The sequence below is a fragment of the Elaeis guineensis genome, chromosome 1 (assembly GCF_000442705.2).
Source record: "Elaeis guineensis isolate ETL-2024a chromosome 1, EG11, whole genome shotgun sequence".
Classification (NCBI taxonomy): Eukaryota; Viridiplantae; Streptophyta; class Magnoliopsida; order Arecales; family Arecaceae; genus Elaeis; species Elaeis guineensis.
The window spans coordinates 70,981,308-71,125,486 of record NC_025993.2 but is presented as its reverse complement, the minus strand read 5'-3'; the positions used below and the strand labels follow the sequence as shown (position 1 = coordinate 71,125,486).

The window sequence follows — 144,179 nt, the reverse complement described above, 5'->3', positions numbered from 1 at the left end:
GTGTCACAAGCAGATATCAGTCAAATCCAGGCGAAGAACACTGGACTTCTGTGAAATGTATCCTTAAGTACTTGAGAAGGATTAAGGATATGTTTCTAGTCTTTGAGAATGGAGAACTCCAGGTTCGGGGATTTACAGACTCAAACTCTATGTCTGATATAGATGATCGAAAGTCGACATCTGAAAGTCTGTTCATTTGCAATGGTGGTGCAGTTAGCTAGAAGAGTTTCAAGCAGATGGTGATTGCTGATTCTATCATAGAGGTAGAGTATATTGCTGTATCGGAAGCTGCGAAGGAGGCATTCTGGTACAAGAAGTTTGCCGTAGAGCTTGGAGTGATGTCATCGGATGCCATCTCTCTTTACTGCGACAATAATGGCGTCATAGCTCTAGCTAAGGAGCCAAGGTCTCACCAGAAGTCCAAGCATATTGAGTGGCGATTCCATCTGATCCATGATTATCTCAAAAAAAGTTATGTTGAGGTTAAAAGAGTCGACTCCATAGATAATGTGGCAGACCCACTGACAAAGCCATTAGGCTAGCAGAAGATCGACGCCCACCTTGAGAAGATGGGACTTAGATATGTAACCAATTGGCATTAGGTCAAGTGGGAGTTTGTTAGATGTGTGCCATAGATGTCAAATTGGCTGACACATTCCTGTACAAATGTAAGGGTAAATTTATAATTTTGACTATAAATGAATAAAAGGGTTATTCTACTATCACATTATGTACATTTTGTCTGTGATACATTCTTTGAGTTAGTAGCAATGTTAATTCATATTTTCAAGAGTTAGAAATTTAAGGCATGAATTTACATAACTAACTCATAAACAGCTCCTGACTATAGGATCATCACGAGGATGGTGATCGATTTGGAAGGTTGGTGTACGATTGCTTCCTTAGGATAGATGAGTCTTGAGTCTATGGTATGGAGACACCAGAGCAAGAGTACAGGTATTCATTGAGAATGAGAGTACTGAGTGTGACCATCTCGAGCAATCGTAAGGAAGTCTACCTTCTCGTCGATGACTAGCTCGATGCTGCAGCTGTGTGTCTAGTTCTTTGATCTGAGGTACATCGATAGTTCACCTTGAGTGTGTTATAGTTTGACTATACCATAACTTAGTCTCCTAGCCATTCGAAATCCTGAGGTGTATGTTGGCTGTAGCATATTTATTGTAGGAACCAAATCGCACTAAGATCGGATCTATCAACCTCGGTAGATGAGAGGAGTAGTCCTATGATGATCGAAAGATTGAGTTCTTAAGCCCATGGCCATGGCAGAGTGAAATAATGAAAAAGAATTTTTCATTGGGATTTCACATCGGACTTGGATCGATCGATTGATTCATATGACTGATGTTGGGTTTGACGAGTTCACCTTAACCCTAATTCAGTCAGGACTCATGATAGAAGAACTCAATCACACAGGTAGCTGCATCGAGAGGTTCATCTTCATTTTTGATGGGTTGCCACCATATACTGCAAGGTATTACTGGTGGATTTTGGGATCAATTAAAATGATCTTGATGATCGATCATTCTAATTGTCTGAATCAGAAGAGTTCTGATCCATCGAATGGAGTTTCGATGATGTCGATGATGAGATCACGACATGTCTCATTACCATACGAAAATGAACCTAACTGGATCACACAAACAAGAGTTAGAATTTGAATGTCATCAATTGAGCTAGCCCAGTTCGATTGATTTGGATTAGATCCAATTAGGTTCAAGGAAATCGTGCTAGCACACGATTGAGCCTAACTTTCTCCTCGTGCAATCTTTTTCATCTCGACTGAGCCAAATATGATTTAACTCACCCAGAGAACCTTGAGAAGGTTTCTCTTAGTCTGACTGGAGCCAGTCCAGCTCAGAAAAGTCTTATCTTAATTCATGAGATGAATTTAAGATAACACCTGCCAATTTCGATCACCTGCCATTTTCGTTTTAGGACATCGATCAAATATTGACTTATGGATCTTGAACTGAAGGTCACTTGGCAAGAGATCATTGGAGAGTTTTTATGGAGTGTCCACTTGCTAAATTAGGCCTCAAGGTGGGTGCCAAGATCAGATTGGGTGTGCACCCCAAGTGGATAAGGATAGAGTCCCATGAGATGAGGACTCTATGCCTTGATCGACTCAAACTGTTGGGTGCCAATCTCACTGTGTTTATCCAGTTTTGGCACCAATAGTAGGAGGATTTGGTGGGGTTCTTATCTGATATGATCAGATTACATCACTTCATCAATCAAAATTTTTTCAAAATTAATTAAAATTTTTTGATTGGTCGAATGATGTGGTACTGCATGGCGCAGCAGGGTTTATTTAAACCCTATCTGCACCTAGGGTTTAGAATCTCTACTCAATACCCAGAAAAAGCCTGATATCCCTCCACTTCTCTATACCCCCTCTGGTCCTCTCTCTCCCCTCTTCATGTCCAAGAAGTTGGGCATCCATCTGGTGCTTGTCCAAGGCGTGGTTGGCTCCCTGATCAGAAGGCTGCAGGGATTTATCGAGAAGCTGCTGCTCCAGCTTCAGAAGATCTTTTGAAGATCTTTCAGATCAGATCCAGATCTGATTTTTGGAGTAGAGATTTACAAGAAGAAGATGATCCAAATCCTGCTTGAGTGGATACTGGTAGAGGCCAGGCGATTGTGTGTCTATTTTTGGACCTCGGGCATTGCTGCGATCATCTACAGGATAATCTAGTTACCCTAGAGATATTTCTCTAATCCTCAAGTTTTAGATTTAATTTTAGATTAAATATTAGATAATAAGAATTAGATCTAATAGATCTTAGATCTAAAATATCATAGAATAATTTTTTAAAAAAATATTCTACCTCAGATCTCATTAGATCTGGAAGATCCTACAAGGAAAAAGGCAGTTTTCCTTTATGACAAAGTACTTTTGGGTGTGAAAAATATTCACGTGAGAACAATTCTTGCATGAGAAAAAAAATGGTGCAGAGAAGAGGTGGCATAGGGTTGGTTCAATTCGAATTCGAATTCTTATCCAATTAGGTTCTTAATCCAACTAAATTAGGTTAGACCCATTAGTCTACTGAACCTAATCTACTTAGGTAGCAAATAGCCTCGATTAAAATCTAATCAAATTAAAAATTAATCAAGCTTAAGTTTTAATCAAATCAAGAATCGAATATCTTTAGAGATTAGGTCATCTCATAACCTAATCGGCTCAAACCAAATTGAATCCAATTCAATTAGATTTGATCCAAATCTTAATACTCAATTAGGTTGAGTTAATTAGCAATCTAATTGCTAATCAATCTTTTAATAATTTATTAATAATTAGTAAATTAATTTATTGCAACTCTTGCATAGGGTTAATCATCAATCGAATTGACTATGATTCTGAATCATCGATCAGCCACATGATCAGTCAGAGACTTCTTTTGAGTGTGATCTCATAGATTCAAATCTAAGCTAATAGTATAGGAACAATCTTTCTATATTAATTAAAGTGACCATCGAGCAATGGTACTCGATGTCCGAATTGATCAAAATATTGCAAAGCAACATTTAAGAACCTATTGGCATATGGTTACCGTATAATTCATCCCTTTGATCCTAATGCTCAAGGTGACCAAGAGTTTAACTATCAACCCTAAAAGGATCATCCACATTGTATTTCAATTTTTTAAATCCATCACATTGATTACCTCGATTGAGATTTTACTGAATTGAAACACACTGATGTATTAACTCTTACTTATTCAGAGGGGTCTATTCCATCTTGACTCACACACAGACTTTGCAAGTACTTAACTATATCCAAAAATCTTTCATCACTGAATTAGAAATTCAAGTAGTTCGGTATTAAAATACAATGAGTTGCTTGCAAGTCATCGTGATGATCTCAGGTCGGAGGGATACTTATAACCATATCCTTCGTGAGCTACTCTTGACAGTAGAGTACTCAGTAATTGATCACGTTCTGTGAGATGTACTCCTATGTCTTACTTGCATGCCATGTCAGTATCTCCACACTCCTTGATTAAGAGGACAACCAACCCACATAGCACACAACGATCTATACTTGATGTCGCTATCATTCTAATAATAGCATATCATTTGATCGGGAACAAGATTTATAGATTAAACGATATATCCTCCTATATCGATTCAAATAGTCCTAAGGACTTCGTCACAAAATAGAAGTTCAAATAAAATATACACAGAGTGATAAAAAAATCAAATAGTATTTATTAATTTAATAATTCATATGCAATTACATAATTAGCTCATCCGTCAACAGGCTGACAATTGGTTTTGGGATATAATTTCCAACAACTCTATTAGGACTAAACCCAATCGATGCAGTATTATATACCCATCTTCGATTTATAATATTCAAACTCCTTGATACTGAGGGCTTTAGTAAATAGATCAGTCAGATTCTCCTTTCCATTGATCTTCTGAAGTTGGACATCACCTCGATCCACGATCTCTCAGACCAGATGGTAGCGATGCAGAATGTGCTTGGTGCGCTGATCTGACTTCAGTTCTTTCACTTGAGCAATGACGCTAGTGCAGTCACAGTACAACAAGACAGGGCCATCTAGAAAGGGTACCACTCTGAGCTCGCTGATGAACTTTCATAACCACACAGCTTCCTTCACAGCATCAGATGTCGTGATATATTCTGCCTCCAAGTAGAGTCTAAAAGAATAGTGCCCTACAAGCCAATCGTATGGGGATGCGAAGGAACTTTTCTTTATTTTCTTTCTATTCATTTACATAACATTAGTTATTTTTATTTATGAGGTATTGTGTTTTATCATTTGCTGCATCATATTTTTATGATTATGATAAACCATATAGATTAAGACAATGATTTTAGGGTCATGATGAGATCATGCCAGTGAGACCTAAAATCTTGATAGCCACAATCTAAAATATTTTCAGTCGTTAGATCATCGAGTCGGAGATCGATGATATCGATAAGACTGGTACATCCTATGTATTTAATGAAGAGGGTTGTTGATCTCACAATCATTTATGTGGTGATACTAATACAAGGATGTAGGTGCTCATTAGAGAATGAGTTCATTGAACTGATCCATAGAAAAAATATCTGATGGAGCCTTACAGCATGTCAACAGATGGTTCCTTAGTGAGAGTGGTGCATGTGATCCTTTGATCTGAGATCACCATGGTACCTTATATACATGGATCTTTTCTTCGGTTTATTCCCTAGCACACCACTTTGAGATGTGTGTGAGATATTCTGGATATGGTGAAGTGTGCATGAAGGTTGTGAGTGTTCAATAAAGAATCGATCACTCCTTGTAGAAGGAGAGAACATCCTATATGATCTCATAGGATGATGATTCTAAGAGTCTCTGGCCAGAGCAGGGATGAATAGTAAAAAAAATTTTTACTGGTTCATCAATCGAGTCATCATTATTCGATCTAGATATATATGGACACTTTTCGATAGGCGGTCAGCTAGTCTGACAATCAGATTCAACCAGTGGCACCAAAAATTCCTCCATTGATTCAACCAATGGCACCAAAAATTCCTCCATCAATTCAACCAGCCCCATCGACGCCAATCACGACTGACTAATTTGGTCAGCTCTCCCTGTAAATTCAACATCTGACGATCACAATTCAAGCTATCAAGACCCTTCTTATGTCCTTCCAAGTAGCACCACAGCCTCCTCAGGCTGTTCTTGCCCCCCCAATAGTAGTGCGTCACACAGTTCCCTCTGTGGTGCTACCTGTGCCTTCTGCAGCGGTGCCTTTACAGAACCTTGCTTCGACTATGGCCCCACAATTACCACCTCAACAGAGCTGCAGGTGCCTCCTCGAAGTCCAAAGAGGAGGTTGACTCATCAAAGTCACCCTAGGGCCAAGCAGTCGGCCAGGCGACGATCTCCAAACCCATAATCGAGCCATGACTCAACCCCCAGAGGCTGAAGCAGCTTGATGGGACTACAATTTGAACTCGACGAGCCTCCACATATATTGTCGATGATGTAATAATACTTTTCATGAAATAAAATTTACAGGTTCATCAATTTATGATGGGCACTCGAATCTTTGAAGAGTTGCCTCCTTCTCCTACTTGAGATCTTGAATTATAACGACGGCCAACTAGCACGAGGGATAACTTATCAGATCTTCGAGAAGATCTCGACGACTCCCAGATGGGGCTAACTCACAAGACCCCTACAGAGCTCGAGCCATTCAAGAAGTGGGGGAGAACCTTAGGAAACCTCCAGAGGGATAACTAATCAGATCCTCAAAAGGTTATCGAGAGTGTAAAATGCTGCAAGCACAAGCTCGTCGCTGGCACACATTGCCTCTCGTGCAAAGATAAAAAGTGTTAGATGCCGCAGGCACAAGATCGTCATTGGCACACAATGCCACTCGTAAGAGATAACTTATCAGATCCTTGAGAAGACCTCGATGATATTGAGGTGGGACTAACTTACAAGACCCCTGCAGAGTCTAAGTCATTCGAGAAGCAGGGAGAGACCCTTAGAAAATCTTCGGAGGGATAACTGACCAGACCCTCAAAAGTCCATTGAGAATGTAAGATGCCACAGGCACAAACTCATTACTGGCATACATTGCCTCTCACGTGAAGATGAGAAGTGCTAGATATCGCAAGTATAAGATTATCATAGGTACACAACGCCATTCATGAGGGATAACCTATCAGACCCTCAAGAAGATCTCGATGACTCCAAGGTGGGGCTAACTTATAAGATCCCTGTAGAGCTCAAGTCATTCGAGAAGTGGAGGTAGATCCATAAAAAACTTTCGAAGAGATAACTAATCAGACCCTCAAAAGATCGTTGAGAGTGTAAGATATCATGGCACAAGCTCGTTGTTGGCACACATTGCCTCTCATGCGAAGATGAGAAGTGTTAGATTCTGCAAGCACAAGTTTGCCATAGGCACATAATGCCACTTGTGAAGGATAACTTATTAGACCCCCGAGAAGATCTCGATGACTCCGAAGTGGGGCTAACTTACAAGACCCCTGCAGAACCTAAGTCATTTGAGAAGCAGGGGGAGACCCTTAGGAAACCTCTAGAGGGATTACTTATCAGACCCTCGAGAAGATCTTGATGTCTCCAAGGTGGGGCTATCTTACTAGATCCCTGCAGAGTCTGAATCATTCGAGAAGCGGAGGGAGATCCTTAGGAAACCTCTGGAGAGATAATTAATTAGACCTTCAGAACACCGCTGAAGAACCCTAGATGCCATAGGCATAAGATTGCCGCCAGCACACACTGCCTCTTCAGAAGAGGAGTCAGAGACATTTCAACAAGCATTCCTTCAGCCTGAAGCATTATTTCAAACTCAAGAATAGGGGGATAGTGTTGAATTGTTGAGATGATTATTATGATGCCTCAGCTAAGCTACCTAAAACTCTACTCGTACTGAGCTAAGCAGTAAGCCTCTCCTCATGCCGACCTAAGCATTTGCCTGTGCTATTCTCTACGAGCCGAGCTATTCGCTATGAGCCGAGTTATTCTCTACAAGTCAAGCAAAATTCACACAAAACTAACAGATACAAATTTGAAGTCAAAAACCAAGATTTCTTTTTACAAAAGTCTTTACAAAAAAAAATCTGATATATGCTTTACAAAGAAAGGACGATTACTCCAGGCAGTGTCTTGCGAACAAGAGAAGAAAACAAAGAAGATAAGAGGAAGAAGAGGAAGACGGGAGGAGATGGAGAGGAAAATAATAAAAGAAGATGAGGAGGGATGTCCTGCTGCAATCGATAGAACATCAGATCGGCCAAGTGAGCTGGTTCGATCTTCATCCATTGAGGACTTCGCCTCCTCACCATCTGAATGAGCTGATTCAATCTTCATCCAGCAAGGTCTCCACCTCTTCATCAGTACTGTCGGTTTGCATGCCATGAAGTTCTAGATACGTCATTATCTTCTGCAAACAGGCCTTACAATCATCGAAGCCCTAGATGAACGCGATGGCTGCAACATCGAGCATTTCCCTCTTAAATGCTGTAGAATTTTGAAACTCCACAATACTGCACTCCTGAACTGTAGGCAGGAAGTGCTCAAGTGCGGGAGATGGTGACGACGATGCCAGCATCATCCTTGGAACGGCAGCTCTAGAAGAAGGGGGATCCCATGAGAAGAGGATCCACCGATCCACCTAACTCTCTCCCTTTCAAGAGCTAAATGCCTCTGATGGGCATCCCTTGCAAAAGCATTCCGCTCTCTCACCCATTGCTTGATCTGCTCCAAGGGTAGCAGATTCGAAGGCAATGACATGGCAGCAGGTGAAAAAGAAGACTTCTTGCCATAGAAGGAGAAGTAGGGATCCCTTTGCTCTTTGGCTCCCTATTTATAAGCACTGGCAGCCACATCAATCGCCAATCGATGCTTCCTAGAGTTAATGGCCAAACAGTTAATGATGTGCTTTCTCCAAAGTGGGAATAAATCCTTGCGATGCTTCGCAAAGTGGGATGGGCCCATATGGATCATTTTCTTAGGCCCTATGCCGTCTCCCAGGCGTGACCTTATTAGATGAGCCATTAACCATCATTTTCCATAATTGTCCGCATTGAAGGGAGCAAAATGAGGTTATCATTCCAATTAAATTGCCTCAGATCGACGTAAGTAAGTCTACTAGCTGAAGTATGACAAAAAGATTCTACTCATTTTATTCTTTTTAAAATTTTCTTATAAATGACCCCAAGAGGATCCAAATATGAAAAAGAAAAATACAAAAATTACAGGATGGTGTCTGGAGCTGAGGCGCCCGCCGCTGAAACATCCACCAAAGTAGGATTTCAAATTTTATCTACAAAATTCAAGTTCAGATCTGGATATTTGGCAGCAACTCGAGTTCGGATAGACTATCTTCCAGCATTATAGGCATCAGTGGAATATTCAGTCCTTTTTTCCTCATATTTTTCAAAAGTCTGAAAGTTCTCCACAACTTTAGAAGCGGCCTCAGCTGTTCACTTCTCCTCAACCCCCGGTCAGACCTTCAGTTCTTTTATTTCCCCTAACAGTCAAGAATTTTTCTCAACAGTCTTCCTCAATGCTGCTTCAGCATCTTCGACTCTCTTCTCGATGGCATCGACTTTCATGGAGACTTCACCAACCTCCTTCTCGACCCTCTCTTTTGCTCTTTTGAGCATCTCAGCTTCGAGCCTATACCTCTTTGGCCAGCTCACGGGAACTTTTAATGTACCTATTTAGGTAATGGATGAGTTGGTAAGTGGAGAAAAATTTATAAGTGATAAATAAGCATAAAGTAAATACTAAATGAGAAAGTCCCAACATACCTAGATGAGATAATCCATGACTTCTCTCCTTATCTCCCTTCGAGGAACGTTTAGCAGTTCGTTCGCATCGGCATGGAGGAGTAGTCTGGAGAGTAGCTTGCTTGCCAGCATGGGATCCCCCAGCATTGAGGCCTCAAGCTTCAGCCCAGATGGTGCACTTCCAAACGGGCCGATAACCTCGGTTGGAGCCTCATCCGAGGAAGATTCAATAGCAGGTGAAGCTGGTCGAGATGGTAATCACCTCCTCCAGGTCTTGGTCTGCCTAGCTCACCTAGTAGCCTACGGTGGTTGAGATGGTAGGCAAGTCCTCTCTCACTCATGCAATCTCATGATCATCCAGAGGAGAAAGTTTAGACTCTCTGGCCTCCAAGGTCGGTTGTGTGGGAACTCTGACTCTAGCCTAGAGGCTCTGTCCAGTAGCAAGCTTAGCACTTCTTTTCTGCAAGATTTTTCTCTCCCTCTTCGGTGGGCTCAAGCTCATCCCAGCATCTAGTTCTATAATCATGGTGATCAAATTGTAAGACAAACAGAGCTAGAAGAAATAAGACTAAAATAGCTGACTTGCATAACTTGAGAAGCGATTTGGCTGATACCGGCATTGAATAACATCTGAGCCAACAGCAGCTCTTTTAACTCCAGAATCCTAAAGCCCTGTAGAATCGCCATCTCCTGCTCCAGGCTCTTATCCATCGAAGGCTCCTTTAACGAAGCCTCTTGGGGTTCACCTCAGGTAGTAAAGTTTTAGTCCTTGTCCGACATCTACGAGATGAAGAGAAACCTCAACTTCCAACTGTACACAGTGGAAGGCATACCCAGAAATATCAAGCGAAAGCCATCCTTCTTCCTCCATGGAGTTACATACCACCACCCGCATGAGTCTGGGTGCCATTTGAGATTGAAGAGAAAGCAAAAGAATGTGATGTTTGGCACAACCCCGACCAACACACATATCGCGGTGAAGCCACAGATATGCCGCTATGCATTTGGGACCACTATGTACGGTGATATTTTAAAGTATTGGAGGAGTGCCACAAAAAAGGGGTGGAGTGGAAGCCTCAGCCTAGTCCGAAAATACTCCTCGTAGAAGCTCATACATCTTGGAGGCGAATAGTAGACTCGATCATCTGATCCCGGGACTTCAAGCTAAAATGTAGAAGATATTTGATATTGCTCATGTAGCATGATTATATCTTGCTCGGTTACCTCTGATCTGAAGCCCAGCGACGTAAAGTTAGGCTCTATGGTGGCCATCTCTCTCTTGTGCAGGAAAGCCGCAAAAAGATGAAGAAGAGAGGAACTAGCGATGGAAGGAGAAGATGACCAAAACTTTGCAAAGTCCGTATCTTGTCCTATCTGAAGTTCTTTGACCTGAGGTGCATCGACAGTTCACCTTGAGTATGTTATAGTTTGACTACATCATAACTCGGTCTCCTAGCTATTCGAAATCCTGAGGTGTATGTTGGCTGTGGCATATTCATTGTAGAAACTAGGTCGCACCAAGATGGGATCTATCAATCTCGATAGATGAGAGGAGTAGTCTTATGATGATCGAAAGATCGAGTCCTTAAGTCCATGGCTATGGCAAAGTAAAATAATGGAAAAAGAGTTTTTCATTGAGGTTTCACATCAGACTCGAATCGATCGATTGATTCATATGACTGATGTTGGGTTTGATGAGTTCACCTTAACCCTAATTCAGTCGGGACTCATGATAGAGGAACTCAATCACACAGGTAGCTGCACCGAGAGGTTCATCTTCAGTTCTGATGGGTTGCCACCACATACTATTAGATATCATTGATGGATTTTGGGAGCAATTAGAATGATATTAATGATCGATCATTCTAATTGTCTGAATCAGAAGAGTTCTGATCCATCGAAAGAAGTTTCGATGATGTCGATGATGAGATCATGATATATCTCATTACCATACAGAATTGAACCTAACTAGATCACACAAACAAGAGTTAGGGTCTAGATGTCATCAATTGGGCTAACTCAATTGATTTGGATAAGATCCAATTAGGTTCAAGAAAATCGTGCTAGCACACAATTAAGCATAACTTTCTCCTCGTGAAATCTTTTCTATCTCGATTGATCCAAATATGTTTTGACTCATCCAGAGAATCTTAGAAAGATTTCTCTCAGTCTAAATGAAGCTTGTTCAGCTCAGAAAAGGCTTGTCTTAATTCATGAGATGAATTTAAGACAAGCACCTGCTAATTCCTGTCACCTGCCAATTTTATTTTAGGACATCTGTCAAATATTGACATATGGATCTTAAACTGAAGAGAGCTCATTGGAGGATTTTTATGGAGTGTTCACATACCAAATCTATATTGAATTGAGTGCCATAATCAGATTTTGGCATGAGTCCAATTGGATTAAAGTGGGCGCCCCAAATGGATAAGAATGGAAGGTGTCTAGATCAACATGGACTCTTGGATGCCATCTCCCTTGTGCTTATCCATTGTTGGTGCCAACATTGGAGAGAGGGTGGGGTTCTTATCTTATGTGATCAGATGATATCACTCCATCAATCAAAATTTTTTCAGAATTTATTAAAATTTTTTGATTGGTCGAATGATGTGGCACTGCGCAGCGTACAGGGTCTATAAAATCCCTGTCGCGCCTAGAGTTTGTAAGTTTCTGCTCAATACCCAGCCAAAATGAGAATCCTCTCCTCTTCTCTATATCCTCCCAACTCTTCTCGCTCCCCTCTTCATGTCCAAGGAGTTGGACGTCCATCTGGCAAAGGTCCAAGGCGTGGTGACGCCTAGAACAGGAAGGCTGCAGGATATCTTTGACAGGCTGCAGCTCCAACTTCAGAAGGAGTTCTGAAGCACTTTCAAATCAGATAGAGATCTGATTTTTGAAGCATAGATTTGCAAGGAGAAGATGTTTTAGGTCCTGTCTGAGTGGATACCGATAGAGGCCAGGCGCTTGCGTGGCTACATCAGAATCTCAGGCTGTGCTGCGATCATCTACAGGGTAATCAGATTACTCTTAAGGTATGTCTATACTTCTCATACTTTTAGATTTAATTTTAGATTTTAAATATCAGATAATAAAATTAGATCTAACAAATATTAGATCTGAAATAGTGTAGGATAAAATTTTTAAATTATTTCGCCCTAGATTTGATGAAATCTGAAAGATCCTACAAAGAAAAAAGGTGATTTTTCCTTCAGTCAAATCTAATATCACCATCATATTTCTCTTAATCTTTAATGATGATTTGATTAATAAAATATTAAATTTTTTTTTTAATTTTCATCTTGCTTTGATCAAAGACTTCCTGAAATATCAATCGATCAAAGCAAGTAGGATGCGATCTCCTCTTACTAGGAGCGATCGATTCCATATTGACCAACTCACAACCTCCATACACATTCTACCATATCCATACACCCCGTACATAACTAAGTCATGAATGAGTATGAACCAAAATATGAATTCATATATACAAAGTTCTATGATAGTCCAGATCAAAGGATTACATACACAACTCCCACTATAAGAAAACATCTTTTGATGGGTAAGTAGATTTCATGAGACATTTCTTAAGTTGAATTAATTCAGTGAACTTATTCTCTAATGAGCACTCACATCCTTGTATTAGTATCTCATATAAGTGGCTTATGAGATCAGCCACCCTCTCCATCAAGCATATATAGGAAGTGCTAGTCTATCCGGAACATTGATCTCCTACTCAATGCTCCTATGATTAGGAATATTCTAAATTAGAATTTTTAGGATTTTAGGTCTCATAGGTATGATCTCATCATAATCTTAAAGCCATTATCCTGATTTATAGAGTTCATCATAATCATTACACAAGTAAGATGCAGCATATGATGAAAATTTTTTTTTATTTATAAAGTGTCAATTACATGAGTCTGAAAGATTATAAGGAAAATCCATCAAAATATAAATTTTGATTAGCTTGTAGGGCATATTTCTTTCAATCTCTCACTTGCACTAAAGCCAATCGCCCTTATATTTTATCCCCATACAATCGAGGTAGCGATCGAATTGCAGTTGTGGTAGAGCTTTAGCGAATGGATTTGCTATGTTGTTCTTTGTTTCTATTCATTCAATAACTACATCTTATCTTTTGACTATTTCATGAATGAGATGGAAGCACCTTAGAATGTGCTTGGATTTATGGTAAGACCTTAGTTCCTTTGCATGAGCAACTACTCCAGTATTATCACAGTAAAATAGTACTGGATTCTCAATCTCAGGAACAACATCCAATTCAATGATAAATTTCTTTATCTAGACAGCTTCCTTGATAGCTTTACTTGCGGCTATGTACTCGGCCTCAGTGGTTGAGTCAGCTACAGTCTGCTATTTGAAATTTTTTCAATTTATAGCTCCACCATTTAGAGTAAAGACATACCCTAAAGTGGACTTGCTATCATCAGGGTCTGATTGAAAACTAGAGTCAGAATATTCTTCTAGTTTTAGATCAGATCGTCCATATATCAGAAAAATATCTTTAGTCCTTCTCAAGTACTTAAGAATATTTTTCACTGCTTTTCAATGATCTTCCCCTGGATCAATCTGAAATCTACTAACTATATCTAAAGCATAGATAACATTAGGCCTGGTACATAGCATAGCATACATGATCAACCCTACTATCGAAGCATAGGGAATAGAACTCATTCTATTTCTCTCTTTCGGTATTTTAGGAGATATCTTTTTAGAGAGATATATGCCTTGACTCATGGATGAATAACCTTTTTTACTCCCATTTATGCTAAATCTTTTTAGCACTAAATCTATGTACCTGGATTGGGACAAGCCTAGCATCCTCTTATATCTATCCTAATAGATCTTTATACCTAGTATATAGGATGCTTCACCCAAATTCTTCATGGAAAACTTACTTGATAGCTATATCTTGATCGATTGTAACATTGGCATATTATTCTCAATGAGCAGTATGTCATCCATATATAAAACTAAGAAGACAATGGCAATCCCACTAGTCTTCTTGTATACACAAGGTTCATCCATATTTTTGATAAAGCCAAACTCTTTGACTGTAACATCAAAGTGGATGTTCCAACTCCTCGAGGCTTGCTTTAATCTATAAATAGATTTTTTAAGCTTGTATACCTGATTTGTTCTCTCTTTTGAAACAAATTCTTCTAGCTGAGACATGTAAACCTCTTCCTCAAGATAACTATTAAGGAAGACAGTATTCACATCCATTTGCCAAATCTCATAATCATGGTATGCTGCTATTACAAGCATAATCCATATAGATTTGAGCAAGGCAACAGGTAAAAATATTTCATCATAATCAATACCCTATTTTTGTCTAAAATCTTTAACAACCAATCTGACTTTATAGGTTTCAACTTGATCATCTGCTTCAATCTTTTTCTTATAGACCTATTTGCATCCAATAGGGGTCACACCCTCTGGTGCATCAACCAAAATCTATACTTGGTTGGAGTACATAGAGTCATTTTGGATTTCATAGCCTCTAGCCATTTGTCTGAGTTCCTACTCATGACAACTTTCGTATAGGTCAAAGGTTCATCATTCTCAATGATGTGGGTTTCATTATTCTCAATAATGAACCCATACCTTAGAGGTGCATTCTGCACTCTATCCAACCTTCGGAGAGGAGGTGTATCTTGTGGTTATACCTCATTAATGGATATTTCTGATTGAGGATTATCTTGTGCTTCTATTTGTAGGTCTTGAACTTCTCCAAGTTCAATTTTCTTACCACTATCTCTTTCTAGGATAAACTCTTTTTTCATAAAAGTGACATACTTACTGACAAATATCTTTTATTCAGTAGGATGATAAAAGAGGTATCCTATACTCTCTTTAGGATAACATGCAAATAAATATTTATCTGCCCTAGTACTTAGCTTATATCCAAAGTTTCTTTTAATATAAGCTGGATAGCCCCATATCTTAAGATACTTAAGATTAGGCTTCTTTCTTCTCCATATCTCATATGGAGTGCTCGACATAGATTTTGAAGGTACTCTGTTCAAGATATAGACAACAGTTTTGAGGATATATCTCTAGAAGAAAATAGGCAAGTCTGTAAGGCACATCATGGACCGCACCATATCTAATAAAGTACGATTCCTCCTTTTTGCTACACCATTTAGCGGTGGTATATAAGGAGGGATCCATTCTAAGAGAATTCTATTTTCTTTAAGATGATCTAAAAATTTATTGGATAAGTATTCTCCTCCTCAATTAGATTGAAAGATTTTAATATTTTTTTCAGTTTGTTTCTCGATCATACTTGATATTCTTTAAATTTATCAAAGATTTTGGATTTGTGTTTCATAAGATATACATATCTAAACCTAAATAATTATCAGTGAACGTTATAAAATAAGAGTATCCTCCTCTGGCTTTTGTTGTCTAGGACCACATCATCAGTATATACAAGTCCTAATAACTCAGTTGTCTTTTCTCCATGTCCACTAAATAGAGTCTTAGTCATTTATTCTATAAGACAAGAATCACAAGTTTCTAATGATTCATAATCATAAAGATCAAAGAACTCTTCTTTGCATAACTTGTTAATTCTCGTTTCACTTATATGACCAAGTCGACAATACCAAAGTAAAGTATTATTAATTTCTTCTCTCTTTTGCTTTTTACTTTTATCAATATGAAAAATATTATCATTAGACAGAATCAGAAGATCATTATTAACAACACCATGACAAAAAATTTTATTAAAAAAAAAATTGAGCAACTATTGCTCTTTTCATTAATTTTAAAATCTCGTTGTAATAGCAATGATACAGAAATAATATTTCTAATGATCTTAGATATATAATAACAGTTTTCTAGCTCTAAGATCTTCCCATAAGGTAACTTCAACATATATATCCTTATAGCCTCTACTTGGATGGACTCTCTTCCAGTGTAGTAGAGTTCGAAGTCACCCTTCTTCAGTACTTTAATATTCTGCAGCCCCTATAATGACTTACATATATGAGAACTGCAGGTGGTATCTAATACCCAAATTTGAATTAGAAGAACTTAATGATAAAATTGTATGTATCTTATACATACCTTTTGGTGCGTCGCTTGCACCAGCCTTTACAGTTGCAAGATATAACTTGCAATTCCTTTTTCAGTGTCTTGCCTTATTACAGTGAAAGTAGGTACCATGTCCAAAATTTTTTTGCCCTTTTTCTTTATCTTGCCACCCTTAGGGTTCAGTGCTTTCTTTGAACCCTTAAAGTCTGACCTTTTTTTAGAGGTTTTATCCACAAGAAGAAGTGGAGCCTTTTCCTTCTTCATGCGGCTCTCAGCTGTCTTGAGCATATTTAACAGCTCAGACAAGGAGGTATTTAGTTTATTCATATGATAGTTCATGACAAACTGAGCAAATGATTCAGAGAGAGATTACAGGATCAAATTCTAACTTAATTCTCCATTCATCATAAAATCTAATTGATCTAATCTGGTGATCAGATCAATGACCTTCAGGACATGATCTTGTATGGATGATCCCTCAATCATTCTAGCATGGAATAACTGCTTAAATATCCCATATTTAGTGATCCTACTCTGTTCTCCATACAACTCTTTAAGATTGAAGAGTGTGGATTGAGTATCCATGTTCTCATGTTGCCTCTACAATTCATTGCTCATAGAATCCAATATGATGCACTTAACAGTTAGACCGTCATTCTTCCACATCCTATATGTGGATATCTCCTCCTCAGTGGTATCATCTCCAATTTTTTATAGTTCAGGAACATCAAGAATATAAGAGAGCTTGTCTTGAGTGAGTGTAATCTTTAAATTTCTCAATCAGTCCATATAATTGGGATCGATCAATTTGTTAGAATCTAAGATTCCTCGCAATGATAATGAAGATGCCATTTGTAAAATTTAATCTATAATAAAGAACATTACATAAGCAAACAACTCATGTTGACTTACACAATTAAATAAGATCTTTAGATTTAATTATGCCTCCCATTATTTTATCGAACATTATAATCTTCTACTATGATGAACGAGATATATTGCATATTTATCTTAATGGAATTGAGATCCTAATTCCTCATAATGATCTTGTGTTAACACAATAAATCCTTATGAGTTCATAGGTAGGAAACTCTTTCCAATTGCATCTCATGTAATTTTCAATATTATATCTTGATCTCTAAAATATTATTAGTCTTGTGGTAATACAACAAGCTATAATATTTTAGTTAAGTAAAATCCTTCATTTCAATACAGTCAAATTTGAATATAACTGTCTTTGTGGTACCACAACAAAGCAGTACATCCAAAATTATCGTAAGCATTTTTTATGCATCAAGATTATATTATATCAATTCTTATGACAAGTTTTGTGATAATACAACAAGCTTACTATAGTTTATGATGTAACATTAACCTAGTATGAAGGAAAGCCCTTAGTAGTATTTTTAACATTAGGATTTTTCAATATCAAGATCACTTAATCAAATTGGCCAGATAAGTAGGTGGGGATCCCCCTGTTGTTTTTTTTAGATACTAATAAATTGATCAGATCAGACAATGAAACCAATTAAAGAACCACCTGTAGTACTTTTCTAGATATCAATTGATCAAGAATTGATTGACCCATAGTTGCATATAATTTGTAATAAAGGCTTTTTTGGTCTCATGTGCATTCTAACTATATAATGCTAATTCATACTAATATATATCAGTATTAAACATTCTATATGTGTCAGTATAACATATGGACTTTCATCATCCTAGGATAATCTTATAGCATAACCCCATTATGCCAGGACAACTTTATGTCAGGAAGATGAAGTGGTGGATCATATATACATCAATTTATATCATCATATGAAAGCATAATTCATAGCATAATTAATTTTATAGCATGAAACATAATATGCATCACATAAACATTATGTATATATGATTGAACCAAACAAGATCGGCTCTGATACCACTGTAGGATTTCAGGGTGGACATACACAGCGAAAGTATAATGGATTTCAAAAATTTAAATTAAAAAATCATAAATATTAAACACATAAACCAATTTTTTCTTGATGATTAACAATCATATAATATATATTCATAATAAAATTCAAGCTATAGAAGAATATCTATAATGCTTAATCCAAATTTTGGCAGAACCTCCACTAGGTATCCAAGTGTTCGCCCTCCAACGGTGATCCACACAGGACTATGATCAGGATACCAACTTCTTAGGATGATTTCTTCTATAACTTTCTCACTCTAAAATTTTTTTTGGGTAGCAGGACCTTAAGACATTCTTCCTCTCCTCCTAGCCTTCCTATCCCTACTTTTCTTCTCTCCTTGTCTTCCTTAAATCTCTTCCTAGGCTCTTGTCCTAAAATCGGACTTGTCCATACTATTTTTGGATTTGTTCTAATAAGAGAAGGAAGAGGCTAATTGGATAATAGAGAGAGAGTATAAGAAAGAAGAGATAGGAGCAAATTTCTGAATGAAACAAATCCCCCGACGCACCTCCTTTAAATAGTTAGCGATAGGTTGCCTTCGAACTTGTCTCGCGCCCTCTCCACGTGCCATCTCGCATCCATCAAAATTTATCATGCCCCCTGATGAAATTCCATGCCTATCTAAAATCTTTTGACACATGGCAATCATTGAGAAAAAATCTGAGAGACGCTTCGCACAGAAAGACTCTTCAGAATATTTTTCTCAATGATTCTCGATGCGTCACGAGGCTTTCTTACGTATATTTTTTCTCCACCACTCATCAATGCATTTTTGTCCATCCAATAGCCCAAAATTAAGGTGCTAACCTAGTGTTGGCATGAAAAAAATTTGAGATTAAGATGAGGCATGACAATTAGCTAAGAGTCCTTCACAACATGGATTCTAGGTTAGGTGCATGGATAGATTAGGCTAGTTTTCAAACTTCAACCAATTTTCATGATTAAACTAAAAGGTGATTTAACTACAGAAGGACTCTTCTACACTTAGAAAGAAATCATAATTCTTCAAAAAATTATTTCACCATGGAAACATATGGATAAGTTCAAGGAAGGGGCATCCCATCTCATAAGATGCCAAATCTATTTTTGCATACAAAAATACATCACATGCACAAAAAAAATTCTTGATGCATGGGGACCTGATTACATGATGCCAAATCTCTAGTACATGCAGCCAAGGGCTGACCCAACTCAAATCCTAAATTGGTTTGAATCAATTTAGATTTAATTAGCCCAATCTGGAATCAATTTCAAATCTGATTCGAAATAAAGAGCTAGGATTTGCAACATGTGCTAGCATGTCTATTTTGCAAACATGATCTAATCTAATTAGATCCCTAATTAATTCTCTTAGTATATGACCTATTGGATTCCACATCTAGCCAGCAGTGGATTTGGGTGCAAGTCGATCTGATTTGATTAAAATTTAATCTAACCCATCTAGATCCAATCGAGCTAATCCGATTTCAGCAATTAGAATTCTTTCTAATTGACAATCGAATTAAACTCTTTAATTCGATCAAATCTATGAGACAAGATTGACATCTAGTAATATATCATGTCTACTTAAAAGATATAAAATTTTGATAAAAATATTAAAAATATCTTTTAGTGGAAAGATACCATGCAATTCAATCCTGCGATCTCCCTGCATCCCGAATATGACTCTGGATATGGAATGATGTCAAATTTAATATCATATTTATATTTTTCTTAATCTTTAATGATAATTCATTAATGAAATATTAAAAATTCTTTCTAATTTTTGTCTCGCTTTGATCAAAAGCTTCCTAAATCATTAATTGATCAGAGCAAGTAGGATGCGATCTCCTCTCACCAGGAGTGATCGATTCCATATTGACCTACTTACAACCTCCATACATATTTCATCATATCTAGATCATCCTGTATATGATTAAGTCATGAATGAGTATGAACCAAAATATGGATTCATGCATATAAGGTTTTATGATAGTCTCAGGTCAAAGGATTACATGCACAACTCTTACTATAAAAAAATATCTTTTGACGGATAAGTAGATTCCATAAAATATTTTTTAAGTTGGATCAATTCAATGAACTCATTCTCTAATGAGCATCGACATCCTTATATTAGTGTCTCACATAAATGGCTTATGAGATCAGCCACCCTCTCCATCGAGCATACATAGAAAGTGCTAGTCTATCCGAAATATTGATCTCCTACTCAATCTCCTATGACTAAGAATATTTTAAATTAAAATTTTTAAGATTTTAGGTCTGATAGGTATGATCTCATCATAATCCTAAAATCATTGTCCTGATTTATGGAGTTTATCATAATCATTACAAAAGTAAGATGCAGCATATGATGAAAAATATCTTTTATTTATAAAGTGTCAATTACATGAGTCTGAAAGATTATAAGAAAAATTAATCAAAATACAAATTTTGATTGGCTTATAGGATATATTCCTTTCATGCGACATGTAGAGATTGCGAATGGACATGATTGCTGCCACCAATATAGTAGTTAATGCCAATGACGGGCAAATTGCACTTTATGTCACTTTCAAAGGAATGTGTACAGATGTACGTCAATTGCTCCGATACGGATGCAATTCAAATTCTGACTTTTTTCAAAAATCTGTATGATAGGTATGGAAATTTACCTCAGATCATAATGAGAATTATCATCTCTTGCAATTCTAAACCACAACTAGATCCAGCTCAAATTGCCTTACCTTCAGCTCGGCCTGTGCCTCGCTTGAAGCATAACACAAGCTAAGTATTTGCCTAGATTATTAATTTTGTAGTTAAGGCCAGAAGCCGAGTATATGTTAAAAATTTTAATTCACACATTTAAAAATATGATTTATATTTATCAAAAGAAGATTACATTTGTTCCTATGAAGATTTTATTATACGACCAGGGACCTCGGATTACAAAGAATAAAAAAAGAAGAGGGCATAAATCATTCCTCAGTAGGATTACTGGAGCAGTCATCTGTAGGATGGTATTTTTCGGTGCTGACAATGCCTTCGATCTGGATGGCTGCTCGATCTTGTCTACCTCCTCAGGAAGGTGGGACATTATCATAAACCTCGACAGGTTATCCGACAATACCGCCTGTAAATCCTCATCTAGACAATCAATTTGAAGATGCTGAATGAAGTCAGGAGAAAGGTGCACTTGGGCAATAGACTTGCACTTCTCAAAGCTCGCGAAGAATGTCGCCCTACAAGCTTGGGCTATGACTTTAGCCCCTTCCTTCTCCAATCGTTTTCTCTTGCTTTCAGCATGTTTGAGTAAAATCTTCTGATCTATAAATTTGCTCCAGAGAAACTTATGATTTATCTTTCTCTCTTCCAACCTTTTCTTCAGGTGCTCCACCTTCGATCCGATCTCCTGGACTCCTGATAGCAGCTCTGGGGAGACCTGAACTCCCTTGGAAGTGGAGCATCCGGCTCCTCGAGGAGCTCTTTCTCTGCGGCTCATCTCCTCGGATGTTTTGACCCTCTTGGAAGGACCACCACTAGGGCTCCTTCATGAGTGAATCCTAAGATGAGTAGAACCTCTTCCCACTTCGAGCATTCTCCTCAAATGCTCCAGGTCATCACGGTCCCGACGATCATCTCTCTCAGCCTCGGACCTCTGTCTCTTGAGAGTGCTAACCCACTCTTCAAGATCTTTGACCTTTTTGTCGTCCTTGGATTTCTGTCGTTTGAAGGTCTCAAGTTGTCTTTTGACCTGCTGCAGTTCTTCGTCTCGATGGAGAATTGACTCCTGGGCCTTCTAAAGAGCCTCCTCAATAAAAGTGAGTTCCCTGACAAGTTCGGTCTTATTCCTTTTTAGCTGTTCTAATTGGTACTTCAACAAGTCGATCTCCTCCTTCTTTATTGCTAGAACATTGAGATCGAAACTGGCAAGGCTCGCCAAACATTGGCCTACAAGCACCAATGATCTTAAAGCGTCGGTAGATCGCTTCTCCTCCCTTTGTTTGTTAAGGAACAACCTCTCAATTGGTGATAGAAGATTCCTCAGGTACTCCATTGCAGATCGAAGGTTCTCTCTTGCAGATGGAGCACGAAGCATCAGATCTAAGGGTCCTACAGGAGAAGTGGATGCAAGCAAGCGCCAAGCAGGAGTCACCATCTCCAGAGATCTCCTAGTTTTCATTGTCATCACCAGATCCTTCTCCAGGTTGTCAACCATCTTCTCCATCCGTGCTACCTCAGCTAGATCCTTTATTGAGTATTCCTCGGTGCTCATTTTTGGTGTTGTTTCCGACGACGTCCCATCGATTGAAACTTCTTCTGGAGAATCTTGCACCACGATTTTTAACGGTCGGGACGTGGGCTCAATGGTAGGAGCGGCATGTTTTTCTTCTTCCCTAACCACGGATTTTGTTTCAATGATCAAAACCATGACCTGTCTCCTACGAGCCAGAATCTGCTCAAGTCTCTTCACGCGTTGTGAATCCATCTTACCCAAAAAATTGTAATAGGAGAAGATCTGTGGCTACCTGTGCCCTCAAAATGCAAATTTAAAGGAGGAAACAAATGAAAAGCCGTTGCAAAGTAATTAAAACCTAGAACAGACCATCATTTAAGTGGTCCCATCAGTTATGCTTGTCCATGTCAATCAAATTTAGCTGACTGTTAGGATTTGATGCTTCAAGATTCAGCCCACATTGAGCCCACAGTGAGGTTTGCGGTGAAAAATGGAGTCCAACGAGATTAAGATCACCCAAAACGGAGCTCGGATGGAGGAGATACGAGCTTTTAAAGTCGGCACGAGATTCGAGACGGTGGAGGATCGTCGGCGGCCGGCGGCGGGCGCGCGGCCCAGCCTGGCACGCGGTCCAGGCGGGCGCACGGCCCAGGCGCACGCAAGCCCACGAGCGGGAGCAGGCCGGCCTAGGCCCAGCAGCCTGCTGGCCCTGTTCACCGGTCCACCGTGGACCGGGCAGTCCACGGCTGGGCCTGTGGACCGCGTGGGCATTTTTCATACATTTCTCGTGGTCCACGATACTATTTCGTGAACCGGAGCGCGATCTGAGGGTGTGGATGGCTCCCGGTCTTGATCCGACGGTCCAAGAGTTATCTGGCTTTGTTTAGAACTCCTAATCATTCTTTAATCAAGTTTTAAGCCCTTTAAATAGGGCTGATCGGTAACAGAGAGGGTGTGTGGTTAGTTTTTTGCGCCGTACGAGAACCCAGAGAAGAGAGAGGCGGAAGTGCTGAGAGAAGGAGCAGGAGGCTCCTGGACAGCGGTCGCCAGGCACTTTAGGGGTTCAGGGGGTCTTCCAAGAGAGAGAGAGCTTTTGTGAGGGAAACTTCTAGTGAGAGAGAATTGGATGTACAAGGGTTGAGGGTGACGTCTCCTCTTGTAAATTTTTTTTTCATAGTAAAGTTTGCATGCCCCGTAGAGGCAAGCCCTTTTGTGGCTGATCCACGTATTTTAATTGTTTTTCTTTTGTTTTTTTTCTTCTTTCTTCCTGCTGCATCGCATGGTACTGAAAAGATCTTGAGAGGTGGTGTCCTGGCCAGACATCCACCCAACACTGACATCCCGAGCCTTAAAAGCAGGCATAAGGGCAGGAACATACGATACCGGATCCGAGGTACTTTTGAAGTACTCCCTTCACTTGATTCTCAGATGCAGGAGTAGGGGGTAGTGTTATAGTGGTTACCATGAGCACCTTGGATCGACACTGTATCACAAAGCATTTCAAGCTCTCAGATCATTAACACGACTACTGACTGCCGTATGAGCTGAGGAGTCCGTCTATCTGCTGAGCTGACGTGTCTGCGAGGTCTAACTTATGTATGAGCTATCTCAGCCAACTTATCCCTTCCTCATGCATGACAGCTGTCCATCCCGAATAGATAAGATCGGAGTAACCATCTCCTCTGATCTTGTGGGAGCGATAAAGGGCTGAATTATCTCGTCCAATTTGGCATATCCAATGATCCCGTAATCTCGGAATCATACGATCTCACAGCTAACAACCCAGCTGTCCGACATCCTTCTATATAAACAACCAGAGCTCCAAGGACCCAGATAAGTCAAATCAAATCCCTCTCAGAGAATCCGTTGCTGTTTTTTTGTTCTTTGCTTTTCTGACTTGAGTGTCGGAGGATCTTCGCCGGAGCTACAACCTCCGATTTTAGATTTGTTTTGCAGGTCACTCCAGCGCCAGCATCCCTGCACGAAGATTAGGTGTCCATCATCCGACCTCGACTGATTTAAGCAGCAACAACCATAATGACATCAGAACTAATTTCTTCTATATTTTCTTTGAAAGTGTTAAATCATATGACATTAAAAGATAAATGGTTTTAGAAAATAGGGAGGAGGTTCTTTGATGACTTGCTATGCCTGAAGGACTTCTTGCTTTTCACGGCAATCTAAAGTTTGCTATATTAAAAACTATAACTGTTTTTTGGTTCTTGATTGCATTTGAGATTTTTTCAAATAGCAATGCTCTTTGTAATTCTTTGTATCTTCCTATTTGGGAGGTGAGGTAGAGGATGTGATGGGGATTCTACTTAAGCAGCATCTTGACATGCCTTAGCAGCATGGTATAGTCTCTGATTTCTTGGAAAGCAATGGCACAAATCAAGATGATAATGTAAAAAATGACAACAGTGATGGATTAACTCTCCAGTCTGACACAAATACATCTGCTGATGATCCTCTAGCGAATGCAAGTGCTAAGGAGATCTTGATATTGCCGGAAGAGAGAACTGATGAAAAGTTGGAAACCTTGGTGGCTCTCGAGCAGAATTTTGATGGAAATACCGACCATGAAGAAAGTTGCATGGATCATGGCAAAGACAATGATCATAGATCATTGGCAAATAAAGGCTTAAACAATGATGCCAATGTAATTGCACGGCACGATGCGAAGAGACAACTTGTGAAAATCCAGTGCGCATTGAAATGATTCAAAATAACTGCATCTCTAAATCAAAAAAAAGGGTAAACTGAGGCTTCTATGCGTTAGAGTAAACTCTGTATAATCAAGTGCTTGATGCTTGGTTTCTTGGTATTGTAAAGTTTATAGAGGTTCTCAACTTTTTATGCTATATCCTTGTATTAGACAAACTTTCTGACCATGACATCAAACTGTATCGTCCGTGCCATGCATCATAAATGAGGGTACTGATATTGATTCATTGATGATTATCCTATGGCACTTTTAATTATCCAAATCCTACGATAGCGGAGGAGGGGTAGGTGGTGACCGCATCCACAGCAATCTTAAGGAGGAGAAGGGGTTTCGACGTTACGAAGCCTCGCTCGCGATTCGCTCATCCTCCGTTCGAGAGTACGGAGGGGGAGGAGGGGGCTTTGCCTGGGATAGATGGGGAGGAGGGGTACCGAAGACCGGCTGGCGATCAGACGACGTGACAAACAGAGACATACCATTGCTCCGTTTTAATATATGTACAATAGATAATAGATATAATAGATTAAATCGGTTGAGTGCTTGTTGAAGATCGAATGAGGATGCACGTTACCGCTTACCCAAGAGCCTCGATATTTCGACCGGTCCACTGAAGCTGGTTCATGCAATAATTTCTCCCTGGACTGCGCAAAATTTCTCCGCAGCCCCATTCACCTGTCCATCCATCCTCTTGGGCGCTCTTCTGAGAGGATGGTGAGGAGAAAGAGGCGCCGAGTACCGGAGGCCCTCCGGCGGGCTTACGGCGACCGCGCCAGGCCGCTGGAGGAGATCATCCTCTCCCTGCTTCCGCATCCGCCGCTGTTGTCCCCGTCCCAATGCCGGTGCGGCGGGCGGCGCTGCCTCGGCTGCGGTGGCTCCGGATACCTTCTCCGGCGAGACGACCCGCCGGACTACCGGAACCTCCTCGTCCGCGCCGTCTGCGTTGTGCCCAGCGGCGCGCCGGCGCCGCCCGTTGTCTACTCCTCCGACCCTCCCTTGCCACAGCGCCGGGTGAGCCAGTGATTTCTAGACCATAAACCCTCGCGTGATCTGAGCCGTTGATCTGCCCCATTCACTTGATCGGACGACTCGGATGGGTGTTGAAATGTTAAAAAAAAAAAAGATTAAAGTTGTAATTTTGGATGGAGTTTGCGTGCAGTTTTTTTGCTTCCTTGATGTCAGAAAAAGAAAGACAGCATATGCCTTGGTTTTTATTTTCTGAAGTTTTCTGATGGTGTTGAAAAAAAAAATATTTTCAACTCATTGTGTACCATATATATCTGCCGACTGAGATAAACAAATGACTGAGATGTACAGGCATTTGAATGGATAAAAGTTATCTGACAGTTCTGCACTCAATCTTTGGTCACCCTGATTAAGAAAGTTGAAGTCAAGTTTGGTTTTCTTGTTTTGCCTTCGTTGTTTTCAATAGGGTGCTTATTGAACTTCCACTGATTTATAGTTCTCCTATTTTACAATTTTGCCATTTTAGGTGCTCAAGTTCAATTTGTCCTAATGCACCTGATAGTGGTACGACATGCTTTTCCTACGCAATAATATTATGTGCTAGACTAGAGGAGATCTGTTATGCCTTTGCTAAAAGATGTATTTGCATATGCATTGTAACAATTCATGCTTAGAATGTTTGTATGATTCCTAACATGAGTGAATTTTGTTTACATATACCCAATAAATATGCTGTCTACACACATATACATACACATGTACATGTGTATGCATGTGCACAACTGCACATGCATGTATATATACATGTATGCATGTACATATATAAAGGTATGCATGTGTATATATGCATAGCTTATAAGCATATAAGTTAAAAGGTTCTACACTTGTAACTTTGATGTCCTGTTCTACAAAGAGGGCATGAAGTCCTTTGGGCATGAAAGTTAGCTATAAATTCTAAGGGGATTGAATATCACTATAGTTTCTACTACTAGATCAGCACCAAAATAATTAGTTTGTATGAGTAACTATTGAAATCATGGTTTTGCTATTCCTTCCTTTAAAAAAATTGCCCTTTGGTAATCTACAATGATCCTCCACTAAGTTTACTCAACCATCAACATCCACCTGCCCAATTCCATGATCTACACACTGCCAGCACTGCCTTTCATAAGACTCAAATAGTTGGTTCCAACCAAGCAAGATGGTCTTGATTGCAATGATTCAGCTAATTATGCTTTAAAATTAAATGACATCTTGAAAATAAAAGATTGTGATATGTTGGTTTTGGTCAAATATCAGCAAGATGGTCTTTTTTTTTTTTAAATATGTCCAATCACATCAGTGGTGGGGTTATGATATGTGAAGACTTCAATTTTTAAATCAAGCTTTGGATTACCTCTTTGCCCCTATTTGATCCTTGTTGCTTCATTGTTCATGTGATGGAGCTTTTGTAGATATTTGCATGACTGCATCAAATTGTTTATACAAAGTTGTAGTGAAGCAAGATCTTGGTGATTGAAATCAAGGTTTTAAAAGCCAAGGTTTTAAATCCCATAGGATAGAGGTGTCCCGGTATCTCCATAGAACGGGATGCCCTGCTGTCCCGTCCTATCCTGATAACTGTCCCATTAGATATTTGGTGTCTCACTCCTCTTATTCTTTTCTTTCTTTCTTTTCTTTCCTTCCTTCTTTTCTTTCTTTTTCTTCTACCTTCTTTTCTTTCATTTCATTTTTCTTTTTTTTTCTTATCACTTCCGTTTTTCTTTTTTCCCTTTTTTTCGTCTTTCTCTTTCCTTACTTTCTTTTTTCCTTCCTTTCTTTTCTTCTTCATTTTTCTTCTTCTTCTTTCCTTTTACCTTTTCCCTTTCTTCATCTTCTTTTCTTTCTTTCCTCTTTCTCTTCTCTCCCTACATGGATTGGTTTTGGAGTCTCGACTTCGTCTTTGTCCTGTTTTCTCATGGATCGAGGTGAGATGGCTGGAACGCCCCTGTCCTGTTGGGACGTAAAACCTTATTAAAAGCAATGATGTTATGTTGGTACTTTGAGTAGTGCTTGCATGGAAGATGAGGAAGGGGAGGGAAAGTAGATAAAGATGTGGCAAAGGCGAAAAAGAAGGATGGATTGGTGGAGGTGGAGGACAATGAGTGGGAAGGAGAGGGAGGAAGATGAGGGTTGAGTGGAAGGAGAATGAGGAGGGTAAGTTTAGAAGGAGGAGAGGAGGATGCATTGGATTAGGAGGTGAGACACACCCTTGAACTTGCATTTTCGGCTCATATCTCAAATATCTGCTTGATATGCATATATAGGTTGTTCTAGCTATATAGACACCTAGAAGATTGGCATGTGGTCTGGTTGCATATTGGGGCCACTTGATCATATGTGGAGTGGCTGGGGCCATGACATAGTTCCTTTTCTGACAATGGCCTGAATCTTCTATTTAAGATTTGCACTTGATATTTATTTATTTATTGGTTTGCTTATTCATGAACCTACTTCCTATGTGCTATTTTCTTGTTTCTTTTTATATTTTTAAGAACTTTTTGAAACCTCTGCTTCTTAGCTCCTGCACTTGAAGCTGCTCCTAATTTAGCTTATTAAAAGTAGAATTTGTTTTGTCCTCTCTTTTTTTTTTTAAAGTCAGACTTATTAATCATGATCCATGAATGTCTTCTTACATTTAATAAGTGCAGAAAGCAGAGAACTCAATAGTTGATTCCCACTTATCACTTAGGCTAAGAGAAATCTTGCAGGATTGGGCCAGATTTCCTGCCAGATTCATGGATTAGGTAGCCTAATTGAGTATGGTCCATATCAATCCAATACCCTTGCAGTCTAAATCTTGTGGGAGGGAAAAAGGACTTCCATGTGTTCTTTTTTCCTTCTTGCAGGCTAACAGGCCTACAGGCTAGGACAGAGGCTCTTAGAAGATTGTGAGCTAGATGGGCCAAATGCCTGATTCTTAAAGGATATTCCTGCAGGAATATCTACACATGCCCTTAATATTTAACAATATCTTTATTTTATTGACCTCTTATCTTCCTTTTATTGCATCTATATATTGTGGCTACTCCTTTATGTAAAACCATCCTTTTTCAGTCGAACTCTACAGCCACCTGCCTAGTAATTAAATGTTGGCATGCCTTGCTGTCCTCTACTACCTATTATCCTCTATTCAGGATTTATCTTACTTTCTTTCTAATATATATATGCATGTCAAATAACATATTAGTGGGGCCATGATATGCCAAGAATTATATTGCCTCTTTGCCCCTATCTGACCCTTGTTGTCTTCATTATTCATGTGATGGAACTTTGAGAGAAACTTTCATGTTTGCATTAAATTGTTGATACAAAGTTATAGTGAAGCAAGAGCTTGGGGGTAGAACTCTATGATTTAGAAGTGATGATGGCAACACCTACCATGGTGCTTGTGCAGAAGATGAGGGAGGGGAAGTGAAGTAGACAAAGATGTGGCAAAGGCAGAGTAGAAGGATGGATTGGTGGAGTGGGTACAATAAGGAGTTGGGAAGGATGGGGAGGAAAAGGAGGGTTGAGTGGAAGGAGAATGAGGAGAATAAGTTTGGTAGGAGGAGAAAAGGATGCATAGGAGGTGAGATACAACCCAGAACTTGCATTTTCTGCACTTGTTACAAATCTGTGCTCAGTCTGCATATATAGGCTGTTGTGGCTATACAGGCACCTAGATGACTGACATAAGGTCTGATTATGTATTGGTGCTGCTTGACCATATGTAGATTGGCTAGGAGGCCTTGGCGTAGTTTCTTTTTTGGGGCAGTGACTTTGAACCTTCTATGCAAGTTTTGCATTTGATTTTTATTTTGATTTATTTTGTTTGCTTGTTCATGAACCTACTTCCTATGCGCTAATTTGTTTTTTATTTATCATTTTTTATCTTTTTAAGAACTCCTTTAAAATCTCTGCTTCTTTGCTCCTAAACTCGACCTTGGTTCCAATTTATCTAACAGAAAGTAGAATTAGTTGTTCCTCTCTGTGTCAACGTTTAGCACAAATTTCCATCAAAGATTGACATCTTTCATCGTGATCCATGAATGACTTCATTACTTTTTGTAAGTGCAGTAAGTGACAACTCAATAGGCCATCATCACAGATCACTCAATGTTCAATCAAATCTTTGTCATATTTATCTTTTTTCTTTCTTTATGGCGTCTATATGTTGTAGCCACCAAGGTTTGCCATACCATGCCGAATCGATCGGTACACCTCATATTGTATCGGACCGACGGAGAACCGGCACGATTCGATCGGTAAATTCGGTACACTGGCGGTACGGAAGGAAAAAAGAAGAAAAGTGAGAAAGAGAGAGAGAGGAGGAGAGGGAGGGAGGTGGGAGCCGTCGGAGGTCGGCTGAGACCGTCGGAGGGCTTCCGAGCTCCATATCGTCTGATAGGACTTTCAAGAGAGTGAGAAAGAGAGAGAGAGCGCTCGGGAGGAGGGACCTGCCGGACGGACGGCGCCTCCGTCGCAAGGCCCCCGGTGGCCGGCGAGCCGACGCCAACGGCCTGAGGGTGGTCGAGCGGGCGGAGCCCCTCCACGACTCCGCCCCCTTCTTCTTTTTCAAAACAGACAGTCGTCTGTTTTGTTTTTTTTTTTTTGTTTTTTGATTTTAAACTCATGAAGTCGGCAACTGAATTTTTTTTAAAAAAAAGCAAAAATCGTGAAGCCGACAAACTATTTGCCGGCTTCACTTAAAATTATATTTTTTAAAAAAACTTGCGAAATAGGGACGACGCCCTTGTTTCACGCCTGCGGCGCTACGCGGGTGGACTGCGCCCTCCGACGGTTGGCCGGAGACTGTCCGGTGGCCCCGCCGGCTCCTTTCCCTCCTTTTTCTTTCTTCCTCCTCTCTCTATTTCTCTCTTTCTTTCTTTTTCTTCTTCCGGTTCGGGTCCGCTTGCCTTCATCGGTTCAGTACAATACGAAATCGTACCGTCGATCGGTCGATACGGCTGGCGGTACCAGTTCAGCATACCTTGGTAGCCACTTTTTTTTTGTGTTGACATTTTAATGGGTGAGTTATATATTTATGTACATTTTTTTTAGAAGTAATAGAGATTCATAATCCATAAAATGAAAAAGGCAAGAGTAATTGTTTTGTGCAAGTTTTGCAATACCATTTTCGGTATATGTACTGTACCAGTACCATTTGGTACGGCGTCGGTATGGGACGCTTTATGATATTGACACTTGGTATGCCTCTTGTATCAACTATCAGTTTGCTATCAGTGCAGTATGGCACACCCTATACGGGATGGTATGGTAAACCATGGTTTCACATCCCTTTATCATGGTGATTAGGATAATAGAGGCCTAACAGTGGAAACAAAGATATGTTAATTTACAATTGCTAGTGATTAGTTCTTGCAGTCTTAACAAAAGGAGAAAAAACCTTGGCCTCCTCATCCCAACATAAAGTATTAGTTTAGATGCTCCTTTAAAGGCCAAATCAAAGAACTCTTCTAAATTGTTCTTTCCAGACTTCCCACTTAACTGTGTGCCTTGTGGGAGATAACCTTCCATCCCTTTGAGCAAGGGGTCATAATGCTTAACTTCTTTAGCTTGTTTAACTTGATTCAACTCGTTGTAGGTCGGTTTAAGTTACTTATTTAATAAAATGGTCAGTTTGGGTTTGGACATTTGACCTGTTTCATAAACAGGTCGGGTTTGGGCTGACAGATTTTTGACCTATCCTATATCGGACCTGACCTGTACCTGATTCAATGCGACCTGATTGCCAACCCTACTCTACTGTTTAAGGAGAATCATGCATGTATCGGCGGTATCCTAGTTTTTGTACATAATGAGAGGATTGACAATTAATTTTTGCATCAGATCTTTATTGATGACTTGAAGCATAAAATCATATTCTTTTCATAGAATTGCATATATGCCTTCTGTTAACTTTGAATTGGAGCAAAGTCTTTCTTTCATCATTTTTGAGATCTTTTATTTTCTTTTGATATATATTCTGCATCATTTAATAAATGAATAAGATGAACTCATTTGATTTTGTTTTGTTCATGTTTTAAGGCAGTCTAAGTCCTGTTTGGTTGGTTTCTATTTTTTACTGCAGTGAGCTTCACCATTCATATGTTAATATTTGATGCAACTCACTGGGCCTAGTTGTGGGTGTCATACTTTATAAATAACGAGTCTAACTGTACTTTTTAGTATCTATATGTTTGCATGTACATGTACATGTATATGCATATTGCGATAGGCATAGATATACATATATGTGAATACACACATTTGTCTAGCACATTTGACAATGTCCACACATATTGATTATGTTCTTGAAGCATTACTTTATATTCAGATTGTTGCGAATACAATGGAGTTGATAATTGAGAAGCCACAAGAGTTCACCAATGTGCTATGCAGTAATTATGATAAGGTATGTTGATGACTTGGTAGTTATGAATGGGAATGCGGTGTTCTTTTGCATTTGGTTTTATATTGGAGATAAGAATCTATGTTATCTGCTTATAGTTCAGAAAGATGAACTGTGGTTGTTCATAAATACTTTCGGTGACATGTGCAAATAAAACATGTATGACTAGAAATAAGGGCTGGTATAATGATTGACTGACTGCTGCCATCAATGCTGCAATAAGAAAGGGAACCTGAGCATTTAGTTGTTTACTATGTTGTGACATGAGCTCATGACAGGGACATCAGCTTTTTGTTTACAAGATTTTAAAAGTCATTCTCAATTGATGTACTTAGAGAAAGTAGCTGCACTTTTTGTAGCTAAGAGCATGATATATGTATGTCATTGTTGATATTCCATCTGCTTGCATAGTGGCTGCTGATTCCCTTAGTTGCTTTTATCTTTGTTTAAGTAACTTTGCGTGATTGTATTATTCATTTGTGTTTGCTAGCAAAGTTGTTTCAGCCCCAGTGGTGAATTTCTCTGTACTTGTGCTTGGGATCTTCTTTTGACTAGAGTAAGTTCTTAGATCTTCAGCTCCTTAATTCTTCTGTTTAATTAAGCTTGTTGTTTATTGTTAAAAGGAAACCTTGTGAAATTTGCAGATTGGCAGTCCATTGATGGTTTTTCTTCTACAATTTTCATCTATTTTTGTACCGGTTGCAAACAAAAATCACTATCAGGTTACAGGAACCCCATTGAATAGAATTCTTCAAAGTCCAGAATCTTTGCATACTGCATCAATGTTAAAAAAGCAGCAGTCATTATGCTTGAAGAACAAGTCCAATCTGGTAATCATGACTTTTCATCTGAATTCAATTTTTTACATGACTAATTATGCTTTCTGTTCTAAATTATTCTCTGAAATTATAGCTATATGCAAAAACTTTGGATGTCACTTACCTTTTTAGTATGTTTATCAGATTGGATTTTTCTTGTATTGAAATTCTTCCTGAAACATAGTATCATATATTTGTTAGAAGTGTACTGAAAGCACATGACTGTGAATGTTAGGATACCCAAATGACTCAGTCACTTGAATATGAAAAGTGAATCATAATACCTGGAATTGAGAACCAGGCAGAGCAAAGGAGGGATACATGTTCATACAGTTTATTCATCAAACCACATAAGGAGCAATACTGCATGGTTTCATACATGAAATGATTTCTTAGCACACAATGAATTAGTATCGGGGAGATCTAGATAATGCAAAACTCACATCCAAGATAGAGATGGATTATACAAATTCTTAGAGCTTTTTTATTGTACTTCTGTGACATCTCCCACATGCGGGAATTGGCTAAGAAGGTCATGAAATTAGAAGTAGGGGGTTGCATTTAAAAATCCTATAATTTCGAGGTTGATTCCGAACCAGGGTTCGCCGTACCGGGCCGAACCGCCCGGTACGGGGCGTACCGAGCCGGACCGGTGCTCAAACGGTCCGGTTCGGACCTTTTTTTTAAGAAACAGTCCGAACCGGTACCGAACCGAGCGGTTCGGTCTGGTTCGCTTCCATACCGTCCAAAATCGGACGGTATGGTCCGGTTCGGTATGAACCGAACCGTACCGACACCCCATGTGCCAAAAGTGACGAGGGGGGAGGGGGGGTCGGAGATCACATGCATAAAAGGCCTTACCTGCTTTGGAGTTCTCTGAGATGTCTCAGAGAACTCCCTAGGGTCCGAAGGTCTCAACGAAACCGTTGAGACCTCCGAAAAATTAGAAAAAAAAAAAAATTTCGTCAAATTGCAGGAGTGGTTCGAGGAGAGGCTGATCTTTGGCCGGAGATAAGATAATGTGTTATTTTCTTAGTAAATATTTTTTTTTAAATTTTTGTTGTTAAAAATAAGATAAGAATGAGAAAGAATGAAAATAAGGAAAAATCATGCCAAAATCTTGTGATTTTGGGATGATTTAATTATATGTGATAGATCTTTGGAAGATCTACACGATGACACCAAAATTGTTAATTTTCGTTAATTATATATTTTTTAAATATTTTTAAATATTTATTTATTTAAAAATTAAAAAAAAATTTAAATTTTATGAAAAAAAATCAGAGTTTGGGAATCATATTTAAATGATTCAAACTACTTAAATCTAATTTCTATTTTTTTTCAAATATTTGAAATTAAAAAAATATTTTTTAATTATTTAAATTTAAAAATTTAATTATAAAATAAAAAATATATAAAAATAGTGTTATATTTTAGTTAATTTAAAAATATTATTTGAAGTATATAATATATTTATTTTGAATTTATAAGTTTTAAAATAATTATTAAAATTATTTTAAAATTATATATAATTATTTTAATTATCGTTAAACTATCGTTGTTTGTTATACTTGCATATATTTATAAGAAAAAAATTTAGAGCATGACGTTCATTCACTTTAATTAATCAGCTATTTTATAGTATATATTTATTTATATAAAAATTATTAAAAAAATAAAAAAATAAAAAATCAGTGTTAGTTTTGAAATTGAGAATAATGTTTAGAATGATTCAAAACAATTGAAATATTTGAATCTAACTTGAGATTTTTTTGAAATTTTTTTTGTAAATATTTAAATAGTAAAAAATATTATCAAATAAAAAATATATGTAATTAGTATTATATTACAGATAATTCGAAATAATTAGTATTTTGTTATATCTGCAGAAATGAGTAAGAAGAAAGATCAAGAGCGTGACATCGGTTGGGATCATGGCGGGATGCTCTCGGCTCAGCATCATTGGAGATGCAAATGGTGCAACACAGAGTTCAAGGGAGGAGGAGTGACTAGGCTGAAGCAGCATCTAGCTGGTGGTTATCCTGATATGTTGATGTGTCGAAAATGTCTGCAAGAGATCCGACAATTGATGAAAAAGCACTTTGCTGATTCGAAAGCAGCGAAGGAAAGGGCAAAGCAGAAAAAGATCGAAGTAGACCGTCGAGCTGCAGAGTCACCTTCTTATCACTCTAGAGAGTCAGAGGAGGCTTCTGCTCCAGATGATGAGGCACAGATTGAGGCTGCCATTCATACGAACTTGGCGGATCAGTACCAGCAGGAGGAGATGGCCCGGTACAGAGACCGATTCGGACCATCATGCTACGAATCAGGATCTGGATCAGCGACTGGTAGGGGAGAATTCGAGTTCAGGAGGACTACCTCAGTCAGAGAGCCTAGTGGTAGAGGGAGCAGACGCAGCATGTCTTCTTTGTTGGGAGCTTTTGGCAGTAGGAGGAGGTCCTCCAGAGATATTCCAGCAGGAGCCAGCATTCAGGATTTGGATCCACATGCTTTGTCCAGCAAGGATTCAAAGCAGCAGAGAATTGACAGTATGCTGAAAAAAGATAAGAAAAAGGATATGTGGCGAGCTATTGGATCATGGTTTCATTTCAGTCATATTTCAGTAAATGCAGCAGCCAATCCTTACTACCGATCTGCTATTTCAGCCATAGAGACTGCCGGCCAGGGTGTAGATCCTCCAGGACCTAAGGACATCTATGGTCAGCTTCTTGACAGCAATAAGGAGGATCTGCAAAGATGGATTGCTTCTTACAAAAATAAATGGCCTACATATGGTTTGACAGTGATGTGTGATGGTTGAACAGGTCCTACTAGGCGGAGCATCATTAATTTTTTGACATACTATGATAGAAAAATATTTTTTTACAAATCAATCGATGCTTCAGATAAGATGCACGATGTCACATATATCCTTGGTCTGATGGAGGTGATTGATTCAGTGGGTGAGCAGCATGTCGTGCAAGTCATCACAGATAACGGACCACAATATAAGACTGCCGGAGAGTTGCTGATGGAGCAGCGACCGCAGATATACTGGACCCCATGTGCTGCACATTGCATTGATCTTATATTGATGGATATCGGAAAGATTCGCAGGGTGCAGCAGGTAGTGGAGATTGCCTAAACCATTACTAGATTCATCTACAACCACACATGGGTTCTTTCATTGATGCGGACGTATACTGGGGGGGAGATCTTACGATCGGGTATCACACAGTTTGCTACGTACTACATAGCACTTGATAGTCTTCTTCAGAAGAAAACAGCCCTACGTCAGATGTTTGTCAGTGCCGAGTGGCAGGAGAGCAGATATGCGAGGGCCGGCACTGATGGAAGTCATGTGGAGAACTTGGTGACGAGTCAGTCATTTTGGCAGCGGGCTGAGAAGATAGTGAAGGCTATTAAGCCTTTATATGAGGTGCTTCACGCTGTGGACAACGAGAGATACCTCCAGATGGGCTTCCTATATTACATGATGGAGAGGACAAAGAAACAGATCAGTGAGAATGATCCTAAGCATGCTCAAGAATTCATTAACATTATTGAGCGCCGTTGGGACTATCAGATGGGCAGAGATTTGCATCTAACTGGTAAGTTTGGATTCAAGAATGTTTTAAAATATTTTTTTGAAGCATGAAAATAAAATTGTGCTTAATCAATCTTGAAATTTATCTGCAGCTTATTACTTGAATCCGAGATTTCAGTATACTATTCCGGGGATAGATATGGATAGCGAGCTTCTTGCTGCTCTTTGCAATGTCATATATAAGATGGTGCCCGATGCAGAAATCGCTTCGTTGTGTCTGCAAGAGGTATGCTAGTTTAAAATAGATGTAATTATTCAACTGAATTCGATCTGATATATTTATAAATAATAAATATATTTTATTTCAGACGAAACAGTTTAGAGAGGGATCAGACAGTTTTGGAGTCTCATCAGCTGTCGTAAGCAAAAAGCAGATGAATCCAGATAAATTACATATCAATAATGAGCAATGTAGATTAATATGTAATTTTGCTTAATAATATCATCAAATTTGATATATAATTTTACTTTTGTAGCTGAATGGTGGATTCATTTTGGAACGTCAGCAGAAAATTTGAGACATATGGCGTCCGTATTCTTTCTCAGACGGTCTCTGCTAGTGGCTGTGAGCGTAATTGGTCCACTTTCGTCCTTATCCACAGCAAATAGAGAAATCGTCTGATACAAAAATACCTCGATGATCTTGTATATGTTCACTACAATCTGAGGTTGAGGCTAAAATATATTCAGGAGGAAGTTCAGTTGAAGTACACTTATCCGACGCTGGATGATTATGCCGATGAGGATGACGATCCGATCATCGGATGGCTTGCAGGTCAGCAGCAGGAGCCAGAGCTTGATGAGCCAGGATCTCCTCCACGACCAGCCAATGTGGTGGCAAGGGAGATCAGGGTGGATCCAGGGCAATGGACAGAAAAAAATATTCCACATAGGATTTCAGCTGATCAACCACAGTCTGAGGAGATACAAGGGACTCATTCATCACATGACTCGCTATCCGATACATCTTTCCAGATATTCGAGCGAGAGATGTATAGATGTTCCTCCCGGCAGCCAGCAAGAAGGCATCCATCCTCTCAATCACAGGAAACTCAGTCACAGAGGGGCACAAGGGGGGAAGGAAAAGACAGTTGCACGTGTACCACTCTCGAGAGTACAAGAGTGATCTGGTTCAGATACGGACACCAGGGAGAGTGATGATGATACTGGTAGTAGTAGCCATGGATTTGATGATCAGGGAGGAACTGGAGGACAGGAGACCACCGTTTGTGAGACACAGCTATAGGGTGATATTCGATTCACCGGTGAGTCTCAGTTTACGTATGTCACACAGGATAGGGATCATGGTGGATGAGTCGGTAGAGATCGTGGGGAGCCGATTTCATATAGACGACGGGCTCCTAGAGGTCGTCCAGCACATGATGCAGCTGCGGATGATCTTGCACGTGGAGTAGGGTCTATGGATGTATCTGGATCATCCTCGCATCATGGATCCTATTATCCACAGTCACCTTATGATCCATATGCATATGGTGCATCCGAGGCATCATCTTCTAGTGGTTACTACCCTATGCAGCTTGGAGCAGCTCCAGGATCAGATTTTGCTACTGACATATTTGGATGGGCTCCTCCACAACCGTACCATCATCTCGAGGATACTTCTCAGAGTCAGAATTTTAGCGAGAGGTCTGAGATGTCTTACAATCCAGAGAGGATGCCTTATGGGATGATGAATATTCGAGAGTACGATGTAGCTTGGCTAAAGGGTTGGACTGATGTCCCTTCAGACTATGTTGATGATCCAGATATCTACGAGCATCACAGACACTCGATAAGAAATTAAATGCAGAGTACATCTTAAGGTTCGTATATCAGTTATTTGGCTTTGTACTTAAATATTTAGATATATTTTAATGCGTATTTTATATATTTTTTCTTTAGTTTTAAGATGACATAGTTGAAATATAATGTAAATAAATATATGTTTGAAATTTTGGATCAAGAATCTTTGTACCGCAACCTAACTCCAAATTGAACCAAAATATGTCAATAATATGTAATATAATGCCATATTGAGGTTGTATTTATCAATTATTAACTTTAAAAGTCAAAAAAAAAAAATTGAAAATCGAAAAAATTATGTACCGATATCGGACCGGTACGCCGGGGCGTACCATGTGTCGGTATGATACGGTACCGGTACCGGTACCGTACCGTACCGGTCCGGCACCGGCACGCCAACCGGTACCGATACAGCGAACATTGTTCCGAACCATGTAAACTTTTCCATCCTTGCCACTTCCTCCCCCCAGTCCTTTCATCCATGCTGGAAGCTATCCCATGCCTATGATAGAAACACTACCAAACAGATACCTATTGAAGTTTGGGCTCATCTTATATTGCTGTAATTATGCAATAGACTGTCATTCTTGCAATGCAAAGTTTGATTTAATTCTTATGCCCAGAGTTGATGATCTTCTGACCGTGGTTGATCCGCATGGGTCCTTTTGATCATGAACTATAGGAACTAAATCCAATCAATTGTCAGATTATAAACACATTAAGGGTCTATTTGGATATTTGGGCTCAAAATTTTATGGGATTCATTACCCAACCACCAAAATTACAGAATTATAGGCTGGGTTGGCTTATGTTACAACTATCCATGACCATTTTTTGAGTGGGCTGTCCTGAATCCCATGTTTTTCCTATAGAATTTTGGGCCCAACTATCCAAATAGGCCCTAATAGTTTGAAGAAACACACACAAAAAGTCAAAAATAAAAAAAAAAAACTAAAAATGACTTTAAGAAATATGTGCCCCCTTTAGTCTCATAACAAATTCATGATCGAGAACCACACACTAAAAAAAACCAAAAACACCAAACTGAAGAATATGCATCATAACCCAATATTAAGTTATTCCTTGTATGTCTGTGCAAGTCAAATGACTATAGGGTAGAGAGAGAGTGATTGGATTTATCTGCACATGTCATCATCATAGTATGGGCATAACAATGTGTAGATGTACAAAAGAATTGATGTTTTACACAAAATTCCATGGCTATTTCAAAATCTCCATACGGTTTTACTTTTGGAGCTAGCTTAAGGTTATGTACTTTCGTACCCTAATCCTTTTTGAAAGCTTGCTCCCTAGCTTCGACACCTAAATCCCCTCTGTCGTAGGTAAGGTATAACAAGAAAAACAAATTGGTGTAAATGGGCAATCAGATCTGGTGGGTGTACCTATCATAATATAGGTAAAACTGCATGTTGTTGTATTGGTTAAAATCAAGGTTTTAAATCCTATGGGATGGCAACATCCTGGTTTCCCATGGGGTGGCATCCCACTGTTAGAATGCCGGCATTTTTCATGCATGCAGATTTTAAAACAAGAACAGTGGAAATAATATAAATTAAAACACTTTTAATCAGAGAGGCATGCATGAGATCTCATCTACAAAAACACCTAACAAGATCTTCATATGAGAGATGAGATTCAGATATGAAATTATAAAATAGAGGAAGATTTGATCTTCACCTTGCGCGGGTAGATCTTCACTGTGATCTGATAATCCGTGGATGTCTTGAAGGTTCCTCTGAAGCTGCACACACGTTTGGCCTCTACTGGTACCTACACGAGGCTGATCTGATCAGGAGATTCCATCTCACTGGGGTGTTAGCTCCTTTATAGAGATCGCTCCTTGGATGCTAAATATTTTCTCTTGTTTCTCTTCTCAAGAGACATTAGAGAACTTAGAGGAGGAGGAAGAACGAAGAGGAGATGGGCATGGAAACTTTTCTTTTGGGATGTCCAACACTTGGACATGGCACGAAGGGAAGAAGAGAGAGGCATCCTAAAAGTAGTGCACGCCCTCCAATCTTTTCCTTCTTTCCATGCGTGAACTCTTTCACGCATTCCCCACTCTTTAGATCTTAGGAGGCACACCACTTATCTCTCATTCCATCCTAATTCAAATCCAATTCAAATTAGGATTTTAGGATAAGAGGCTTGAAAGAGAAAGACTCTCTCTAGGGGGTGCCACTTATTTCCTTTTATTTCTTGCACCAACCTCTTCTCACGCCGCACCCCTTCATTTGTTTCACGTAATTCTCCCTCTTTATTTTTTTCTTATGTGAGATGGATGAGAGGAGGCACCATCTGATTTCATCCACATCCCTATCCAAATCCAAATCAAATTCAAATTAGGGTTAGGGATAGAGTCTTGAGAGAGGACTCTCTCCAAGGGGGTGCCTCACTTATCCCATCGCAAGAAAAAACACGTTAAAACTTTTAGCGTGAAGATATGGGGTGTGAGCCCTTTTGTGTGTGGATCCTCTCTTGGACCAAGTCAAACACTGGGTCCAAGTCCAATTGGGTTTGGATTTCCATATGATATCTAATCTCAAATCAAAAGGAGTTCTAGTTTCATAAGGCTGTAACCAAATCAAACCTTTTGACTTAGTCCAACCCAATTTGACTCAAACTCAGACTAAGTCCAATCAAATTAAATCCTAATTTAATTTGACTAGGACTCAACCCCAATTATTTGATCCAATCAAATAATATAGCAACAATTGCAAATTAATCCTCCTCTAACTAACTCTTAGCAAGTCCTCTCTTGTAATTTTTACAAATCAGTCAAGCATCAATTATATTGATTATCGAATCGTTTAGCCATTCAAAATCGCATTTCAACTGTCCGATCAGTCAGGATCTTTTATATGTGTGATCTCCTAGGTTCTATTCTGTTTGGTAGTGAGATATATTGTGATCTCCATCATGAATATTATTGAAATTTTTTTTAATAGATTAGAACAATTTCAACTTACCAAATGAGAATTATTGATCATCAAAATAATTTTCGTTGGTCCCATAATCCACCAATGATGCCTAGCAGCATGTAGTGGCAATCAAGCAGAATGAAAGGTATTGAATCTCTAGGTGTAGTTATCGTATGATACAGTCCTTCTATTGTGAGTCTCGATAAGATAGAGGTTATGGAAAACTCGTCAAATTCCATCATTCATCTTATGTAAGATTTATTCGACTCGAGCTCATACTGTGAAATCTTATAAAAATATTTTTTCATTATACACACTACCATGGCTATGGTCTTCAAAACTCAATCTCATAAATCACAGAGGACTATTCCTTATCTACCAAGATCGATAGATCCCATCTAGGTGGACATCCTACTCCAACAAACCTACTGTAGCCAATCTGCATCTAAGAATCCGAATAGCTAGGGAGCAAGTGTATGTACAATCAAGCTATAGCAATTCTGTTGTGAATAGCCGAGGCACCACAGGTCAAAGAACCAGTCACACACTATAGCATCGAGAAAATTATTGACGAATGAGTAGACATCCAAGTGACTTTTCGTATTGGTCACATTCGATATCTTTGTTCTCTAACAATCACCTACACGCTCGCTTTAGTGTCCCCACATTGTAGACTCGAGACTCATCCATCCAAAGGAAGCGATCAGTGCACCAATCTTACCATATCAATCATCATCTCTGTGATGATCCATCGATCGAAAGTATTTTAGGAATTAATCACCAATGACACATGCTTCAAATTCTCAACTCTTGAGAATATGTGTCATCATCTTATTAATTTTTTGGATGATTCATGGACACATACACAACACGAATGGTATTAAACTACCCAATCGTATTATTAAATAATAAGGTCAAGTGTAAAACTATGTCTTGAAAAGAATAAATGTGTTAACTAGACTGGTTTCTAAGGCATACATCTAACACCCACCGCATCCTGGTCAAGCATCCTGATACTTGCCTATGTACTTGTATGTTTTTTTTTCCTGGATAGGAGGTATTTCATGGTGGAAACACGCGACAAAATAATCCTCTTGCTTCAGATTTCAGTGACGTCAACTCTCAGAAAAAAAGGTGGCAAGCATGCTAATTGAAGAGAAAGAGAGAGGGAAGGGGAGGTTATAAAAAATGAAAGGGGAAAGGAAGTGAATAAACAAAACTAAAAGGTGACCTACTTCTGATGGTTGATGATTGAACGGATGAATGGATAGATGAATGATAGAATTTAGAATGCTTTGAGATTTGTGTGGTTGGTGATCAAACGATAGATTATGTGAAGGATGGAGAATCTTTCTTTTATACAAAATTGCAACGAGAATCTTCGCGAATCCTCATCTACTCCATGTGAACATCGAGAAGGCAAAAAGAAAGAAAAAGCATGTTAGGCTCTAAGACCCATGACTGGCTGAGCGCCGCATGACTCCCTCCTCCCCCCTCCCTCCTCCCTCTCGAGCAGTTCGACTGTCTAAGGCCATGTTCTAAGCCCGTGACTCCAAACCCGTGCTTTGCTCATTATGGACAAACACGGAATAGGGGTTTTTGAGCGGTCTGAGCTTATGCTTTGCTTATTGTGGAAAAAAATGAAAGAAAAAGCCCACCAACTGAGCTTCCTCCCTCCCTCACTACGACAATGCCAACACATTAGTGGAAGAAAAGAAGGTAAAGTCCTTCCTTCTTCCTCTTGGTGATGCTTCGAAGCTCGAAGCATTGTTGAAAATAAATGAGGGCATATCCTGACCGGGATGGTTATATCGGCATGTGACCTGGATAGGATTAAGGTGGGATGGTTGGGATGGGAAATGAAAGTGAGTTTGGGGCTCCACACTCATCCCACATACTGTGATCTCACTGGAATAGGATGGGATGGCCAAGACGGTCCCGATCCTATCGGGATTCAATCCAAGGTTTGGCGAACTGCCTTGTATGGGGCGGACTGTACCATACTGGTATGCCGTACTATACCGACACTATCATACTGTACTGAACTACATACCGACATTGTAATAAGATAGTATTGTTATGGGGTCCGATACTAAGACGGTGAACTGCTTCAATCCTTGGTTAAAATTTGTCGATTATGTCAAGAGTATCTCTAGGTTAATACATGTAGTGGCAAGACAGTTTTTTCAATGAGATTGTGAACAAAAGTACAATGTTATATTGATCTTCTAAAAGCAAACTTCCATGGCATGAGGATTACACATTTAGAATTAAAAATTCTTGATTGATGAAGATATTGCAAAAAAAATTTGGAGTGGTTAAATAGGGCATACAAACGGTGGTTATTGGAATCAAAAATTATGTGAGGCTAGAAGCTTACTATATCCCAATTCAATATGTGCATTCTGTAGAAATGCATTTATCTAAAATGCTTGTTCATTTCCATCCATGTCTCTATGTTCTATAGGCACTATTGCATTTAATCATGTTAAGGTGTTCTTTTCGCATTACATGCTGACACACATATTCCATTAGCTGTGCCTCTCTCACACATTTTCCCTCTGTTATTCCTCAGAACATTTATCACAATGTTATGCTCCACGAAAATGATTTGAATGCTAGATGTAAATATGACGAACAAAAGCAAAGATTTTACAGATTTCTTATCATCATCTGTTCTATATTTGTTTCTGTTTTTGATCATATTCCATCTCAGTATCCATTGCTCTTAAGATCACTAAGATATTATTGAAGACATTAAACCAGAACACTGTTCTCCTCATTATTTGTTTGATTTGCTTCAGCATTCCTTAGGACCTAAATTGAAGAGAAGGCGAGATGACCTGGAGAAGGGACCAACTATGAATTTTTTCCCATTTGTTCTACAGCCAAGAAATTCACTGGGTGTTGATTACTTAGGTTCTGATTGTCATGGCATCATAGTTGCCAAGCAGAAAAGACATGCAAATCGTAGTCAAAGAACGAGCAGGCAGACCAATGTACAATGTATTTTGGGGGACCAAACTGCTGGCATCACCACTGATATCAATATCTTCTCTACAAAAACTCAACATAGATCAAACACTGATCTACATTTGCACTCTGAGGAATTCATAAGACAGCATTCTTGTAATGTAATGGGTCAAACATCTGCACTGGAACAGAAGAAATCTACATGTAGCCTTAAAAATTGTACAAAATCTGGCAAAGCAATCAAAGCTGAAAACTTTTTCTCTTCACATGCAAAAGTGATGCATCATAAACAAGAGGTGGTCTCATGCTCACAGAAGAAATGCAGTGCTGTTGATTCTAATATTGTGGATGCTTTCAAAAACTCTTCCTTGCATGGCTTCAGTAACGCGCCGATAAAGCACAGAAGATTGTTTAGCTGGCAGCGCCACAGAAAACACAAGGTCAGTTGTTCTGGAGAAAATCTTCTCATGGGAAATAATGGAGGGCCTTCTGGGATGAATCTCAAGCAAAACAGCAATGCAGATTGTAGTCATCAGCCTGTAGAATCAGCAGTGCCATTCATCTATGACATAGCCAGTGAATTATGTGATGTGAAGGATCAGGAACTTGCTAGTTTTCCTGCATCTGTAGTAATGGAAGATGCTGAAGCAATTAATAATCTAAACTCTCATTGTGTGTGTTATGAAGAGGTGTACCAAGGAGATTCACCGTCTGCAGAAAACAACCATCATTTGCCTAGAGCTATGTCAGAGGATAAATGTAAAAAAGAATCTCATGCTGGTATGCTTAGCTTGAAAGTTCAATCTATGTACTTACAAGAGACTGCCAATGTGTTCTTACACAATTTCAAAATATTTACAGAATCACCTCCAATTGAGCTTCTTTCCAATTATATTGGGTCCTTCAAGAACCAGCATGTACTTAATTACCATTCAGATAAGGTTAGCCTGATAAATTTGGCTGAATATTTCAAAGCAAGTGGTTGCTTTTGATGCTGTCTTAATACATTGTTATAGGATCCAAGTTCTGCTCCAGCACTTGCATCCTTCTTATACTTCCTCCTAACTTGGTTAGCGAGTTATGCTTTACACTGATGTTACCGTAGTGATCTTCTGGATTGCATTCATTCTTATTAAGTCCATCATTTGTTTATGATATACCTTGACGTTTATAAATTATAATTCAAATGCTGAAATTTATCATATTTTAATGATGTTACAAAAAAAAAATCTGCAGATATAAAAGATGCATTATCTACTATTCTTTAGCGCAAAATACATTATGGCACTTTTAGGTGGTTCAATCTGAAATATTGGACTTTCTTTGATTGGTTTTGTAATCCTATGTTTATGTGGCTGTAGAATTATTTAATTTTATTTCTGATTTATTTTCAAACTTTCAATTGTGCAATTCAATCTATCAGATGCTTGCATAAGTAAGTGGCTCTAATTGGGCCATCCATTTTGTTTTTTCCTTTTTTCCTGGGGGCAGAAAGGTGAGAGCATAAATAACTTTGTTAGCAGCAGAATAAAAAAAAATGCGGCAGTATGACGTCAGATCCAGTAATTCTGGTGGAGAACTGGACTCCCATTCAGTGGATTAGGTTGCAGACATCCTGCTTGGAAAACCAATCTACAATTTGGTTGGCCTTGCATTAGACATGAGAGACATGAAATGTAGCTACATTTTGCAACATCAAGTGAGTATCCGAAGGATAGGGTGCTGAATGTTTCTATCATTTGTGAGCCATGTGTACTTTCATGGAGTCAGCTAATCATGATTTTAAATGGAATGGAATGGATGACAGCATGGATGGCATTCTATGTCTATCATTTTATTTTTTAGGCTTTTTATCAAGGTTCTAAGTTTTGGCTTAAACTGATCGGTTTTGGCCTAGACTGAACCAAAATTGACCCAGTTTTGTGTTCTTTCAGTCAGTCTTGGTGGAAACTGCCTGAAACTAACAAGGCTGCTTTATATCTTGTTTTGCTAATGACAACATTGTATCTTTACTATGAATGGAGCTATATAATTTCCATCTTCAGTTATTTTTTTTCTTTTTCTTGAAGCAAAAGAAGAGATAACATATATGATCCTTGACAAGCCGAGGACTTCGCAAAAGGCTCATAGTCTCTTACTGTAGCCCTTCGTAAAGGCTATTGTGAAAAACTAATTTCAAGACATGTCATATCAATAATATCTCTTTTTATATAAAATAAAAATGACATTCTAAAATGGCATGCATTTCATCAAATAGCCACTTGATCTTAAAAATATATGAAGAATTGCCAATTTGATATGATTGTAAGTTACAACAAAAAAATAGAAGATATATGAATGTAGTTGGCATTGTAAAGCTTCATTTCATGGTTCATATAATGAATTTTTGAATAATTAAATTTCAAGATTTGATTTATATATATGTATGTATATATGATGCTTAAATTTCACTTATATGTGATATTAGTTTCATTTTGTAATTGGCTAAACTGCAAAAATAGAGAGCCTTTATAATGCAAGGCTCAAAAGGTTTCATAACTACTTTTATTGGTTTCTTTTATTTTTCTTCAATTTTTTCTTATTTCTCCATTGTTTTTGACCAAAACTTGAAACAAAACTTCCAAAACCACTGAAGTTGCCAAAACTGAAACTCCATGTAGCCGGTCAAAACTGAAACTGAAACTAAGTTTTCAAATCTTTCTTTTTATGATGTTCCATGATAGGATGAAAATATATGATACCATTGTTAGATATATGCCTTAAAAGCCGATCGGACCGATATATTAATTCTTTCTAGGATATAATTTTGTGCTTGACCTAATTAATTAGGGTAGTTAATTCTATTCATGTAGTATGTGTCCATGAATCATTCAGAGAATTAACGAGATGATAATACATTATCAAGAGTTGAGAATTTGAGGCATATGTTATTGATGGTTAATTTCTAAATTGCTCCTGATCGTAGGATCATCACAGGGACAGTGATTGATCCGGTAAGATTGGTACACGGATTGCTTTCTTTAGGATAGGCGAGTCTTAAGTTTACAGTGTGGGGACACTAGAGCGAGAGTACGGATAGTTGTTAGAGAATAATGGTACTGAGCGTGACTAATACGAGAAGTCACTTGGATGTCTACTTACTCTTCAGTAACATTCTCGATGCTGTAGTTGTGTGAGTGGTTCTTTGACCTGCGGTACCTCGGCTACTTACAGTGATGTTGCTGTAGTTTGATTGCATATAAACTTGGTCCTTAACCATATGGATCCTCACGGTGTATGTTGGTTACAGTAGGTTCGCTATAAGAGTAGGGTGCGCACTTAGATGGGATCTATCATCTATCAACTTTAGTAGTTAAGGAGTAGTCCTATGTGATTTATGAGACCGAGTTCAGAAGACTATGGTCATGGTAGAGTGAATCATGGAAAGGAGTTTCTATGAGGTTTCACATATGAACTCAAGTCGAATAAATCTTACATATGATAGACGATGGAGTTTGACGAGTTTTCTATAATCTCTATCTTGTCGGAACTCATGATAGAAGAACTGAATCACACGATAACTACATCTAGAGGTTCATCCTTTTGTTCTGCTGGATTGCCACTATATGCTGTTAGGTATTACTGGTGGATTGTGGAATCAACGAGAATTATTTTGATGATCAATAATTCTCGATTGGAGAGTTAGAATTGTTCCAATCCATTGAAAGGAGTTGGAATCTATCTTAAGAAAACGACATAGTCTTATGATGGACTCTTCTTGGTGCATCTCAACTCGACGGGGTGTCGGTGAGGAGGAATTGGATTCTATTCGATATAAATCCAATCCATGATGAGCATCACTGATCCTCCCTTATTTTTTTTAGGAATAAATTTTATTTATTGAATAAAGTTTCCTCTAAGTCTTTCTTTTCACGCCGTATAAGATGTTGCATGATTAAGGATGTCCGGTCCATGTTAAGTGTTGATATATGGATTAAGTTAGAGGTTAGGTCTATGAGACTCGTTTCAGAGTATTCTAAAGGTTTTGGGAATACTTTCTTCCCAGAGGATCATAATGTGATTGTGACCCGACATGCTATGTTTTTAGAGAAATAGTCTGTCTAAGATGGGATAGTGGGAGGAAAACTGAGCTCAAAAGAGAAAGTCTCTTAAGAGCAATGAGTCATAGGATCTATATAACCTATTCATATTGAGCCAGTACATATAGTCCCTCTTTCATTTTATAATCTCCTATCTTACTGAAAGATAGTTAGGTATTTTGACAGAGGACATAGAGGAAGTGTTCCTCATGGGAATAAGGAACATAAGTTTGGTGAGATCAAATCGTTTGATGTGATCAAATATTCTTTGAGAAAAATATGTGTTTATAAGAAGGTCAGTGAGAGTATTATCATGTTCTTCGTATCGTACGTGGATGACGTCCTCCTGGTTAAGAAAGTGTTCTTATCCGATAGTGGTTTAAAAATTGGTTATCTAAACTAATTCTCTATAATGGATCTTAGAGAAGCATCTAATAAAGATTTATGAGATAGATTTAGGTCTATGAGATAGACCTAAGGGGATGCTAATTCTTTTATAGAAAAGATGCATAGAGGAGGTGCTGAAGAGATTAAGCATGAAAAACTCAAAAAAGGATTTTTACCCTTTAGGCATGAGACTGATTTCTTCAAGGAGATGTGTTCTGACATATTTGAGAACATTCAGCAAATGAGCTAGATTCCTTATGCTTTGACTAAAGGGAGCCTCATGTATGCCATACTATGTACATGATCTATTATAGACCTTGCTGCGAGTGTCACAAGCAGATATTGGTAGAATCCAGACTGAGAGTATTGGATAGCTGTGAAAATTACTTCTAAGTACTTGAGAAGCACTTAGAATATGTTAATGGTCTTTGGGAGGAGAAGAAATGTTGAGAATACAAAGATTCACAATTTAGACTTAATGTCTGATGTTGATGGCAGAGAGTCTACATCAGAATGTGTTTTCTTAAGCAATGAGATTTGGTATATTGGAAGAGTTTCAAATAACTATCATTATAGATTTTAGAAATCGAGTATGTCTTGCTTATGAGGTAGTTAAGGAGGTATTCTGGTCTGTTGCAGAATTAGATGTAATGTCATGAGATGACACAACATTGTTCTTTGACAACATAGTCATCATAGTTCTAGCTAAGGAGCCTAGGTCTCATCAGAATTTTGAGCAAAATAAGAACGATATGATTCACGACTATTCCGAGAAGTAAGACTTCGAGGATCAGAGTAGACCCCATAAAAATGTGGTGGGCCAACTAACTAAATGACTTAGCTAGCCAAGACCAAAGCACATCTTGGAGAAGATAGGGCTTAGATTTGTGCAGATTGGCTTTAGTGCAAGTGGGAGATTGTTAGATGTATGTCCTAGAAGCCAATCGGACCGGTACATTAATTCTTGTTAGGACATAATTTTATGCTTGACCTAATTAATTAGGGCAGTTAATTCTATTCATGTAGTGTATGTGTCCATGAATCGTCTAGAAAATTAACGAGATGATGACACATCAAAAGCTGAGAATTTGAGACATGTGTTATTGATGGTTAATTCCTAAATTACTTTCGATCAAGGATCATCATGGGGACGGTGATTGATTCGGTAAGATTAGTGCATGGATCGCTTTTTTTAGGATAAACGAGTCTCAAGTTTGCAGTGTAGAAACACTAGAGCGAGAGTGCAGGTGGTTGTTAGAGAATAATGGTACTGAGCATGATCAATAGAGAAGTCACTTGGATATCTACTCACTTGTTAGTGACATTCTCGATGCTGTAGTTGTGTGAGTGGTTCTTTGACCTATAGTATCTTGGTTACTCACAGTGAGGTTGTTGTAGTTTGACTGCATATAAATTTGGTCCCTAATCATATGAGTCCTCGCAGTGTGTTGGCTACAGTAGGTTTGCTGTAGGAGCAGGGTGCGTACTTAGATGGGATCTATCGACCTTAGTAGTTAAGGAGTAGTCCTATGAGATTTATGAGACTGAGTTCAGAAGATCATGGCCATGGCAGAGTGAATCACGGAAAGGAGTTTCCATGAGGTTTCACATATGAATTCAAGTCAAATAAATCTTACATATAACAAACGATGGGGTTTGATGAGTTTTTCATAACCTCCGTGTCACGCCCCCGATCCGAGATTGTGAATCGAGGGTCATGGCAACCGCCGCATACTTATGAAAAACTCTCTCCATAAGCATGCAAGGCATCTCATCACGATATCAATGCATCACAGTGGAATAAATTCAAATATTTATTATTCAACTCTAATTCAAGTAATTAAAATAAATATCTTACATCCAATAAAATTTTTACTAAAAATAAAACAATAGGTCTAAGTTCAATGAAGTTGACAATGCTAAATCTTGCCTCTAAAAGCTCTGTCCCAATATTTCTTCCCACGCTCGAAATTAATTGTCTGAATCTGAAAAATAGAAAGAAAGGTAATGAGCTAGACAGTCCAGTAAGTAACAAATATCTCAACTAGATAATTCAGATACTATCAAATTTTCAAGAACAATATTGCAATTAAACATAAAAATATATTTCATGCTGATTTAATGCAAATCTAATATTTTCAAATATTCACATATAATATAATCATAAATCCGATTCGATTCAAAACACTCGTAACTCAACAACCTTGACTATGACCAACGTTTAACCCCCATTGGCGGAGTCCACAGAATACCAGCGTACAACCCCCACTGGCAGGGTCCACAAACACCAGCGCATAACCCCCACTGGCAGGGTCCACTGAGTACCAATGTATAATCCCCATTGGCGGGGCCCACTGAAACATAGTTAGGCTGAGAGCATAAATCCGATCTGTATCAAAACATTTTGTATCATAATATATCATAATTTTTCACTGAACATGTGCATAAATCGATATACCATAACATTTCAAAAGCATTTTTCTTTCAAAACATAATTTCATAAATCATGCATAATTTCAGAGAATAATTATTTATTTTCAGAATAAATATAGAATATCTCGAGAAGATGATTCATTACTTACCTTTCACGGAGCACTGATTGAACAGATCGACTAACTTCTAGGAGATTCTTCCGTGCCTAATTATCCAAAATTATATTTTTACATTAATTTTAATTCAAAATTCAATCTAAACAAATCCCAAATCAAAACCTCACTTAAAATCAGACTCTTCCCTAAACTCGATCAAAATCATCAGATGAAGCCTTCCACTACGCTAATCTTAGAGGAATAACTTTAGAGAGAGAGAAATCCATCAAGAGAGAGAAACAATCTAGAGAGAGAAAATTCTAGAGAGAGAAAGTTCAATTTCAGAGAGAGAAAGTCAGGGTTCAGACTGAAAGAAGAGAGAAAAGAGAGAGAAACTATCTCTCATCATTTTTTTATTATTATTTTTATTTATTTATTTATTCATTTATTTATATATATATATATAAGTATATATATATATATATTGTTATTATTATTATTTTTTTCTTTTCTTTTCTTTTTCTCTTTTTTCTTCTTTTTCTTTTTTTTTTCTTTTTCTTTTCTTTTCTTTTCTTTTTCTCTTTTTCTTCTTTTTCTTTTCTCTTTTCTTTTTCTTTCACGGAAGAGGGAACTCTGTTCCTCTTCTTTCTTCACGGAACAGGGAGGTCTTCCTCCCTCTTATTCTCGAACTAAGAGGCCTCCCCCCCCCGCCGACCACCCCTCCGACCGGTGGGGTAGTCCTCGGTGACGTCGAACGGTCAGGTCCGGTGACCGACAGCGGCCCACGGTGACGGCAAATCAAGAATAAAGACAAAAACAGGGGATTCGAAAAACAAGGATTTTTTGAAGGGATTTTTCAGTAGAAAACTCAGTAAAATCCAAGATAAAAACCTCTAAAAGATTGACAGAATAAAATAGAAGAGATTTTACCTAATTTGGATTTGGTTTGACTCAATTTTCGACAGCCACAAGAAGATTAATCCGTTGGCAATATAAGACGAAAGAAGGGAAGAACTCAGTGATTAATCGGTGATTTTTGTGAGAAATAACTGTTGAGATTGAGGTCTTTAAATAGACCTTAACTAGGGAGAGTTTCAATTCGATTTCAATCAGATTTCCTAGATGGTTTTTGGATTTGATTGGGAGAAGAATTCCATGAATTCCTTCAGTTCCAAACTCTCTGCCCGCAGCCTAGCACGTGCTGGCTCCAAAATTTCTCTTTTTTTTTTTTTTTTTTTTTGAATGGGCTTGGGTCTGCTGGATTGGGCTTGGTTTTGGGCTATGACATTCCGTCTTGTCGGGACTCACGATAGAAGAACTGAATCACACGGTAACTACATCTAGAGGTTCATCTTTCTGTTTTGTTGGGTTGCGATTACATGCTGTTAGGCACCACTGATGGATTGTGGGACCAAATGATAATCGATAATTCTCGATTAGGAAGTTAGAATTGTTCCAATCCATTGAAAGGAGTTTCAATGATATTTTGATAGAGATCAAAATATTTCTCACTACTAGACAGAATAGAACTTATGGGGTCACATAAAAGAGGTCTTGACTGATCAGACTGTCGAATCGCGATTTCGAATCATCAATCGCAAGTGGTCTTAATTATCAATTTGATTGATGATTGGACTTAAATGTAAAAGTTATATTGAGGACTTACTAAGAGTAAGTTGTAGGAGGACTAAATTGCAATTGTTGCATATTATTTGATTTGATCAAATATTAGGATTGGATCTTAATCAAATTAAATCAGATTTAATTTGATTAGTTTTGTTTTGAGTTTGACTCAAATTAGATTTTATTAATCTAATGGGATTAGATCTAATGAACACTTGACCCAAACCTATCTAGATTAGGTTTGACCTAATCTATAGCCATGTTTGATTTGGATAGGGTCTTAGTCAATTTAAATCAGATTTAATTTGATTAGATCTGATTTTAATTTGATTTGGATTGGGTTTTATAAGTCTAATGGGATTGGATTTAACCTAATCTAGATTGGATTCCAAATACCATTTGGACTTGGACTTAGTCCTCGACCAAATCAAACAAGGAGAACCCCACATTAAATCCCCACGCCCCTAAGGGCTTCCATGCCCCTAAGGCCTTCTATGCCCCAAAAAATTATTTTCCACGGTGAATTCTTCTTGTTAGGCGTGGAGAAATATTTGGGAGAAAGAGAAAGGGTCAGCGGCACAACATTGGGAAGAGTCTTTTTCAAAACCAACTCTATTTCTTATCCAAAACCCTAACTACCTTAGGTTTGAAAAGGGGATATGATGGGGCGCCTCCTTGTGTGATGAGAACACATCTTGGATGCCCCTTGGAGATCAGACTGGAGTGGAGAATTTTGTGGACGCCCCAAGGTGTTGTGGCATGAGGAATAAAGGGAGAATTCAAAGGTACAACACCCCTCTTCCTTCTTATCTTTTCTTTATTACAACCAAAAGTTGATTGTTAGAAATTCTCCCTCTACCTCCCTTGTCTAAGAGTTGGACATGTCTTCTTCTTCCTCTCTCCCTAAGATGTCCAAGAGTTGGACATGTTAAAATCAGATTTCATCTGATTTTTATTCTTGGTCCATGAGATAGATGGTTCTCTTTTTCCTCTCCTCAGATCTAGTTCAAGGGTTGGACAAGAAGGAAGATCAAGAGATCCGATCTCTTGTCCTCTTCCATAGATCTTGGATTTTCTCTTGAAAAGAGAAAAGTGGAAAAAGAAATCAGATCAAATCTGATTTCGAGTTCCTCCTACAGTTTGTTTGATTCTCTTGAGAAGATAATCAAAAGATCGAACCGATTCGACAATCCAGGGAATGATCTCTGCAAGGGAGCTAGCACCCCGGTGAGATCGAGACTCCTGATCAGATCAGTCTTGGTGGATATTCGTAGATGCCGGACATTTGTATGGCTACAGTGGAACCTCCAAGACATTCTTAGATAATCGGATTGCGGGAAGATCTACCCGTGCAAAGGTAAAATTCAGATCCTTCTTTTTAGATTTTATCTTGCATATATGAAGATGCCTGGGTTATAAGATTTCATCTCTATGCATGCTAGATTAGATTAGATCTAGTTAAAAATTATTTTAATATTGTTCTGACATAAGGTTGTCCTGACATAATGGTAAAACGTTATGTTGAATGGTTGTTCTAGAACAATGTTGAAATAATATAGAAATTTCTGTTTCCGCTACATACTTTGTTTATGTTTACAATTTTTGAAATTTCTGCATGCATACCTGTCGCCATGTGATGGCGAAATCCAACAACCATATCCTGGTGCAAGGCCTTGCACTAGTTGATCTGCCTTAGTCATGGTTCAAAGGATTGGGTTTAATTGACTTGGCAAAAGAGATACAGAGTACATCCATGAGCTCTTATCTGCTTCTTGTCTCCTCTAGCTGTTCTCTTCGCTTGTTCTCTTTGTTCTCTCCCATTTGCTTGTATGTAAACCTAGGTTTGGTCGACTAATTAATTCAAGAAAGGAAACAAGTTTCTTTAAAATGTCTGCCAAATCTGATCTCAAGGGCTGCAGGAAATCCAGGTGTGAACCGATTTTCTGTACTTAGCAACTGTTATAACACTAGAACATGGCTTTGTAAGAAGAAATTCTTGGATATTCAAAGGATCTGATCATCTGATGCTAGCCATATTTGCACTTGACCCATGAACCTAAGTCCATGTAACATCAGTATGAACTTCTTTTGTTTAGATTCACATTGAGTTTATTATTTCACTGGATAGCAGAACCAAGAGTTTGTATATTGATTGGTTTAATTCCTGAAACCCAAGATGCTATACTTGAAATTTTTGATTCAAGAATATTAAACAATAAAATGTTGGGAATACATAAAAACATATTATCAATTCAATTCAAATCTACTTATTTGTTCATTTCAGAAAAAGAATGATGGTGGAGTGCACACAAAAATCAAGATTTCCTCAAATTTGTATAGCTGGTGGGATTTGGGAATTTTGTTATTATACATAATTGATGGCAAGTGCAACACTTTTAAAAGGAAGCAAAATAACTCCTGCATCCCTTCAAACTTTTCTTTTAGTTATGCTTTGTCTCCTAAAGCTATTTTTTTGTTGTAGAATAGGTTTAGAGAGTAGCCATTTTCTAGTTATCATTTTTCTCTAGAAATGAACTTATCCTGTAGTGGAGGGATAAGACTGTTTCGTTGCAATTGGGTCATTTTGTGAGGAATAGGCTCCATTGCTATTTGGTTGGAGGCTAAATTCAAGAATTTTAGCAACTCTTTACAACTATTGGACAAGAATATGCTTATGTATAAATAAAATGTCTAAGTAGTAAGCTTAACTTAAACCCAGTCCAAATCATAATGATAATCTATACATATATAATCAAGGTTGGTGGGAGCATCAGGATGTCTTAATGGACTCATGGAGAACTGATTATCAACAGAAGAACATGATAATGGGTTGGTCTGATGCCCCCCCTTTTGAAAAATGTGCAATGCAAGTAGTGTGTTGGTTTAGTGGTTCCCTGGAACGTGTAATTTATGCAGTTAATAATCGAACACATGGTTATAAAAGATAAAACATCGAGCAATAGAACACTACCTTTTGAATAGGATCAATCTCATGATGTAGCATGCCTTTGAAATTGTCTATTGATTCAATATGAGAGGCGCCTAGGACAGTTGCCATTTTCATTGTGTCGTATTAGCTGCTTGAAATAGCGTGCTGTTCATAAGGTCAATCATTGTGAGCTGGTTTGTCATCATTGCCTCACCCTTGAGTTGCAACAATTACCAACTGGACATCCTACTTACAAAGTATGTATTTGGTAAAGCCAATCTTCATGAAATTTAAACCTCCACGTTGGGCAAATCAGTAACTAGTATGAGTAGTTGCTACCATATGAACTGCTAAGGCAGTAGACAAAATCAGGGCATGGTCGAGAATTAATGCTGAAATTTGAGCATTCATCTTGGCTAACAACAAGAGCACAAGTTTGTAGGCAACACCCTGCAACGTGACTTGGATGATAGAACCATCACCAGTCATTGATGAAAAATCATTAGGAAAAATGCAAGGCAGCATCACAACTTCTTCACATAAAAGAAACTGCAGATTTGGAGAAGAATACTTCCAGCTAACACCATAATTGTCCACTCACATAGAGCCAAAATAAAAAATATAATAAGGACTAGGCCCTTCTCAACTAACACCATAACAACTGGTTACATAAGAGAATGCTATTTCTTTTTAAAAGCTTTTATTAGCAACCACCATAGCAAGCTGCTCGCCTATGAGACTTCCAAATTAGCGAACAAAGCCCTTGTGAGATACGACCACAATTCACTTAACAGGAGAATGCCAATGTAAGGTGAGGTAGGTGCACAACATGGGTTGGCCTCAACATAGAATTGTCCACTCTACCTGGAATTGCTATCCAACCACTCATCAGATGGGGTTGGGTTGAGGTTTTTATAAATGTGGGTTGGGCTTGGGCTCAAAAATTCCAACTCAAATCCCAAATTGTATTTGATTGGAGTTGGCCCTAAAATTTTCCTTATATCATATGATATGTTTCATACTAAATGTTGCATGTTATAATATAATAATATTTCATTCATAATTATAATATATATTTATTTTTTTGTCATAACATGCATGGCAATTTTACCTAAATAATGCTAATTTAAAAAAAATTACGAAAATAATACTATTTCGAAAATATTTACCAAAATACCGTTTAAAACAAAGTCGTCTTATGATAGGGCGATTTTATGAGCTGACTCATCATAATTCATGCCATGTGAAAAGTGAAGTCAACAACTGGTAAGTCGCCCTAAAATAGAGCGACTTTGTGCTTTTTCCAACCACAAGCCCCTGCGATCCAACCATCCTTGTCTTCTTCCCCACTCCTCTGCTCCCCCTCCTCTCGTCCTTCTCCTCTCGCCCTCCCTGTCTCAATCAAGGAGGCCTCGACGGCTTCCCTCAATGGTCTGAAGGCGTGGGGACTCTATGGGATAAGAAGAATAGCGTTGATTGTTAACACCAGCAGTGATGAGAAATGGGGAAGGGAGGAAAAGATTTTTTTCTTTGCCGCTGCCTTTGCAATGCAATGAGAAAAAAATTGTGTTTGGATCGACCTTCTTAGCAAAATGAAGAGATATAGATGATTGAGAGGATTGTAGTTTCATGAAGACTATTTTCTTGGCACTTTGGATAAAAAAAGAAATTAATTATTTTAAAAAATTGGATATGAGATATGAGAAAATATTTGATCTAAATAGTAAATATAGAAAGCAATGTTAAGACATAAAATTCTGAAGACGTGGTTAGGATATGATTGCATGCAAGGAAGAAAAGCCTGTGCTGGTTGGATCGCGGGGTTTGTGGTTGGGAAGAGCACAAAGTCGCTCTATCATAAGGCGACTCTATAAGTCATTCTATTTTAAGACGATTTACTAGTTGCTGACTCCACTTTCCACGTGACGTGAATTGTGGTGAGTCAGTACATAAAGTCGTCCTATCATAGAGTGATTTTGTTTTGAGCAGTATTTTGGTAAATATTTTGGAAAGAACATTATTTTTGTAATTTTTTTTAAATTAGCATTATTTAGGTAAAATTGCCTAACATGCATTATAATATGTTTATATGATTAATAATGGCATTATATTATTATAATGGTATTAAAATATATTTATGCAAATTAAAATATTCTGTGAGGTTTGTTTATTCACTTGACATTATTTACATTTATTTAGAGTTAAACATAGGAATCAGAATTAGTTGCTCCTGATGATTCCCTAGAATGCATACCTTGGGAATGAGAAAACCTTTATGTTTTCTGTTCCTGGCAATCAAACATTGCCATAGAGGAATGAGCTTATATAACATCTAGTGATTTTGCTTTTCTTTCATAAATTCAGTATATGTACAGAGTGGATATGTTTGCTCACCATGTAAAGGAATCCCTAGAATTTTCTCAACCCAACTTATAGTGATAATGAAAGATTAAAAAGATGCCATGATAGGTATTTCAGGTCTATCTAAATTCCTTATTTCTGTTCATTTATTTTTCTTGATTTAGTCTTACTGCCCACCAGAAAACTACAATTTACACTTTATGTAACCATAGATACATAAACCCTACATTATAGTCTTCATGGTTCCATTTTATTTTATGCTCTGTTGGCCTTTTCTATGCCCATGCAGATTGCTTCACAATGCTTTTCTTGCTTGATGTTGCAAGCTTCACCAAAAGTTGCAGTGGGCACTCAAATCAAGAGAAAATATGTTTTTTATAATACATTCTCATCTTATTCTGTTTTCCCAAGAAATTGTATCCTTTTATGCTAGATTGTATAACCTTTCCAGAATGCAATATTGCTTTTGTCACCAACTTAATTTATACCAGATACATACTATAGGAATAGTCCAAGTGCCAACATTAGAATTGCACCTGTCTTGGATTTGAGATATTTGTGTATGTGTTTGTATGTATAGTTGGGACAAGGATTGATAGTTATATTTAAGGTTTAAGCATATGCTTACATGTTATATTGTGTGTATATAGATAAGGATAAATTTAGGGATTTCTGCATAGATATGCTTATTTGCTTATTTACTTGAAAATTCATATCCATCCAAAAGACCAAAACTTGCAATTGTGCTGTCCTAAAGGTCTAAAACTTCAATGGCACATATACCTATCCAAAATATGGAAATTGTGCACTTACAAAATCTAATCATTTTCAAACGAGAAGTAGCAATGTCATATTATTACACATCAACAAAGTGAAATGCAGACAAACTATTGATACAAAGTTTTGGAGATTTTCCTCGAAACTCTTGAAGCTTATATGTCACCGAGGAAAAAATAGTCCATGAACAAGCTGTGCAAACTTTTAAGTTTTAACCTTGCCAAACTAATGGTAAAATGACAGAATAGAAAGAAAAAATGATGGGAAGGATGCGTGTGCAAGTTTTAGAGCTTTTCAAGACCATGTACTTTTTAAAGTGCGAGCATATATATGGGAGTTGCTAGGGATAGATATGCAGAAGTCCCGTAAATTTATATGAATTTATAAGATTGGTTAACTGGTCAAGAATTACCATGTAAAGAGGTCAGCATAGCAATAGACTATTAATTTTGAATCTTGTTTAATAGTTGCTGCCCTACAGCTGGGTACATGATGCTTCCCTTTCAAATTGTTGGTACATATAGTTCATTGGTATTTTACTACAGCTTTTGTCCAAATACAGTTCACCTTTTTTTTTGTTCTTTTAATTCACATCATTATGATGGACAAAAACTCATGGCAACATTATTTATGAACTAGGGCTGCAACTTGGGAAGGTTGGGTTAGGTTGAGGTCTAAACCTAACCCAACCCAACTCTATATCTCCCAACCCTAACACATCTCGGGTTGGGATTTCTCCAATCCAGCTCAACTGTGCCTTAAGCTAAACTAGGGTTTGGTTGGAGTAGGATTTGATTGGTTGGACTGGATTAGGTTGGATTGCATTTGCAATTTAAGATTGGGGAAAGGCTTGCACATTTTTTTAAGTTAGTTTTGGGCTAGCTGGGATCTTATTTGTGCGCATTTACATGATTCTACAATGCAATGAGGCTCAAAAATATATAGTCAAATGAAGCATACAAGTATTTTATGGAACATAAATATAAATTCTATATATTTACTGGGTTGGATTGAGTTCTTCAGATTTCAATGGTGGTAGGGTTGTGTTTTAGTAACATTTAAGCTTGACATTAACCAAACACAACTTGTGGTTTGCTTCAGATTTCTGAGCAAAGGCCCAAGTGTCCTACCCAAGTTCACCAAACCTACAGATTGTGATGGTCGGGTCCAAGTTGCATCACCCTCTCAATTATTTCATGTGTATTTGGTGAAATCTCGATGGCTATTAGAAAAAGATGATAGGAACTTGGGAAGACTTGTCACATGCCTATGAAATGTAGGGAAAGCCTTATGTCATCTGTTGGGGGAAACTTCGCACGGGCCGATGATATGAAGAAGCCCAAGGCCCAGGATATCCAAACCTAGTAAACCTACCTACCAAGACCCTCGCCAACCCCTAGTCGGCCGTAACCATTGTTGCTCTGTCGTCGATTGGTCTTCGATATTCGCATTTTGCATCCTGAGCAGACGAAAATCCACTGACTGTCGTTCAGTAACTCTCACACATGGTTGCTGATATCTCTTCGTCGGCTGACTCCTGTAGGCCAGGCTGATGAGTCGACAGCAAGTCCAAATGGCTAGGTCAACCCGATCAGAAGACGGTCGTCAGCCGATCACACCCAGCCGACCAAATTTATGCTATTGAACAGATCCCAACTTTGGATTTCTCCATCTGATGATGGAGAAATCCAATGCCAGCCAGACATCAACTATCGCAAGGTTGATAAGGCAACCACAATCGCCATATCTCAAGAATCTTGAGCGATAGTTTTGCCATTACACGCAAATTGTGCCCTAGCCGGATGGGATCGTGCCAACCAACTTACCAACCAAAGCAACCGCCTCCGTCCCCAAAAGGAGGCCCAAAAGGGACCCTAGAAAAAAAGTACATCGTTTGCCTCTCACGCTCCATCTGTTGAACGAGAGTTCTGACTTGAGCGTCGGAGGGTCCCTACAGGAGCAACCTCCGGTCAGGATTTTTTTGCAGGTCACATTCCAGGAGACCCCACCTCGCCATCCACTCTAGCGTCTTAGCATCTTGTGGAATCTCGCACCAATGGATTAGTGCTAAAGGGTCGAATCCATTCGGAGGAGTGCGGATCGAGGACAACAGAACCATGCCATCTTAAGAGAGTTTCATCCCGTCATACCAACGCCACCACCTCTCGATCGGTGGGGAGCCAGCCTAACAACCAAGCTGACAATCGGGTATAGCCGCCAGTGGCAGAAACTCCCCTATCTTCTCAGCAGGCGTTGGTTACGGCGGACCAGTTCAACCTGCTCTTTCAGTAGGTCCAGAATCTGACAGTCGCTGTCTAGGTGATCCAGGCTGCTCCTATGCCTTCGCAGGTAGCATCGCAACCTGTTCAGACAGTCCTTGCACCTCTTTCAGCAGCACCACCATCGAATCCGACTTCGCAGCCACCACTGATCTGAACGAGGCCTGCCTGAAGGACTACCCTCTACCAAGGATTGATCAACTAGTTGACGCCACCTCAGGCCATGAACTCCTAACCTTCATGGATGTCTTCTTCGGTTATAACTAAATCTGGATGGCACTTGAAGATAAGGAGAAAACATCTTTTATCACTGATTGTGGTTTCCTTTGTTACAGGATCATGTCCTTTGATTTGAAAAATATAGGTATAATTTATCAGCATCTCATAAACAAAGTCTTCAGGGATCAGATTGGACGAAACATGGAGGTGTATGTGGACAACATGCTCGTCAAAAGCAAATCTGCAAGAACCCATATCGACGATCTCGGAGAAGTCTTTGCTATCCTGCGAAAGTACAGGATGAAGTTGAACCCAGCCAAGAGTGCTTTCAGAGTGACTTCTGAAAAATTTTTAGATTTTATGGTATCCAACCGAGAAATAGAGGCCAATCCGGAGAAGATTAGAGCTATGCAGGAGATGGCTCCCCCACGGATGCCTTACAGGAAGGATTGTCGCTTTGAACCGGTTGTTTTAAGATTAGCTGAACGGTGCCTGCCTTTCTTCAAAATCCTGAAGCAACCAAAAAACTTTCAGTGGACTGAGGAGTGCTAGAAAGCCTTTGCAGATCTCAGACTATCTTGATTCCACTCCACTATTTGGTAAGTCTGATCTTGATGAAGAGCTATTTTTATATCTTATGGTTTCACCTGTTGCAATGAGTGCAGTGTTGGTACAAGAGCAGAGCAAAATCCAAAAGTCGATCTGCTATATCAGTCGAATCTTGAGAGATGCGGAGACCCGATACTCGAAGTTGGAGAAATTGGCTTATGCTCTCCTTATTGTGGCTCGAAAGCTCCGACCTTACTTCCAAGCTTACATCATCGTTCTCCTGACGGACCAATCTATAAAGAGCATCCTCCATCGGCTGGACACGTTCGGACAGATTGCAAAATGAATGATTGAGCTTTTTGAGTTTGACATTCAGTACCGACCGATGAGGGCTCTTCAGAAAACTAGTATCGATTCTTGGGTGATGTATGTGAATGGCTCATCCAACTCTGCGGGATCTAGAGCGGGACTGATCCTCTCGGATCTGGAAGGGACAGTAGCCGACTATGCTTTACGCTTCGAATTTTTAGCAATAAATAATGAGGCCCAATACGAAGCCTTGGCTGCAGGACTCTGAATAGCCAGAGAACTAGGGATACGGAACTTGAAGGCTTGCAGTGACTCCCAGCTGGTTGTCAGACATATTCAGGGCAATATGAGGTCCGAGGGGAGAACATGGTAAAATACATCTAGAAGATTAGGGACCTAGCATCCACATTTAACAGATTTGAAATCCAACAGATATCCAGATCGGAGAACTCTAGGACTGACTTGTTGTCTAAGTTGGCGATGTCGGCGCCATTCGAGTTGTCCAAGAAAGTCTTTTTTGAAGTGATGGGCCGATCAAGCATTGAAGAACTGACGATCATAATGCAGACAGACGAGGAACCTTCATGGATTGACCCACTGATCAATTATCTTAAAGATGGGGCGCTACCAATAGACTGGAAGGAGGCTCGAAAGGTAAAATACCAATTGTCTAGATATCTTCATGAAAGAAAGCTGTATAAAAGGTCCTATTCACCGTCTCTCTTCAAGTGCCTATAACCATCCAAAGCCGATTACGCACTTAAAGAGGTGCATGAAGGCATTTGTGAGAATCATATCGAAAGAGAGCACTGGCTTACAAGCTCCTTCGATAGGGATACTATTGGCCGACTATGCAAAAGAATTTCGAGAACTATGTTATGCAGTGTGACAAGTGCCAGAGGAACTCTAACATACGAGTACTTGTAGTGCCGATGTCCCTTATTTGCATTCGTTGGCCTTTTGCATAATGGGGGATGGACATCCTTGGCCCCTTCCCATTGGCCTCGGATCAACATAAGTTCTTGCTCGTCACTGTAGACTACTTCACTAAGTGGGTAGAAGCCGAACCACTGGCCCGCATCATGGAAGCAAAGATGATAGATTTTGTCTAGAAATCAATCATATGTCGGTTCGATCTACCTCGAGTATTGATCACTGACAACGGACATTAGTTCACTGGAGCTAAGTTCAAAGAATTCTATGAAGAGCATGGGATCTCACATCGCCTTACCTCTATAGCTCATCCTCAAGCCAACAGAGAAGTCGAGGTAACAAATCGGACTATTTTATGGGGCTTGAAGATAGGATTAGACAAAATCAAAGGATCTTGAGTCGATGAACTCCATGTGCTTTAGGCGTATCGGACAATGCCAGGAGTTCCAATTAGGAGAAATCTCTTTCAATTTGGCCTTCGGGATGGAAGCAGTAATCCTTGTTAAGATTGGGGCCTCGTCGGCACGAGTTGAGAACTATGACGAGCTGACCAATTCGAAGAAGCTGCGCACTTAAACTTACTTGAAGAAGCTGGAGAAGAGCATGCGTTCGAATGGTATCTTACCAATACAAGGTTGCTCGATACTACAACTCCAAAGTTCGGAACAAGGTCTTCAGGGCCGACGATCTAGTCTTGCACAGAGTAGAAGTTTCTTAATCTGGAGAATGCGGTAAGCTAGCCCCAAACTAGGAAGGTCCATACCAGGTAGATAAAGTCATCAAGCCGAAAACCTACCGCCTGAAACAACTCGATGGAACCCCGCTCTCTCGATCAAGGAATTCAAAAAATCTTCGTGTATTATCAATAATGTATCACACAACATTAATAAGACCCTTGCTCTCCAAGAGAATGGTTTTTTGTCCACTCGTCAGCCCACGATCTCCGATAACTGAAGGAGCCTTTGATCGGCTTTACATTAAAAACGATCTTTGATCGGTCCGACTGAAGGAGCCTTTGATCGGCTTTAAAAATGACCATTGATTGGCCCGACTGAAGGAGCCTTTGATCGGCTTTCAATTAAAAATGGTCTTTGATCGGCCCGACTGAAGGAGCCTTTGATCGGCTTTCAATTAAAAACGGCCTTTGATCGGTCCGATTGAAGGAGCCTTTGATCGGCTTTAAATTAAAAATGATCTTTGTTTGGTCCGATTAAAGGAGCTTTTGATCGGCTTTAAATTAAAAATGGCCTTTGTTCGGTGTGACTGAAGGAGCCTCCGATCGATTTAAAACAAGATAGCCTTTGATCGACTTGATGGAAAAATAAGCATCGATCGATAATGACATATGCGAACGACACAAGGAAAAATAACCTAGTCTTTCATTAAAAATATTTACAAGAAAAATGGTGCTTCGAGCACCGTCCAAAAAAAAAAGGAAAAAAGAAAGGAGGAGAAGAAGTGGATGAGTTTACTCATCCGAGAAGAAGGCCCCCACCTTGTTGTTGTTGCCTCGGAGGAGGTAGCTAAGGCCCAACTACGGCATCATCTGCCACAAGCGGGCCTTACAGTCTTCAAATCCAAAGACAGGCGATGGCGGCAACACCAGTGACCTCTTCCTCGAATGTCGTCGAGGTCTTGAACTAATGCAGCGCTCGCGGACCATATAAGAGATCCATTGGGTGGAGAAAGAGGCGCTCTCACCCCTGACAAGTGGTGTTGGTTTTTTCTTAGACCTCTCGAAGGGAGCAGAAGCCCAACTCGACTGGGAGGCAGATTGCCCCAGCTCCCCTTTCTTCACCTTCTTGGACGAGAAGGCCTTCTTGGAGGTGGCCCTCCTCTCCTTGACCAACTCTTTGATAGATTTCTTAGAGGGCATCATGGTAACGAAGGAGAGGGGGAGTTTTCGCAGGTACTACGGGAAGAAGAGTGGAAGGTGAAGTTCTTGCGAGCCATTAGGCCCACTTTATAGGTGCGAGCACCTCCATTGTTCACCAATCGCCAGCTTTGACGGCATAGTTGTTCCCCAGGCCATAAATGGCATGTCTTCCCAACCTCGAAAACCAACTCAGGCGATGTTTCGCAGATTGGTACATTGCCAGGTGGCATGTCCTTACAGGCTCGAAGTGGTCACCAAAAATTTACTCCGTTAGAGGAAATAGCAACCGTTATTCCTTAGAACTATTGCCCAGTTATGCCACGCCCTCTTAAAGGCGTCAGGATTTACGAAGCACTACCTATAGTTAATACGAAGAGTGGTTGACATGATAATTGTTGAGGAGTTCTCGTCAGGAATTTGATAAGCAATCCAACGACGACGCCAGGTAACATGACTAAACAACAAAGAATGCAATGCAGAAAATTTTTGCAAAATTTTTATGACTACAAGAATGTCATCACCCGAAATGAACGATGAAAGAAACTGTTACACTGGACCATAACCAATCCTAGCCTCTAAAGCTTTGTCGGGAACCACCTTGTGGATCTCTGCACTATTAGGACCAAGCTCGTGGATCTCCACCCTCGAGACCTGCATCGAGGGGCAGAAAACTCAGTGTTGCCTTCGGACGAGAAGTTGAAAAGATCTAGCCTTGGGAACGCTATCCTAATCTGATTCCTACACGTCCAAAAGCCAGCTATGTAACTTGCATCAAACATATGTCGGATCGTATCATCTAGAGATGCGGGGTCGATTAGTCTTTGTTCGATCAGGCTTTGGGATTTTATGACCGTTGGCCGACTTTCCTTCGATTTGTATTCGGCAACTGCGTTCCTCGAACGCTCAAGCCTTGAAATTTTCTCCCGGGCGACACAAAGATCTTTTTGGAGCCACACCATATGATCAACGAAATTCCCTCTAGCTTCTTTAGCAGCAGTCTCCGATGACTCTAGTTTTGAAATCCTTCCCTGAGCCCGGTGGAGTTGACTATGGAGGTGGTGCTATTTAGCGGCGGCACCCCAGGCGGCTTTCTTGACAAGTCTCGACAGCTTTGCGGATTCAGTTGCCAGTCGAGCCTTCTCTGTGGAATGCATCTTGTTATTCTGACGAATGATCGATCTCAACTGACCAACTTCCATCGAAGCCTCGTCGAATGCCTTCTTGGTCTTCGACTGCTCCTTCCGGGTAGCAACTTTCTTGTTCAATTTCTTGACCCTTTTTTCTAGGTCATTTATGCGTGACCTAATCCTTACAGCAGAAGCTGTCGGTAAGGGCTCGGCGACAGAAATTGAAGGAACTTAACCATCGAGGATATGCTGACATGACTGAACAAACTAAAGAAGGATAGTGTAAATTTAAAAAGGGACAAAACCTTGTTTCACTAACAATGACTTTTCTACAAAAGGGAAAGAAAAGAAAAAGTACAAGGCATCTCATCGTCCAACCTCACCTTGAAGATCGGGGGAGCTTGGTACGGCCCCTGATGGGCCTGAGGGCACATCAGTTGGAGGAGTCGTCTCCAGAGCTAACATATCGGTGGTAGGTGTCCCTCCAGCTTGCTCTTCCCCCTCATCCTCATCCAAGGAGAGGTCGGCCTCAGGGATTCGAGTGGCAACTCGATGGTGGCAATCCTCGAATCTGGTCTTGTGTCCCGCATTGCAGGACTCCTGACTGAGCGTGACCATGGCGTCATGAAATTTCTCCGATGCCTTGAAGCTATCAACCACCTGAGCCTTCTCCCACTCAAAGTCTGCTGAAATTCTGAAAGCCTCCACTGTCGTTGACAGGCCTCAGCAATCTTTCCTTCGGCCTCCTATTTGGCCTCGACGATCCGGTCCTTGGCTTTCTTCTCGGCTTTTGCAATATTGGTAGTGGCCTCCTGTAGCTCCTCCCCTTGTCGGGCAAGATCAGTAATGACTTTATTCAGAGACTCCAAACTATTAACCTCCCCCCTCAGCTTGCGCGCTGCCTCCATGGCATCAGATTCAGCCTTCAAGCATAGATTCCTTATCATCTCTGCTTTGCATGCGTGGTTCAAATGAATGACCAAGAAGTGAAGTATTTGCACAGAAGCCATGTTAGGAAAAAAGATGAAGAGGAGAAAAAGGGCAAGGGAAGTATCTGGTGCATGGTAGTCGTAGAGTGTCGTTGTAGGTCATCAAAGTCCATTCCATTGATTCCTCTTAGCTCCACTAGGAGCATTGTCCTCTCAATCAGCTCCTTGACAACCTTCTAGTCGTCAAAAATCGCATCCTCGGGGATGGAAAGAAGGCGGGCATCCGGATCGACTTGGTCATCCAGGGGAGGCAATCTGCTCAGATCTACGGCCACAAATGGCCGAACCCTAACTCTGTAAGGGGTGCAGGAGAAGTCGCAGGAGCCACAGGTGGCAGAGACACTTGCGCTTGAGTAGTGAAGATGGGGGCCGCAGCCGATGGAGATGGACTCAGGGGCAGCAGTCGCCAGCACGACAGTGGCCTCGATAGCTGAGGCCCGCTCGTCCGCAGCCTCTTGTTGGCGGACCACTGATTTCTTGGGAGTGCTTTCTGGTGTCGGAGTCTTCTTCTTCCGAAGGTTTCGCTTCATTTTGGCGTGATCCTCAAACCTCATCTCTGCAATCGACAAAACTCGATCAAAAACGAAAAAGAAAAAATAAGAAAGATAGATGACTCCATTACTCACCTCTGGGATCGGCCTGACTGAGTCCCGCATTATAAAAGGCTTCATCAGATAGTAACTCATCGACGGAGGGAGCTTTGAAATCCCTAAGGATCTTAAAATGACCCTTTTCCTCGGCCCCTAATTTTGGGATTTGGAATGCTGAAGCCTCTGGCCGACCTTAGCTCGGCAAATTCTAATTATCAGCAGAGGAGCTAGAAACAAACAAAAACAGCTCCTTCCACCCATGAACGGAGGAAGGAGCACCCTTTATCAGAGGAGAAATTCTCCTTTGGAAAGAGACGTACCACCAATCCTTGGCATAAGGATGCTTTTTGACGGTAAAGAAAAAATGAAAGAGAGATAGATGGTCGAATATTGGCCATAACACAGATGACCAAAAAACCTACAAATCTAAAGAAGCTCGGAACAATCGCACAAAGGAAAAGGCCATAGAAGCGGAAGATGTTAAAGATAGAGGAGGAACATAAAACCTTAAGCCTGCTCGAAGTGCTTCCTCATGCATGTCGAGCCATCCAGGAGGTGGATTATTTACTCGGTCGCTAGCCCTAGGGAGTTCTAGATTGAAGTCCAGAGGAATTCCATACCAAATTCGTATCCGACTCAAGTCGTCCGGATTTAGTATGGAACCATGGGTGCTGGGCCCGATCTCGCTTTGTTCAGCCATTTTCAATCGAAAAGGCTAAAAGATTGTCTACAAAAAGAAAAAGAGAAAAGGAAGATAAATACACGAGGAAGGGATACCAAGGAAAACCTATCTGAGAACGAAGAAATAGGGATAGAGAAAAAAAGCAGCGAGAGAATACCTTCAAAAGCAACTCCAAACGACCGCAACACAGACAAAAAGAAGAGCTCCTTGTTCCAAGAAGACCGCAACGAAGACAAAGCTGAAGGAGGATGAGTTTGGCGCAGTAGCAACCCCAACAAAGAGAGCAGAGAAAAGAGAAGGAGAATGGAGGGACCTAGAAACAATCGAAGGGGCTAGAATAGATTCTTCTCCTATTTATAGCTGAGGGAAGATACTCGCTAGATATCGAATCATCTCCTGTCAACAACCTACGGCACGTGGCACCTTCCCATTTGATTAGCCGCTACCGTCAGTTGGATAAATTGACACCACGCTTCAAAAGGAGATTTCGAAAAGATGCCCATTATATTTTGTAATAATGGTTTGGCCGCGCCGCCTCATTTTCGCCCCAAAAGTCGTGCGCATCCCATCGACTGAAGGATCTTTTCATTATCCTTGGCTTAAGAAAGCAGGTATACTTCACCCGACCGAAGTTCAGACTCAGAGTAGGGGGGCATGTGTTGGGGGAAACTTCGCATGGGCCGATGATATGAAGAAGAAGCCCAAGGCCCAGGATATCCAAACCAAGTAATCCTGCCTGCCAAGGCCCTTGCCGACCCCTAGTCGGTCGTAACCATTGTCACTTTGTCGCCGACTGGTCTTCGACATTTGCATTTCGCATCCTGAGCAGATGAAGACCCACCAACTGTCGCTCAGTAACTCTCACATATGGCCATCGATATCTCCTCGTCAGCCGACTCCCATAGGCCAGGCTGACGAGTCGACAGCACGTCCAAATGGCTAGCTCAGCCTAATCAGAAGATGGTCGTCAGCCGATCACACCCAGCCGACCAACTTTATGCTACTGAACAGATCCCAGCTCTAGACTTCTCTATTCGACGACGGCACCAGTCCTTGGCTCGCTGACGCCAGTGAACACCAATTCAAAATTCAATGCCAGCTAGGCGATAACTGTCGTAAGATTGATAAGGTAACCACAACTGCCATATCCCAAGAATCTTGAGCAATAGTTCCGCCACTACACGTAAATTATGCCCTAGCTAGACGGGATCGTGCCAACCAACTTACCAACCAAAGCAACCATCTGCATCCGCAAAAGGTGGCCCAAAGGGGATCCTAAAAAAAGGGATGCCGTTACTCTGCCTCTTATGTTCCATCTGTTGAATGAGAGTTCTGACTTGAGCGTTGGAGGGTCCCGGCCAGAGCAACCTCCGGTCAGGACTTTGTAGGTCATATCCTAGGAGACCCCACCTCGCCATCCACTCCAACGTCCCGGTGCCTTGCGGAATCTCGCACCAACATTATCAATTGGAAATGGCTATAAATCTTAGTTAGCCTCTTACTGTCTAATGGAAGGCCTCTACTTTTAAGTGTCTTCAAGTTTCCTTTCATACAAAATTCTTTCCTTGCATCAACTATACTGAAACTATGTCTACGCAAGGCCATATTTTGTCTCCACTGCACATCTTCAAGTGGTTGTCACACTTTTTTTTCCAGTTTTGTCTACCCAATTTCCTTATTATGCTGTGGGAACATTGGGCTTTGATTTAAGTGCTTTTTCCTTGATACGCCTTTCATGGTCTTCAGATATCTTGACCAGGTTGAAACCAAACAACTATGGTGCAATTTCTCTTATGAAGCATATTTTTGGGTTTCACAATGAACATCTCAACTTGCTGACATGTATTAGTTGTAATGGCTTTTCTGCCATCGAATCCAAATGCTTGTGAGTATAACAATTTATGGATCTAAATTCTTTTAGTTAGAAATTACTTCTATGCTTTGGGTCTTTTAATTGAATATTTCATGCTATTATGAGCCATCCATAACAATGCTTATTTGCTTGTCATTGAAGATCCATTAGTTTAGTTTCTCTTAGACTTAAGGAGTGTTTTTACTTACATTCTCTTGTTCATCCATTGCTACATCACTATGTTTGTCTCATGCAGCTAAAGATTGAAAGTACATCTGTTTAATTACTATTTACATAATCTATGTTTGCTGTACCATCCCAAACCACTCGGTTTGGGGCATACTGACTTGTGTGAGGTCAAAATCAGCACGAAAACATGATTCAAGTTGGTATAGGTCTTTGTCTGTACCAACCTGTATCGAGCTTAATTGCAACTTACTGACTGGTACCACCCAGAATCGGGTGCATACATTAATCGTACCAAACCTTTACCATTTAGTTTTGGGTGGTACCATGATAAGGTGTGAGAAAATGGGCTTAGGAGCTATCTTGATATGAGTTGCATATTGTACCGTATTGACCTAGTAATGTACTAGTATGGTGCCCAATACTGAGGTTATAGATTGTCTACATAATGAAAGGAGGTAATATTGTGAAAAAAATCTTATATAATGCTTAATAAATAATGAGTGGTTTGGATTTTAGAACTTTATATTTTCTTTTTCCTTATATTTCCTCTATTTCCCTTTCCTCCATGTCATGCACTCTTCTATATCTTCTCCATCGCAAGAGTTTAATTACAGCCTTTGGATTCCATTGAAATGTTAATTGTCTCTGTGTTTGATTTATACAAGTTGCTTATGCTTGTTTTCTCTAATAGTCTCTATTATGGGGGGAACTACCCACCCGACCTTGGGTGTGACTCAGCACCCACCTTGGACTAGTTGTCGATGACCTAAGAATAGGGAGCAGACCGGCCTCCGGACGAGGAGGCATCTCCCTACTACATGCCTATCACACAAGCAGCCAAAGAGCTCAATATTGGAATTACATCGTCATCAAAGGATCTCTTCGAAAATCTGAGTTCTTCGAGGTGGATGGAAGATTGAATGATCAAATAGTCCCGTCAAGATGGCTTCTTGACATTGGCTATGAACCGACCTCGTGCTTGGGCACGCCGACCTCAAGGTCGGACACATGCTGATCTTGTAGCTAGTGACCTAGCACACATTTGATGGACCATGGATTCATACCAAAGTACCACTTTGCTGTCTTGCTGATCATGGACCATTGGCCATCTAAAAGGGAAAGTTGACCTGAGGGATACCAAACGGTTGACCCCAGTTCCGGGCATGTGCCCTAAATCCTCGCACTTGATGCCCGCGGATAACACCCACAACCAATACCCATGATCTTCGGATTGGTGGGCATGGATTCTCCATTTCTATTACCGAATTTGAAGGTAATGCTTGACTACTCCCCCTTTATATAGGAGGGAATGATGGGACCCTCAGGTAAGTGACAGTAGAAGGAGAACAACACCCACTCTCTCTCTCTCTAACTCTTCTTCTTTCTCTGTTCTTAGACTTCAGCTAACTTAAGCATCGGAGGGTCCCCCACCGAAAAAATCTCCGATAAGTATAGACTTCTGTTTCAGGTTCTCCAAGGTGCGGCAACCTTGGCCCTTCATCAAGCTCTAGGTCAGTAGGTGACCAACCTCTACCAATTCTACCTGGAGACCAGTTGGAACAGTCCCTATCATGAAACCAATAATTCAATCACCTTTTGTTAGTCCATCTATTATAAAAACTCTAACCTCAATCTAATCTTTACCATTGTTGATTTTGCCATCATTCTCGTGCATATGACCTAGGAAGCACAAATACTTTAAATCACATGCCGCATCTGTATTGGATATGAATTGGATATTGATGCTTGTTGGATATATCTTGGATACTTGTTTGGTTAAGTATCCAATTTTTTAATATTAAGAAGACAATCTGGACACATCCAGCTAATCCTGAGATACTTCTGATACCTTAAAAATGAGGAGGGCATTTTCTTTCTTTTCCAATAGTGAATGGCCAATTTTTGGAGCCATAATTTAATATTAAACTGCGAAGTATGGACAGGGGTTTAGATGCGATCATATAAAATATGGATTATGTTATTTTGATAGCATGCTATGCTTTGCAAATGCTTTCATACATATATTTGGATATATATATGTATATGTATGTATATAAAATGTATGCACATACGTATAAAATGCTCATACATGTTCATTCATTGACATATCCTAGCTTTATCTGATACTCCTTTCTCATGATTTGTAGTTCCGGTGTATTTGTATTATGTCATATTTGTATCGCTTCTTTGTGTCCATTCTTCTTAGCATACAACCATTTTTCAAAATACTGCAAGCTTATTCCTCTGATGGAAGATATCATACTTGGAAGTTGGAACAAAGTTTGAGAGCATTCTAGATAGTTTGTACTGAGGGAAAATTGATATTTTTGGTGTATCAGATCATTAGATTGTGTTCGCCTCATTTTGTCATTGCTTGTGAAAGAAAACTAAGCAGTTCAATGCATGCAATTTTAAAAATTTTGCAGCGAAACATGATGGATTAAACAATTAATCTACATTACATGCACAAGATCTAATCTAAACTACCTTGTCATGATCTATGATATGATTAAATATGTAATTAAAATCTGAAAATAATAAAATCTGCATCAATTGTATCGATGCTCTAGATCAGATCTAACCATTAGATCTGATCCGATCTGATCTAACAAGTTTCGAACTCTTTACTAGAGTGCAAGTTGCTGATCTCCGCAATTGAATCACATGGATTAGAGCTCCTTCAGGTTGCTCGGAGCCGCACAAGGTGTTCGGCCTTTATGGATCGTCCACACGAAGATCGATTGTTGATCAATCTCTTCAGGAGTGTTAGCTTGCGAAGATCTTTGATGGCTGATTTAACTTCTTCGAATCTTTTAGACACTCTAGAGAGGGAGAAGAATCAAGGAAGGAGGCAAGGCTAGAGAAACCAATTTTCTCTTTTCATGAAATCACTTATATGGGGCGTCCAACTATTGGATCCCTTTTATAGGTGGGCTAAGGATTATAGGGTTAGGAGGAGGCACCAACAAATATCACGCCACAAAAGATATGGTGTCCAAAATTCAACACCAATATTTTGTGATGGCATGAGAAAGAAATCAGATCTTTCTCACACCAACCAACTTCTTAACGTGAATAAGGAATATATTTTTGGCGCCACCAATACTTTTTCATGAAACTTGATTTATTTATTTCTTATCTTCTTATTTTTGATTTGAATCAAATTCAAATCAGGAAGGAGATAAGGATCATGCTCATCATGAGTGCCGCCCACCCCTTTTCTGCTTCCTCCTTTCTCATGCCAAAATTCCTCACGCAAACTTCTTTTGCATGTAATGAGTGGCGTGGGTCCTAGGGCATGCGCAAGGGAGAGAATCCCAAGTGGTTGGGACCCTATAATTTCTTATTTGATTCCAATCTAAATCAGATTTAGTTTGGATCCAATTAGAGGAAGAAACCTAATCTAATTAGGAACACAATCTCAATAAATTCCTAATCCAACTAAAAATTAACTGAATTCAAGTTCTGATCAAATCAGGAACTAATTTTCCTTGTAATTAGATTTGATCAAATCAAATCCAATCCAAGTCAAACTGAATCCAATTCAATTAGACTTGATTCGAACCTCATTGCTCAATCAAATTGAGCCAATTAGCAATCTAATTGTTAATAAATCCTCCGTTAACAGTGGAGTCCCAATCCAGTGGGACTTTTTACCAGATCAGCCATATGATCAGACCGAAACTTTTAATGTGTGTGACCCCATAGGTTTGAACCTAAGCTGGTAGCACAGAAAAAAATTCCTATACTAATCGATGTAATCATCTAGCAATGAGATCCGATATTCGGATAGGCCGAATGATTGCAAAGTAACATTCAAGAACCTACTGACGTATGGTTACCGTATAATTCATCCCTTTGATCTTAATGCTCTAGATGATCTAGTGTTTAACTATCAATCCTGGAATAGTCAACCATAATGTATTTCAACCTTTCAAATCCATCACGTGGATTATCCTGATTAAGATTTTACTAAATTGAAATACACTGATGTTAAGGTTTGTGGAACCGATATCGATGGCCGTATCGATCGATTGGCGGTAAGGTTCGGCATGCCCCCATTTCGTTCCAAATCGAGGCAAATCGACGAAGGAAAATAGAGCTGAACCGGAGAAGAAAAGGAGAAAGAAATAGAAAGGAAGAAAGAAAAAGAGGGAGGGGGTCCATTGGAGGGGTCGTCGGAGGGCCTCCAACTGGCTGCTGTGGCCAGCAGGGCAGCCCGACGTGAAACAGGGGTGATCCGTCCCTTTTTTCTATATTTTTTTTAGAAACTTTTTTAAATGAAGCTGGCATTCGATTTGTCGGCTTCATTTAAAAAAAGATTTTTTTTAAAGAATACGGGAAACCGGGGTGGATTGCCCCTGTTTCACACCGCGGAGATGCCGTCAGACGGCCACGACAGCCCATCGGAGGCCCTCTGACAGCCCTTCTGATGGACCCCCCTCTCTTTTTCTTCCTCTCTTTTTCTCTTTTTCTCTTTTCTTTTTCGGCACCGGCATGTGCCATTTTTTATGTCGGAATCATCCCGATTCTCCATCGGTACGGTTCGGCATGCCCCGAATCGGCCGATTTGGGATGGTTCTGAAAATGCTGATAGATGCATTAACTCCTTTTTTGGAGGGGTTAAATCCCATCTTGACTCACGCACCAACTTGACAAGTATTTGACTGCACCCAAAAATTTTTCGTCACTAAATTAGAAATTCAGGTAATCCAGCACCAAAATATAGTAAGTTGCTTACAAGTCTCCGTGATGATCTCTAATCGGAGGGATATTTATATTCATACTCTTCGCGAGCTACTCTTGACAGTAGAGTACTCCGCAATTGGTCACGTTCGGTGCAAATGTACTTCTATATTCCACCTGCATGCCATACCAGTGTCTCCATACTCTTTGGTTAAGAGGACAACTAACCCATATGGCACACAATGACTTACACTTGATATCGCTATCGTCCTATTAATAGTATATCATTTGATTGTGAATATGTTTAAGGACTAAATGATAAATCTTCCTTTATCGATGAAATATAGTCCTAAGGACTCCATTATAACACAGGAGTTCCAAGAAGATGGACAAAATATGATGAAAAGGCTAAATAATATTTATTAATAAAAATTCATATACAATGTGCAAATATGAGTACAACCGTCAACAGGCTGACGATTGATTTTGAGACAATTTTCAACAACTTTCAAGTATGGTATCATATATCCATCTTCGACTTATGATCATCGAACTTCTCGACTCCGAGGGTTTTAGTAAATGGGTCGGTCAGGTTCTTCTTTCCGTCGATCTTCTGAAGGTCAATGTCACCTCGATCCACGATCTCTCGAATAAGATGGTAGCAGTGCAGAATATGTTTGGTGCACTGATGGGACTTCGATTCTTTGGCTTAAGTTATAGCTCTAGTGCTGTTGCAGTACAACAGGACGGCCATCAGTGGAGGGTGCCACTCCGAGCTCATCAATGAACTTTCACAACCACAGCTTCCTTCGTAGCATCAGATGCCGCGATATACTTCACCTCGTAAATAGAGTCAGCCACGATGTGCTGCTTGAAATTTTTTCAGCAAATTGCTCCACCGTTTAGGATAAACACATTCCGACATGTTCTTATTATCGTCATGGTCTGATTGAAAGCTGGAGTCAGTGAATCTCATTAGTTTCAAGTCAGATTCTCCATAAACAAGCCACTGGTCTTTAGTATTTCTCAAATACTTAAGGATGGTTTTTACGATCTTCCAGTGATTTTCTCTTGGATCAGACTGGTATCTGCTTACTACCCCTAGTAAGTATGCCACGTCTGATCTCGTACATGTCATGACGTACATTATAGAATCCACTGTCGAGGCATGTGGAATTCTAATCATATGCTCTCTTTTGAGGAGTAATCGGACAATCCCTCTTTGAGAGAAATTTCATGGCCTATCGATAGATAGCCTTTCTTGGAATTCTCTATGTTGAACCGCTTCAGCACGGTATCTATGTATGTGGACTGGGATAATTCGAGTATTCTTTTCGATCTATCTCTATAGATCTTCATCCCTAAGATGTAAGACGCTTCTCCCAGATCCTTCATAGAGAACTGAGATGATAACGAAATCTTTATTTTCTGTAATGCAGGGACGTCATTCTCGATTAAAAGAATGTCATCCACATACAGAACAAGAAATACAACCACAGAGTTGTTAATTCATTTGTAAATGCAGGGTTCTTCATTTCTAATAAAACCATACGTTCTGATCACTTTATCAAAATGCATGTTCCAACTTCGAGATGCTGGCTGCAATCCATAAATGGATCTCTGAAGCTTGCACATCTTAGACTCATCTATGGATGTGAAACCTTCAGACTGTATCATACACATCTTTTCTTCTAGCTCTTCATTTAGAAAAATTATTTTCACATCTATTTGTCAGATTTTATAGTCTATGTGCTTGCTATCGTAAACATAATCTGAATGGATTTGAGTTTTGCCACAGAAAAAAATATCTCGTCATAGTCAATACCATAATACTGACGATAACCCTTGACAACCAGACGGGCTTTATAGATCTCTACCTTTTCATTTGCGCCCCTCTTTCTTTTGAAGATCCACTTACACCCTATGGGTTTAACCCCTTCAGGTGAATCAACTAATGTCCACACATCATTGACCTTCATCGACTCCATTTTGAGCTCCATGGCTTCAATCCATTTATCAGAGTCGGGTCTCTGCATTGCATCTATATAGGTGATTGGATCCTCATTGTTCTCTCCATCTCGGATCAAAAAACCGTAGTATCTGTCCAGTTGACATGATACTTTATTGGATCTCCTTAATGGTGCCTCTACAATAGGATCCGGATTTGATCCTATCAAATCCGATTCTGTGGGTTTACTAGATTGTGTTGGTTTTATTTGTTGGACTTCATCAAGTTCAATCTTAGAGGCATTAATTCCTTCTTCAAAATTTTTTTTTTCCAAAAAGACTGTCTTAAGGCTGACGAACACTTTTTGTTCATCAGCAAGATAGAAATAATACCTCTGAGTTTTTTTTGGGTACTCTATAAAAATACACTTGTCAGATCTAGCTCCGAGCTTGTCTGTTTTCAAATGTTTGACATGAGTTGGACACCCCTAAACTCTTAGGTGAGAGAGCACTAGCTTATGCTCCGTCCACATCTCATGTGGTGTTTTACTCATAGATTTACTCGGAACCCTGTTAAGTACATAGCAAGCCGACCGAGTGCAAATCTCCAAAAGAAAATCAACAGACTACAAAAGCCCATCATGGACCGAACCATGTCAATAGAATTTGATTTCTCCTTTCTAACACACCATTGTACTGTGGCATTTCAGGTGTCCACTGAGAGAGAATCTCATTCTCTTCTAGATATATCAGAAACTCGTTAGAAAGATATTCACCTCGATCAGATTGAGATGTTTTAATACTTTTTTCAATTTGTTTCTCTACCTCATTACGGAATCGTTTGAATATTTCAAATGATGCAGACTTGTGTTTCATCAAGTAGACATACCCATACCTAGATAGGTTGTCTGGAAACGTAATAAAATAGTGATACTCACCTCTGGCACTAGTGCTCATGGGTCCACATACATCAGTATGTACAAGACCCAGAACATCACTGGCTCGTTCACCTTTTTCAGTAAAAGGTGACTTGATCATCTTCCCAAGTAGACAAGACTCACAGGTAGGCAATGATTCATAATCATTGTTTTCAAGGATTTCCTCTTGAGCTAACCTATTCATCCTGTTCTTGTTAATATAACTTAGCCTACAATGCCAAAGGTAGGCATCCGTGACATTATCTATCTTAGGGTGTTTATTCGATGTGTACATTACACTATGCCGTGATATAACATAATTATCATTGTTCATTTGTCCATGCATTACAGTAATACCATTCAAAATGATATTATCAAAATTTTTTTTTATTGAAATCTCATAATTTTCTTTGGCCAAAAGGTCTACAGAAATTATATTCAATAAGAAACTAGGATAAAAATGACAATCACTAAGAATAATAAAATGAGAATCGAATACAAGCTTGATAATTTCTAAAGCTAGAACTGGAACTGATGTTCTATCTCCAACGTTTAGGAATCTCTCGCCATCTTGAAATCTTCTACTGACCTAAGTCCCTGCAACGAATTGCAAATATTAATAGGACTACCAGTATTTAATACCCAGGTCATTGTATCAAAAATTGAGAAGTTGCAAGGTATTATCGTATAATTATCTTGCTCAGCAACCGATTGTTTCTTCTTCGGCCTGTTCGGATCAAGGGATGCTATGTATTGAGGATAATTTCTCTTCCAATGACCCTGCTTTCTGTAGTAGAAGCACTCTGTCTCACTCTGTCGAACTTGGACTTCTGAGTCTGACTCTTAGCATTTTGTACCTTTTTATTCTTCTTTTTTTTTCTTTCTTAAAGGGACGACGTCCATCCGAAGAAGATCCTCCCACTACATTCACCGTCTTCTTGTGGAGCTGGTGATCATTCTCAAAAGTTTGCAGCAACTCCAACAAATCGTGGAGTTCACTACAGGCTTCGTCATTCGGTAATGATTGAGAAATGGTAAGTAGGATTTTGGTAGAAAATTCGGGATCGCATCTTTCCCAAGCTGTTTGTGCAAGGAAAAGCCGAGCTTGCTCAGACGCTCGATCTGTTCGATCATGTACAATACATGATCGGTGATCGATGCTCCCTCCCTCATCCTGGCATTGAAAACGGCATAACTAGTCTTATGCTGCTCAACGTCGTCGGGAGTGCCAAAAGACTCGTTTAACATCTTGAGCATATCTTCTGGCCAAGCTTCTTCGAATTTGCGGCTGAACTCGTCATTTATGGCCGCCCGCATGATACAACGCACCATGGTGCAGTCGTTGAGCCACTTTAAGTGTCTCGAACCACACTGTGAGCGTTCGGAGCGGGCTCCTCAGATGCCGGATCTGTAAGTACGTACAAGATCCGCTCATGCTTTAGGACTATTTTCAATTTTTTATGCTAGCTATCAAAATTGGATCCCATCAATTTTTCATTGTCCAACAGTGATCGGAGCGACAAGTTGGTGGCCATAACTGCACAAAAAGAAAATAAAAAATCTAATTAATATATGAATTGATTAAGCCTAAAGACATGGACTTTAATTTAAATGTTCTTTCACTATTTTATACGAATTGATAGCCTCTACCTCCAATTCGAAGAATTACCCTAATTTCTTAGCGGGTACTGGAATCTACACAGACTGCACACGAGTCCGACTTTAGCCGGCCCACTCATGTGGATCCATGGGTAGGTTCTTAATTAATTATTTCACTAAACAATTTTTAGTAATTAATTTTGCCCTAAAAAATTTTTTACTTGACTTTTGTCTTTTCTGCAGGCCTTGATTAGGTCCAACCATTAATATGATCATACTTAGGAATCTAACTACCAAATGATCAGGCCCGACTTTGGTCGGCCAATCTGACCACTTGCTAGAAAGACTCGACTGAGCCATCATATTATGAATGATAATTCCAATAGCAGATGAGCACCAAGCCTTTGGGCCTCCAATGATCATCCAACTAATGGATCCATTATCACCCAACTTAATGGGAGGCTATGATCTAGTTATCATCATAACTATCTCATTTTAGGGACCTAATAATTTAGAGGATTCAATTGATGAATTAAGAGAAGAGTATCGGTCAACCAGTTAACCACAATCCTCCCACCGACTTCATCAAGTCATTGAATTGGATTAGTGACATATTGGTTGAATGGCACCTAGATCAGTCATATTGATCAACCTTAGTGGTATGGGTCAACTCAAATCACTTAGTGGTCTAATCAAAATATAATCCATCAAGTTGGCTAGGTAAGTGAGATCGGTGGGAAGGTATGCTAAGCTTGCTTTAAACACCATCAAAATGGTCAGGTAAGTCGCTTCCAATTAAAAACCATCGGTCGAAATGCTAAACTTGCCTTAGACACCAATTGGTTAATTAATTTTGATTTGACCAGCCTAATGACTTGAGCTCGACCACTGAGCCTCAATCAAAGTCCATTTGGTTTAATCAAAGATATGGACTTGACCAACTACAGCTATTGTATTGGTTTTAGAGAAAATCTAATTTAATTTAATTCAATTTTTGATTAGATTTAATCAATTTTTCTATATGGTCTATTAACTTTTTGAATCTAACTTTAGATCTTCTAACCCAATTAAGAGCACCTAATTAGAGCTAACCCATGCCCCCATATTTTATGCAGTATCATTAGATCTTTAATTCATAATTTTAGATCCAATTAGTTCAATACTTAATTCTAAATTAAGTCTGAATTTAACATGGGTTCAGGTTAAATTTTGAAATAATTTCAATTTTGTAAACCTTTTATTCGAATTCATGCAAAATTTTCATCTCTAAAAATTGGGTCAGCTCAGTCCTAGACTCAGCCGACTAACTACAGTGGGTCGACCAAGTCGGGTACTTGGTCAGCTAACTATAGTTGAATAGTAACTATTACTGTTTAGCCTGTGGCAGCTTGGTCGACTCAGTTCACAACTGAGTCGGCTAAAACAGAGACTGGGTCGACTTAATCAGCACTGAGCCGAGTAAGTTAGCATGCCAACTGATTTTTCAGAGTTTCAACATATGAAAATTTTGCATAAACTGAAACAAAATCAATCATAAACTAGTTTTTAGATCATATCGAAACTTTTTATGATTCCAGACTTTTTTTTTCATGATTAAAATAATTTTTAATTCTTTAGATTAGATGATTTAGTTTTCATTCATTTTGTATCATATACAATCAATGTTAGGGTTTCAAGATCTAGGGTTTTATAGAAAAGTAAGTTCTTCTTTTCGCGTTCTTCTTCATGGGACCTCACAGTGGCACCCCTACACGTCATAGGAGCACTCCATTGAATGGAAGGAGAGGATCATGTAACCCTACTTGCTTTTATGACAGGACGGCCTGGGATTATCCATTTCGAGTACTTTGCTACTCAGATCATCTAATCTAACATATACAGGACTGATCAAACATCAGATCTGAGTATAAAAATTATTTAGATCTAATCTGACAACATAAAATCAGATCTAAATACATCTAAAATCATATCATATCAAACGAGGCTCTGATACCATTTGAAGAAAAATTAGGCAGTTCTATGCATGCAATTTTAAAAATTTTACAGCGGAACATGATAGATTAAATAATTAATTTATATTACATGCACAAGATCTAATCTAAACTACCTTGCCATGATCTATGATATGATTAAATATGTAATTAAAATCTGAAAACAATAAAACTGCATTGATCATATCGATGCTCTAGATCAGATCTAACTATTAGATCTGATCCGGTCTGATCTAACGGGTTCAGAACTCTTTACCAGAGCGTGGGTTGCTAATCTTCGCAATTGAATCACGTGGATTAGAGCTCCTTCAGGTTGCTCGCAGCCGCACAAGATGTTCGGCCTCTATGGATCGTCCACATGAAGATCGATTGTTGATCAATCTCGGGAGTGCTAGCTCGTGAAGATCTTTGATAGCTGATTTAACTTCTTCTTCGAATCTCTTAGACACTCTAGAGAGGGAGAAGAATCAGGGAAGGAGGCGAGGCTAGAGAAATCAATTTTCTCTTTTCATGAAATCACTCATATGGGGCGTCGAACTATTGGACCCCTTTTATAGGTGGGCTAGGGATTAGGGTTAAGAGGAGGCACCAACAAATATCACGCCACAAAAGATATGGTGTCCAAAATTCAACGCCAATATTTTGTGATGGCATGAGAAAGAAATCTGATCTTTCTCACGCCAACTAACTCTCAACGTGAATAAGGAATATGTTTTCGGCACCACCAATACTTTCCTATGAAACCTGATTTATTTTTTTCTTATCTTCTTATCTTTGATTTGAATCAAATTCAAATCAGGAAGGAGATAAGGATCATGATTCATCATGAGTGCCGCCCACCCCTTTTCTGCACCCTCCTTTCTCACACCAAAATTCCTCACGCAAACTTCTTTTGCGTGTAATGAGTGGCGTGGGTCCTAGGGCATGCGCAAGGGAGAGAATCCCAGGTAGTTGGGACTCTATAGTTTTTTATTTGATTCCAATCCAAATCATATTTGGTTTGGACCCAATGAGAGAAAGGAACCTAATCTAATTAGGAACACAATCTCCTTAATAAATTTTTAGTCCAATTAGGAATTAACTGAACCCAAGTTCTGATCAAATCAGGAACTAGCCTCTCTTGTAATTAGGTTTGATCTAATCAAACCCAATCTAAGTCAAACTGAATCCAATTCAATTAGACTTGATCTGAACCTTATTGCTTAATCAAATTGTGTCAATTAGCAATCTAATTGCTAATAAATCCTCCATTAATAGCGGAGTTCCAGTCCAGTGGGACTCTCCACCATAGTCTCAATCCAGTGGGACTCTTTATCAAATCAGCCATCTGATTAGATCGAAATTTCTAATGCGTGTGACCCCATAGGTTCGAATCTAAGCTGGTAGCACAAGAACAAATTCCTATACTAATCGATGTAACTATCTAGCAATGGGACCCAACATTCGGATGGGCCGAATAATTGCAAAATAACATTCAAGAACCTATTGGCGTATGGTTGCTGTATAATTCATCCTTTTGATCCTAATGCTCAAGATGACCTAGGATTTAACTGTCAACCCTGGAATAGTCAATCATATTGTATTTTAACCTTTCGAATCCATCACGTGGATTATCCTGACCAAGATTTTACTAAATTGAAATGCACTGATGCATTAACTCCTACTTATTCGGAGGGGTCAATCCCATCTTGACTCACGTATCGACTTGATAAGTACTTGACTGTGCTAAAAAATCTCCCATCATTGAATTAGAAATTCAGATAGACCGGTATGAAAGTACAGTGAGTTACTTATAAGTCCCCGTGGTGATCTCAGGTCGGAGGGACACTTATATTCATACCCTTCGCCAGCCACTCTTAACAGCATAGTGCTCCGCAATTGGTCACGTTCGATACGAATGTACTCCTACATTCCATCTGCATGCCATACCAGTGTCTCCACACTCCTTGGTTAAGAGAATAATCAACCCATATGGCATACAACGACCTGTACTTGATATTGCTGTCATCCTATTAATAGTATATCATTTGGCCGCAAATACGTTTAAGGACTAAACGATAAATTCTCCTTTATCGATTAAATATAGTCCTAAGGACTTTATCACAACACAGGAGTTTTAAGAAGATGGACAAAATGTGATGAAAAGGCCAAATAACATTTATTAATAAAAATTCATATACAATGTACAAATATGAGCACAACCGTCAACAGGCTGACGATTGGCTTTGCGACACAATTCCCAACAGTTTGTTTGTTCAATTCTAGCTTTAATAAATTAATCATAATTTCTGCAAAGTAAATTAGGCAAGGAAGTGTTCCTTCAAATTGTTTTCCTTAGCTAATATGGTTTTCTTGCCTATGTAAATTGTCTTAATTCCATAACTTAGACATAGAATATAGTCAATTTAACTGACTTATTGTGCAGAAATCTGGTGCAAATATGAAATCATATGAGAAAATATTTGGCATGCATTCGAATTCTGGATTTTCTTCCACTAGATCCATATGTATTGGTTCTTCATGAAATGGATTTCCTTGTGCTGTTTTATTTTTTTCTTTTAAGAAAGTATCAATTGTATGGTTCTCATCAAACAAATCTTCGACCAACTGTTTCTTTTTTTCTTTTTGTGTTTATGTTACCAAGTCTTTGTTCATCATGTTTGATGCATGCTCGCCCATCACAGAGGAGTGGCATTGATCACATCCGGAACCTGGACTTGCCATGCAATCTACTCTTCTTCATCTACTGTCTTGCCAAATAATTGTGATAGTCATATTCTATTTGATTGAAGCTAAGTGAAGTTTCAATGACCTCCACCCCTGCTCATATTACATCTACAGGCTGCTGCATTGTACTGTTCCAGCAGTCATTACTTGCTCAGTGTTATATTGCAGGAAGTGAACACAGTAATCAAATCTCATGAGAGAAAGAGAGAGAGAGAGAGGATGAGGAGGAGGAGAATAAAGGGATGGATAAATAAATTGAAGGGAGAACAAAGAGAAGGCAGGGTTATTCCCTTTGGTGTTCATATTGTAAGAGCTGATTTTGTTTTCTCTAGAGAGATAAGTTATAAATAAACTTATATGCCCTTCAGAACAACAAAATATTCAAAATTGTAGAGGGTGCAATAGTCGTTATGTAGTTTATTGATCTAAAGGAAGTGAAAGTAAATTCTAGCAATATTACCAAAGGTTTTCCTAAACTTCAAATGCTTTTGCTTCATAAATTTATTAGAATACAGCAAGCCCTTGTATTCCTCCCTTTATCTCATAAAAAAAGGCAAATTCTTAATAAAATATCTAAAAGAAGACCCTGTTTACTTTGCCACAACTTATGTGAGTTATTGTTTGAGCAATAATCAGCAAATGATTATTTCTTCATATTTCTGTACAACTCCTTTAATCATCCTAAAAATAAATTTGAATGTGTAGGATGACAAATAAATCTTAACCTATGCCCAACCTAATTCTTATGGCATCAGAAATCAGAGTATGTAATGAAGTATCTTTTGCCAAGAGCACGATATTCCGTACTGGTCCGAACCAGTCGATATATCTCGTATCGTACTATATTGGCAGGAAACTGGTTCGGTTCAGGTTGGTTTTTCGAAAAATTATCTGAATTGGATCGAACCGGTCAGTTCGGTACGGTATCGGCCTGAACCGTCTGAGATCGGGTGGTTTGGTCCAGTACGGTGTGGTACGGTACTGGTTCGGTTCGGCTTGATTTTTTTTTTGGCCATTGGATGGGATTTTTTTTTGAATTTTTTATTGTCGGTACTGTTAGATGTATGCCCTATAAGCCAATTGTTGGTCGACACATGTAATTTTTCTGGTGGCATACTTTTGTAAATGAACTTTTCAAATCAATAAAATTGTATTTATTTTCATTCATGTTGTGTCATGTATCCATGAATCATCCAAGGAATTAATAAGAAGATGACGTATTCTCAAGAGTTAAATTTAAAATATGTCATTGGTGATTAATTCCCAAATACTCCTAATTGATAGATCATCACGAGGACGGTGATTGATTCGGTGAGATTGGTGCACAGATCGTTTTCCTTAGGATAGACGAGTCTCAAGTCTACAGTGTGGAGATACTGGAGCGAGAGTATAGGTGATTGTTAGAAAATAATGGTACCGAGCGTGATCACATGAGTAGTGCATAGATTGCTTTCCTTAGGATAGACGAGTCTCAAGTCTACAGTGTGGAGATACTGGAGCGAGAGTATAGGTGATTGTTAGAAAATAATGGTACCGAGCGTGATCACATGAGTAGTCACTTGGATGTCTACCCACTCGTTAGTGACATATTCAATGCTGCGGTGGTGTGACTAGTCCTTTCACCTGCGGTACCTCAGCTACTCACAATGAGGTTGATGTGGTTTGACTGTACATACACTTATTTCCTAGCCATATGGGTCATTGCGGTGCATGTTGGCTGCAATAGGTTCATTGTATGAGTAGGTTGCACCTAGATGGGATCTATCGATCTTGATAGACAAGGAGAAGTCTTATGCAATTTATGAAACTGAGTTGAGAAGTCCATGGCCATGGCAGAGTGAATGATGGCAAGGAGTTTCCAAAAGATTTCACTTGTAAACCGAGTCGATTGAATTTTACATATGACGGATGTGGGGTTTGCAAGTTATCCATGACTTCCATCATGTCGGTGTAGGAACCAGATCTAGGTTTCAGGGTTAGATCTTGAAACTTTTTCAAGATCAAGCAGCGGAAGACTAAAATAAATCAAAATTTATTTTCTAAAATCAGAGAATCCCTAGATCTAAGATCCTATTACATGATTATTACATAGCATTAAATCAGAAATTAAAATATATAGAGCATGAGCTACATGTTGATCATATCAACATGTTTCTATACTACATCTAATGTATGTATTAAACAATAGATCAGATCTATTACCTTGCAAGTTAGACGTTCTAACCTTGCTGATCCGAGCTTGAGGATGATGTTGCAAACCGCACATGCGTCCGATCTCTAGGAGTCGTCCACACGAGCCCACGAATCTCTATCAGAAATCCTGCTTCAGGAAATCAGCACAGTATGTTAGTACTGTGCTGATCCTTCTTCGATGGTTGATCAGGTGCCTCCTTGATTTGGGCTCTTCCAAAGATGAGGAGTTTTAGATCTGAGACGCTCTCAGAAAAACTCAAGATGGAGGAAGGGAAGAGATGAAACTAACAATCCTAGAAGAAGACCCTCTTCTTCTTGTCTTTACTCTCTTTTAGACACCCTGTCTTGTGTCTATTATATCTCCACGACCCAAAGATCTTTCTCTCTGATTTTTGGATGCCCCAAAGGTTTCTCAAATCTCTGTGTTCTATGAAAATTTCATAAAAAAACTCATTTTATAGAGAGAGATATGATAGAGTCCTTGTCTAGGTCAAATACCTAGTCAAGGCTTATCCAAACATGGCAAGATAAGGGGTGCTCAAGAGTTGGGCGCCTCCTTATTTTCGTGCATGGACCCCCAGCAAAGGGTGCACAATGTGTGCCCTATAAGCCTCGAAAATCCCAAAAAAAATCTGGATAAATTTGGTGCAAAAAGGAAAGAGTTTTGGATTTCTAAAACTCTATCCATAGAATTTGAAATCCAAACTTATTCCTACTTTGATTTGATCCACAATCACTTTCCATGTATGAAAGAAGAGAGGAAACCTTTTGGACGTAGGAAAGACCTGGGAGAGGGCTTTTGTTGCACAAAATAAGAGGAGATTAACGTGGAATAAGAGAGAGGGCGTGGGGGGGCTTATGTGGCGTAAGGTGGAATCCTAGTCTTACTAGGATTCTGTCTTATGACTTGTTTTAATTTGGTTTCTCAAACCAAATCAAACCAAAATTAGATCAACCCAATTAAAATAGGTTTTAATTCAATTAAGAACCTAATTTAATCAGATTTAATATCTGATTTAATTTTCTAATCAAATTAGAAATTAGGTTGACCCAAGTCCTAATTGAACTAGGACTAGTTTTTTTTTTTGCACTTGGCTTATACAATAAACTAATTGGACTTGATCCAATCAAGCCCAAACCAAACTAATTAAATAATATTCAATTAGACTTAATCTCAGCCCATTGGCTTAATCAAATTAAGCCAATTAGCAATTGAATTGCTAATCGATCCTCCTGCAACACTTGCACTAGATTAAATATCAATCGTATTGATCATTTAATCCTAGAACGATTCTTAATCGTTGATCAACCATCCGATCGGATCATGAACTCTAATGTGTGTGACCTCATAAGTCCGAACCTAAGTCGGTAGCACAGGAACAAATTTCTGTACCAATCGAAGTGACCATCTAGCAGTGGTATCCGATGATCGAATAGGTCGAATGTGTAGAACATTTTTAGAACCCATGCGGATATAGTTTCTATATAATTCATCTCCTTGACCAAAATGATCATAGGACACTTCAGAGTTCAACTGTCAACTCTGATCAGGTTGTCTACATTGTATTTCAAAATATCAAATCCATCTGATGGATTACCTTGGTCAAAGTTTTGCTAAATTGAAATACAGTGACTCATTCTTCTCCAACTCTTGGAGTGGTCAATCCCATCTCGATCACACTCTGACTTCGCAAGTGCTTGACTATGCCCAAAAGTCTTCCGTCACTGAATTAAAAATTCAGTTAGTCCAGTATCAAAGCACAGTGAGTTGCTTGCAAGTCACTGAGGTGATCTCAGTTCTAAAGGACACTTATACTTATATCCCATCAGAGACATTCTCGATAGCAAAATGCTCTGGAGTTGGTCACGTTCAATGACGATGTACCCTTACATCTCACCTGTATGCCATACCAGTGTCTTCACACTCTTTGGTTAAGAGGACAACCAACCCATATGGCCTACAACGATCTATACTCGATAGAAGCTGTCGTCCTTATTAACAGTCTATCATTTGGTCGTGAACAGTTTTAAGGACTAATCGATAAATTCTCTCTTTATCAAATCTAAATAGTCTTAAGGATTTCATCATAACAACGGAGTTCATTAGAAGATGAAAGTTTATGATGAAAATGACAAATATATTTTATTTATTAACAAATCAATTACCATACAAGATTGCTCAACCGTCAACAGGCTGACGATTGATTTTTGGGACACATTTCCCAACAGTCGGGACTCACGATAGAAGATTCGAATCAAATAGTAACTACATCTAGAGGTTCATTATTCAGTTCTGCTGGATGTTCACTATATACTGCTAGGTGTCATTGATGGATTGTGAGATCAATGACAATTATTTGGTGATCAATAATTTTCAATTGGCTGAATTGGAAGTTCCAATCCATTGAAAGGAGTTTCAATGATATTGTTGATGGAGATCACAATATATCTCAGTACCAAACAGAATTGAACCTATGGGTTCACATATAAAGGGAATTGGTCTATGATGGTTCAATTGGGCTCATAAAATTCCAATTGAGTTAGGATTTGGTGAAATCCTATTGGGTTTAGGAATACTATGCTAGCACATGGTTAAACTCAATTCTTCATATGACTTAGATTTGTGTTCCTTTTAGATAAGGACTTGATCAAGTTAAAGCAAGCTAGTGGGCACCAAGAGTTGGAAACCCAAACTCCAAATTGGATTTGAAATCCTTATTAGATAAGGATTAAAAGCAACCAATTAAAATTGGATCTCTTTGTAGGACTTGGATTTGATCCATGTTGTGGCCAAGTTGGTGCCACCTATGTGGATAAGGATGAGAGGGGCCACTCCCCACTTTGATTGGGTCAAAGGGACTCAAGTCCAAATTGGATTTGGTTTAGAGTCCGATAGAGGCAAAGATATGGTCAAAAGAGGAGTCTCACTTTGATAGGATCAAAGCCCAAAAGCCTTAGGATTCATGCCTATTTAAAGACCCCCTCACCAAGGGGTCAAGGCATCTCAAGTTCCATGCCCCCTAGCCTCTTCAAAGCCCCCTCTCTCTCCTCTTCCACGTCCTTCCTCTCTCCCTAGAGTTCCCATGCCCAAGGGTTGAGCATCCAACCTTCTTCCATGCCCAAGGAGTTGGGTGCTGCTCTTCAGGCTTTAAGGGTTGAATCTTGAGATTCTACGTGAAGGAAGAAGACCAAGAGGAGATCCAAATTAAGATCAAAGTTTGTTGGTCCATCTTGAAGAAGGATCAAGTTCATGAGAAAGCATCCTAGAGCTTTCCTGTGGATATCTGTAGAGGTCGGATACGTGTGCGGCTCTTCAAGCAACTTCAAATCCACGATCATCAAACTGCGGTGTATATCTATCCGTGTAAAGTTGAAGATGAGATCTTCATGCTTATGTTTGATATTTGCTGTTTATAGGTCTTAAGAACGTGATAGGGATGATCTCATGAGATGAGATCTAAAAGATGCATGTTAGAATAAATCGTTTCTGCTGCTTGTATAAACATTTTTGTTGTTCTAGCATGCATGCTGTCCTAGTTTTTCCTTCAATTGGTATCAAAGTAAAGATTGCATGATCATGTTCTTGGATCTGGAATTCAGATTAGATCTAAATTATTTTGCTTATGATTAGATTTCTATTTTAGATTGGATCTAAAAATTCATGTTTATCAATTGTATATGAAGTTTATATGCGATCTGAATTTTATGTTTTCAAATAAGCATGATTGTTAGATTAGATCTAATTTTTTATTTTATTTGAATCTGATTTTTTGTGCTTTGATCTGAAATTTAGATGAGATCTAAAACATTAGATCACAAATTTTAATGAAAAATCAGAAATTATAATTGACAAGAACTTGGGTTAGTCGAATCACATCCTGACATAAGGTTGTCATGACATAATTTAAGTTACGTTGGAAGGTTGTTCTAGGATGTTATGAGATGAAATCCTAATTATACATTTAAAATTTAGATTGAATATGAGATTCTAGATTAGAGATCTAATTGATAAGCAATTGGGTTAGTCGAATCACATCTTGACATAAAGTTGTCTTGGCATAATTTAGGTTATGTTGGAAGGTTGTTCTAGGATGGTGAGAGATGAAACTCTAATCATGAAACATCTTTTTGAGAAAAAGAAAAGACATGATTAAATCAAATCGATTATAGGATAATCATTTTGTGTCTTCATGGATACAAGTAATGATTAACCCAATTACTACAGCCTTTAGTGAAGGATGTATCATGAACACACATTGAGATGGTTGTAACCTTGCAGTTTGTAATGAGGAACCTAAAGCCAAGCCCAATGTGAATGGATTAGTATATTGGTGTCTAAGGCAAGTGCTTTGAAAGGTGGTTATTTAATTAGGACCGTTGTATTTGCACGGAGAGCCTCCCACCGATCATCATTTATCTGGCCAATTTGGCTGACTTGATTCTATTTGGGGTGCTTATGGTTGAGTTCACTACATTTGCATTGCACCATGAGATCGTTTTGGTGAGACCAAGCCAAGATCTCTCTAGTAGATCTAATTTAATTGTGGATTTACATGCGATGTCGATTAATAATTAAACCTAAAGAAGATCTAAATCAAATCTTCTCATAAAATATTAAGTCTAGCGGTCTTCCACCATTATAGATGTGCGGGTCCTTCCGGATGTTGACTGTTCTCGGCTCATCACAATGGTTCAGTTGCATCAAGGAAGACGCAACCACTCTATAGCATGAGATGCTCCAGGGTAAAGATGGGGTTGGATCTAATAACTATCAGATGAGGAATCCAATGATGGCTTTACACCTGTTGGTGAACAGTGGGTCTGACTTAATTAAGAAATAAGGCCAATAATTGTCAGGTGAGGCTTTAGGACTTAGAGGCCGGAGATCGCTACAACATGCTTGGAGAAGTATTGGACAAGAGTTATCCACTCATTGGTTGACACATCCCCAATAACTGTCAGATAAGGTGGCGTGCCAATCGATGGGACCGCAGTACCTACTAGAAACACTAATGGCGAAGGGGTTTTCGTTTTTCCACCAGAGGAGTATGGTAGATGTTTAGCCCAAACCTCAGCCCACCAAAGCCCAAAATAAAAAAAAAAAGGAAAAACAGGGGATTCAAACCGGGAAGAAGACTCCCGATAGGAGTCTTCTTCTCCGGCGAGTCCCGAGCAAATTAGGACTCCTAGGATCCCTCGGAGTCCTAGGGTGCTCTATAAGAAGACCTCCTCCCTATTGAGACCGATCATTGGCCTCCTCCCTCTCTCTTTCTCTCCGTTTCTCTCGATCGAAGGCCGCGGACACCCTTTGATTTCTCGCCGTGATTGCCGCCGACGAGGTCTCCGGAGGCTGAGGTAAGTTTTCCTCTTCCTCCCCTCTTTCTTCTCCTTCCTCCCCGTGCATTTGTGCGCGGCTGCCGGCGACGAAAGTCGCCGATTTCCGGTCGGGAAAGACACCATGTTTTTGAGCTCTTTTCCTTGAATTTTCCGGCGCCGGCGATCGGAATTGATCGCCGGCCACCCTCCTCCGTGATCGGGGGAGTGATTCCCGTCGGCCGCCGGCCTCCGCCGCGGTGGCCGTGGCCCGAACGGCCGATCAAGGCCGGAGAACCCCCACCGTCCCCTGTTCGGCCTGGAAGGAACCAAAGAAGAAGAAGAAGAAGAAGAAGAAAAAGAAAAGAAAAAGAAAAAGAAAAGAAGAAAAAGAAGAAAAAGAAAAGAAGAAAAAGAAAAGGAAAGAGAAAAAAAAAAGGAAGAAAAAGAAGAAAAAGAAAAGAAAAAAAAATAATAATAAAAATAAATAAATATATATATATAAGTAAGTAAATAAATAAATAAATAAATAAATAAAAAATTGAAATTGATGAGAGAGAGAGTTTCTCTCTCTTCTCTCTCTTCTCTCTCTTCTTTCAGACTGAACCCTGATTTTCTCTCTCTGAAATTGGACTTTCTCTCTCTACTTTCTCTCTCTAGAATTTTCTCTCTCTAGCTTGTTTCTCTCTCTTGATGGATTTCTCTCTCTAAAGTTATCCTTCTAAGATTAGCGTAGTGGAAGGCTTCATTTGATGATTTTGATCGAGTTCAGGGAAGAGTCTGATTTTAAGTGAGGTCTTGATTTGGGATTTGTTAGATTTAATTTTGAATTAAATTAATATAAAAATATAATTTTGGATAATAGGCACGGAAGAATCTCCTAGAAGTTAGTCGATCCGTTCATTTAGTGCTCCGTGAAAGGTAAGTTATGAATCATCTTCTCGAGATATTCCATATTTATTCTGAAAATAAATAATTATTCTCTGAAATTATGCATGATTTATGAAATTATGTTTTGAAAGAAAAGTGCTTTTGAAATGTTATGGTATATCGATTTATGCACATGTTTAGTGAAAGATTATGATATATATTGTGGTACTAAGTGTTTTGATATAGATCGGATTTATGCTCTCAGCCTAACTATGTTTCAGTGGGCCCCGCCAATGGGGATTATACGTTGGTACTTTGTAGACCCTGCCAGTGGGGGTTGTGCGCTGGTATTTGTGGACCCTGCCAGTGGGGGTTGTGCGCTGGTATTTCTGGACCCTGCTAGTGGGGGTTGTGCGCTGGTATTCTGTGGACCCCGCCAATGGGGGTTAAACGTTGGTCATAGTCGAGGCTGTTGAGTTACGAGTGTTTTGAATCGAATCGGATTTATGATTATATTATGTGTGAATTTTTGAAAATATTGGATCTGCATTAAATCAGCATGAAATATATTTTTATGTTTTATTTGCAGCATTATTCTTGAAAATTATATAATATCTGAAATATCTGGTTGAGATATTTGTTACTTACTGGGCTGTCTAGCTCATTACCTTTCTTTCTATTTTTCAGATTCAGATAATTAATTTCGAGCGTGGGAAGAAATATTGGGACAGAGCTTTTAGAGGCGAGATTAGCATTGTCAACACTTCATTGAACTTAGATTTATTGTTTTAATAAAATTTTTATTGGATGTAAGACATTTGATTTAATTACTTGAATTACAGTTGAATAATAATTATTTGAATTTATTCCGCTGCGATGCATTGATATCGTGATGAGATGCCTTGCATGCTTATGGAGAGAGTTCTTCATGAGTATGCGGCGGTTGCCGCGACCCTCGATTCACAATCTCGGGTCGGGGGCGTGACAATTAATATGGTATCAGAGCATAAGTGGATAAATTATGACACATAGAATTTAACATAATATGAGTGTAGGTGGGTAGACATTAGGAATATTGGGACGTTAAAGTATGAGCATCATAATAAACTCAGGGAAGAGTCTATGCGCTTACTCAACAGAATCCACAGGCTTCCAATACAATGGTGACAGGTATGAAAAATTTCGAGGACGAAATTTCTTTTTAGGGGTGAAGAATGTTATAGCCCAAACCTCAGCCCACCAAAGCCCAAAATAAAAAAAAAAAAGGAAAAACAGGGGATTCAAACCGGGAAGAAGACTCCCGATAGGAGTCTTCTTCTCCGGCGAGTCCCGAGCAAATTAGGACTCCTAGGACCCCTCGGAGTCCTAGGGTGCTCTATAAGAAGACCCCCTCCTTGAGACCGATCATTGGCCTCCTCCCTCTCTCTTTCTCTCCGTTTTTCTCGATCGAAGGCCGCGGACACCCTTTGATTTCTCGCCGTGATTGCCGCCGACGAGGTCTCCGGAGGCTGAGGTAAGTTTTTTTCTTCCTCCCCTCTTTCTTCTCCTTCCTCGTGCATTTGTGCGCGGCTGCCGGCGACGAAAGTCGCCGATTTCCGGTCGGGAAAGACACCCTGTTTTTGAGCTTTTTTCCTTGAATTTTCCGGCGCCGGCGATCGGAATTGATCGCCGGCCACCCTCCTCCGTGACCGGGGGAGTGATTCCCGTCGGCCGCCGGCCTCCGCCGCGGCGGCCGTGGCCCGAACGGCCGGTCAAGGCCGGAGAACCCCCACCGTCCCCTGTTCGGCCCGGAAGGAACCAAAGAAGAAGAAGAAGAAGAAGAAAAAGAAAAGAAAAAGAAAAAGAAAAGAAGAAAAAGAAGAAAAAGAAAAAGAAGAAAAAGAAAAGGAAAGAGAAAAAAAAAGGAAGAAAAAAGAAAAAGAAAAGAAAAGAAAAAAAATAATAATAAAAATATATATATATATAAGTAAATAAATAAATAAATAAATAAATAAAAAATTGAAATTGATGAGAGAGAGTTTCTCTCTCTTCTCTCTCTTCTTTCAGACTGAACCCTGATTTTCTCTCTCTGGAATTGGACTTTCTCTCTCTACTTTCTCTCTAGAATTTTCTCTCTCTAGCCTGTTTCTCTCTCTTGATGGATTTCTCTCTCTCTAAAGTTATCCTTCTAAGATTAGCGTAGTGGAAGGCTTCATTTGATGATTTTGATCGAGTTCAGGGAAGAGTCTGATTTTAAGTGAGGTCTTGATTTGGGATTTGTTAGATTTAATTTTGAATTAAATTAATGTAAAAATATAATTTTGGATAATAGGCACGGAAGAATCTCCTAGAAGTTAGTCGATCCGTTCATTTAGTGCTCTGTGAAAGGTAAATAATGAATCATCTTCTCGAGATATTCCATATTTATTCAGAAAATAAATAATTATTCTCTGAAATTATGCATGATTTATGAAATTATGTTTTGAAAGAAAAGTGCTTTTGAAATGTTATGGTATATCGATTTATGCACCTGTTTAGTGAAAGATTATGATATATATTGTGGTACTAAGTGTTTTGATATAGATCGGATTTATGCTCTCAGCCTAACTATGTTTCAGTGGGCCCCGCCAATGGGGATTATACGTTGGTACTTTGTGGACCCTGCCAGTGGGGGTTGTGCGCTGGTATTTGTGGACCCTGCCAGTGGGGGTTGTGCGCTGGTATTTTTGGACCCTGCCAGTGGGGGTTGTGCGCTGGTATTCTGTGGACCCCGCCAATGGGGGTTAAACGTTGGTCATAGTCGAGGCTGTTGAGTTACGAGTGTTTTGAATCGAATCGGATTTATGATTATATTATGTGTGAATTTTTGAAAATATTGGATCTGCATTAAATCAGCATGAAATATACTTTTAAGTTTTAATTGCAGCATTATTCTTGAAAATTATATAATATCTGAAATATCTGGTTGAGATATTTGTTACTTACTGGGCTGTCTAGCTCATTACCTTTCTTTCTATTTTTCAGATTCAGATAATTAATTTCGAGCGTGGGAAGAAATATTGGGACAGAGCTTTTAGAGGCGAGATTAGCATTGTCAACACTTCATTGAACTTAGATTTATTGTTTTAGTAAAATTTTTATTGGATGTAAGACATTTGATTTAATTACTTGAATTACAGTTGAATAATAATTATTTGAATTTATTCCGCTGCGATGCATTGATATCGTGATGAGATGCCTTGCATGCTTATGGAGAGAGTTCTTCATGAGTATGCGGCGGTTGCCGCGACCGATTCACAATCTCGGGTCGGGGGCGTGACAGTAGATTCGAGAAAATAGTGGGAGTAAGTTTGTTTTTAAGATAAATCTCTAAAACAAACTAAATAAATCAATTATCAAAATCTAATTAGAATTTTCTTCCTTCTGTAGGAAATGTCTGCTTCTAACCCTCTTACCCGTGTTTTAGAAACCAACCAACTAATCAGACCTAATTATAAGGACTGGCTCAGGAACTTGAAAGTTGTTTTGAGTTTCGAAAAGCTTAGCTATATCTTGGACCAGGAAATCTCAGTGTTACCAAACCGTCCAACCGCCGACCAACGGGAAGCACTGGATAAATGGACGGATGATGATAATAAGGTTAGGTGTTACATCTTGGCATCTATGTCAAATGAGTTGCAATGCTAGCATGTGGACATGAAGACTGTCAGGACTATCTTGACTCACCTACAAGAGTTGTATGGTGAGAAGAGCCAATCTGTGCGCTACAAAGTATCCAAGAGACTTCAGCGCAAAGAAGAAAGAGGGGCAGTCGGTCCACGATCATTGTTTGACAATGATCAAGGACCTAGAGGAGCTTGAAAAGCTCGACATGACCATGCACAGAGAATTGCAAGTGGATTTGATTCTGCAATCTTTTATAGGTTCGCGTGGACAGTTTATAGTGAACTACCATATGAACAAGATAGATTACACCCTGACTGAATTATTAGTCATGTTGGTGACAACTGAGGGGACCTTGAAGAGTTTATGGCCCATGGTTCTCGCTGAAGAGTGAAAGAACTATCCTGTGTACCTGAAAACCCTAAAAAAAATAAAAGGGGCACACCTTCAGGAGGTGTGTCAGATCTGCTCATGATTGAAACTAATCTTACATTTTCTTTTGTCTCTATTTGGGTTATAGACTTTGGTTCTAGTGCACACTTGTGCATTTTCATGCAAAGTCTTGAGAGAAGTAGAAGGCTTAGAGAAGATGAGATGATCTTTCAGGTTGGCAATGGGGTAAGAGTTGCTACTATGGCTGTGGGCACCTATTCTTTGTGATTACCGTTTCGATTCAGTTTGATTCTTAGAGACTGTTATTATGTGCTTGCTGCTAGCAGAAATTTAATTTTTGTTTCATGTTTAGCACAGGATAACTATATATTTAGTTTTCATAAGGACTTTTGTACCATTTATTTGGAAAATATAATGGTCGGTCATGACTTTATGATTAACAGTCTCTATCAGTTACATGTAGATGTATCTATAAATTTATCTGAGCAGATAGTGAGTGTTGTTGGATCTAAGAGATTCAGGAATGAGATTAACCCCAAGTATATGTGGCACCTTAAGCTAAGTTATATAGGAGAAGAAAGGATAAACAGACTAGAGAAAGATAGACTTTTGGACCCACTGACTATTGAGTCATATCCAGTCTATGAATCTTGCCTTTAAGAAAAAATGATCAAGTTACCCTCTATGGGACATGGAGAAAGGACCACTGAGATACTTTTCTTGGTACATCGATGTGTGTGGCCCATTTGATGTGACAGTCAGAGGAGGTTATCTCTACTTCATTATCTTTAATGATGATTGTTCGTGGCATGGATATGTGTTTCTTGTGAGACACAAATCTGAAACTTTTAAAAAGTTCAAAGAATTCAAATGTGAAGTGGAGAAGCAAATCGGAAAAATCCTAAAGGTATTTTAATCAGATCGAAGAGGTGAATATCTAAGTAGAAAATTTTTGAATTATCTTAAGAAAAATGACAGTCTCATAGTGGACTCCACCTGGAATGTCTCAACTCAATGGGGTTTCAGAATGGAAAAATCGGATCCTATTGGATATGGTTTGATCCATGATGAGCTTCACTGACCTCCTTTTATTTTTTTAGGATATGCTTTGCTTATCGCGAATTATTTATTGAATAGTGTTCTCTTTAAATCTATTTCTACCACATCGTATGAGATATGGCATGATAAGAAACTGAGTCTTGGTAATCTCAAAGCGACAGCAGATGGACAAGTTAGAGGTTAGGTCTATGAGAGCTCATTTTATAGTGTATCCAAAAAGTTTTTTGGATACTACTTTTACCTTCCAAAGAATCACAATGCGATTATGAGCCGACACACTATCTTTTTGAAAAAATAGTTTTTATCCATAATGGAAGTAATGAGAGGCAAATAAGGCTCGAAGAGAGTCTCTGATGAGCAACAAGTTATAGAACGTAATGAACCTATTCTAGATGAGCTAGTAAATGGAGTACTTCCTCCATCTTGTGGATCTAGTAGGATCTCCCATTTTCTTGAAAAATATATGGATATGCTTACAGAGGATGTAGAGGAAATATTCCTCATGGGTGATAGGGAACATGGAGATGATCCTGAAAACTATTACGAGGCGATGTCAGACATCGACTCTGAGAAATAGCTGGAAGCAATGAAGTCAGAGATTAACTCCATGCATACCAACCTGGTCTGGATCTTAGTAGATCCACCTGAAGGTATAATATCTATTGGGTGTAAATAGATCTATAAGAGAAAGATCAGTTCGGATGGGAAGGTGGAGACTTTTAAGACAAGGCTTGTGGCTAAGGGGTATAGTCAATACGAAGGTATTGACCATCAGGATATCTTTTTGCTAGTGGCTATACTGAAATCCATTCGGACATTGCTTCCTAGTGCAGCATCTCGTGATTACGAGATTTGGCAGACGGATGTGTAAACTGCTTTTTTGAATGAATATCTTGAGGAAAATATCTATGTGGAATAGCCTCTTAGTTTCACTTCCAATGATAGTGATCACAAGGTCTGCAAACTGCAAAGGTTCATTTATGGACTCAAGCAAGCATCTCGGAGTTGGAGTACTCGTTTTAATGATACGATCAAATCGTTTGATTTCATCAAGAATGAGGAAGAATCATATATCTTTAAGGTCAGTGAGAGTGCTGTGACATTCTTCGTATTGTATGTGGATGACATCCTCTTAATTGAAAATGATATTCCCATGATGACCTCGGTTAAGGTCTGGTTGTCGAAAGAATTCTCCATGAAAGATCTGGGAGAAGCATCCTATATTCTGGGAATAAAGATCTATAGAGAAATCTAAGAGGGTGCTTGGTCTCTCACAAAAGTTGTACATAAAGAAAGTACTGAAGAGGTTCAGTATGGAGAACTCCAAAAGGGGATTGTTACCCCTTAGGCATGGGTTCATCTCTCCAAGAAGATGTGCCCCAGCACACCTAAGGAGATTGAGCATAAGAGTAAGATCCCTTATGTTTCTGTTAGAGGGAGCCTCATATACGCAATGCTATGTACTCGATTTGATATATCTCTTACTGTGAGTGTCACGAGTATATATCAGTCAAATCTAAACGAGGAGCATTGGATAGCTGTGAAAAATATCCTTAAGTACTTGAGGACTAATGATATATTCTTGATAGGAGGAGAGTTATGGGTACAGAGATACACAGACTTTGTCTGATGTTGATGATAAAAAGTTTACATCGGGATATCGGTGATGCAGTAAATTGAAAGAGTTTCAAATAATCGATCATTGCAGATTCCACCATGGAGGCAGAGTACATCGCCGCTTTTGAGGCTGTTAAAGAAGCTTTCTGATTCAAAAACTTTGTTGCGAAGCTAGGAATGATGACATGAGATGCCATAACCCTCTACTGTGACAACAATGGTGCTAGAGCCCTCATTAAGGAATCAAGGTCTCATCAGAAGTCCAAGCACATAGAGCGACGATTCCACCTTATTCGCGAATACCTCGAGAAGAAGTTCATCGAGGTGTAGAGAGTTGACTCCACGGATAACGTGGCAGACCCGCTAACAAAGTCGCTGAGCCAGCAGAAGATCGAAGCTCACCTTAAGAAGATGGGGCTTATGTTAGTGGCCTATTGGCTTTAGTTCAAGGGGAGATTATTAAATATATACCCTGGAAGCCAACTATTGGCCGACACATGTAATTTTTCTAGTAACATAATTTTGCAATTAAATTTTTCAAATTAATAAAATTGGGTTTATTTTCATTCATGTTGTGTCATGTGTCTATGAATTGTCTAAGGAATCAATAAGATGATGACACATATTCTCAAGAGTTGAGAATTTGAGATATGTGTCATTGGTGATTAATTCCTTAATGCTTCCGATTGATGGATCATCACAAGGATGGTGATTGATCTGATGAGATTGATGCACAGATCGCTTTTCTTAGAATAGACGAGTCTCAAGTCTATTGTGTGGAGATATTGGAGCGAGAGTGCAGGTGATTATTAGAGAACAATGGTACCGAGCATGACCACACGAGTAGTCACTTGAATGTCTACCCACTCGTCAGTGACATACTCGATGCTGTGGTCGTGTGACTAGTCCTTTGACTTGCGGTGCCTCAGCTATTCACAGTGAGGTTGCTGTGGTTTGACCATGGTTCGCCGTACCGGACCGAACCGTCCGGTACGGGGCGTATCGAGTCGGACCGGTCCTTTACCGGTCCGGTTTTCGGAACACAACCTCGAACCGCACCGAACCACCCGATTCGGTGCGGTTCGGGCCCATACTGCCCGGAATCAGGCGGTACGGCTCGGTTCTGGACCGGTTCGGGGTGAACCGAACCGTATCGCCCAGGGAAAGGGGGGAGGGGGGAAGGTGGGGGCCTTTTCACGTGGTTGGGGGGAGAGAGGGAGGAGAGAAATGGGTGTGGCCCACTTCACATGGGGGGAGGGCCTGGTGCTTATTAAAGCACCAGACCTTCGATGTTCTTTGAGAGTTCTCAGAGAACACCTATGGCTACTGGCATATTTGGATGGGCTCCTCCACAATCGTACCATCATCTCGAGGATACTTCTTAGAGTCAAAATTTTAGCGAGGGGTCTGAGATGTCTTACAATCCAAAGAGGATGCCTTATGGGATGATGAATATTCGAGAGTACGGTGCAGCTTGGCTAGAGGGTTGGACTGATATCCCTTCAGATTATGTTGATGATCCAGACATCTAGGAGCGTCACAGACACTCGACAAGAAATTAAATGCAGAGTACATCTTAAGGTTCGTATATCAGTTATTGCGCTTTGTACTTAAATATTTAGATACATTTTAATGCGTATTTTATATATTTTTTCTTTAGTTTTAAGATGACATAGTTGAAATATAATGTAAATAAATATATATTTGAAATTTTGGATCAAGAGTCTTTGTACCTCAACCTAACTCCAAATTGAACCCAAATATGTCAATAATATGCAATATAATGCGATATTGAAGTTATATTTATCAATTATTAACTTCAAAAATCCAAAAAAAAAATTTAAAAATCGAAAAAAAATATTGTACCGGTATCGGATCGGTATGCCTAGGCGTACCGTGTGTCGATACGGTACGGTATCGGTACCGTACCGTATCGGTCCGACATCGGCACGCTGTCCGATACCGATACAGCGAACCTTGGGTTTGACTGTAAATACATTTGGTCCCTAACCATATGAACCATTGCGGTTCATATAGGCTGTAGTAGATTCATTATAGAAGTTGGTTGCACCTAGATGGGATTTATCGATCTTGGTAGATAAGGAGAAGTCCTATGTAATTCATGAAACTGAGTCAGAAATCCATGGCCATTGCAAAGTGAATGATGGAAAGGAGTTTCCATAAAGTTTCACTTGTGAACTCGAGTTGATTGAAGTTTACATATGATTGATGTGGGGTTTGATGAGTTATCCATGACCTCCGTCATGTCGGAGCTCACGATAGAAGGATCGAATCATATGGTAACTGCACTTAGGGGTTCATTATTCAGTTATGCTGGATTGCCACTAGATACTGCTAGGTGTCACTGGTGGATTGTGGGATCAATGAGAATTATTTGGTGATCAATAATTTTAAATTGGCTAAATTAGGAGTTCCAATCCGTTTAATGGATTTCAATGATATTGTTGATGGAGATCACAATATATCTTACTACTAGACAGAATTGAACCTATAGGGTCACATATAAAGGGAATTGGTCTAGGATGGTTCAATTGGGCTTATAAAATCCCAATTGAGTTAGGATTTGATGAAATCCTATTCGGTTTAGGATTACTATGCTAGTACATGGTTAAACCCAATTCCTCATATGACTTGGATTTGTGTTCCTTATTGGATAAGGACTTGATCAAGTCAAAGCAAGCTAGTGGGCATCAAGAGTTGGAAACCCAAACTCCAAATTGGATTTGGAATCCTTATTGGATAAGGATCTAATTAAAAGTAACCAATTAAAATTGGATCTCCTTGTAGGACTTACATTTGATCCAAGTTGTGGCCAACTTGGCGCCACCCATGTGGATAAGGATGAGAGGGGCCACGCCCCACTTTGATTGGGTCAAAGGGACTCAAGTCCAAATTGGTTTGGTTTAGAGTCCAATAGAGGCAAGGATATAATCAAAAGAGAAGTCCCAGTGCAACTAGACATTGACAGGATCAAAGCCCAAAAGCCCTAGGATTCATGCCTATTTAAAGACCCCCTCACCAAGGGGTCAAGGCATCTCAAGTTCCATGCCCCCTAGCCTCTTCTAAGCCCCCTCTCTCTCCTCTTCCACGTCCTTCCTCTCCCTAGAGTTCCCATGCCCAGGGGCTGAGCGTCCAACCTTCTTCCACGTCCAAGGAGTTGGGTGTTGCTCTTCAGGCTTCAAGGGTTAAATTCTGAGATTCTACGTGAAGGAAGAAGACCAAGAGGAGATCTAAATTGAGATTAAAGCTTGTTGTCCATCTTGGAGAAGAAGGATCAAGTTCATGAGGAAGCATCCTAGATCTTTCCTGTGAAAATCTGTAGAGGCTGGACATTTGTGCGGCTCTTCAAGCAACCTCAAATCCACGATCATCAAACTATGGTGCATGTCTACCCACGTAAAGGTGAAGATGAGATTTTCATGCTTATGTTTGATAATTTTATTTCCGTCTTATAGGTCTTAAGAATATGATAGGGATGATCTCATGAGATGAGATTTAGAAGATGCATGTTAGAATAAATCATTTCCGTTGCTTGTATAAAATTTTTTGTTGTTATAGCATGCATTCTGCTCTAGTTTTTCCTTCAGGTACAGTACCATACCATACGGATTAGGAACCGGTACAGGCCTCGGCACCGGTTCCTAAAACCTTGGCCAAGAGAGTAAGATATAAAAGAATGAGCTAAGTTTAAGAAGCCCAAAACTTCTACTAGTTTCATTTGATGCATACGGAACTATTATACATTGCTTGTCATGAAGAACATGAAGGAAACAATTAATTATTCCATCATTTTTTATTTTCTATCTCAACCACTTAGGAATAATATATTTTAGAGGAATTCACTGTCTTGTTGGTAATCTCACTTTCTTTTAATGCCTTTGCATATGAAGAACTGTAGGATGACCTTAATGATAGTTTTGGTCAGTTGTCCAAGATGGTATTGCTGGTGCATCTTTTGGCTTGCTGCTAACATGAATCTTTGGATGCTGCCTATCTTTCTCAAAATGTGAGACAAATTATATCTGTGCAGCCTCAGATTCATGTCTGACACAATCGACAAGCTAGTTGTTGTTTAGGAAGAGGTTCTTGGCTCATTCTCAAGCTTCTGCATATCTTTCTTGGTTGCTTAGTTCTCACTCAAGTTCTTGCATTTGTAGATTTTTACCTTGACCTTCTCATCATCATCATTTTCTTCTTTATCATCAGCATCATCATCATTGTCTTCATCATCATCATCATCTTCTTCTTCTTCATTTGCTTATCTTTTAATGGTGTTAGTTCACCAGGTATCATTCACTTTTAGGCTCGCTTAAAGCTGTCATACAGAATGCCCAGAGGTGCCAGCATAAGAGGTTGCTGCTAAAACATTGCCCGGTTACAACTTTCAGGCAGCATAACAAGGATGAGAATGGGTCAGCATCTGAGGTTCGCAGACTGACATTGTAACTTTTAGATACCACATTCTGAAATTATATGAGCATCATATACAAATAAAAAACTTCTGACGTTAGCTTCTGTTTGTTACCCTTCCAAGTATCTTTGATTATTTAAGCTTGTTGGTAGTGATCTTCTTTGCAAATTTTTGTGCTTGTGTTGAGAATATGTTTTAACCAATGCATATGCTTAAAATACATTTTATTTCTAGTAGCTATCTTTTGAGTGAAAGAGATGGAGTGACACTTCCTTCATCTCTCTCATTCTATTGATGTAAAGATGCATGAAGTGACAGACTGAAAAGCAAGGTTTTTGGAATCGGTACCGGGATCCGTATCAATTCCGGACCAGTATAGTATCGGTACCATACCGTACGGATCAAAATTTTAAATACTGATATAGGATCCGTGCCGGTTGCCGGTTGGTATGGTATGGTATGGCACTGTACGATACCGTACCGACTTGTACCAACAATAAAAAAATTCAAACAAAATCCCATCCAATAGCAAAAAAAGTAAACCAAGCTGTACCACATCGTACCGATGTCGTACTGCACCATATTGGCCCGTACCATACCGTACTGGCCCGTACCGCATCATTCCAGCCCATATCGCATAATTTGGTCCGGTTCAGGTCATTTTTTGAAAATCGGTCTGAATCGAATCGGTTCTCCGTCGATACGGTACGGTACGAGATGTATTGATCGATTTAGATTGATACAGAATATCATGGTACGGACATTTGGTACGGTCAGGCGTGCTGGTTCCAAACCGACATGTAAGTTTTTTTCATTTTTTTCAATTTCTTTTCAATTCAATCTTTTTTTTATTTTTTAATTATTTGAGATCCAAATTAATGTTTTATTTATGTTATATAATATTTCTATCATTTCGAAATAAAATAAAAGAAATTTGAAAAAATATTAAATATATTTAAAGTACAAACTATAAAGAATAATGTACTAACTTCAAGATCTATATTGATTTAATTTCTTGTGGAGTGTCTATGATGCTTATAGATATTTGGATCATTTACATAACTAGGAGGAACATCAATCCATCTCTTTAATCAAGCAGCATTGTATTCTTAGATGCTCATCTAATAAGGTATCTGTATTGGATTATAAGATATCTTAGATTTCTCGTTCAAGCTCTGGCTCTGAGAGGTATCTTCGGATTGATGGTACGGTTGTGGAGGAGCCCATCCAAATATATTGATAGTAATTAGGGGTGGCAATTGGGTCGGATCAGGTCATAAACAGATTGGGTCAGATGCGGGTTGGGTCAGAAAACATCAAATCTGAATCTGACCTGTTTATTAAGCAGGTCAGATTTTTAAACTTGAATCTGACCCATTTAATAAACAGATCATCCAATTCGACCCGTTTAACTTGTTTATTAAATAGTTAACCTGTTGAAGCAATCCGACCCAACCCGTTAACCTGGTTATCGTTTAATCTGTTTAATAGATGAACAACCTATTTAACCAATCCAACCTAACCTGTTTAACCATTTTTAAATAAGACAAATATCACAATTCACAAACAGCCAGCATGTTCAATTCAAGACAAAATATACCATTTCAAATTGAAAACACATTATCCTTGAAGGAGAACAAATGCTGCCACTATTTAACATATGATCACTTTAAATAATATAAAGCATGAGGAAAAAACCTGCTCAATAAAAAAAAAATAGAGCTTGCTAGCCAGATAAGTAATCATAGTGATTTTAAGTCTAATCTCATATCATACATGAAAATATGAAACCTACAATATCCTATTGTAGAATGTAAAATGCATATTTCAAAATATTAAGTTAATATATTACTGTAAATAGCATCAGAATATATTCCCAAATTACATCCCAGTGACGACAAAGAAGATAGCAACGCTACAACAATAACACATACAGAAGATTCAAATAGGATACAACATTAACTCTAAGTCAAATCCTATCACCAACAATATGATCAAATTGAACAGGTAGTAACGGCCTAAGAGCCTAGCTTTTATGAGTTTCAGCAATTAACCGGAGAGGCCCGAGGCTCATGTTGCCCATCATCATAGTTTATAGAAGCCCGGGGCTGATTTCTTAGAAGGAACTCATCCCGGTTCTTGCATGAAAAATTTGTATTTTAGTAATGTTCAATTGAGTACAAAATATTGATAGAAAAAAAGTGAAGGATACAAATATGTGGTACAACTTCAAACATATAGATCTGCTAATCTAGATTCTCATCCATCTCAAGCATGATAATAAGGTTGCTGTATTTGAAAAACATCAGAATAGCAAAGAATGGAAAAGAAAGATCCATGCATATCTAAAAGAGGAAGACGAGGCTCAAATTTGATAATTAATCTACAGCTAAATCAAAACGACTACAATCGGTTGCCTATAGAAGAAGGTCATCCAAGATTGTTGCTGTTAGAAATAGTTGAGTCATCAAACATATATCCGAAAATTATCATAGCCTCCACAATACATGTCCAAAAACATGAACAACGCAATCCAAAAAAGAATGCATAACCATGAAACAACCTGTTTAACCGACCCGATCCAACCTGTTTAACCTGTTTTTAAATAAGACAAACATCATAATTCACAAACAGCCAGCATGTTTAATTCAAGACAAAATATACCATTTTAAACTGGAAGTCTAGAAACACATTATCCTTAAAGGAGAACAAATGCTGCCACTGTTTAACATATGATCACTTTAAATAACATAAAGCATGAAGAGAGAACCTGCTCAATAAAAAAAAAAACTTGCCAGCCAGACAAGTAATCACAGTGTTTTTAAGTCCAATTTCATATCATGCATGAAAGTATGAAACCTGCAATATCCTATTGAAGAACATAAAATACATATATCAGAATATTTAGTTAACATGTTACTGTAAATAGCATCAGAACATATTCCCAAATTACATCCCAGTGATGACAAAGAGGATAGCAATGCTGCAACAGTAACACATACAGAAGATTTAAATAGGATACAATATTAACTCTAAGTCAAATCTCATCACCCACAATATGTTCAAATTAAATAGGTAGTAGCGGCCTAAGAGCCTAGCTTTATGAGTTTCAGCAATTAACAGGAGAGGCTCAGATCTGATAGTTAATCCATAGCTAAATCAAAATGACTACAATTGGTTGCCTATATAAGAAGGCCATCCAAGATTGTTGCCGCTAAAAATAGTTGAGTCATCAAACATGTATCCAAAAATTATCATAGCCTCTACATACAAACCTTAAAACAATTTCAAAATTGCTTAAAGCCCAAACAAGTACCTAAAATTCCAAACAAAGACAATATAACAACATCTATTGTTCTTAGTCAAACAAAAATCAAAAAGAAGTTCTAAACAAAACACAACATAACAAGATAATATGTCTGAAAAATATGAACAACGCAATCCAAAAAAAAATACATAACCATGATTCATCTCATTATGCATTGGGATCAATATTGACCGAGCCTTGAGTTGATTGATTTTCATTGATGGAATTGGAGTTCATGATATCTTCTACAATCTCATCTAACTCGGATTCCAAAACATCTATATTGAAAGATTACAATAGTTAATAATAAACTCATTCAAAAAATATAATAGCAATACAATGATTAAATTATATACCTTTCTTTTCAAATATCCAATCTCGAGTGCAAATTACAGCCTCAACGACATCTAGTTTAAGTGAACTACGACACTTATCAAGTACTCGTCCATCAATACTAAAAGCAGATTCAGAGGCAATTATGGATATTGGAATAGTTAAAATATCATGCATCATGAGAGAAAGATGAGATATCGAAAATGATTTGTTTTTCAAAATTCAAAGATGTCTAAATTGGACTTTCTATCAACTCTTGGCTCATCTAAGTATAATTCCAATTCAGACTTCTGTGCAGTAGTCACAAATTCAAAGCTTTTAAATGTATCAAAATCCTATAACATTATAAAAATGAAATAAGTTATTTATTAGAACTAGTATCATGTATAAGATAATAAATTTATTTTGATAAATAAAAATTTATATTATCTTAAAAATATCTGCTTTTCTACATGGCTCAGAAGTCTCACAAGAAATACTACTATTAATGTCTGTATCAGTTGATGTACCAACAGCTAGAGTTTTAGAAGAAGAAACTATATACTGATTGAAGAGAGAAAACATGCAATCACAGATGCGGACGATTTCGGTACAGCTATATCCATATAATTTTTTGTAACAATACTTTACAAACTGAAATTTATACCGAAGATCCAAAATAACTGTCATGGCCAAGATTAAACAATGATCTGACCAATAGTTTTCAAAATTTCCATACATTTGCTGTGCCATTCGTTGCATGAAAACATCTACACTCTCCATCTCTTGTCTTAAAGTGAGCTCAATCAAAAAAATGAGGAAAGTACAAATTTGCTGTAGTATATTTAACTTTAAAAAATACAAGAGTAGCATCATAGAACACACTCAACAACTTGTTAATTTTCACAATTTTGTCCCACTCTTCTTCAGATGGACAATGCTTATAATTGGAGTCAATTTCAAATAAAAAAAAGCACAACGATAAGCAAGAGCACTATCTAGCATCAAATAAGTGGAATTCTATCTTGTGGGAACATCTTGCCTTAAATCTTTTTTATTTTCCAAAGACATTTGTCAGACACATTTAAAAAACTTTTGTTTTCTGAACTTGTGAACCTCTTACATATTTAACACTTTCACGAACCTTGTAAATAGATTTATCTATCTTCTTTAATCCCTCTTGTACAATTAAATTAAGAATATGAGCACAACATCGAACATGAAAGAACTGACTATTTGAGTAAAGGGCATTTTTCAAATTAATTTGGATCTTTAACATATCAACAAAAACATCATTTACTAATGCATTATCCAACGTCATATAAAATAACTGTTTTTCAATCTCCCAATCAATTAACAAACCATAGATCATTTCACATAGATCTGCCATTGTGTGGAGGGATGAAATGAAAGTTAAGAACTTTCTTTTGCAACACCCATTCTTCATCAATAAAATGGGCGGTTAAACATAAATACCCATCAAGATAATAGAGGTCTACAAATATGAAGTCAAGCTTATCCTAGTAGGAATGAGTATAGCCATAATAATAACTTTTCTTTCTTTTTTATACAATTTCAGCATATCTGCCTTAACAGTATTTCTTGATACTAACTTGACATCCTTATAAACATAAGCAAATAAGGATCTAGTACCTTCATACTCAACAAATTGAAATAGTAGATCATGCTTGATAATTGCATATGTCAACAATTCACGAAATTTTTCTGGATTAAATTTACTAGACTGCATTGATATGGATCCTTGAGATTGTGATAAAATCATCTGCCCCACATCATGATTCTTCTTACAATTCTCTATATGCCGTTTCAAATTTTCAGTCTTAGCCTTACCACCAAAACGATATTCCATGCCACACTTGATGCATTTGCATTTTTTTGTTGCTTCATTTATTTGAAAAAATTGATAAATAGGTGAAGTTAACTTTCTTTTATGTTTACCAGTAGAATTACCAACTGTAGCTGTATTTGAAGTTATAGGTGCCGATTCATTGGCACCATCATCATCACTTCCCAGATCTAAATTGATGACAGGCTCTTTATCCATCTATATCAATAATGAAAGCTTATATTAACCATCAAAAAATTAAAAGCAGTTAGAACATTAAAGATAGGAATAGAAAAAGTAGGCTCAGATTTAGTATTTCATCTATAACCAAATCAAAACAATAACAATCGGTTGCCTGTAGAAGAAGGCTGTCCAAGATTATTGCTGTTAGAAATAGTTGAATCAGGAAAAAGATATTTCAAAATCATCATAGTCTCCCTACACAAACCTTAAAACAAACCTCTACACATAGGCCATATAGATACTGCACATTTTGACGTTCAGCATAAAAAATAGAAATAAAAAAAACCCCAAGACATCAAAAAAACCCCATACAAAAACTATTAGGAACTATGGCGAGTTAATTTTTCCACATTTTGTTACTGAATTAATTCGAATCTATCAAAAAGTGACAAAATTTTCAGTTTTACTATCAATTAGTTCTTACATTAAGTGGGAATGCAAACACATATCAAGCGGAACAAAGTTTAATATATAAATGAGACATGCAAGATAATATATATTAAAAAATACATAATTTTTTAAAAATAAAAATAGATAAATAAATAAATAAAACTAAATTACAGGAGAAAAATGATCGTTTGAGAGCTAGATCGAACATCAATAGGTTAATGCCATTGAACCCATAAATCGGAGCAAAATCAAGAAGGAAAAAAGAAATGACTACTAAAAAGGATTAAAAGCTCTAATTTAAACCAGTCGAGCAAAGAGAATTCTAAATAATATACCAGATCGCTTCTAAATGAGATCCTAGAAACCCTAACGTAATTCTTACTGGCTCACGAAGTGAGTGGCTACTAAAGATAAATCCAAAAAAAAAATCCAACCTAACGACACTCATCGGATCTAGATCGAACACCAACCCCAGAGATCGGAGGGGAATACTTAAGCTTCGGACCAGTGGAATCTCATGATTCCTTCGAGTTTCCTTCAGCATGGCCGCGAACGAAGAGGAGCTTGTAGTGGACAGCCACCTATTGCCGGCGGTGGGGAAGATGGTGGGGGATCCTCAGTCGAGAGGAGAGATGGGATGGGAAACCCTAGAGGAGGGAAGTGGCGAACTGCTATGGAACCGACCGAATGGCGAATTAGTGGAATGACTAATCCCTAAAGCCTTATTCCTTAAAGCCCTAAGTATAACGGGTTAAATGGGTTACAACCCGATCTGGTCCATTTATTAAACGGGTTAAACGGGTCAGCTGTCTAAAATCTGAATCCGATCCGATTATTAAGCGGGTTAAACAGGTCGATCCGTTTATGATCCGAACCCATTTAATCCAAACCCAAATCTGTTTGAGGTGGGTCGAATGCGGGTCGGGTTGGTGGGTCGGGCCAATTTTTGCCACCCCTAGTAGTAATATTCGATCCGTAAGATGCTCCATGCTATATAGGATAGTAGTCATTGGAAGGCGATACCTCGAACGCACCATATCCATATCTATATAGATCATAAGTTGCCTGCGTATAATAGGATCCAAAATGCGAGGGTGAATATGATATATCCATGGATCCTACTCCACGTGCGAGGTCATCTACAGTTGCATCATGTGCTAAACGATCTCTAAGAGTCTGTCGTTTGTATGAAATCGTATCCTTGCGGGCTCTACCAGCCCGTGCATCGTGGTTCCTATCTTGTGTGGTATGCATAAATTGGGACTTACCGGTGAATCGAAGGCTACCCCATGTTTGCATCTCACGAACGATGGTCTCTTGTCCTTCACTCCCTTTCAGGTCATTAGATCCACGTCTACTATCATCGTCACTCTTTGATCTTTGAATTTGAGTGAGCTAACTCCACTCTCGATGAGGCTTCCACTGTCTTTCCTTTGTCTTTTTGTTGAGCAATTGCTTGACCTTCCCTCATGCCCCTCTGAGCAATTACGAGGGATTAACCGGATCAACAACTACCAAGATTAGGTCAAGAATAAAATCATGATTCTTTCCTTTTAGGTATTTGGTTTGCTTATTTAACCATACCATATTTTCTGGTCTTCAAATACCATATTTAGGGGATCCTGTTTCGATATTTTTCAGATTTTCAAATGCTATATTTAGGAGATTTTGTTTTGATATTTAGGAGATTTCTGATTGTAATTTTCACATGCTGTATTTAGGGGATTCTATTTCAATATTTGGGGGATTTCAGATTCTAATGTTATAGCTATAAACAGCCCTTGTAAATGCTCAATTGCAGTGAACCATTCAATTAGAAATTTCTTTCAGACTTTGTCTATTATTCTCTTGTTCTCAAGAATCATTTCTTGAATTCAGAGTTTGTCAGGTCGGTTAGAACCTATTCTAGCCCATCCCCATCCCATTCTGCATCAATTGGCATCAGAGCTTTTCAGCTCCTGGTATGTCTAACAGCAGAGGCAAGAGCAACCATCCTGTTGACGGTGATCAAGGGGTGTACGCCCTTTGGGCGGCGATTTGGATCCAACAGGCAACCATTACAGAATTACGATAGATGATGGAGGGGCTGGTGATGGACGCCAATAGGAATCATAATGAAGGTAGGAGAAACCATGTTGGAAATGATGCTTGCAGCCAGCCTATCGATCAATGCGGTCCTGATAATCAACATAGGCATCCTGCCAATGCTGATTTTTCAGATGATGAAATTAGGGGTTTTGTTGTTAACCAAGGCTACCCTAGACCTCACAAGGGGGCTGAAGATTATCGCCTCAAGGTTGATATCCCTACTTTTAGTGGGCATGTCAGCATTGAGGAATTCCTTGATTGGCTATATGAAGTCGAAAAATTTTTTGAGATGGACGTGCTGGATGAAAAAAGAGTTAAGCTGGTTGCTTATCGGCTTAAGGGAGGAGCTATTGCTTGGTGGGACAACACACAGACTAAATGCCAAAGGCAAGGCAAGGCACGTGTGAAACCCGAAAAAAGATGAGAAAATTGTTGAAAGATAGATTTTTGCCTCTTGATTATCAACAATATCTATTTCAGCAATATCAAGGCTGTACATAGCGTATAAAAATGGTGTCGGGATATACAGAGGAATTTCTTCGACTTTCAGCTCGTGATTTGCTAGAGATAGAGCAGCAAGCTGGAAGGTATCTTAGCAGCCTCAAATATTCAATTTAAGAGAAGATTGGCCTTCAAACAGTTTGGTCAGTCGATGAAGCTCATAATTTGGTACTTAAAGCAGAAAGGCTTTTGTCCCATCAGCCGGCGAGAGCACAAGCCAACAAGCAGTTTTCTTCTAATGCTTCTCACCCATATGCAAGGAAAAATAAGTTGATTTAGCACCTACTCATTCATATTAGTCAGGCAACTAGTGGTAGTGGAGCTGCAAAATCCACAAGTGGAGCCAATTCTAGAGGCGGACTCAGCAAATCATCTGCAAAAAGTACAGGTGTTAGGTGCTACCGATGCCTTAAGCATGGTCATACCTCCAACATTTGGCCTATGCACCAAATGGTGAATTTGACCGACTATGGAGATGAGGACGATGGTGGAGGTAGAGCTGAATCTGAATTGGAAGGTACCGAAATTGCTGAGGAAGAAGGTGCGAGAATTTCTTATGTTGTTCGAAGGCTGTTGTATGCACCCTAGCAAGAAACTTTTCACAACGGTGTTAGATTTTTCACTCCAAGTGTTCTGTCAACAATAAGGTGTGCAAATTAATCATTGACGGTGCAAGTTATGAAAGTTGTCTCTCAAGCACTAGGGGATCACTTGCAGTTACCTGCCACATCCAAAGTCTTACGATCTAGGATGGATCAACAAAGGGCCAAAACTAATAGCAAGTAAAATTTTCCGAGTTCCAATTTCAATTGGAAAATTTTATAAGGATGATGTTGCTTGTGAAGTAGTTGATATGGATGCTAGTCATGTCCTCCTGGGAAGGCCTTGGCAGTATGATGTTGATGCTACTCACAGGGGTAGAAAGAATTACTATTTAGTTGGAAATGTAAGAAAATTGCTATCATTCCTAAAGAAAGAGAGCCTAAGACTTTCCTAGAGGAGGGAAAAGCTTTGCTTTCTATCATCAGCAGTGAGAAGGAATTAAAGGATGAGGCCTACGCACTTGTTGTGAAGGGAAGAAGCCCCTACATTTATTAGAGGAATTCAAGGAGATTGCCTCAGATGACTTACCGGATGGTTTGCCATCTATGTGTGATATTCAACACCGCATTTACTTGGCTCCTAGAGCTAGCTTGCCAAATCTACCATATTATAGGATGAATCCAGTTGAAAGTAAGATTTTGTAGGAGAAGATGGAAGAGTTAATCTACAAAGGCCATATTCGGGAGAGTATGAGCCCCTGTGCAGTCCCTGTATTACTAGCACCTAAGAAGGATGAGAGTTGGCGATTGTGTGTTGATAGTCGGGCTATCAACAGAATCACTATTAGGTACAGAGTTTCTATTCCTCGGCTTGAAGATATGTTGGGCAACTTGGAGGGTTCCACAGTATTTCTGAAGATCGACTTGCGTAGTGGCTACCATCACATCCGCATCAGGCCAGGAGATGAGTGGAAGACGGCTCTCAAGACAAAGAAGGGCCATACGAATGGCTTGTAATGCCATTTGGGCTGTCTAATGCCCTGAGCACATTCATGCGGTTGATGAATCAGGTACTCAAACCATTCATTAGGAAGCTTGTCGTGGTATATTTTGATGATATTTTGATTTATAGCCGCAGTGAAAATGAACATCTAGGCCATTTGAGGGGGGTACTCACTGTGTTGCAAGAAAATAAGATGTTTATTAATTTGAAGAAATGCAGCTTTATGACTTGCAGTCTAGTTTTCCTCGGTTTTGTTGTTAGTGCTGACGGAATTCAAATCGTTGAAGAGAAGATTCGTGTAATTCAGAAGTGGCCTACACACCTAGGATTGTAACCGAGGTGTGCAGTTTTCATGGTTTGGCTACCTTCTACATGAGGTTTATCAAGAACTTTAGCAGTATCATGGAACCAATGACAGATTGTCTAAAGAAAGGGAAATTTGAGTGGACTGCAGCTGCTGATAAAAGTTTTATTGAAATCAAGGAGAGGCTAACTATTGCTCCAGTTCTAGCCCTTCCCAATTTTGAGAAAGTATTTAAGACTGAATGTGATGCTTGTGGGATTGGAGTTGGAGTTCTTTCTTAGGAAAGAAGGCGAGTTTGCTTCTATAACGAAAAGCTCAATGAAGCATGGTAGAAGTGGTCAACCTATGGGCAAGAATTTTATGTAGTGTTTCATGCTTTGAAACGTTGGGAGCCATATTTACTTTCGAAAGAGTTTGTGATTTATTTTGACCATGAGGTTCCAAAGCACTTTAAGAACCAACAGCATGTTAATGAGGTTCATGCGAGGTGGGCTTCTTATGTTGAGCAATTTGCATATGTTATTAAATATAAGTCTAGCGCTACTAATAGAGTAGCAGATGCTTTGAGTAGGAGGGCAGCCTTACTAACTACTTTGAGCAGTGAGGTGGTTGGATTTGATTGCTTGAAGGAGCTATATGAAGGAGATGATGATTTTGGGGAGACTTGAGAGAAACATTTTAAGAAGGAATCAACTAGTGATTTTCATTTTGTAGACGGTTACCTATTTAAAGGCAATCACCTGTGCATTCCTAGGACATCTTTGCATGAAAAGATTATTCGAGACCTCCATGAGGATGGACTTAGTGGACATTTTGGAAGGGACAAGACTATGAAGGATGTCGAGCAGAGATACTATTGGTCACAGCTGAAGAAAGATGTTGGGAATCTTGTTTGTAGGTGCCAAGTTTGTCAAGTGGCTAAGGGTCAAGCACAGAATATGGGATTGTACATGCCACAACCTATACCAAAAAATATTTGGGAGGATCTCTTTATGGACTTTGTCCTTGAACTACAAAGGACTCAATGGGGAGCTGACTTAGTCTTTGTGGTAGTTGACCGCTTCTAAAAAATGGTGAATTTTATTCCATGCCAAAAGACTAGTGATGCCGTGCATGTGGCTAAGCTGTTTTTTGCTGAAGTTGTACATTTGCATGGTGTTCCAAAGTCCATTACATCAGATCATGACACCAAGTTCCTTGCTCATTTTGGTTAACTTTGTGGAAGAGGTTTAGTACCAGCTTGAAGTATAACGGTACTACCCACCCACAAATAGATGGGTAGACTGAGGTAGTGAACAGGACTTTGGGTAGTTTGATTCGGAGTATATGTGGCGAAAAGCCAAAGCAGTGGGATAATGCTCTTGAACAGGCCGAGTTGCATATAACAGCCTTGTCCATAACTCAACAGGAAAATCTCCATTTGCTGTTGTGTATACAAAGACTCCTATGTGAGAGAATAATGTCCTAAAAGCTAATCGAAATTTGTATTTTGATGATTTTTTTTTATCTTCTTGACTCATGTAATTGATATTTTATGGATAAATAAAAAGTATTTATGTTTCATCATATACTGCATCTTATATTTGTTAAGATTATGATGAACCCTATAGGTTAGGAAAATGGTTTTAGGGCTATGATGAGATCATATTTGTGAGACCTAAAATCCTAATCTAAAATATTTTCAGTCGTTGGATCATTGAGTCGGAATTAATATTTTCAGTAAGACTAGCACATCATATGTATGCTCGATGGAGAGGGTGATTAATCTCACAATCATTTGTGTGGGACACGAATATAAAGATGTGGGTGCTCATTAGAGAATGAGCTCACTGAATTGATCCCTCTTGAGAACATCTTATGCAGTCTTACTTACCTGTCAGAAGATGTTTCTCTTAGTGGGAGTTGTGCAAGTAATCCTCTGACCTGAGACTATCATAGAACCTTGTATACATTAATCTATGTTTTGGTTCATACTCATTCATGACTTAGTTATGTACGGAGTATTCTGGATATGGTGGATTGTGTATAGAGGTTTTGAGTAGGTTAATATGGAATTGATCACTTCTGGTAAGAGGAGATTGCATCCTACTTGCTCTAATCAAATGATGATTCAAGGAGACTTTGATCAAAATAGAATGAAAATTAGAAAGTATTTCTAATATTTTATTAATCGAATCATCATCATAAGATTGAGAGAAATATGAATATGAAATCGGATTTGACAAGATTCCATGTCCATAGTCATATTCGGGATGCAGTATGATCGGAGGATTCAATTGCACGATAACTTACTATTGAAGGATATTTTTGATATTTCATCAAAATTTCATATCTTCTAGATAGTCATGATATGTTGCTAGACGTCGTAGGTTTGATCGAATTAAATAGTTTAATTTGATCGTCAATTAGAAAGGGTTTTAATTGTTAAAATTAGGTTAGCTTGATTGAACCTAAATCGGTTAGATAGGATTCTAATCAAATTAGGTCAATTTGCACTCGGACCTACGACTGGCTAGATGTGGAATCCAATGGGTCACACACAAAGGAAATTAATCAAGAGTCTAATTGGATTAGATCATGTTTGTAGGATGAACATGCTAGCACGTGTTGCAAACAGCTCCTGTGTTTGAATCGGATTCGAATTTAGTTCCAGATTGGGCTAATTAAATCCAATTAAACTTATGTTTGGATTGGGTCTAGTTTGGGATGACCCTTGGCTGGTTGTGCCAAGGGGTTTAGTGCCAAGAATCAAGCTTCCCACATGCCAAAGAGTCTCTCTCTGTCGCGTGGGTGTTTTCTTTCTTGCGCACATTTGAAATGGCGCCCCTTGGGAACGGGCACCCCTTCCTTGTCCTTATCTGATTAATTCCATGCTATTTCCCTCTTGGGCATGGACTTCTGGTCTGCCATGAGGGGTTTTGGATTAAGTTGATAAGGTTGAGATCAAGTTTGAATTTGATCAACCCATGCCGCCCACCTTAATCCATGCACCACTTGGACTAAGAGTCCAAGTAGTTATGGAGTCTTAAATCTCTTGCACGCCTCATCATTCCCACACCAAATCTGAAGTAGGTGCCACATTTCTTGGCCATTGGATGGCCATCAGATGGAACTATATCCATTGGATAGAGTGGGCGCTCCTACGAATGCTTGAGACACTTCGAAAAAACAATAGGAATTATTTCTTCGAAGAGTCTTTCTGCACGAAGCGTCTCTTCGTTTAATTCCCGATGTTTGCCACTTGTCATCAATGGGGCGTGAGATCATGAGGATGGGCGTGAGATATTCTATGGGTAAGGTGTGAGATAATTCGAAAGGCGTCCGCTCTCCAACTATAAATAGGGTGGCACGTCGGGTTTCTTATACACTCGTCCCATCTCTTCTTTCTCACACTCTCCCTATTGTCCCAATAACTCTCTTCCTTCCCTTGTTAAGACAAGTCTAAAATAGTAAGGACAAGTCTGATTTTAGGACAAGGGTCTAGGAAGAGAATTAAGAAAGATAAGGAGAAAAGGAAGGTAGAGAAAGAGAAGCCAAGAGAGGAGGAAGGAAGGCCAAGTGTTGTGCTGCTCGAAGGAATTCTTTAAGAAAGAATTCAGTGGAAGGAACTAGATTAGGGAGCGAGAGTCTTGAATCAACTCCTGTGTGGATCAATGTTGGAGGGCGAACATTTGGGCACCTAGTGGAAACTCTATCGGAATTTTGGATATAGCATGATACGTATTCTTCTATAGCTACTATAGTACTATACATATATATGCATATGATTGTTTATCATCAAGGGGTTCTTGGGATTAGGGTTTGATAGTTTGGAGTTTCATTATGCAAAATTTTGAAATCCATATTTGTTCCGCTATGCTCATCGAACCCTACACTATGCATGCTTTGGATTTCGTGACCTTGCCAAAGAGGCATGGAGTGAGTGTAGCTGCAAATAAGCTGGCGGAACAAGTCTAGTCCATTCAACTTGAGGTGGTGAAGAAACTTGAGGAGTCAAATGCCAAGTATAAAGCAGCAGCTGACAAACATCGACGGCCACAAAAATTTGAGGGGGAGATGGTCATGGTGTTTTTGTGCAAAGAACGCTTTTTCGTAGGAACTTATCATAAGCTCAAACCAAAAAAGTATGGCCCCTACAAAATTTTGAAGAAGTTGAATGACAATGCTTATGTGGTCAATCTACCAGCAGAGATGACAATCTCCAGGACATTTAATGTAGTTGATATCTATAAGTACTACCCACCTGATGGTTTGCTTTATCCTGAGAAATAGCTCGAGGGCGAGTTCTTTTTAGGTGGGAGGGACTGATGTAGAACATAATTATAAAGGATTGATCGGATCAAGAACTGCCAAGATTAGTTCAAGAATAAAATCATGGCTCTTTCCTTTCTGGTATTTGGTTTGCTTACTTAACCATACCATATTTCTTGGTTTTAAAATACTATATTTAGGGGATCCTGTTTCGATATTTTTTTGATTTTCAAATGCCATATTTAGGGGATTCTATTTTGATATTTAGGAGATTTCTAATTATAATATTCACATGCCGTATTTAGGGGATTCTATTTTGATATTTAGGAGATTTTGGATTCTAATGTTATGGCTATAAATAGCCCTTGTAAAAGCTCAATTGCAGTGGACCATTCAATCAGAAATTTCTTTTAGACTTTGCCTATTATTCTCTTGTTTTCAAGAATCATTCCTTGAATTCAAAGTTTGTCAGGTCGGTTAGAACCTATTCTAGTCTATCCCCGTTCTCGTTTTGCGTCACCCTTTATGACTGACTTTGCTGTGCTAGGAGGATGGATGTCTTCTTTCTGATTGAGATGATCGGCCTCGTCTCAGTAGTTCTTGTTTAAATCTTTGGGAGGATATCTTAGACATGGAGTCACGTGATGAATAACTCCCTTGTAGCCCCTCAGGCTATGGCTGATTTATTGAAACCTTGTGGAATATTTCTATCCGCCTATTGTCTTGGATCCACCTTAATCTCTTTAGCTACCAAACTGGCTGGTCGTGGAGGGGATCTCGACTCATCAAACTTTGGCTCCTGCTGCTAGCTTGTAAGTCATTCGATCATCGGATCTTCATCATCAACAGCATAATCATCTATCATCGAATCCATGTACTTTAGCTGTACTTCCTTCTGAATGTATTTTAGTTTCAACCTCAAATTATAGTGAATATATACAAGATCGTTGAGGCATTTTTGTATCAGGTGGTTTCTCTACTTGCTATGGATGAGGGCGAAAGTTGATCAATTACACTCACAGCCACTAGAGGAGACCATCTAAAAAAGAATGCAGATAGCCACACCTTTCCAATTATTTGCGGACTGTTCAAAATAAATCTACCATTTAGCTGAAAAAATATTAAGCAAAATTATGTATCAGATTGCATGAAATTAGTAGGCATGTAACATCAACAACATTTTATCGTTATTAATATCTAATTTATCTGGATTCATCTTTTTTTGCTTACGACAGCCAATGAGACTCCAAAGCTGTCTGTCTCCTCTTTAAATTGTTCGTCTGTGAAAAATATATTTGGTAAGTTAATAAATATGTTATTGATTGCAAATCGGGTTCAGTTAAATGGTGTGTCACACCTTAGTTAACCTAACATATCTTTGTAGACACAGAAGTGATTTCTGGATTGGACACCATCTTATATATCACATTATGAAGAGCAGTCAGAAGTTCGTTATCCATATCAAATTTAGGTATGCTGTACTGGAACCTCGGATTCAGATAGTAAGCTGTAGATAAATTTCACAAATAATTAAGTAAACTTAAACAAATACAAAAGAAGGAAAATTTTCAGAGCATTCTTGATTTCATGCTTACCTACTAGATGCAAGTCCCTGCTGATCTGGTAGTCCTATCATCACTCAATGATTTTGATGTATTTCTGGATATATTTTGGATCTATCTCATGGATCTGTTTCTTTGTCCTCTCTATCATGTGATACAAGAAGTCCATTTAGGGGTATCTTTCGTTGTCAATGATCCAAAGCACCTTTTACAATGGCTTAATAGCTTTCACTATCTTACCAGCCTGTTGTCAGAATGACTGACCCATCATCAAGTTCTTCACATGATTTTTTTCAGTGCCGGTCCTCGTATATATGCTCTCCTACCACTCAGCATTGACAAACATCTGATGTGAGACTGCTTTTTTGTCCAGAAGGCTATTAAGTACTATATAGTTTGTAGTAAATCATATGACATATGGTCTCAAGATCTCCCCTCCAATGTATGTCCGCATCAATGATAGGACCCATCTATGATTGTAGATGAATCTAGTAAAAGTCTGGACTGAGTCCATTGCCTGCTACACCCTACGAAGCTTTTCAATATCCATTAACCTGAGGTCGATGCAATGTGCAGCACATGAGGTCCAGTAAATATGTGGTCACTGCTCCAACAACTCGAGTAGTTTTATATTGTGGCCCATTATTTGTGATGAGCTGCATGACATTTTGTTGTCCTACCGCATCAATCATCTCCTCCATCAGTCCAAGGATGTATGTGGCATCGTGCACCTTATCTAAAGCATCAATTGATCTGTGAAAAAAATATTTATTCATCAGAGTATGTCAAAAAATTGATGATGCTTCATCTAGTAGGATCGATCCAATCATCACACATCACCGTCTGTCCGTATGTGAATCATTTATTTCTATAAGAAGAAATCCACTATGCAGATCCTTGTTATTGTCAAAAAGCTCATCATAGATGTCCTTAGGTCCTGAAGGATGTATATTCGGACCAACAGCTTGTATGGCTGAAATGGCAGACTGATAGTATGTGTTGCCTGTTGCATTCATTGGATTATGGCTGAAATGAAACTATAATCCAATAGCTCATCATATATCCTACTTCTTATTTTTCTTCTTCAATATACTATCAATCCTCTGCTGCTTTGAATCCTTATCAGACAAAGCCTATAGATCCAAATCATGGTTGGTGGCTCCTGCTGGAATTTTTCTAGAGGACTTTCTCCTACTACCAAAAGCCTCCAACATAAATGAAATACCATGCCTACCTTTATTGATGGTCTTCCTGACTGAGGTCTTCTTGAACTCAAACTCTCTTCCAGCGGTCGCAGAGTCGGATTCCAATTCATAGCATGATAGTCCAAATCATTCTCTATACCTGACTATCTTCTCCGGTCGATATTGTTCATCCAGACTTGTCTAATGGTAGCCTCAATTTATGCCTCCTTATCATTTGGAGCGAAGGTTTCCTTTGACTCTTTAGAGTGATAGGAAGGTGGCTCTGTGGCTCAGTGGTCCGCCTCTATCCTCTTCTGCTTTGCCCTCTCTTTCGCTGTTTTGAAATCAACGAAGTGCTTCTTTATCAGCTGCAGAATCTCTTGGGGGTATTTTTGGCACATGGCTACATTGGGATAACCACCAGCGAAGCGCTGCTTCAATCTAGTCACCCTTCTTTCTTGAACTCTATGTTGTATCATTTACATCTCTAATGGTGCTGAGCCGAGAGCATCTCGCTATGATTTTAATCAATATCACACTCCGGATCCTTTTTACTTTATGAAATCATTTTTGCAAGTTTAACATAGCACCTCAGTTTAATATGTACGTAAAAATAACAAAATTTTGTCATCCCTAAAAGAAAATCTAATTTTTAAACCTCCAAAAATATATCTGAATAATATATTTTATACTTCTAATTTTTCATAATTTTTATTTATTACTAATTTTTTCTACACTGAAAAATAATTTTATTATCTTATAAATTCAGAAAAATATGTTATGTGCTTCAAATAATACTTCTAAATTAGTCAAAATGTATTATTAATTTTATATTTTTTTAAAAATTGATTACATATTTTTATTATTTAATTAATTAAAAAATATTTTTTAATTCTAAAAATTCATTTGAGCTTAGATCCAAGTAGAAATATATCATGGATGCTACATATAATTTTCTAAGCCCATGAACACACATTAAAGGTTATTTATTTTTAAATTTTATTCAAAATTAGGTCTAGCCTACTATTCGCATCATGCATTAAAATCTTCACAATCGGACATCAATTTTATAGTGAACATAGTTGGAACCATCCTAAACAATATTTCGATTTTACAGTTATTTTTTGAATTTTATTTTTTCTATAATTTGTTTTGAAAATATATTTTTAATTTTTAAAATATTATTAATTAATGAAAATTAATGATTTAATGTCATCGTGTAGATCGTCTAAAGATCTACAAGATATGATGAAATTATACCAAAATCAAAAATTTTGGCATGATTTTCCTTTATTTTTCTATTTATTGCCTTTCTTGGCCAAAAAAATGCAAACAAAAGATAAATGAGTGGGGAAAAGTTGGATTAAGTTGAATTCGGTTGAAATATCTTAATTTTTCGATGAAGTTTTAAAAAATCTGATGAATTGGGGGTGATTTTTGTTTTTTTTTTCCCTTCCATTCAAAACCAAATCTCTGCCTTTCTTTTGAAAGGCTATCCTAATACCACCCAGACCCCACCCCACCCCACCCATGTGCAGCTCGGTTCGACCTCGAACCGAGCCAAACTGACCAGAACCACGTGGTTTTGCGTGGTTCTGGGCCATCCCACACTGAATCGACCGCTTTGGTGTGGTTTGGGGCTTTTTCCCGAATTTTTGGCCCAACCGGACCGGTTCCCGGCCAGTTTGGTTCAGGCTAGTACAGAATTCCATGCCAAAAAATCTTCTGCTTATTGAAAAAAATCCCTACTTCTAAAACCCCTCAAAAACTGGCTAGCCTACAAACCAATCTCCGGTGGGTCACGAGAGGCTGGTCGGAATGCGGAAAGAAAGACAAGAACATCAACCTGAGAGACTGTTTCTAAAAGAAATAACTTCATTTGCTTCTACATGTCTTGATATCACTATATTTTAACTCTATTTTCAACTGTTCGATTTCCATGATTTGTATGGGACTGATGTAGATACTTTTCTTGATCCACACCATTCTACACTGGCTGCACATAATCTTGATCTACGGTGTAGATGCACTTCGGCTTGGTGGGACAAAATAAAAAAAGGTAAAACAAATCCTTTATATTCAAACCTAGCAATTGGACATGTGCAATGCACATTAAACAGAGAGCTAATGAATAAATTAAAAAAAAAAAGAAATAGGTAAATTAAAAATATAAAAGTATAACAAAAAACTCAAAATTCAGAACATAAACATAATAAAAAATTAAGATAAGATAAATTAATCCAAAATCTATATAAAAATATGAATCTCTTTCATGTGAAAAACTTATTAACCCAAATTGCACCTTTGCACTCCTAATATAACCATCACTCTTGAATCCAAAATGATGAAAAAATTGTTATCTATGCATCTACTGCCTAAAAGTCCCAAAAACAGAAAACTTCGATGCTGGCCCACCTATATTTTGAAAACTCAACCATCTTCCTCTCATGGAGGCCCCACACAAGTGAGTCTCTTGTATGCAGCTCCTCTTTGTAGCATAAAGACAACCTTGTCTCACCCACCTGCTAATCCATACTCGGACTCCACTGCTCTCTCCTCAAGCACATGCAAGTTGGGAAGTTATGGAATTAGATACTATTATTATGAGATCAGTGGAAGTAACAGGAACTACAATGCTTTACAAGGAATTCAAGATTGGGATTGTTGTCAACAGTATAATGATTGAAGCATTATATACTAAGCAACGGTGGTCTAAACAAATCAAAGATTAGGAAATAAGGATTGAGATAAGTTCCTGGATTTTTTGTGTACAAAGGGAAAGGTGGTTACTGGTTAGTGCTTGCTAGGGATCTTGCTCCATGAACACCCACACCCATCCAATGGCTGAATCCTAGCGCAAAATCAAAAACCCAAACCAAAATTAGTTACCAGAATCTTGCAAATAAAACTGGAGTTCCTAGTGGGAGATAACTTGGAGTATAAACTTTTGCAACATGTTGTGATGACTCTGTGTATACCAAGGCTAACATGATTCCAATCCAATTGAAGATTCACTCTTTCTATAATTTCTTTTCTTAATTGGTTACATTCTTTCTTGAAAAATATGGTGGAAATGCTGCCTTTTAGGTCCAAATTCATGATACACCCCCAACACCTCTCTCCTTGGTACACAACCTATCGATAGTTTCTATATTTAGAATCTAAAGGTGGCATTCCCCTAATGTTTTTTTAAAAAAAGCATTTATTATACCAACTTGCATAGATAGATCATAAAGAATCCTAATATGGATAACTCATATTTAGTTGGTTGAAGCATTGCTGATCTTGATTTGGTCCTACGGTCCTACCTCACAATGTATCTGAACTTTTATGACATTTTAGTCTTTTTAATATTGTTCGCCAATAAATATATTTAGATGATTTATTATGAGGCTTAAGTGCATTGCATGTGCTACATTCCTATTAATAAATAACTAGTACTGGCAATATTAAAAGCAAGGTAGTCAAGGCAACTAGGCAAATCCCTATCTGGTACAGACCTAAGGCGCATTTTGTTCGCAACCAAAATCGGAATCGGAGCTGGAATCTGAATGGATTGGAATCGGAATTGGAACAGCCATATCTCCTAATGTTTTTTGTTCGTGACCGTAATTGGAATCGAAATGCTCTTTGAATACTAGGAGACAGTTGGGATTGGATTTTGGGTGACTAAGGCATTCTTATTCCCCTTTAGAATCAAAATGGGAATGGGGCTCCCCCAACCAAACAGCTAGAGTGGGAGTTGCTCATTCTCATTCCCATTCCAGAGCCCAACTCTCTCCAACTAAACATACCCCTAATTCTCTAGGCATTGCTTAAGCACCTAGGTGGATTGCATGGTTACTTAGGCAATCCATCTTTTGGCCATGCAAACAAATAGATTAAAGGTTAACAATAAAACAATGAATCTCATTTTCTCATTTTTCCTTCAAATCTTACATTAAAAAAAAATTGAAATTCACAATTACGGCATAACAGGAGTTAAGATTAATCAAAACAATGGCTGAAATCAGCCAAATCAAATGTAGAAGTAAATAGTGATAATGATATCGCATTATCAAAAGTTATATATAAAAGGGAAAAACATGATGAGTCTTTAAAAAAAAAAAAATCTAACGCTTATAACTTATTTTTGAAATCCCGTATTTGCATCAAAAATTTTCTGCTTAGAGAATATAGGGAAAAATAGAAAATAGACTAAAATATGGATGAAAATGTAGTAATGAGGACAGAGAGGAGAGAGAGATCTTTCTAATGAGAAGTGAAAGAGGAAGAGTATCATGAGAAAAGAAGAGTAGCACTCCCACCATTATGCTGGAAACAAATATGGCAATAGCAAGAAAAGTAGAGAGCACTAAGAATACATTAGAATGTAACATCATTTTGTTCTTTACAAGATTGATGAATTGTAATTCTGCACTGCACACATCATCTCATCTTAGGTGATCTGAGGACATGTTTGCTATGGCCCAAGAAAAGCAAAACTTAGTGAGCCACTTTCCAAGCTAAATCACAAACATATCAACTGATAACCTGTTGGGGATTGTTAAAATACATGATGAACCAATATGTTAGAATTTAAATATCCTGAATTTGTTGAGTTATGCAGATCAAATATGTCTTACTTATTAGCAAGGTTTGCAATACTGGTATTGTACCTCATACCATTTGCCGGCCGGTACGGTATGGTACCATACCATACCGGCCCGTATCAACTATAAAAAAATCAAAAAAAATCTACCCAATGGCCAAAGAAAAAAAAAATAGAAAACCAACCTGTACCGGTGCCGTACCGACTCGTACTGGTCCATACTGCACCGTACCGTATGGTTCAAGCCCGTACCATACCGAACCGACCGGTACGGTCCGGTTCACATCATTTACCGAAAAACTGGATTGAATCGTGCCGGTTCTCCGCAGGTACGGTACGGTACGGTACATGGTGTACCGGCCAGTTTTGGCCGGTACAGAATATCATGCTTATTAGTAATCATTTTTGTGCTATATGTTACCATTTTGTAGTATGACTATTTTATTCTGTTTGTGCTTTAACGAGGCCTGTTTTTTGTGTTAGAAGGTTAATAACAATTTCCCTGTTGTCATTTTTGGGTATGAATTCTTCATTTTTGCTCTAACAACTAACAAACCAATTACCGAACCAATAGAGGTTAACACATGAAGAAAACCACCCGTGGAGTCTCTGCTTCCTCTCTTATCATTCTTTGTTATATCGGGATTCAGGACCCTCTCTCTCTCTTTCTCTCTCTGGTCTCTCTTGATCTCTAACAGTAGGTTTCCAGTTTGTCTTAAATCTTAATGAACCTCTAGAATATATACAATGAAGTAAGTATTACTGTTTAATATAGTTTTTCATTTATAGTGTATGAAGACAGCCTTGATGTGGATTTTTTTTTTGAAATTTAGTTGACCGACTAATAAATTGGAGTGGCAGATCAAACAAGATGAAAGTGTAAACCTGCCTCGCAATGTCATGCAATTGAGAGCATGTTGAGATGCATGTTTTGAAGTCAGTGCAATGAAATAAATCTCGGGATGCCAATACTACAGGGGCAGAATTACTTAGCTTCTCTCCGCAACTAGTTTTAACATAAACCCTCCACTTTTCTGTCTGACATGAAATTGTGGTGGTGTTTTCAGTGCACTACATGACCAACTTAAACATTAATAAATTAAAAATTCATATGAAAAGTATAATGCTGGCAAAATAAGTCCTAGTAACAATGGAGGGGGTAGAAATCAGTGTTGAAATTGGTATATGGTCAAACAAGGAAGGGTACAGGAAAAAAGATGGAGGGACATAGCAGTGGTAGCAACTAGCAACTGACGACAAAGTGATGCAGAATTGGCTCATGGAGTTAGACAAGAACAAAATACATGAGGAAGTTGCAATTTTTGAGAGGTGCCTGAATTTGTGGTGAGAGGCTGAGAAAGAGAAGTGGAAGACCTAAGCTAACAGGAAATAAAGAATTTAGAAAAAGATCTTAATAACATTAAAATTTCCTTAATACAGATGGTGAGCATGAAGGGTTTCACAAAGCTGGCTTCCTAAATGGGTGAGACGAGGCTTGATGGCTCTGGTTTTGATTAGTTGAACTGGTGAAGTGCAAATTGAGAGCAAAACATTTAAGACCTTGGTTAGGTTCTTTACTTCATCACATGTTAGATGGTCAAGCAATGAGGGGAACAGAAAAATAGTATATGCCTATATGGTAAACAAACATGAGAGAAGACACATGGTAAATACAGTGAACATAATCACTGATGTTCCTTTCATGAATAAAGCTAATTCATTTCCTTGTCCTTAGATGTTCTTTTGATTTTTTGGCTTTATTCCTTTAACCCTGTCTTTATTGCTGATATTTTCTTTTACTTGTTGTTGCTTATAAAAGTAATTGCAGAATCTGTATCATATGGTGTGAGCGCAGAAGTTACAGCAAAATGACCTTGCTGAGGAATGCTTTGTGGGTTGCAACAATGGGTTAAAAAGTGTAGAAACCCAAAGAAAAATCAAATAGAAGTAATGAGGTGGTACTCACTACTCAGGGATCCTTTCCCTTTTGGTGGACATGACATAGTTTACAAAAGCAATGGCGAACTAGGGAGTCTAGGGTGCATGTATCCTAGATCCAGTTGATGGGCTATCCTCATCTATGCTGTTGTTTATCTATGCTGGGCACTAGAAACAAATGTATATCTCAAAGGAAGATGGACAACGTGACATGGCATTGTGATACCTCTTTTTATTAATCTGAAATCAATTCCGATAATAGCTTCATCTAATCTAGTCCAATTTATTTCTTTCCTCCTCTTTTTCTTTGTTCAGGTGTCTGTATAGAAGTTGAGGGTTGTTAAAAGATTTTCTCCTCTCATTGACATCTGAAGTACCTTATCAAATATTAACGATGTTTAGAAAATTGCCATCTTGGCTACCTAAGTAGTGCTATCTAGCAGCTGCTTTTGGTGCAATTGTCAATGTTTTGTGTCATGTTTGAGTATTGACAGAGGGTGGGATCAATTTATTAATATTTATTGTTGCCAAGTTGGTATTTCATTGACTAACTATATGTTATTTGACATTTTCCAATTTTATGATCGTGTCCATGTTCTTTAATTTCTCCTTTTAAATATATTTTTATGGATTTATTGTTCTTGGGCTGTCTTGACCTCTGGGCATTTGCCTAACACCTAAGCATCAGGCAGCCCCATGTGGCCATGCCCACCAGTGTGCTGCCCACAAACTTCTAGAACATTAAAAGAATTACTAGCCTATCATTATCTTCTGTTCTTGTTCTTCTTATAGGAACTTAATTGGTGATGGAAAAATTTTATTGGGCATGTTGATTATTCATCTGATTGAGCTATATAATATACTATTCTATTGCCTCCATGGTAGTATCTTACCTGTGATTTACAGTTTTCTGGTTGGCTGCTAACAGAAAAGATCAATATTTAATTTGGAAAATTTCTTCTTGAACTTTCATAAGCAGGTGGGAAAAGGAACATTTTCATCGGGGACGATGTTCAAGAAGATCTATTCTAGGTTGCAATGCCCATCAAGTGATATGCATCATGAAAATTCTGAGCAGAGAGAGTGGCCTCTTGAAAATTTGCTGAAAGTTTTTGATCTAAAGTTTGATCCAATTGAATCTTATTGTAGACATCAGGAAGTGGTTTCCTTTGTGTGGGCTGTTGCAAGGAGTATAGTTCCTCCATTTCTGCTTGGAAATTCTTCTACTTGGAGATCCTTACGGAAAAATATTTCAAAGTTTGTCAGATTGCGTAGATTTGAAAACTTTCAACTGAAACAATGCATTCATGGACTGAAAACTTCATGCTTTCCATTTTTATCAAAAGTTAGAGACTCTCATTGCTGCAATAAGAAGACTGAATTTAGATTTGGTAATAGTGAAATCTTAAAGAAAGAGGTCGGAAAACCCAGTGATATAATGATACTCCACGACAATTTCTTCCTTTGTTGGATTTATTGGTTCTTTTCTTATATGGTGGTACCCATAATTTCTGCCAACTTTTATGTCACAGAAAGAGAGTCCAGAAAGAATGATGTATTTTATTATCCAAAGCCAGTGTGGAGAATATTAACCAAAAGATCCACTAGTCACTTGAATGACCAGAATTACAGTCTACTTGATCCTGCAAGCTTCGAACATATAATGAGGAGAAGATCTTTTGGTTTTTCAAAGGTTAGATATGTTCCAAAAGCGATCAGTGTCCGGCCTTTAGCAAACCTTAGAGCACCATGTAAGGTAAGATTTCCTAATCATGGAGCTTCATTAAGACATACTGCAATGGAGGAAAAACCAGGAATGAATCACAAACTGATGAGCGCTAGAAGGAGTAAGCCTGTTTATTACAAGTCTGTGAATTCTGCTCTGCGTGAACTGCATATGATCCTGAAAATAATAAAGCTTGAACACCCACAGTTAATAGGCTCTTCTGTGTTTGATTACAATGATGTCTACAGGAAAGTACATCAGTTTCTTTGTAAAGTGAAAAATAGATCAACAAGGATGCCTGGGGTATTCATTGTTGTTGCTGATGTACTGAAGGCATTTGACTCCATTGATCTGGATATGCTAATTCGTATAATGAGAGATGTTATAAAAGATGATGAGTACATACTGAGAAAACATGCACGGGTTGTTTGCAAGAAGAAGTCCATAAGGACCCTTTATGACCAAGTATCTTGTGATTTTTATACCAATGACAATAGTTGCTCAAATTCTGAACCTTCCATTCAGTTATCATCATCCAACAGCATTTTCATTGATCAGGTATTTTTTGGATACATGACTTTTGATTTTGTTTTACTATACTCTCAAGCAAGTAATGTCAAAAGAAACTTGTATTCAAATTTTAAGAAGTTATCCTTATTGTCCAAAATCATAAAAAATTATCTGTAGTATCATTGTACATGATCATGTGAATAATTCTCTCATGCTTTTAATTCAATTATATCTATATGATCGATCCGTTATACTGGAGTCATTGTCCCGTTAACGAAAAATAAGGATAGGTGTATATCGAAGAGTACATGCTTGTCCTCTTGTCTTCTTACTGGACTTTGCTTTCATTGATTGTTATTAATTGTCTTACCAATTTTCCAAAGATCTATAATTTTACTTGATACACCATATATTGGTTATTGGAAATATGTGCGTGCAACTGATGACAAGTATTGAATATTTCAATTACTCTTTTTCTTTTGTGGATGAAGCAGTTCATTACATCTGAGATATTTTGTTGGCTGAATAATTTTAGGGGATATTTAAAAGGATCAAGAAAAAGGAGCTTTGTAGTCTTCTCGGCGAACATTTGAAGCGCAATGTGTTGCAAGTTGGTCAGAATTTTTATTTACAAAAGGTTGGCATATCTCAGGGAAGTTTGTTATCTTCCCTTCTTTGTTCATTTTACTATGGTCACATGGAAAGGAATGTGATTTTTCCATATATTGAAAAGGCACACAGGCCATTGAATGTTAACTCTATGGTTGATGAAAATGCATTTCATGGCATAAAACCTGTCAAAGATGGTGTAACATTTTTAGGGCAATCTAGTACAGATGACCTGGGCAAAGAGTGTGGTATGATTATAGATAAGTGGCGCTGGTGCTGTAACGGTCATGCAGCAAATGTTGGTGTCCCTGGAGCAAACAATGAGAATTCATCTTTACTGCCCCACAATCTTTTGTTGAGGTTCACTGATGATATTATTTTTATATCTACCTCGAAGGAGCAGGCAAGCAATTTTTTCTACAGGTTGAGAAGAGGGTTCAGAGAATACAACTGCTACATGAATAATAACAAATTTGGGGTGAACTTTGATTTGGGAGAAAACAAGCATCTGGTAAACAGGGTGTATACTGGTGAAGATGGTATATCATTTCTTCCCTGGAGTGGCTTGCTTCTCAACTGTTGTTCTCTGGAAATTCAAGCAGATTACACAAGGTAAATCTTTGCCTTTTATGTGTGTATGCTATTCTGTTACTCAACTGGTCACCTGAACCTAATGCAAATTTATTTCAAAATTCAAACATTTCATGTGTTTCATTTATCAGATTAAGTACTAACCAATCTCGAAAACTGTGTTATAGGTATTTCGGTACTACTATAAACTCCACTATTACAGTTAATGCACGTGCTAAACCGATGCATCATCTGAAAGCCAAGTTGTGTGATCATGTGCGGATAAAGTGCCATCCTATACTGTATGACTCCAACATCAATTCTCCTGCCATTGTCAGATTGAATGCTTATCAGGCCTTCTTACTTGGAGCAATGAAGTTCCACTGCTATGTTGTTAGCATTTCGGACATAATCAATCCTAGTGCAAGCTGCCTTCTCAAGATAATTGAGTGGTCTTTCAGGTATAGATCTCATCACCGCCTGTAGCAATTTAATCTCATTTGTTCCACTACATGAAATGATCAACACAATGCAAGAGACAACTTGAAAAAAAAAAAATGTCAGCAATCTTGAAATGTGCAATTTAATTTTTTTTCCTTAGAAGCTGCTTGGCATGTTTAATGTGGGACAACTGGAAATAATTGAAGTCACCATAAAGAATCAGGATCCTCTCCACTTTGTGGATGAACTGGATAAGTCAGTCTTGCAGTCACAGCCATCTGTGTTGCATGATGGTCAATTGCATGGGCCACACTTGGAGCATGCAGCGCACTATACCATGTACCATATGGGATCCACGCAATCATGCTGTTAGTACATGGATGGCTGTGATTGCAAGACTGTAACTGTCCAGTTCGGTGCTGAATTGAAGATGATCCAAACTCTACTAGATGTTTTGATCATAATATGTAGCCAACATTTGGACAGAGGCATGCATAATGATACCACACCTTTAACTTGCACATACCTCATGGGTTTTGTAAACCAGAGCCTGTGAGATTCATTGAGGGTATAACAATTTTTTGAGGTGACATGGTGCTCAGGAGATGGAGATTCCTCAAGTTCTGTTGTTTATCAGTATTCCTAGCTAGTGTCATGGCTATGATGTTATGCGATTTTCAGGAGAGTGATTGCAAAAAGAGGCAAATGATGCAACCTCAGTTATTATATGCTTCTTATTATTCACTATTTATTTCTTCTGTTTTTTTTTTTCTTTTTTTAATAAACATGGTGGTAATGTGCGTCTGCCTCCTCTAGGGTTTAAACCTGGTACTCTGCCCCAAGGGCAAGCCTTGGAGAGAGGGGTGCCAACCAGCTGATCTAACAATTGTTGGCTGTATCTTTTGCAAAATGAATTTAAAGAGAAGACAGTCATTGTCAAGCCTCCGGCAAAAAGCACATGCTGAGGGATGCTGCACCTTGCTGCATACATGTAGGTTTGGGCCCCACAAGCATGCAAGGTGGCAACCTATCAAACATAATAAATACAACCAAACTAACAATAGTTCAATAACACAGGCAGGATAACCATTTCCAGTATTCACTAAACAACTACAACTTAAACATCGAGGTAAAACTACAGTTTAGTCCATGCAACCACTTCAAGGACTTTTAGGTCCCATTAGTTCTACAAAACCAAAGGAGGAATTTAAATGAAACTATAATGCTAGGTCGGCCCAACTAAGTCTGGGACCTCATTTGAAGCTCACTGTCCTACCTCTATCTGTCAATCCCTATGCCTTGGGCTTTGAAAAGGAAACACAAGTAGAGGAACTAAAAGCCCAGTAACCAACCAATGATCATAATCAAAGGAATCAAGCAAGTATAACAGATAAACTTGGAACAATTTATAGATGCACAATACAAAACTTTTTTAACAAACATAGTATTTCTATAATCAAAATTATACATATAATTCCTTACAATCGTATGTAAATCATTTTCTAAATCAATATTATAAATATGATTTCAAAGAGTTATCTATAAGAAGATTGTCAAACCGGTAGTGGAGGTCAACGATAGGTTTGGTATGGTATGGGTTCGTACTGTTCTGCTTTAGATTATACCAAAAATAGGAAGAGGGAGGGGGAGAGGGTGAAAAGAAGGGAGGGAGGGAGGGAGGGAGGGGGAGGGCTGAGGGAAACCATAATCCTAACCCTTGGAGCGAGAGGGAGAGAGAGGTTGGGAGGCTGAGGGAGAGGAAGGAGGCCCAAGGGAAACCCTAATCCTAATTGTCAAAGAGAGAGAGAGAGACTTGCTAGAGGCGCTCTTAGACCATTGTGAGCGGCTGTCGGGAGGGGAAGGATCTCCTAAAGGGAGTCAAATAATTAAAGGAATAAGGATTTCTAATACAAGTAGGACATGTATTAAGTGGTTGTTTGATTTTGAATAGGATTCAAATCTTATGCCTATTTAAAGGGGCCTTCTATAAGACTCCTAACAAGTGAATTCCAGCAGCCCACGTCTCCCTTAGAAGCTCCCCATGCCCCCTCTCTCTTCTCTCTCTTTTCTCCCTTGAAGTCCAACGCCCAAGGTGTTGGGCTTCCCACTTCTCCATGCCCAAGAGGAGTATAGGCATCCCCTTGCTGATTTTTCTGTCTTTGATTGCTTCATAATCAAGGGAAGAAAAGCAAGAGAAGTATAGAAGAAAAAGATTAAGGAAAGGATCAAAGAGTTGATCGCGATTCAGGCTTCGTTCAGATTCGCAGGCTGATTTTTTTTAGAGAAGAAAGATCAACGCCAAAGAGGGCTGTTCTAGACTGATCCTGAGTCGATACCTATAGAAGTCGGGCACTTGCGCAGTTAAGGGAGAACCTATTCTCTTTCAGATCCAGATTTGAAGAAAGGATTTGCAAAACAGATATGTGATTCGATCACATATTCAATTTCAGTATAAAATTCAGCATGTGTTCAATTTCAGCATATGAAGTAGATTCTAGTGTTCTACATTTTATGCATGCATGATGTAGATTAAAAAGTGTTTTAATTTTCTATGTCGCTACGTTATTTAGAAAAAAAAATTTTGAAACATACATATATGCCCCTTGATGAAATTCCAACATCTTCAACATAGTCATCTCTCCTCCCTTGAATTTTGTGCTGCACTATTTGCATCTCCAATGGTGCCGAGCTGAGAGCATCTCACCATGCTCCCAGCCAATGTCATGCTTTGACTTCTTTTTCTTACTCATTTCTACAAGTTTAACAAAATATGACAGTTTAATAATTTTTTAATTTTATATTTTTTTGAATTTAATTTTTTAATAATTTTTTAAAATATATATATTTTAAAAAATAATTAACAAAAATTAATGATTTTAGTGTCATCATGTAGATCGTCTAATGATCTACATATAAAGAAATCATACCAAAATTATAAATTTTGGCATGATTTTTTCTTATCTTTTTACTTTTTAGTGATTATTGGCCAAAAAAAGATGAAAAATAAAATATTTAGTGACAGAATGAAGGATTATCTTACTTGTGGAATTTTTCTTGTCAAAGGAGTTGTGGAATTTTTCTTGAATTTTTTCTTTTTTTTTTTAAGGCTTCGTTCACACCTGTCGTCGAAGTTTGAGAGCAGACGCTCTCACCTCTTGGCCTTGGGTGTTTCTCAAAGTCTCAATGAATGAACTGAGGCTCAGGCCACCAATAATTGGTAGCCCAACCCCACCACAAAGGCACAAACCCCCCCCCCATGTGCACCATAGAGCATAGACCCCCCCCCGGCCCCCCCACACCCCTCCATGTGCCGCTGTCAGTATGCCTCAGTTCGTGCGGCACGGTTCGACTAATTTATCGAAAAAAGGTCTGAGTTGAACCGGTTCCCTGTTGGTTCAGTTCGATATGGGTCGTACCAGCCGGTTCGGGTCGGTACGGTAAACCATGGTTCTAGGAGCTAGAACTCTTGAAGCAAGGTGAAGGAGGAGTACTATCTTTGGATCGATTCCTATATGGATCACCGTTGGAGGGCGAACACTTGGGCTCCTAGTGGAAATAATTCTTCATCAAATCATAATTTAAAAGGTATGCTTCTTAATACTTCTTGTATATTCATACTTTGATTGCTATTATAGGATTCTTGGGTTCTTGGATTTCGGTGCATTAGGTGTTTTGAATGAAAAATTTTAAACACCAATTCTTCCACTGCCCCACCGAAACCCAACACTTGTTGCACACATGGTAGGATTGGGCTTCACGAGCATGCAAGGCGATATAACCTATCAAACAAAATAAATACAACTAAATTGATAATAATCCAATAACAAGCAAGATAACTAATTTTAGAACTTAATTTTTCGGAAACTTGATTGGCTACACACCAATCCCAAAACAACCATGGTTATACATCAAGTTGAAACTATAATTTAGTCCACATAACTAATATACAAAATTTTTAAGACATCTAATTAGTTCTACAAAACCAACATAACAATGAATGTTCCAAACAAAATTGTAAAGGCTAGGACTGCCTAACCAAGTCCAGGACCTCATTCTAAGCTCACTGTGGAACCTCTACCTACCCCCTCCTATACCTCAGGATTTGAAAAAGAGAAACAAGAAGAGTGAGCTAAAAGCCTAGTAAGCAACCAATAACCATAAACAAAGAGATCAAGCAAGTATAACAAAATGAACATTGAACATTTTATGGATGCATGATACAAAATAACTTATTCAACAAACAATCAAAATTATACATCAAATTTCAATGAGCTATATATAAATCAATTGTCAAATTAGCATTTTAAATATGATTTAAAAAATACCTTACAAGCTATTAACCAAAACCGAAGTTTCTTATGTCAATGTTTTCAGTAAGCATTTTATGATCATTTTTCAGAACAGTTTATCAAGTTATTATTCTATACAACTACGACCACATTATCCTCATCGCAAAGCCTAAAATATCACATTTAACTCCTGTGGAATAGGTCTAAAGTATCGGATTTAACCTCTTCAAAGTATGTCTAAAGTAACCAAGTCCTGGAATGATCACATGCCAATATATAACCCACATTGATGGGGTCCAAAATGTAGCCAGACTGAAAGTTCAAAGTAAACACAAAATCCAATTATTGTTGCCAATAACATGTCCTCTTATTTTTCAATTTATAAAAATGGCTTAGTTAGTTTATACAATCCATAATTATACATGAATGTCAGAGCATCAAATATTTAACATACATGAATGGTTTTGGAAAAAGTATTCGAGTACTTTGAAGAAAGCAATTTCAAAGTTATGCAAAATTTAAGGTTTTGCAAAGGTGTTATCTTATCATTTTATTTTTATGTGAAAACGACAATAGTCTATAATTACATATATGCACAAGTTTCAAAGATGTCAGATTTTCCATGATAGGATGATGTTTGGCTTGTTCCAATTTATATAAAGGCAAAAAAGATTCAGATAACAACATATATAAACAATGTATCTAACTTAAAAGATATAATTTAATATGCATCGATCGTGATTGGGATAATTTGCATGATACTTAAAAGTAGTAAATTCAAGAATGGAATCTATATATAATTGAAAAGATTTCCTAATACATTTAAATTTATACTGTCAATAGTTTGCACTTTATTTGGCATAGTATATTTTTTTCCTTTACAAGATTTAATAAATTTTTTTTGGCTATGTTGATCTTACTTATCATGTGTGTGTAGACTGCAGTCAAGTCCAACAACTCCAGGATTGTCCCTCCAAGACCTAATAACCCATAGTACAAATATATCAAGATAGGAATAATTTCTAAATCCTCTGAGTCCTCAATTAATTTTTCTTGATTTGTTCTAAGAAGCTAGAGGTCTTAACAAAGGACACTTGTTGCCTCAAAACAAAGCCTAACAATTATTTATTGCTAAAGCTCCTATAAGCCAAATCCAGGATTGCCTATTATTAATCCAAATATTTAATCATAATTTTTTCACGCTTATTCTTAAAAACAATACTATTATGAAGGGATTAAGGTGGTTGTTTTCCCCCTAACCAAAAAGAGGGCCTAGTTATATCTGCTTCCTTCCTCTACAGATAGAGTAAGAAAGTGAGGGAAATAGAAAGAGTGAGTGAGAAAGAGTGAGAGAATAGAGAGAGGGAATGAGGGAGAGTAAGGGATGGTGGAGAGAAGGGCTTTGGTCCCTTACCATCAGTTTCATCCATAGAGAGAGACGAGGGAGGGAAGGAGGGAGCGAGTGAGATGCGATGGGGAGAGGCTGTCCCTTTCCACCCTTTCCTTTTTTCATACAAAGGAAGAGGGAGAGAGCAATAGAGGAGGGAGGTTTGTGGTGGCATAAGTGGTGGTGTCTCTTAGCTATGAAGAGGAGAAGACGATGAAGAATAAGAAGAGAAGAGAGAGAGAGAGAGAGAAGGGAGGAGACTGGTGAGGCGGTTGCCAGATGGTGATGGAATGGTGACGAAAGGCCACTCAGGTGGAAAGGAAGAGATAGAGAAAGGGGGCAGGGAATGTTTAAGGCGGCAGTCTAGGCCCCAAGCTGACCTAGGCCAATTCATGGACGATTTCAGGTTCTCACAGTCATGGTTTTGATAACAAGAATAGTTGCATGATTTCTTGATATTTAATTTCATATGGTTCTTTTTCCTTTTTTATTCCTTTTTAATTGGGCATGCTTTTCATGTAATTTCTTAAGGAGTCTTTTTGGTATTAAATAGGCATATGAATTTGTTATTCTTTTGATTGTACATATGGAAGTTTTAGAGTACCTTAGAATCACTTTGTCAATTCTAATTAAAATTCTATCTTGTGTGCGCATTTTGTGTGCGCGCGCGCACGTGAGAGAGGGAGAGAGAGAGGCATTCTTTGAAACCTTATGCATTGATTTCTTACTTTCAAAGTACCATATGCTCAATGTTTTCATTGGAATTTCTATCTGCTGTTTCACTTCCATCATATATCGGTACCGATTATGATGCAAATGCACAGAAGTGGGTTTCATAGTCTCCAAGTGTTCAACTTTATGTTCTTCTCCACTGATCACACATTTCCCATGCTTATTCAAAATATTGTACTGGCCATCTTAGTACCTTCCATAAAGTAAACCTCATTAACTCAACACGTCCTTCACGAGCAAACACAATAAGCTAACTTAGTTTTGCAGTAGTTTCCTTCTTTCTCCATTTGGTCTTTTTGCTATTATCGGGCTTTAGACCTCATGTGCCTCAGGTGGTTCTTGCTCTTCCATGACACGTTAACTAAGAAAGGAGTGTGTTTATCACAAGGAACATGCTAAACATGTGTATTTCATATGCTGAACACTAGTTATGTTTTATAGTTCTGCTGGTACCATAAAACTGATTGTTGAAACTATTATTTATTTGCCACAGTTTTGGATTTCAACGTACTTTCGTTTTGCTAATAATCTGGGTACCTATTTGTCAGCTATATGTACAAGTTCATCAAGAAGCGGATGTATGACATGAAGCTCTGCTTCAATATCCATCCAGTTCTTCTACTAAAGAAAACAGAAACTATATGGCTTGGATTGTCTGCATATATTCGTGTGCTCAAGAAGAAACAGTCACGGCACAAGGAGCTACTATCACTGTTGAGGACCAGGATTGCTACATATGGAGGGATGGATAAGGCTTCATCTCATTTGAGATATGCTGTTGATGATTCCCATTCATCATTGTTTTGGAAAATGAAGTTCTAATTTAGAATGGAAGGTAATTTCCTTTTGGGTTAAGTGGTAATTCCTATATCTAGTATCTGTACAAGTATTTAAGATACAGTTAGAACTGTCTTGACAATCATATACTCTCATTTCTAGTAGGAACCAATATCAGGATTATTTTTTTTTTTTGCAAAAAAATATCTGGTTGTGAGTTTCTTCTTTGAAGTGCATGATGATTGTTCTATCTGTTGACAAAACTTATTGTGAGACTTCAGAATGGCAGTCTATTGTATTGGTTCATGGCAAGCTTGCCTCTCTTTGCCTTCATCTGTTGGATCCATTTGATGGTGGAAAATGGTTCTTAATGCTTGTTGATTCACAGGTTCAGCAGAATGACTGGAGATGGCAAAGCTGACTCGTGTTGCTACAGATAAAAAACATGGTTGTACATCTGGTAATTGAGATTAATTTTGCGAGCCTAGCTACATTCTGTACTCAGAGTTTGATTACTTGGTCAGACCTGGAAAACTCTTATTTTGTTGTTTATTTATGTCTTGCGTAATTGTTATATACTGGGAGACATCAGCTAAGTTTGATTAGTTGTCAGACCTACAAGTTATTTTGTTGTTATTAATGCCTTGCACATTTGTTTGTATGTTCGTTCTTATTATGGGTAGAATCCTGATATCTGATCCGAAGACACGAGCGAGATATGGTCATGGCTGACCCATGTGTTAGCCATCGACCCTTACATCGACTGTCGACCCATATATGGGTTTCCAATTTTTCACTAGCATCTTTGTTCACAAGCCATCGGCCCATGCGTGAGCTGCCGACACCAGCATCGGTGGCTGAATTTATCTTCAGGCACATTAGATTGCCAATCTATATAGTGACCATTGCTTACATCATCAAAATGACATTCAGACATTGGACATCGATCCGAAAAAGGTATCGATCCTCACGTTGGTATCGACTTAGGCACCCACCACTGGTTCTCGTTTACAGTAGTACGTATGGTGAGTCTTCTAACCACGCTCCCTTCACTCCTAACTTCGGTTGCCATATTTGGATAGGTCGGCAAGAAGCTCCCATACAGTCCTTTCAAATCAAACCATCGAGGAAAGTGGCTAGCCACACAAAAAAAGATTATTGGGATTTGGATCTGCAGCGGCACAAGAATTTTAAGATTTTCATGATGGATTCAATAATTAAAAACCTTTTAACCCAAACTCCAGAACCTAAAATCATGTTGATGATTACAATCAAACGTATTAAGCACAATCCAGAGGGAAAAGGGTAGAAATTATAGCTTTCAGATTTCTTAGTTTATATCCATAAGATGCCCAAATGTATACCTTCCAACATAGATCCACATAGCAACGAATCAGGGATTCCCTCAAGCTTTTCTTGAATCCTTTCTAAAAGAATTCAGCACAACCAATCTTTTCTTTCTTCTCTCTTATCATGAATCTTTCTTGATTTTCTCTCTCTTAGGCTAAGAACAATTCTTGGCTTCCTTTCTTTGGGCATCCAATAATTAGACTGTTGCCTCTTCACCTCAAAGCACCTTGGGCATTGGCCCTCTTATTGCGTGAACAAGGGAGCACATAAAAAGAGGAGGCATGAGGTATTAGCATGGAAGGAGGGGATGTGTGGGCTGGAATTGGTGCTCCACATGGAGGGTTAAGATCCTAAATTTATCTTTTTATTATCACTATGACTTGTAGTTTGTAGTGATTTGGATTGCTTTGATTAGAATACTAATTTGTGATTAAAGGATGAATTCGAAAATCTGAGGTATTTTTTTTATTTGATTTTTTTCAATTTTATTTCTATCAAGCTTGTTTCTTTTATTCCTCTTAAAAATCTTAAAATCTAAATCCTTCATCATATTTATTTTAATTGAATACAACTCAGTCATTTGATCCTTGAGGATTCAATCCTGATTCATTCTATCCATATAGTTTGAATTAGATTTTTATTTTTGACTGTCCATGATAATGATCAGCTATCGTAATCCAATAGTGGTATCACAATGATCCTTGATTGACTCAATCAAAGATCATGTTATGATCATATATTTAATCAGGTGTTTGAAGATTCGTATATGATCATGTTATTATGATGAATCCAATCATATGTTGTTATGCTACTTATGTATAAATAGCATGATGTTAAAATAGGAAATGATCCTGTTATTTTGTGATGAATCATATTTGCTTAGTGTTATGAACATTGAAATTAGGATGTGCATGAGACCATAAATCCCTTCAAAAAATTATGTTAAGTCATAGTTGTAGAAACTAATAGCTGATCGAGTTTGAGATTGATTGATCAATTGGTATCTACGAAAGTATCAAAGGTGGTTATTTAATTAGGACCGTTGGGAAAGCACAGGAAGCCTTCCACTTGGTCAATTTGATTGATTGATTTTGAATTTGAAATATTTAGTGTTGAGATTACTATTGAAGCCTACCTTCATGCTAAGCCAATATTATGTCATGAACTATAGTAGGTTTGTTGTGCAATCACAAGACTTGCTATGAGGATTGATATAATACTGCCTTGGTGCATAGAGATGCTTATGGCATGTTTGGATGTATTGCTTTATTGTGTAACCATAAAGACAGCATTATTCAAATATGACTGTATGAAAATAAAAATATCCGGCTTAACTAAAATATTATAGTTTGTTGTGTAACCACAAGATTATAGATGTTTTAGAGGTAGAAGTTTGTTGGGAGTTGCATGAAATGTAATTGGAAAGAGTTTCCTACCTATGAACTCCTCAAAGGTTTGTTGTGCAACCACAAGGCTTTTGGTGAGAAATTGGGATCTCAATCCTACTAAGAAATTTGATTAGGATTTTTCATTTACCATAGGAGAGGGTTATGGTATCCGATAAAATAGTGAGAGACATAATTAGGCATAAGTTCTCATCTAATTGTGAGTGTCATTATGGGTGATTTGCTTATACATTATTCTTTATATATATAGATTAATACTATATTAAATGATATCTTCACTGTCACTGCATGAAAGTTTAGATTCCAATAAATTGATCAGTCCCAATTATGTGGATTGGTTGAAAAATTTAAGGATAGTCCTCACATAGAAGAAAGTCTTCTATATCCTCGACACTCCTAATCCAAAGCTGATTGGAAAGAATGCTACAAAGGAAGAAAGAGCCACATTTAGAATATGGAAGATGATAGCTTGACTGTCAAGTGTATTATGTGAGTCTCAATGAGCAATGAATTATAGAGGCAACATGAAGATATAGAACCTCAGTCTATATTACTCAATCTCAAAGGATTATATGGAGAGTAAAGTAGAATTATTTGATATAAGATATTGAAGCAATTGTTCCATGCCAGAATGAGTGAAGGCACATTCGTGCAAGCCCATGTTTTAAAGATTATTGACTTAATCACTCGATTAGGTCAATTAGATTTGTCATGGATGATGAGCTCAGTCAGGACTTGATCCTGTAATCACTCTCTGGCGCTTTCTTTCAATTTGTCATTAGTTACTATATGAATAAACTGAATATCTCCCGTCAGAGCTATTGAGCATGTTAAAGATAGCTGAGAGTCATTTCAAGCCAGAAAAGGCTCCTCTTCTTCTAGTTAATAAAAAGAAGAATGTTGCAGGAAAGAAGGGTTCTAAGAACAAAATAAACTCTAAGGTAGCATTCAGAAGAGGAAGAAGGTCTTTGCAGATGGTATCTGTTTTCACTACAGCAAGCAGGGACATTGGAAGGGAATTGCAAGAATTATTTTTTGCAAATGTGAAGCATGATGCAAGTATTGCATCAAAAGGTTTGTATACGATACAAACTAATTTATTATTGAGCACTTTAACTTCTGATTCTTGGATATTGGGTGGTTCTCATATATGCAAATCATTGCATAGACTATAGAGAATTAAGAGTTTAAAGAAGGGTGACTTCGAGTTTTATAGCATGAGTGGAGAGTCCATTCATATGGAAGCTGTTGGCACCTATTTGTTATTATTGCCTTTGGACAAAATACTAGAATTAAAAGATTGTTATTATATGCTAAATGTCATTATAAATATTATTTCTATACTTTTGTTATTGCAACGTGGATATGAAATAAAGGCAAAGAGCAATAGTTGCTCTATTTTTTTTTCTAATGAGTTCTTTGGAAAGGCATATGTAGATAATGGTCTCTTTATTCTTTTACTCTCTGATAATATCTTTCTTGTTGATGAAAATAAGAAAAGAAAGAGAGAAGATGTGAATGTCATATATCTCTGGCACTACCGACTAGGTCATATTAGTGAGTCAAGGATAAACAAGTTATACAAAGAAGAGTATTTTGATCCTTATGATTTTGAATCATTAGAAACTTATGAATCTTATCTCATGAAAAAAATGATCAAATCTCCATTTATTGGACATGGAGAAAGAGCAAGTGAGTTGTTAGATCTTGTATATTCAGATGTATATAGACTAATGACCACTCAGGCCAGAGGAGGATACTTTTATTTTATCATCTTTACTCATAATTTATCAAGGTTCGGATATGTGTATCTTATAAAACATAAATCTGAAGCATTTGATAAATTTAAAGAGTATCAATA

At 38.5% G+C, this 144,179-nt stretch overlaps 2 protein-coding genes and 1 pseudogene across 7 annotated transcripts; 2 read left to right on the top strand and 1 right to left on the bottom strand.

The window, feature by feature from the left end:
* Nucleotides 1-25,596: 25,596 nt before the first annotated feature.
* LOC105032643 (telomerase reverse transcriptase) lies at nucleotides 25,597-140,211 on the top strand. 6 transcript variants are annotated; one of them, XM_010907140.3, is made up of 14 exons: nucleotides 25,597-26,264; nucleotides 32,578-32,655; nucleotides 33,143-33,208; nucleotides 33,297-33,482; nucleotides 44,627-45,575; nucleotides 45,657-45,736; nucleotides 58,992-59,118; nucleotides 70,779-70,917; nucleotides 104,335-104,473; nucleotides 129,501-130,805; nucleotides 131,293-131,978; nucleotides 132,125-132,397; nucleotides 139,334-139,620; nucleotides 139,951-140,211. In XM_010907140.3, the coding sequence occupies exons 1-13, from the start codon at nucleotides 25,965-25,967 to the stop codon at nucleotides 139,605-139,607; spliced, it is 4,602 nt and encodes a 1,533-aa protein (XP_010905442.1). In that variant the 5' UTR covers nucleotides 25,597-25,964; the 3' UTR covers nucleotides 139,608-139,620; nucleotides 139,951-140,211. The 6 variants fall into 6 exon arrangements, with proteins under 6 accessions (XP_010905442.1, XP_010905441.1, XP_019701935.1 ...); XM_010907139.3 differs by lacking the exon at nucleotides 139,951-140,211 and having other exon boundaries at nucleotides 139,334-139,895; XM_019846377.3 differs by lacking the exon at nucleotides 139,951-140,211 and having other exon boundaries at nucleotides 26,124-26,264; nucleotides 33,148-33,208; nucleotides 139,334-139,895.
* On the top strand, nucleotides 35,180-39,060 carry LOC140856627 (uncharacterized; annotated as a pseudogene).
* On the bottom strand, nucleotides 107,935-108,831 carry LOC140856626 (zinc finger BED domain-containing protein RICESLEEPER 1-like). Its single transcript, XM_073254606.1, is given in 4 exon segments — nucleotides 107,935-108,044; nucleotides 108,123-108,293; nucleotides 108,296-108,436; nucleotides 108,531-108,831. Coding segments are annotated over 4 exon segments (723 nt in total).
* Nucleotides 140,212-144,179: the final 3,968 nt, after the last annotated feature.

Bases quoted from the DNA above. Each gene is read 5' to 3' on its own strand.
- LOC105032643 (XM_010907140.3), top strand. From the start codon at position 25,965: ATGGTGAGGAGAAAGAGGCGCCGAGTACCGGAGGCCCTCCGGCGGGCT. The intron at 104,474-129,500 runs GTTCGCAGACTG...TTTCATAAGCAG, and splicing joins AGAATGGGTCAGCATCTGAG to GTGGGAAAAGGAACATTTTC. The intron at 130,806-131,292 runs GTATTTTTTGGA...GAATAATTTTAG, and splicing joins ACAGCATTTTCATTGATCAG to GGGATATTTAAAAGGATCAA.